This window comes from Aquila chrysaetos, chromosome 2 (assembly GCF_900496995.4).
Source record: "Aquila chrysaetos chrysaetos chromosome 2, bAquChr1.4, whole genome shotgun sequence".
In the NCBI taxonomy this organism is placed as follows: Eukaryota; Metazoa; Chordata; class Aves; order Accipitriformes; family Accipitridae; genus Aquila; species Aquila chrysaetos.
In genome coordinates, this window is record NC_044005.1 from 29,443,165 (window position 1) to 29,551,990 (window position 108,826).

At 40.4% G+C, this 108,826-nt stretch overlaps 4 protein-coding genes and 1 long non-coding RNA gene across 22 annotated transcripts in view; 2 read left to right on the forward strand and 3 right to left on the reverse strand.

Annotated features, from left to right (window-relative positions):
* The window catches only part of PSMA6 (proteasome 20S subunit alpha 6), a 12,585-nt gene extending 1,861 nt beyond the window's left edge, over window positions 1–10,724 (reverse strand). Inside the window, exons 1-6 of one of the 3 annotated variants that reach the window (XM_030043846.2) lie at window positions 10,530–10,721; window positions 6,267–6,361; window positions 5,433–5,514; window positions 5,017–5,172; window positions 2,309–2,487; window positions 33–127 (exon numbers count right to left, since the gene is read on the reverse strand). In XM_030043846.2, coding sequence (XP_029899706.1) covers window positions 33–127; window positions 2,309–2,487; window positions 5,017–5,172; window positions 5,433–5,514; window positions 6,267–6,361; window positions 10,530–10,605 — 683 coding nt within the window. In that variant the 5' untranslated portion in view covers window positions 10,606–10,721. Of the gene's footprint in view, window positions 1–32; window positions 128–184; window positions 1,983–2,221; window positions 2,488–5,016; window positions 5,173–5,432; window positions 5,515–6,266; window positions 6,362–10,219; window positions 10,320–10,529 lie in introns of those variants that run through there. The other 2 variants (XM_041118781.1, XR_005930979.1) reach the window with 2 other exon arrangements.
* Window positions 10,725–15,357: 4,633 nt separating this feature from the next.
* Window positions 15,358–69,327, reverse strand: LOC115333320 (protein only RNase P catalytic subunit). 7 transcript variants are annotated; one of them, XM_029996131.2, is made up of 8 exons: window positions 69,185–69,327; window positions 67,154–68,567; window positions 64,783–64,830; window positions 59,154–59,286; window positions 43,855–43,962; window positions 19,155–19,303; window positions 17,498–17,693; window positions 15,358–15,782 (listed from the first exon to the last, which is right to left on the reverse strand). In XM_029996131.2, exons 2-8 carry the CDS (start codon window positions 68,152–68,154, stop codon window positions 15,654–15,656), a joined length of 1,764 nt encoding a protein of 587 aa, XP_029851991.1. In that variant the 5' UTR covers window positions 68,155–68,567; window positions 69,185–69,327; the 3' UTR covers window positions 15,358–15,653. The 7 variants fall into 7 exon arrangements, with proteins under 7 accessions (XP_029851991.1, XP_029851985.1, XP_029851999.1 ...); XM_029996125.2 differs by having other exon boundaries at window positions 69,166–69,327; XM_029996139.2 differs by lacking the exon at window positions 69,185–69,327 and adding an exon at window positions 68,902–68,999.
* Window positions 52,675–54,721, forward strand: LOC115333399. The gene is made up of 3 exons (XR_003920782.2): window positions 52,675–52,805; window positions 53,208–53,365; window positions 54,139–54,721. It is a non-coding gene; the product is annotated as an uncharacterized LOC115333399 (long non-coding RNA).
* PPP2R3C (protein phosphatase 2 regulatory subunit B''gamma) lies at window positions 68,863–85,620 on the forward strand. Of its 9 annotated transcripts, none has more exons than XM_041119920.1 (15): window positions 68,863–68,881; window positions 70,426–70,553; window positions 71,717–71,821; window positions 72,424–72,536; window positions 73,366–73,463; window positions 76,255–76,325; window positions 77,064–77,196; window positions 77,762–77,818; window positions 78,370–78,425; window positions 78,499–78,574; window positions 79,239–79,375; window positions 81,077–81,214; window positions 81,762–81,818; window positions 84,426–84,485; window positions 85,179–85,620. In XM_041119920.1, exons 2-15 carry the CDS (start codon window positions 70,461–70,463, stop codon window positions 85,365–85,367), a joined length of 1,383 nt encoding a protein of 460 aa, XP_040975854.1. In that variant the 5' UTR covers window positions 68,863–68,881; window positions 70,426–70,460; the 3' UTR covers window positions 85,368–85,620. The 9 variants fall into 9 exon arrangements, with proteins under 9 accessions (XP_040975854.1, XP_029852070.1, XP_040975847.1 ...); XM_041119913.1 differs by lacking the exon at window positions 68,863–68,881 and adding an exon at window positions 69,495–69,615; XM_041119907.1 differs by lacking the exon at window positions 68,863–68,881 and adding an exon at window positions 69,580–69,709.
* A 781-nt stretch (window positions 85,621–86,401) lies between these two features.
* FAM177A1 (family with sequence similarity 177 member A1) lies at window positions 86,402–104,659 on the reverse strand. Of its 2 annotated transcripts, XM_029996302.2 has the most exons (6): window positions 104,445–104,659; window positions 104,053–104,097; window positions 100,177–100,353; window positions 91,339–91,405; window positions 89,531–89,628; window positions 86,402–88,692 (listed from the first exon to the last, which is right to left on the reverse strand). In XM_029996302.2, the coding sequence occupies exons 1-6, from the start codon at window positions 104,553–104,555 to the stop codon at window positions 88,480–88,482; spliced, it is 711 nt and encodes a 236-aa protein (XP_029852162.1). In that variant the 5' UTR covers window positions 104,556–104,659; the 3' UTR covers window positions 86,402–88,479. The 2 variants fall into 2 exon arrangements, with proteins under 2 accessions (XP_029852162.1, XP_029852153.1); XM_029996293.1 differs by lacking the exon at window positions 104,053–104,097 and having other exon boundaries at window positions 104,469–104,655.
* Between the last annotated feature and the right edge of the window lie 4,167 nt (window positions 104,660–108,826).

Below are 108,826 nucleotides of genomic sequence, written 5' to 3' on the forward strand. Positions count from 1 at the left end.
CACACTAAGTTTTATCAACACTGATCACTTACCTGAATTTAGGATTTTCCACTGTAACTACACCAACTTCTATTTCTGAAGGTTTGAAATCAATGGATAGTACAGTAGACAGGCATGTTATTGCTGTCTGAAAGATGACAAAAGCCCCTATCATTAAACAGAAAGCATTAAGGCTTTTTTTTTAAATAGACATAGCATTAACAACTACCCCTCCTTCTAGTTTTAAGTTATTTTCTTCCACCTCAACACCTCAGCTGAAAAGTTTCAAATAGTTTCCCCTTGTTACAGAACACAGTCCCTCTCCAGTGCTCTCACTAAAAAGCCCAATCTAAAAAAACCAAAGGGACATACCATTTTCATAGCAGAAAAAACCCACAACAAAACCAAAAACCTTTTATCATGCAAAGATTAAAACCCCAGGTCCCAAGGACAGAACACATTTCATTAGTGGCAAACAAGACAGACATAATCATTACAGTTCAAGATTACTCAAAGCACATGTCACTTGCATAGCTTCCATTTTGGCTTTTTTTCTGTTAATTAAAATTATGTTCTGTTTTTAAAAGCTGCATTTCATCATGGCTTAACTTGGTTTTTTTCCACCCTAATCATCACCTGTTTTAAAAGGTGTTCCAACCTCACTCATACTTAACCCTGCAGTAGGGTCATAATAATGCTAAAGATGTATTCCTAAAATGATGATTGAGCACAAAAAGAAGTTCCATAAAACAGCTATGTAGCTAGATGCTTATCATATCAGTTATTCTGACATGCTGGCATTTAATTCTGATCAGTAATGTGTGAGGAAGTGTAGAACACTAGACAAGACTTTTCAAAGTTTATTTTCAATATGTTGATAATACATTGATTCTGCAATAATTCTGTAAAACTATATAGATGTCTTACCAGAAGACTGCAAAGTTGTTAGAAAAAACAAAAACCCCTCAAACAAAAAAACCCACAAAAAACCCCAAACAAAATTCTTATCCTTGGAGCATTACCTCTAACGCAACACAAGCTTGGAAACAAAAGACAGTGCGTGCGTGAAGAACATTACAAAAATGTGATTCTTGTTTTTGCTTGACAGACTTGCTTCTCCCTGTCACTGCCAACTTTTAGAGTAACAGTGTCTGATCTACATTCACAATATCAGCATTCTTACAAAGATAACAAAAGGTATAGAAGCGCACCCAGGATTTGACTGGCAGATTAACTTCCAATTAAGTATTTGCACCATACCATGGAAGTTTTATGAATTAAAAACAAGAATATGAAAAGACTGTTTCATCTACCTCCAACCGCTCAACTAAGAAACATGCACAGTATAATCAAGCAGTGACAGAAAAATATATTTAATGTGAAAAACATTTAGCCAGGATAAAAAAGGTCTCTGAGGTAATTTCAAATATATTCAATTTCAGTATGCTATGATTACATAACTCTCTCAGGATCTTCTCTTTAAAGAAATCACAAATTAAGGAAATCAGTACTTAGTAAGATGTACATATAAAACTTATGAGTTTATGCTGAGGAACTTTCCATTTAAATGGTACTTTCACAGTAATGTAGACTTCAGAAGTAATTTAGCTGAAGGTCTGAATCTGCATAGCACTCACAGGGATCTTAATACAATACTCTGTTTAATCTTACAAGAGAGTCAGTTACTTAGGTTATTACTCCTCATTTCAACTGCTGATCTTGTGATGCAGGAAATATAATATTATGAGAGAAGAACAAGGCCTGGCAGGAAAAACAGGTGGGCCATGGAAAAGGACTGTTTAGACAGATCTCTACAGTGTAAGTGAAAAAGTAAGGCTGATTTATAAAATAAGTTCATTGACCTATGTTATAAGCAGGATACATTTTTATAATGGGCCTTGAACAACAGTTTTCACAGTAGGCATAACAACTGGTGTTATATTTACTAAACTGACAGACAAGCACTACCCCATCCTCTTTGAAATGCTTTCTAACATGAAGATTGGTTTAAGCGCCACTAAAAGAAAATTGTACTTTTATCCCCAGAATCAAGCACTGTAGTAACCAACCAACAGCTACAGTGGGAGTGCTACAATTATAGATTCTGCTTCAGCTAATGTAAAGCAGAAAAAGCAGATTAGATGACTAAACATTTGCAAAATACCTTAAAAAGATTTTCTGGTTGGAATAGCTATACTTGCTCTGGCAGCAATATGGAACTGTAAGAAAACAGGAAATGCCTAACTGCATTCCTCTATATCACAAGCCTACATACAGCATATTCATTAAAAATACTTTAACAAATCTTTATTTCCTTCTGCTGGCCTACCTCTACTGTTTGTTCGTATGTCCAATCAAATTTCTTCTTTACTTTCTTTTCAAGAAAACTGGTTGACTCTGTCTGTTTAACTCCTGCAGCTGTGGCCTTGAATCCACAATAGTAACCTGCCGGATCACACTTGTATACCTGAGGGCCGTGTTCTTCATCGATACCAATCAAAATCATACCTTGAAAAGAAAATTTGTTAATTTCTTTCCCCAATTTTAGCAATTTCATTCAACTGAAGAATAGAATAGACACTCCCCTCCTGTGAAAAACATGCATGCACAGCAGCAGATTTTTGGGAACCAGTCCAACACCGAGCTGTGATTTACTCTGTATCTCTAATTCACCATTTCTTACCAGCATCTCATCACCAGGTGCACAACTCAGTTTAGTGCAAACTACATTTCTGTCATTCCCAAAGAAGGCTACTCATTAAACATAGGAACATTTTTGCCACGTTCAGTGTGTAGAGAACCACAAAGTCAGGAAATACAAAAGCTTAATCCCGCTACAAAGGTAACACAGCCACAATTCACATCCTGTGTATTGTATGAAGCTTTAAAAGTGTAAACAATAGTTCTATTAACTTGTGCCTTTTACCAGAAAGCAACTTTACAAATATGTTGAAACTAATGGAAATATTAAAAGATCAACTTTAGATTTTTCAACTGTATCCTGATAAGCACTGCATTAACATCCCTTTTCCTCTTTTCCTTAAAGAAAAAGAAAAAAGAAAATCTGAAATGAAGTGTGGCAATACCAGAACATAAAACTGAGTCTTTGGAGAACATCTGACTAAGTGCTTTCAAGTTGGATAAACTTCAAGTAACACAAGTTGGTCACATCACTGAAATGCATCTGTGTTCACCCACACTTCTAGATTTACAGCTGTATAGCCTCAATATGCATATTAAAAATAACTTGAAAGCAGTACTTGCAAAAAAACCCCAAAACAGAACAAGGTCAAGGTTTTAAATTATTTTTGCTTTACACTTGTGTAACTTTTAACTAGTAGTTATAGCTGATAAGCTTCTGAGCAGCTACTACTACAACAGAAAAAAATTTCCCATGATCTTTTCAAAAAAGGTTAAGGAAAGTTAAGAAAAATATATTTTTATTCATGTATTAAAAAAAAAACAACAAAACAATCTCTTTCCAGTAGTATCAAGGCATGGGAAATGCCAAGGGAAGAAAGAAACAATCATTCCTGAACGTTACAAGCATACAAGCATAGGAAAATTGCCTCATCATGGAAACTGTGGTGCAACCCTGAATGTTACTGCTTTAGTGAGAAGTGCTAGTGCCTACTATGATTACAAGAAGTGATTCATCAATTCTGAAACTATTCTCCTTAAATGAAAAAAAAAAAAAACCAAACCCGACGCAAACAAAAAGAAACCCAGACAGAATGCTTAATGAAAAAGTAATTGAGGAAACATTAAGTGTTTCATCTCAGTTCCCAGTCAGCCTAACAGTATGGTTATAATTTGCTCATAGCCAAATGTAAGAGAAAAAACAAGTCAGAACCAACCTCAGAACACAGAGGTGACCTGGAATATCTACAAAAACCAACTTTACACACATCTTTTTTTATTTAAGCTGCATTTGCTGTTATAAAACAAGACTGGTGTAGAAATGTTTGCAAGTGAGGTATTTTTAAACACTTCTCTACATTATATATATCATGGTTAAGAGCAAAAATTATGCAGATTTTTGTCCTATGCATACTACTCAGATAAAAAAAGCCATAAAATCTGCACAAGCATAACTGCACCCTCCATATGTCTGTTTTAACAGTGACATTTACAAAGACACTGGTAGAAAGAGCATTTCCCATTCACAGACATCACGATGCAGTGCAAACAGACCAGGCCCCAAAAACTAAGGTGAAATAGCATCACACGTTTAAAAGAGGCTAAATCATTTACTCCAATGCAAACACTAAGACAATGGTAAAATCACGGCTCCAATTCAAGACTTCAAACACTGCTCTCTCATTTGGCTGTTCATCCCTCTTACTCCTTCAGTTACATCCATGTCTTGCACAATTTGAAAATGGGTGAGAATTTCTTATACTTGAAGTTGCAAGCTTAGACAAGAAGCAGTGTCCTGGTTTCGGCTGGGATAGAGTTAATTTTCTTCCTAGTAGCTGGCATAGTGTTATGTTTTGGGTTCAGTATGAGAATAATGTTGATAACACACTGATGTTTTCAGTTGTTGCTAAGTAGTGTTTAGATTAAGTCAAGGATTTTTCAGCTTCTCATGCCCAGCCAGCAAGAAGGCTGGAGGGGCACAAGAAGTTGGGAGGGGACACAGCCAGGACAGCTGACCCAAACTGGCCAAAGGGGTATTCCATACCATGTGATGTCATGCCCAGTATATAAGCTGGCGGGAGCTGGCCTGGGAGGGATGGCCGCTCGAGGACTAAGTGGGCATCGGTCAGCGAGTGGTGAGCAATTGCATTGTGCATCACTTGTTTTGTATATTCCAATCCTTTTATTATTATTGTCATTTTATTATTATCATTATTAGCTACTTCTTTTCTGTTCTATTAAATTGTTCTTATCTCAACCCACGACTTTTACTTTTTCTCCGATTCTCTCCCCCATCTCACTGGGTGGGGGGCAAGTGAGTGATGTACATGGTGCTTAGTTGTTGGCTGGAGTTAAACCACGACAAACAGAAAAGATATTTTCATACTCTATACTTACAGCAACCAAGAGGCCTCATTTCAGCATTTTGCGTATAGACCTGAGAAATATCTGCAATCCTTTTACACAGCATATCCACAGGGATGTCATAGCCATACTTGTACTTCCAGTTAGCAGCCTCATAGCGGGCTCTCTGCACCTGGGATCTGCTGTCAGCTAGACAGAAAGAACTAATATTAATTTCACTGAACATGTACCACGTTTATTCGCAGCATTGCTTGAGAATGCAAATTCCAGTCCCAACTTTCAGTTGTCTTTAAATATACACATCAGAACTAGACAAGTTCTCCAAAACCAGACTGAGTGGAACAAATCTCCTAGAGCATTTATTTGGTTTATGTGATGTAAAGTTGGTGAACTACATAAAAAAAATCTGACACACTTCAGATACTTATAAAAGATGGTGAATTAAATACCTGTCATTCCTGTCATCACACAGCCAATATTTTCAGTAATTCTGAATAAATGAGTCACTGTGTTAGAATCCAGTAACTTGTCCTAAAGAAGAAATGGAAATAATCTATTAGAAAACGCTGTCCTTCAAGTACAAAAAAAAGACAGACTCAGGATGCTCTGGTATCTACAGAAGAGCCTGAAAGAATCAACTAACAGCTAAAAAATGCCTTTCAGGCTCTCCACTATTTACTGCTGTAGGCATGCAAAGGAAGAAATAGAAGAATAGGGAAGATAAAAACTGCAATATCTGGAAAAGGATGACAGCTAGAGCATGACCAGAATCAAAGTCCTTTTTCCTCTGAAGAAACTTTGAGAACATACATACAAAAACTTGTGCTCTTATTGCATGCTGCCCTTCAAACACAACGGTTTTCCCCCCTTGTCAAGAATACATCACCACTGCTGAAACACTCACGAAAATCTGTTCTGCATGCTATTGGTGTAACATTTTCTGAGTAGGAATTAAAGAAATCAGGAAACTGATTATGGACAATGCAGCCCTTACAAGCCAGAGTAATGTCTGCATGCTGAAGTACAGCAGGACCAACCTCGTATTTTAGCTTTATCCCTTTAACAACTACAGAGAAAACTAGTGTTACAGGACTTGGTGATGAAATGTACAATCAAGCACTGAACGGAGCTAGAACTTGTAATAAGCAGAATGCTAATATGATATTCAATTCAAACAGCAATGTATGTCAATGCTAATAAATGTAATATCAATGTTGCAGAGTTTCTCCCCCACCTTTTTTCTCACCTCCTTCCAGTCCTCCCCTCAAAAACAGACTACTTACAGGTACTTTCTTCTGTGTTACAATTACTGCGGAATCTTTCCCACGAACAGCTACAGACGTAAGTCCACCTTGGTTTATGGCCTTAAAAGCATATTCTAGAAAAATACATAGAAGTTAATAAAAACAGTGTTAGAGATATTAGAATAATTAATTCTGACACACCTCCCCCCAACACAGAAATCTCACCAAGTTCTGGCCTTTTTAATACTTCAATACTTGTGCAACGCTTTGTGTCTTTCAGGTCTTTAGTACAATGCACACAAGAAACTTCTGACAGGAATTAAAGTCACTGACTCTCTTTACAAAACCACTACCGCTGCTTCCTTCAAATATTTCTAATAATTTGCCTTTTTGTTCAGTTAGAATGCTTAACAGCAACTGCATTTATTTTAAAACAAAAAGGCTGTCCTGCACTTGACCAAAACGGTCCAACCTTAACCTACAGTAAGTGTAAATCCTTACAGAGGATTTTTTTAACATGCAGAAGTTTAGCATTTCAAGCGTTATTACCATTGCAAGGATGTAATGCTCTTTTGTAGATTTTAAGTGATACAGATGAAAACTGAAACAATGGAGCAGGCACAGAAGATGGGTTTTAACCTTACTACCATATGTTCTGACGATGTTCAAACATCACAATGCTTTTATTCACTTTTTAAAATGAAACCTATACACATGTCAACTAAACAGCGTTATTCAGATAAATACAGTGGATTAAGATTTACTTGATATGATCCATGAAATAAATTTCCCTTGATTAATGGTTTCAAAAACCTCAGGAACAACTACTTTAAAAATTGTTTATCTGGCAATATATGATAAACATTCAGAACTTCCTAATATCTGGTTAGGAGAGGCAAGTTTCAGGCAGTAGCTAAATGTAGATGAATTTTTTGTTAGCTATGTGAATGAAACTGGAATTTAGAATGTGTCTAACAGCACAGCAAATTGCTAAAACTATCTTCTAAAATAACAGGAGCAAGAAACTCAGCTGTTTTAAAAGCTCCATTCAGGTCTATGGAAGAGACTGCACAACAGGAGAGGAATAATCTGAAAATGAAAAAACAAATCTTGCAATACCAGGATCTTGATGTTTGATCTGCTGAGTCAGTGTTGTGGAAGGACTGATCGCCATGTATTTATGGCGCTGTATTTATTGCTCTCAGGCATCAGAGCATTTACTGGTTACCCAAACATGCCATAAAGAATGTTCCCCCTTTCTCTCCACTAGATGTGCAACTCTGCTCTCCTCTTCACTTGCCTTCCCTGGAATGAGTGCTAGCCTGCAGCAAAGCACAGAACCCAGTGAGACATGAGCTAGCACTGCCCGCAAACTGGTCATCATGTTTGAAGCCCCAGGCCAGTGCTCTGCAACACGTGTTTATTTATGTGTACAAGTATCTGAAGGGAGGGTGTAAATAAGATGGACAGAACCAGGCTCTTTTCAGCGGTGCCCAGTGACAGGACCAGAGGCAGTGGGCACAAACTGAAACACAGGAGGGTTCATCTGAACATCAGGAAACGCTTTTTTACTGTGAGGATGACTGAGCACTGGCACAGGTTGTCCACAGATGTTGTGGAGTCTCCATCCTTGGAGATATTCAAGAGCTGTCTGGACACGGTCCTGGGCAACCAGCTCTAGGTGGCCCTGCTTCAGCAAGAGGTTGGACCAGATGACCTCCAGAGGTCCCTTCCAACCTCAACCGTTCTGTGGTTCTGTGACAGTTAGGTGGGAGCAGGAATAGGTGCCCTCACAAACTGGTTTTGCTCACAAGTACTGACAACCAGGCTTGCTGAACTGCAGCCTCTTCTCGCACTGCTCCCATTACCATCTGCATTGCCCAGTTTTCAAAGAGACAAGCCAAAAAGTGAAGTGGCTCTTGCAGTACAACAAATCCAAATTGCTAGTGGTGTTTTAAGTCTGTCTTCTGCTATGTAAGTATTTCAGTAGTACTGCACACGTTCTTTCTGAAAACAGCAGTCCCTTGCTGTTCCCTGAATATATCACAACAGTCAGAAATTTGACCATAATAATTGTCTTCACCTCTCAAAATTCCACTTAGGTGAAACATCACCTTTGAAGACTGGAACTAATAGGTGGCAAGACAACACTGATGCTCTGAGGGATTTTAACCACAGCAGCGAGAAATATATATAACTGTTACTTTTCTAATATGAGATCACTTCAAGGGCACGTGAGCTTTCTGAGCTTCAAGAGCAGAAGACAGATCTAAGGCAAACTACAGGCATTTCAGTCCAATATCACTACACTGGAAATCTCTGTTCAGGTACTACCAAATTCCAGAAAAACCTCAAGTTTTAAGGCAGCCTTAAAACAACACGTGTCCATGCCCATCCTTGACAGCACCTAGTTAATCTGAATCCAGCACAGGGACAAGGATGTACAGGATTCAAAAAGAAAGAAAGAAAGAAAGAAAGAAGCTAGATTCATATATTTGACCTCATGCAAACATGAGCTTTCTGCCCATGGCTAGCCAGCAGAGACACTAGTGTGGCACCATGCCTGAGTTATCAGCCTGGCTGTGGGTAGAGTGAGCTCATACTTGCTTGAGGCTAACTATGCACACCTAGGTATTTTTCTTCTCATAGCATACAGGTACTTAAAATATCTTTAAGACAGCTTCAGGTTGTCTGCAGAGGCTCTCAAATACACATGCAGATACTTGCTTCTAAGACACTGGTAAAAGACACGGAGGTACTGCACATTTCTTATACATTAACCTAATGGTTGAATATACCCAGGAGGCAGAAAAATCAAGGCCCAGTTTCCCCTTTACTACAGGATGCTGAAACCATTCCCAACAAATAGTACTGCAACACAGAAACAGCCAGAAAGGTGATGCAGACCAACCAGCCTCTTTTAATGGCAACAGCATGTCGGAGCCCATGACTCTCCCATCACAGAGCCACTGACATCCTGCACGAGGAAGCACTGTCCCTACCATCTGTATGTACAAGGCTTACTATGCAAGTTGCATACAAGCCTTATACACACTCCAGGTGTAAGACAGCACCTGTATGTAGGTACCTAGTAGAGGTAACTTTCTACCTGTGTATAGACACCTACACACAGGCAATTTCCTAGCTGCTCCTTGGACAAAGGACTGCTTGAGGCTGGGCTGCCTGCCCAGGAAGCCTGTTCTGCATAGCCTTCTTCCTGAGAAAAACTCAAGGGCAGACACAGAAGAAACTATTGGCTACCACGGACAAGTCATGCAGCCTGGTCCCAGCAGCCTCCTTTCCTGGAGAACAGATGGACGTATGGATGTGCTGTGCAATGCACGTGCAGTGAAGTCACTGCATCCAGGGAAGAAGAGCCACTAAGCTCCAGGGGAAGATGGCATCAAGACGATGCTGCCAAAACAATTCATCTGGCCCTGTTGTGAGGATCCTCCAGGAGCACTCTCAGTGAACTGTCCTGCCAGACTGTGAGATGACTATGCTGTTACAGGGTATTCTGCAGAAGGAGCACCATGAGGCTATTCTGCAGAATCTGGTGCACTGTAAAAATAGGAATAAAAGTTTCAGTGGCCTACGGAAGAAGATGAAGCTAGGCTACAGCTTAACTGCAGAATGTTCAAAGAAGCCTGGAAATAAAGCGTAGTTGCTGCTACCTTGCAGGCCACGATGTACAGAACACACGGCATTCGGCTGTAACAAGAGAGCATGGGTTATCTCCAAAAACTGTCTCTGTTACTCTGGCATGCAGGGTTTGAGGCAGTTCAAGTCCCATTTCAAACAACTACTGTAGTTCTCAGATTCCAAAACACAAGCCTCCTAAATTTGCTAAGATAAACTGGAAGAAACACTTTAGGGGGAATAAAGAGTTTCTGGGTAGATGTCAGTTTGGTCTCCGAGCACCTGAAATCGAACACCGGCCAGTAACAGGAGGTGCCTCCCCCTGGCAGGGGACACTCTGGGGAGGTGGCTACCCTGGCTCAAAATTTTCCTTATCTCGTGAGAGGATCCCTTTCCCACGCCGGCACGCCCGGGATCGCAGCTGCTCCAGGCTCCCTCCAGGCTTCTCCCCGCACACCGCAGGACCAGGCAGGCCGGGAACCGAGACTCCCCAGCCCCGGCAGGCGCCACGTTTCCCCCCCGCCCTCCCCAAAGGCAGCCAGGCTCGGAAGAGGTCTTCCCAGCCGGCTGCAGCCCCGCTCGGCGGGGAGCGGCGGCGGCGTGGGCAGGCCGGGCCCGTGACGGGGCAATTCAGCGGCAGCATCCCCGGGGCCGGACACCCACCGACTTGGTAGAGGCGGCCCTCGGGCGAGAAGATGGTGATGTGGCGGTCGAAGCCGGCGCTGGAGCCTCGGGACATGGCGGGGGCGGGAGGCGGCGCGGCCGAGGGGCTCACAGCCTGCAGGGCCCCACCGCGAGCGCAGACAGGGCACCCGCTGGAGCACTTCCGGGTTACCAGCTCCGCGCAGGCGCCCAAGCACGCTCCGCTCGCGCACCGTCACGCTCCCCCTCCACCCCTGCGCATGCCCGGGCGCCGCGGCCCTTTCCCCGCCCCCCCGCCCCTCACCCCTCCCGCCCGCGCCCGCCGAGCATGCGCAGGGGGGCGGCTGCCATGTCGCGACATGTCGCCTGCGCCGTGAGCAAAACGCAGACCACGGCAGCGCGGCGGCTGTGACGCATTTAACCGGGGGGGGGGGGGGGCGGGCTGACAGCCCTTCGCCCTCGGCTGCGTGGCGAAAAGGCGGTGGGAAGCGGAGGGGCAGGCGGCCGGTCCGGCGGGGGATGCTGACAGAACGGGTGGAATGATTCCTGCTGCCGGGGGAACCGCAAACGCCTTGGGCAGGCGCTAGAGAACATGCGTGGAGGTATCGGGGAACTGGAGAAAAGTATCATCACGAGCCGTACAGGCAGCCAGGAAAACAAAAACCCCCTCTTCATTTTCTAAACAAAGTATTTCCACGTGTTCTCTTCAGCGAGTATTACTTTAAAGCAAAGAAATACACACTAACCTCAAAAAAGATGTTTGAGTTATTCATAATGAGTAACTGTTGCCACAGCTGCATTATAATGTGATGTTTAAAAGATGTAACTTTTTATCAGTGTCCAGTACAAAGGGAAATTCCCCAAATTTAAACTCATGAATATATGCGCTTTTTGCCTTTCAGCATCTTGGATTTCCCCTACTCTTTGTGGGAAGGCTTTTTTTTAAAGTGGGTCATTAAAAGAGTTGGAAAAGCTGTGTTTTGGTATCCACACCTCTGTTTTAAAAGATGATTATTAGATGAGCTTACTCTTTGTTGAAGTAGCAGATTACAGGTGCATTTTGCGTATGCCATACATTAAAAGTTTGCTTTCTTGAATTTTTCAATATACTTTTCCTGCTTATTAACGCTACGGGCCAATAAAATGTCTCGCTATGTATTACAAGACAAAGAGTTTGTCCCCTTCGTTAGGGAAGCACTTTGTGGGCAGACATGCAATGTTTAAAGCTGTGATGCAAGCACTGGAACATGGAAAACAAGAAAATGTAAGAACGTCTCTGCTGGGTCAGACGGAGTCTGTCTAGACCCATGCGCCGTCTCCAACTGTGGCCAAAAGTGGATGCCCAAGGAAAAGTATTAAGACTACAGAGAGCCTTTAATGATACAGTCCCTGAAAACTCTCCCAGTCTCCGACCATCTGGAGGGACTTCCAACGGCAGAGATAGCGTCTGGTTATTTTATAACCCTTGCTGGTCTCCTCTTGAACTCACATGAACTTCTTGCAGCCATAACATGCTGTGGCAGAGTTGCTCAGCATAACGACGCATTGTGTGGTTTCATCTGAAACCTTACCTTTCATCTGAACCTTCTATCTGCCAGTACCATTTGATGCTGCTTCCATCCTGGAAGACACAGCAAGCAATCGATCCCTGTGCTTCCCCTCCACAGCACTCATGATTCTTACGACCCCTATGTCTCTTAAGACCTCTGTTTCTCCAGGCTGAGGATTCCTACCCTCACAGTCCTTCCACGTACGAAGCTCTTCCATTCTGTAACACTGGAGTTTAATGTCTGATTTTTTTTCTCTTGAGAAAAAGGGGATGGGAAAATGGAAGTAATTATCAAGCATTCAGCCTGATTGCCAAAAAGTAACCGAGCAAGAAAATCCTTAAATGTTTGGAATCAAAGATTCGATATTTGACTTAGACCAAGGAAAGAGTAATAGTTGCTCAATACCATGGCCATGACAGAGGGGAAGTCATGCTACTTGCAGGATATAGCTTCCACAAGTTTTCTCCATCTGCACAGCAATTTTGTCAGCTTCCAAAGTACAGTTTTGTTTCAGAAGAGCAATCACGTATTTTTGGTTTAGTGTTCATCACCTCTGATCAACTGTATGAGAGTCAAAGTCTGTGTTGCAGGATCCTGAGGAAAACGGTTCTGACATCTTTTTAACATAGTAAACAAGAAGTGGATGAGCTTGAAGATGATGCTATTCACGAAGTACCTATAGCGCAGGCTAAATCAGTTCAGCCTTACCTCAGGTCTATCTTGCCAATGCGTCTCCATCTCCACGGCACGTGGCAGGCTAAGCTAAGTGTTAGCTCCTTCTGATTCCTGTTCTCACTCAGCGTGCTAGCAAAGGGCAGTCAGTGGCATTTGCCATGGTTTCAGGGGTACCAACTGCTGCAATGTTTGGAGGACTTGCCCTTCTAGCATTCAGTGTGGACCCATCAATCTAATAAACCACTACCAGACAGACATTAAAAATCCTTGGATTTTTACTGTACCACTGTACTAACAAGTAGTAGATGTCAAGTAGATCTGCTGGTAGATTGCTTTGGTTTAGCTCTCAGGTTTATTGCCAATGAACCCCCCCCAAATTCCTTTTACATACTTGGAAGCAAATCCTCATATTCACTGTTATCTCTAAATTCCCTGTTTCAGTAATCTATCTGATATTTCCAGACTTACAGCCACACAAAAGCAATGTTATTTCACAAATATCTTAAAGAAAATGCAAATAATTAATCTCAGACAGAACTGAGCCTCTGGAGACTGTGTACATCCATATGAACAGGTGGTATGCAATTGAAAAAGTCTGTAGGTTGATCACTAACATTTCTTCTTTGGTTCCAGAGAGAAGAGGCTATTAATTCCCTATAAGGATCAAACAAGGGGAAAAAAAAAAAAGTCACAACAATTCTGACACTAATGTTGGGACATTTTCCTGTCATAAATTCCAGATTCTGTTCCATCTTCACCTAAATACACTCAGAATGTGTATTTAGGAAGTGTCACTATTTAGAAGGTATTATGGTATCTCTGTAAGAACAGTTTTGAGATGAAACCCAAGTGATTGATTAGGGTCATGTCTGTTCTTAGTCAAAAGGAAGTACAGGGTGCATTTATTCCAGTTAGATGTTGATATTCTGCATGTCTGTTAATGACCAGGGTGAGGTAGAATACAAACTTAAGTGGGTGAACATGTCCCACAATGAAAAGGATAACCTCAGGGTGCAGTTTCTGGTCAGCTAAAGCTGACCTAAGGCAGAACTGCAGGGGCCCACCTTCTGCAGCCTGACATTTTAGCTCCCCTCCCACACAGGTACCAGTACTTGTGCAATGGTGCTATTTCCATACAACACCACTAGTTTTGACCTAGCCAAAACAATTTTTTTAAAGGGCTTGCATTCAGCTGACCCAACTCTGAATTGCTTAGGACTGCACAACCACCAGAGCTAGTCCCAAACTGGGACTGTAACATCACTGATTCAGATGAGCTGATGCTGTTGTGGAACTTCATACAGGGGGTAAGTAATCCTCATACAGAGCAACAGTTGCTAACTAAGCAGTCATGTACAGGAGAAGACACTTACTTTAACAAAACAGTATTTGCCTTTTCAAGGAGATGTGGCAGTTCTCTGACTTACAGAATTGTAAAAACAATCTCCTGGCAAATTAGAAGTGAACTGGTTTGAGGAGCGAGAGAAGATGATCCAATCTCTCTGCTTTCCCTGGGAGACTCCAGAAAGCAGAAGACATATAGGAGCTGGCATGTTCTGTCAGAAAAGGGGTCTGTGAGAAATGCTACCAACAACATGAGGAATTTAAAACCAAGGTTCTAGGTTACCTTAAGAGGTATCCAGCTCTTCTACACTTTCTGCACAGTACCTGAAGGACACGACTGTATGCAAATTGCACCTGCTGGTTTACAAACCAAGAATAGAAAAGTGTCAGGATAGCTCTCTGATATAAAAAAAAAAAATTAAAAAAAAATAGCAGAGAACATGCTTGAATGCTAAGAGTCTGGAGAGAGCTTGTCATGGGACACTGCAAAAGCTCAGAACTGCAAATACTATACAAAAAGATCAGTATGATTCAGCTCAGTTTCAAACTGAGGATTTTTCAGTGTGAATGACAAATCTGACAAAAACATGATCTTTCATCTGAGATTAATGTGGCACTTCCATGTTTTGGGGGGAGAAAAGTTTGCATTAAAGTGGTAAGTGCAATAAATGAACACATTTACTATACAAACACTTATAAATAATAACTTAGAACACTGTTCCTGTAACATACACTATTTTCCTTGCTTTATTTGTAACTTGGAATAGGTTTTATAAAAATATCTGTACAAAATTCAGTTTTATCCTATTACTGCCTGTAAGAGTTTCTAGTTATGATCAACTTTTGTTTAGAAAATTCATGCATTTCCATAAGCAAACTATTCCAGTGACGTGAAACCCTGTCAGAAGCAGCAAATTTAAGAGTGTGTAAGAGCCACACAATATCACACTGGCTGTTTCCTAATTCTTCCATTCAAAATCTTAATATATGTTGCTACAACAAATCTTTTGCATTCTATGTGATCAAACAAATTCTAGTTAGTGGGAGGAAGTATTAGGGCTATGTGCGTCTGCCAAACAGTAAACATACCATTTGGCCCCCTTAGCTCCATTTATTGGCTACAGACATTGTAAGACACTGTTGCAAGGTCAGCCTTGCCTGTTTGGAAGGTACTTTGGAAGTCCTGCTTAACTTCTTTGAAGTACAGAGTTTATGAATTTCAGTGCAGAAGAAAAGTTTGAGAAAAAAAAAAAAAAAGACTAAAAAAACACAACCTGAAATTCCAAGAGGGAAAACCAAGTTTTAATTCAAATCACATTGAGAGGCTACAGAAATTGCCTGCAAAGATGGAAATAATGGACCTAATTCATCCCTGCTGGACCACCATTGATGTTAACAGATTTACTCCAGGAATGATTTTGACAAAACGCAGTTACTGAATTTTCCTTAGTTATAGGCTTCACACATTAATCCCATAATTGTACTGCTGAGTTCTCCTAGTCAGCAACAGTGATTTAAAAAAAAAAAAAAAAAAGAAAAAAAAAAGCAGCTTCAGCTTGTGCAATTACATTCTTCATCATTTCTGTTGAATGCAAAGCCATTTTCTTGGTACTTGATATGAATATTTTTCCTCAAAAGTGTCTTTATAGGGGATATGCCATGTATCACCTGTAGTCTGTACCACACAGTCATAACGGAAAGCAGGCTGTTGGATAAAGACAGATAAAAACATTTTTTTAGACTTTACACAATAGATTACTAAAATACCACTTATAGATAGTTATAACTTCCAAGACTTACCTTAGAAATCTCCATAGATTCATCTTTTTAACAACTCTCATTTATTTCCTTACACCAAACAAATTCTAGATTTTAGTACTGGAGGAAAAACTACATCTTTTAGTATTTTGTGGTCTAGGAGTCATCATAAATGGTTGAAATGCTATCTTCCATCTCCACCAGATAATAATGATTTGAATATAATGCATTCAATTTCTAGAAATAGCAAAATGATTGTTTTCTGTTCAGTTAAATGAAATCACATGGGAATTAACTCAGGATGTGGAGTTTATAGGCTTGAACTGATAGGATTTAATGACACTAATGACATCTTGTGTTTGTTCTTCCAGTGTACGTCTTCACAGAACAGACTTGCTCTGTGCTGAGGAGGATGTAAGAAAAGGGTTTATCACTAACAGTTTCAAGAGCATCTAGTTGAACGAATACAATAAACTATTTTTCTGGTCTATTATGTTACAGGTATACTAACTCAACATATATAACACAAATACAAAAGAAACATTACTGGTTGGCAGTTATGGTTCTTAGGACATACTATCACCCTGTATGTATAGTCTTGGAAGTCTACTTTCCCGCAACAGCTTCCAGAATAACCTAGAACACAGCTACGACTGGGAATGTCAATCATCTAAATAACTTGTTTGGCAATTAAAATGTGAAAATTACTAGCCCTTTCGTACAAAAGAAAGAAACAAGGTGTAGCTAAAGCTGTGTTACTCAGGGAACCCTACATTCAGTACGTGGTTCCATAAAAAGAAACGTATATATGGCAACACTGAATGAAAGGCTGTCACTCTTATAAGCCTGTATCTGTATGATCTGTAATGAATATTATTTTACAGTTTTAACCAGAGCAGCAAGAAAATTATCTGCATAGATGCAGTATTCCTTTTAGTAGGCAATAACAATGCAGACAGACCAGATAACAAAAAACTGCATGATATGGAATGTCATGTGATGAATTTTTCCCTAGAAAAATCTTAAAACAGCTGCACTCCTGTTAAGGTACTGTTCATGGCTCACAAGGATACATGTCTCCTAGACAATAACAGTACAGTATTCTGCTATAAGATGATACTATGCTTGGAAGACCGTAATTTCTGCAGCTGAATACTGACTACAAGCCTGACCTGACTGTTCTGGGCTTTCCTTCATGAAACTTTATACATACTTTAGGCTAATATTACAGTGAATACTGAAATACCTGTCTTTTCCTGCTTCCTTAAAATAAAATGAAAGAAATTGTATTGTACAATTAGAAGCATGGTATTTTATAATAGTGCTACAGAGGATAATAAGGTATTTCAAAGTTTAAAATAAACGAAAAAATATTGGCTCTTATGTTTTACAGCAATGGAAAGATTTGTATACACAAACATGCATTTGCATTTACATTTACGTTTTAAACATTTAGGCAGCGTTTCTTGTCTTTCTGACAGTTTTCATGTTTGTGGCATGCTTTGTGAATACAGTGAATTTTCAGTAAGCATGGGTGTTTTGAGCCCATTGGTACAAATCCACTTCTTAAGACTCCAAGAATCTTTTTGCTTCTAGAGTTTGAAATTGTGTATCTTTAATGAATATGCTCTGTGTCCTTTCTGACTGCAGCAGAAAACTTACCAAAAAATTTATATGCTTTCCTTCTACAGAAGGGGAAAACACTATTTGGTGTCCACGCTGCCACTTACGGAACAGATGACGCGTCAGACTGTTGGAAAGACAAGCCTTGTGATCCCGGAGGAAGTCTCTAGTAACAAACTTGCAATGCTTGCCTGATCGAAGAGTGGCATATAACAAGAAGGCATCATCTTCAGAGCTTAACAAAACAAATGGAAAAGACAGACGTCATTCACGAGGCAGTAACCGGTTGCAGGAAATGAATCAAATGCTGATCTGAGATCTATTCATCAGCAACACTGAAAATTCCCATCACTACTCTAGTTCCCTGGTAAAATAAAGAACTGCTTACCACTGGGCACCAAACATACTACACAGAGCATTCTTCCTTCCTATCACAATTTGATAATACAACAATATCATCTTTTATCACCTAACAGTGCCATGTGGAACAGAACTGCTAAAACTCATAAGGGTACCCCCAAAACTTTGTTGGAATACAAACAATCATCACAACTGATAATAAAGTGTAATGTAGGCAACAGCACAGATCTGTGAATCTTTGTCTTTACATAGGTAAATACACTTCCAAAAGGTACTATGGTTATTCAGAAAATATATTCAACATTAGCTGCTATTAAACGGAAACAATTTTAGGCAAAAATCTCTCAAAATACATTTATAGTGGGCATGTGATACCCTATATCTGGAGCAGCTGAGCAGAACTCTGCTTGAAACCACTTTTTGAGTGCTGTGGATTACTGTAATAGTAAGTGACAAGACACGAGATTAGCGAGGATTTCCAACCTGTGGTTAACAGAGTCCCCTTTATTGGTGCTCAAATAGCAGGAAAGAAAGCTATGTGATTCAACAGCAAAGAGAACAGAGAGGGGATGAAGCAGAACAGATCTGAAACAAGAAGCCAGACAGAAGAAACTTGGACTGGCTGTTGGGACAAGGAACTTGGTCAGAAGTTCTGGGAACTGGAATCACAGAACAAACAGCAGAGGTGAAGGATCAACAGTGCCCAACTCAGATGGAGACTAGGGGGAGCTGGAACCTAAGGAAAACTGAGACTCATTATATGAGGAAAGCAGGGCAAGGAGAAACAACATTGAGGCAGAGGCACGTACCTAGTTTTGAGACAAGGACTGGCTTGACTAGGCAAGAGCAAGGGGGTTGTGCTTCTTAAATTAGAGAGGCAGAGGGTCTATTTCCACTTACAGAAATATTCTCCTCCAGGAGCAGCATGGAAGTCAGCGCTCCAGACTCTCCACCCTCCTGGGTTACCAAGCAACATTGGCCAGGCATAAACTTCATCTCCCCCCATGCAAAGGTAATGCAGCAGACCGCGACTGTACACTGATGCTATCAGGTATTCTGTAAGTTCAGACCACTGTGGTCTTGGCAGTGGTTTTAACAGTTATAAATCCTAATAAACCACACAGATGTCAACGTGATTCTAAGTGATGAAATTCTTCATAACGCAACTTTTAATATGTATTAGTTTTTTGAAGCAAGTATAGCAAGGGATGTGTTTCACACACAGAGCTGGAGATACTAGTAATGGTACTAAAAACTACAGCTGTTCATACTGATTTAAAATGCACATGAATCAGGTGTTGATCTCCATTACATTTAGCCATTTTCTTAAACTTACATATTTTCAGCAAAGAAGAAGTCTGCCTTATTCTGCATCTCCTTCATAATCTCTCTTTTCCAATTTGAAGAGTTAATCAGCATGTGTTTGCGGCCCAGCACAAGCAGCCGGGCATTCTCTTTTGCCAGGCAGTTGACAGCATCAAATAGCTGCAGAAAACAAAGCAAAATCAAAGATTTTCTCAGCTGTAAAAACAGACTGACAGGAAACACTTTCACATCTGTGTCTCAACTAGTGGAACTTCTAGTATACCCTCATTTCCCATAGTTCTTAACTGCAATGCAAATTAAGTAGATAACTAATTTAATTCCCTAATGGCAAAGAAAAAAAAAACCCAAAACAATTCATTGTAGGAAGCTGCTCTCAAACACACAGAAAATACATTGCTATTATAAACTTTTCCCAGCTCTTGCAGCTTGAATGACATGAATGAACTCAGGAAGAGTTGTACGGAGATTTCAGAAATTCAGAGTCAGCTGAGGGAACTGAATCACATTGGGATTTAAGTAATACCTACTTTTGGAAATTATTCAGCATCTGTTGGTATTAGAGGAAGACCGAGTCCTAAACCATACTGCTTTACCTGCCCCACCTATTGTCGAAATTAGAGAACTACATACGATCTGGGCTGCCCTGTGGGAAGGAAGCAAGCAGCAGTAAAAGGAAATCTGTGACCTCAGGATTGAGGGTTTATGAAAGCCACATCCAGAGTAGCCTCCCACTTATGAACCAACATCCTGAGGTGGCAAATTCACTGCTGCACCAGCTTCTCTTCAGAGGGACTTTTCACCAGCCTCTCAGGGCTGTGCCTGTTCAGCAATAAATGCTTCTCAGGACAGGCGCTTGTTGTGGCTTTCCCTTCCTTCTTCACCTAGACAGAGATCATGGAGGGCAAAGGTTCTGGCTTTCAGCATCCAGGTTATTACTGTGGACTCCTCACAAAGCAATCGGATTTCAATTCTGCCCAGAAAGAGAGAAGAACTCTTTCTTGAGACTGAAGCATCCAATACATTTAAAGGCTGAGGACAGTATGCTCAACCACCAGGGAAAAGTGCTTCCTAATTTTTACCTGCATTTGCTGCCATTATTTGTCAATATACAATCTCCTGATTCTTCTCTAATCCCTCTTCCTGCTTTTCTAGCTACTTCCCTCTTCCCTGTTATCTCTTGTCCCTGCAATGCCTCCAACTGCCTTTCTCCTTCTCTTGCTCTTTCCCCTTCTTTCCTCCTACTTGTGATCCTTATCATTATTTGATATCATTATCTTTTGTTTCAGGGACTAGAAAGAATTGTTCTTCTAACTCTTGGGTACCATTTTACATTTAGTTTGATCTACCTGCAAGTACCAGTGGAAAGGGGTGGTCCCACTCAATCCTGTCTTGAGCTGCATGTTCCCACTACTTCTGTTGCATCAGATCTAACAATATCACAACTACCCACGAGCTCACTGATCCAACAAAAGACACTTTTTTTGCAGGGTTGAGCTTGCAGCCACACAACTGATAGACCTGAGTCAAAGGTGATGACTGACGGGAACACATCGCTGGAGATGTTGAGGACAGGAAGCATGGGACTGCCTGTCTCAGCAAAGGACCTGCAGGTGGATCAAATTAAGTGTGCCATTAATTTGGATCTGAGGATCTGAGAGAGGAGGCCAGAAGATTTTCTACATTAATTTTAACTTTTGACCTATAAGCTGCTGTTACCAGCATTGACTCTGAGGGACTGAAGGCTCTGTCTTCATGGAGACACAAGGTCTTGGTGCTAATGCAAAGCACAAGAGCCTAACAGTACCTGTTGGAACAGACTTCCTGCTTCCAAGAGATCATGCTGGACATCGGCTATGCATGCATACAATCTACCTTTCCCTGATTAAAACAAACAGGACATAACGTGAGCAGGAAAAGGCCAAATGCCATAATTTCTGCCTATAAAACGGCAGGTAAAAATAAAACCAGCATTCTCTCTGGTGCATGCCCTGAATCTTTGGAGATACGTTTCAGAATTCTTACTGGAACACAGCATTGAAAGATACAAACAGAAGCCACCATTTTTATGTTACTGGAAGGCTTTCAAAGTAACTATGTTATGTAATAACTTATCTTCTCCTCTATGTCACATAATTTATTTGATTATTAAATTATGACATTATTAAAAATTGAGAAACTGAAATTCAGTTTTTCAATATTGACATTTCTTTCTGGAATGTCTCATGTGGGCAGTAAAAACTGGCTCATCAATTTTGTTTGTTTACAGTCACTTTTATTTTCCGGTTCTTATGCATTGGCCCAGTCCTGCAAATAGTTGGATACAAATACCAAAGGAGAATTAAGTTTAAGCTGAGTTCATTAAACCTAATAAAAGTTAGGAATGTATCTACTGCATCCACACACATTTTCATGTAGAGAAGTCAAGAGTGAAGAAAAATCAACCATGAGTAACTTAAGCAACCCCTTACAAATTTCAAATGAAAATATTTTCTCTTCTTGCCTCATGTTTCGCTACATTAAGGGAAGGTTAGCAGAAAGTCATGTGAAAAAAAAAAAAGTTAAAATGTTTTTCAAAGAACACTTCAGAAACTGATTCCACAAAGTATAAAATAAAAAACTTGACAGCAAGAGCATCCTGATGGTACTAAAGAAGAAAAAAGTCCTAAAAGCAGACTATGAGTCAAAAAGAATCCCAGGAACATAGCTGCACTAGTGGTATTGCAAGACAATAAAGAATTGCCAGTATTTGAATTGCTGGAGTTTACCCCAAATAAAAAAAGGAAATACCTTTTAATTACACTTATGGTTCAACACAAAGGCAGCTGGATTTCCACATACGGATTGGTCAACTGGGGCTATTCCCAAGTTTATAAAAAACTTGACTGGCTTGGATCCAGCTCCCTTAAGTCTTTCTTTCTGAAGGTTAATAACTAGTGGCACTTTGTACCTGTTAGTCACATGGACCTTCTTCTACTACATACTATTAGCATATGAGGTTCTCTAGTATGAAGTGCTTCTGGGAAAAAAATGAGAGGTTGGTATAAATTAGCTACAGTTTTGCAATGTAAAAACTCAAAACAGGCTTAACTTGTGATAAAATTAATGGGAATCACCATTTAAAAATTTAGAAACTCCTGCTTGCGTAATAGCACACTGTCCCTCCTCTACTTAAGACAGAAATTAACCTTTACTTGCACAACTAAAACACAGAAGATAGGAACTATTTTTGCTTTCAGAAATTATTTTTGCTTTCACAAGATAAAAATAATTTTGTTCTGCATGGTCCTTTGCCTGATGCAACTTTACTATAGAGCATTTTATCTTTTTAGGCTTGGGCACTTAACAGGGGTGGTCTACAGGGAGTCACAAAACTTAGGGGGGGGGGGGGTTCCTAAGTGTGTCTACTCCCACGCCTGGCTGCTTCTCAAGAAAGGAAGATGTGAGACACACAGTAACACTTGTTTTAGTCATAGAGGAAACTGAACATAATACTGTTAACAAAAAACCAGCAGTAGTGATCTCTCACTTAAAAAGACATTTTATTAATCTAGTATTTCCAAAAGTTATCTAAAAATTATTATCTGCCACTACACAATGCAAATATGCTATGTGCAATAAGCTCCATGTAGATGCACCCTTTGAATGTTCCCACATTATTTAGGCAGCAAACATCAGATGCTCAGTTGGATAATCTGTTCAAAAGGCAATCGGTATAGACCATCAAAAAATATACCACACACATTCCCTATGCTATTCATTTTCTTGAAAGTGAGGATTACAAAATCAGTGAAAGAAAGACCTTTTATGAATATTAGTATCTTTCAAATTTGGACAGCAGAACATATAAAAACACATTTTCTCTAAAAACAGGAATTATAAGATGCCATTTTGCACAGAAGGGAAAATAAGCATGGTTAGACTGGCTGCTTCAATTCATATGGCAAGATGTGGGTGAGGCAGAGAAGCAAGAAGCTGGGTATCACTGCTGTTCTGCACAAATCACTGGCCACACAAGGCATTAGAACTACTACTGGATTATATACATAACTATCATTGCATTCAGTCTTATTTTCTTTTCCTCTGACAGGGCACATCAGGATCCATGTTTCTTTCTGAACTACACAGACATTTTAATCAACTGTTTGTGAAGATCACTAGATCCTTCTCCAAGAAACTCATGCTTATTAGCACTTACTGAATATGTTCTGCTTGCAATCCCTTTCATCATTTATCAGTTACATTTAAATTATTCCAATGCTGTTCCAGTCTTTGCTTAATTAGATCTTTCTCAAGCTTCTCCTAAACCTTAACATTTTACTTACAATGCAAACAATTTTGTGTTCACTTTAGCAAATGACTCTGATGGAGCCAGGGTACAGCCACAAAGAAGTATGAAACTACACACAGATCAATAGAAGAGTCAAGACCAGCTGTTCACAAATCTACCAGGTTATCTCCAAATGTGGTGGTTCTTCTATGATTTTTTTTTAATTACTAAAAATAATCCATAATTAAATGGATGTACGTATCCAGTGTGCATGTTCTAACTCTGATTTCTGCACCCTAATCCGTGAATCAATGAAAAACTAGCACACTTGTACAATACTTTGGCTGAGTGTACACATTTATCTTTCCTTGGGACAGTCCCAGAGATATGAGCTATTTCCCCACACGCAAATGAGTTCTTTTTTGTTTCTGCAGCCATGCCATTTTATGGAATTTCCCCTCCACCACCAAGCTCCTGCCCTCATATCACAATGCACCTTTTTTTTTTTTTCTGTTGTGCTGATACAACCTATTTGTTCAGCCATTTTGTCAACCAGATCACAGCACAATCACAACTGCACTTACACACCAGGGCAGGAACTTCTGGATCAGAGAAGCTGGAGTGAAAAGAGGTGGGGAGGCAGAGCAGTAGGACAGAGAACACATACTCCACAGAAACATGCTGATGCAAAGCCTGAGCTTTGCAAATATGAAATAAAGCAACCGAAAATGCTGTAACTGGCAGTTTTACATTTTAAAAAGCAGCAAGTTATACCTTAAAAGAACCACTTTTCAGGTAAGAATAAATATTAACAGTTTCCCATCAGAAGGGAACTTTTCTGCACAAACTGCTAGAAATAGTTTTGCAGTGACCCACATTCACAATTCTGCACAATTTAATGGGGATCAAACATGAGAGTTAAGCTGGGAGAGCAGGGAATCCTTGTCAAACTGCAAGATTAATCGTAATTCTTTAAATTTCACAACAGCCTTATAAAGTAAATGCATAATTACATCCCCATTTTACACAAGTGAATAATGGAGCACAAGGCAGACAGATTAATTACTCTACCTCATACAAGGAACTATAAGGAGAGCAGGATACAGATTTCCTAAGGCTTCACTGCCAGTCACCCATTCTGATCACTATATCACGCTGAGCCACATGTCCCAGTTTCAAAGGTTAGCTTGCTGTAGGACAGCCTTTCTCCTTGGACACTACTGGTGGTTTCCCACTTGTCAGATGGGAAATCCCTGAACACCACTGCTGGGAAGCACACCATTCAGTGATTCAGCAAAAAGTGGCTCACCTGTATACAGGTGTAGCATGAAGAAGTAATCACCCCCCAAAAAGTTTAAATTACATTTGTTATTAATAAAACATGTTTGCCATTTTCTAAACATGTTTTTTCACTAACTGCCATTTAAAAGCAAAACACACCTACAATCAGATTATCTGCTAATAACAGCAACAAACTGCTCTATTACTGTTACTTTCACCTGCTGCTAGTGCTGCCTCTCACCCAACACTGTAGTTGTGAAACTGCAGAGGAAATCTCAATGCTGAGCACAGGTACAGAGCTCCCCTAAGTACACTGTCAGGTGGGGCTGAGCACGTGCATTCTCTCCAAAGGTTAGCAAGGAATCAATTCCCACCATCACCGCATTTATTTGACTTACAGTTTCATCACTTTTATTTCCCTTTTTACATATTGTAGACAAAGAAGCTCAAAAAACTTGTGTACCTCAGTATCACACACAGGAGAGAGAGATATGATGGGAAGCTGGAGTTTTTTCCCACGGCACAGCCAGTTATCCAGGGAAGGCAAGGGTGCTGCTTGCAAGAAAGCCTTGACTTTCTCACTGAGCCTGGTAATTTCACCAAAGCAGATTCAATACCATTATCACAGCACCAAACACAATGGAAGCTGCTTCTTATATTCTCTACATTATTACTGACGACACAATGTAAATTAGGCTCCAAGTCCTCTTGACTCAAATGCAGGGGCAGCATACACATTTCGTGATCCCCTACAGATTATCTGCCCCTAACTAGCAAGGGGGTAGCTACTTAGAAGGGAAAGCAGTAATGGATGAGTAAGTAACAGTCACTAAGCTTAATCAGCCTTGTTTACTTTATGCTCTTCAGACAGTCAACAGCTAACTCTTGGGAATTATCCCTTAGGACACTGGGGATCTCTGCAACACTGCAGAAACAATATTGTTGGGAGTATTTGTATCCTCTGTTACAGTAGGACTATTTAGATTGATGCAACACACATCACCATGCAAAACTCTACCAGTGACAGCACTTCACACATCAATGACAGCGATCACACAATGTTTAACATGTTTTAACCTGTCTACATTGACTCCACACCTAGAATTGACTTATCCTCTCTTGACGCATTCACTAGAGATATGTCTTAACTCCCTATCACAATTCATTAAAATTTGCAGTTCATTTTTAGATGCCAGCTTTTGCTCTTGACTTCACAGTCAACTCCATTAATCAAAGGCAGATTATTGATTGAGCAGGAAAACTAAACCACAGAAGCAAAGATACCCGAGTTGATTTAATATAGATTGAAGATGGTACAGTAACCTCAGTTTGCTCAGATGAGGTGATGCCTAAATATAGCTCTGCTGCCTAAAGAATAAGTTTGTATTCAGAGGCATCCTGAGGATGTTTCTGCAGCCAGGTCCAAACTGACTGGGTACTAAGTCCTGCACAGTCCAGTGTTCCCACTGACTGGAGGACTTGGCTCAGGTGCAGAACTGAATGAATGTGGACACACTACTTCCACGTCAAAATTAACTACAAGGATACTCCATGGACTGCATCCAAGTGAATGAGCCCTCTTGAATCCTGGGTAGTGGGGAGAGTAAAGCAGAGTAACCATAAACAGATTCAGGTCAGGTACAGAAGCAATAGCATAATTTATATTTTCCTGTATTCATGGTACCCTGGCTATTATGCCAGTAACGGAGATACCTTTAACTACAGCTCTACTTGATTTCAACTGAAGGTGCAACCTGCTCAAGATAATCTCTGAAACAGTTATGAATGTAGAAGTAATATGTTTGTAAATAGGCTCTGACATTATATACTGCTATATTATAAACTGTAGGTAAAATTTCCAATTTCAAACAAGCTTGAAGAGCTGCCCCTGTTCTTTATTCTACTGACCAGCTCAGAGAACAGCACAATACAAACCAAACCTGTGTAAATTAACTTTAGGTTTGGAAAGACTGTTATGAATTTCTCCTATGCAGATAGGGATAGGTCCCTATCCCTCCCAGCAGAGAGGCATGTAAGAAAAAAAGGTTTGAAACATGTATTTTCTAATATATAATCTAATTACGGCCATATCCTGCTCTATCTTATTCCCAAAGGCATGACAAGTAGTGATTTGATAGATAGTGAAGCAGTATTTCCTACGAGAATTAACAGAATCAAGGCGGGATACATGCAGAGACCAAAGAAATATATACACAACTTAAACACACAATTTAAATTGTGTATGACATGAAGGATGGGGAGGCAGGAGTGGGATCATCAGGTGGAGGAGACACTAGCTTTATGGAGTCTGGCTTTTCAGAATGGATTGTCACTTTCAAAAGATCTCAGCCACCTTCTCAGACCTTACTCCTGCCACACCTTTTAGTGTGACCATTCTTGCTCATGCTTTTTGAATGTCACTCCTTTTGAATGGTAATATTTTCATCATCATGATCTTTAGATGAATAAAAGCCAACCATGAATAAAAGAAAGAAAAATGGATAGTGACAAGTTAGCATAGCATGTTATTAAATGAACAATGCCAAGAACTCCAGAAATGATGGCTAAAGAAGAGATGGGACAATTAGGGAATTGCTGAATTTGATAGTATAAATTGCAAAAGAGAAAAACAGGCAATTTTTTCTGACTCTTACAACAAACAATTCAAGAATACATGGACAAACAAACATTCTTCAGTTGCATAATGGCATTTTTGGAAGTTGAATTTTGTAAGCCATTGCAGTGCCACTCAAATTTCTCAATCCAAAAGTTCTGTTAACCAGCTACAGTACCATTTTCTTTCCCAATTACTTACAAAAAATGTAATGTTGGTTTAAACATGCAAGCAGATCCTTCGATGTTGGCTCAGCAGTTATGAAGTAGGCATAAAGATGGAAGAGAAAGGGTGAATCTGAAATCCAAAGTAGCATTTTGATAAGGCAGTAACTACGAAACGTTCAATTCATAATTAATTAGAGCCCAGTCCTAGCAGCTGTAAGTTTTGTATTTTAATTGTGGACTGACAGTAAAATGTTTCCTTTCATGAATTCGAATTTTCTGAATGTCCTCCTTTCTTGAGTCATGTAAAAGGCCAAATATATTTCTCTTTTTCTGATCTTCCCGGAGATATTTTTTCTGTGTAGCTGATACGATTGTATACTTTTATCTCTCCTCTTACCCATGTTCTTTCTTGCAACAAGTAAATACCAAGATCTTGACAATACATATGGGGCATCTTACATTAATTTTTTTTTTTATCCACACCTCTCCTGAGCATTGCTTTGTAACAAAACCTGGAGATTTGCAAAGTATTAAAAAGTTATCAGTATCAACCCTCCATACCAAGGAGATGAGCTATGTGATTCTGTCTATCCATGATTATACAAGAGTATGAAAATAAACATGTAAAAGTTGAAAGGACATGAAGTGTTACCTATGCATTTCCACATATCAATACTATCCTTTGTTCTCATCCTTCTGCCTGCACTGCTGTTTCTTCAACAGAATTTTCTTACTGATCACTATACATTGCTTCATTGCACCAAGTACTACATATACATCACCTTTATTTTTGTGAGGAAGCAATTTACATAAAAATGAAAAGGTACGAGGTTTTACTTATTTTTGCATAGGTTTCAGAAGTGAAACTTTACCTATCCGAGCCACTGACTGTAAATGGAGTGATTGTCCCAGCTGAAGTCACAGCTTCAGGGGTCTGCCATCTTTCACTGTAAATCCAGCCTTTGCCATTACATAGGTACTCTCGTATTTCTACTGTTACTGTAGCAGCTGTATACAATGACTTAAGGCCATAAGAGAGTTTCTTTTATCATTTCTCATTTTAGAAAGAACGTAAAAAACTAGCTATTAGAAAGGAACATTTGTGAACTAAATGCAGCTGCGCCAGTCTTAGATTTTCACAGTGTAGGTCAGAAGTTACGTTTAAGTATTGAAAATCCAAAATGTGAGCAGGATCTCCGGGTGGTGGTGGTGGCGGTGGTGATAGCGTGTTATGAAAATGAAAGCACAAGCTTGACTGATCCTTTCCATAGATAGGAAATAACTTGGTGCAGGACTGAAATCAGCTTTGTAAGACTGAAACTGACAGTTTAAAAGATACCAATACTTTAGCTCTCACCACTGTCCTATGCAGATGTCTACACAGCGTCACTGACCTAGTCTGATGTTAAGTGTTTTCCCCCTCTCCAATCTGTGGTTCAAAAAGTCCCAGATGGTACTTTTATTCTTTGAGGAAAGGTGCGGGAGCAGCTGGGGAGATCACTGTTGTAGAAGGCACAGGCATGATGCTGTTCAAGGCCCATTAAACCTATGCTTCCGCAGTGACATCCTATGTTTTAATAAACTTGAGAGTTCCACAAAAACTTTAAAATAAAGACTATTTCTGTGCTCACAGGTCAACAGGCTTATTGTCCAGGTAGAATGACACAATAACCAAGGAAACCCATCAGTAAATCGATTGCTTGCAGCTGAAAAAAAGAATTAGACTACAACATGCAGCAAACATTTATAACGCAATTTTCACACTGCTTTTCTTCTGTTTCTCATTAGTACTATTTTCCAGTTGCCTGCTACAGATTACTATTCAGAGATGAAGAAGCTACCTTCAAAAACAATTGTTCTAATAAGAACAATTTTGCAGTTCTTAACACAAATAAATACACTAATAAACACTACTCGAGTGGTGATTTCTCTTTGAAGGTCAGAAAGATAAAAGATTTGTTTAATATGAAAGGACATATAAAATGTTCCCTTCAACAGGACAAAAATCAGCAGAAGCAAACTAAAGCACAAAGGTCTGAGATGCAGGAGCAGCTGTGTGCTCAGTCAGACCCACCTACCCCAGGTAGACCACGCACCAAGGTTTTCAGCAAGGAGAGACCAGGGAAGGAATCTGTTTAATACTGGTTAGAGCATAACTTATATTTACGAGGCTGGAGAAAACTTAGGGGACTTTCATATACACTAGTACACCTTGCACTGCCAGTCCCATGAGGCAGAGGTTCAACTGTCTCATTTGGATCAAGGCTGCACAACCTGGTAATTAACATACTGTTTCTGCAAAAACAGCAAAAATCTGATGCAGAGTGTATCACAAGGGAATGTAAACTATGGGTTAGCATTATTTTTCTTAACACAGTCATTAACTTTGATTGTACATCACTGCAGACTCATGCCATTTTACTACTAGTAACAATACAAGCAATATCTATGCCTGGAGACCTTAGGCACTGACGGTCTGAAAGCCCCCCACAATAGCTACAATCCACAAGATCTAATTTACTTCAGTGCTTTTAATATAAGTTTATTGATAACAGTCTGCAATACTCAATAGCTGGACACTGGGCAGGCCACTGTTTTATCTGAAGTATTTTTCTTTAACTCAGGAGATAAGATACAGCAATTTGACAAACAGATAATATTGTCAGCTCCTACAAATGAATTACGGATGATATTTGGCATTTGTCTAAAAGCTCCACCTCCTGGGAGCAACTGGTTATATGAAAATCTTTGTCTACTTAGTCATTTTTTTGTGCCTGTAGTCAAGAGAAATAAGCTTGAGAATATGAAAAAATGACCACCAGAATGGCTCAGACAACAGAAGCCAAGTAAGAACCACCCACCCTCTACTTCATAAAAGGATCTATCTTTTTTAAGCAAATTTTGGTTTGGGGACTCAGCATTATGGTTTCCAGGTATTTGCATATGACCATACCAGCCAGTGCATTTGAGGAATTCTGTTGCATCTTTCCCTCCTTTGTCCATTTCCATGGAAAGGATGCAGATAACCACCTAACAACTCCTGGAGCACCCAGGACCAAACAGCAGTGCTCAAGTGCAAGAGAGTGCTATAGTTTCATAAGTATTTTGTTTACCAAACGTATCAGACAGCTAAGGGCTAAAACTCTGTGTCATATTACTGGTTATGTTAGCTAGGCTGGCAGAGTGAATGGGCTTGTGGAAATGAGAGTTAGTGGGATGAGAAAAAAGAAATCCCTAACCTATAGCATTCGTATTTCTGAAAGCCCATTTGGGGATGCCCATTCAATGGAAAGTTAGAGCTTTTCACTCTGCAAGGCATGAAAATATGAAGATACACACATATTAATGAGAAGTGAAAATGTCAAAAGCCTCCAGTTCTTTTATTTAAGCCACTTCCTTTAACAATTGAAACTTAGGGCCATCATACATAGATGGATTTAAGCAGTACAGTGCAATATTTTACAGGGATATCATGTAAATTATTTCAGATGCTGAAAGCAGCATAGTGACATTAACATTAGACAAGCCCAGGATAACTGCTCCTAATAAGGAGCAGGTAAATCAACATCATTAAGACTCGTTCTGCTCTATGACTACCTACTTGCAACCCTCTTACTACTACTTCATTTTATTTACTCAAACGTGTGGCAACTTAGGGCTGTGGTGGAAGAAAATTCCTATCAATCAATCAATCAATCAGGTAGTAGTATAGGTAGTATTCAAGGAACACCTATCTTCCACTGTACTTTTGTCAAACTTGCACTGAATGTAGAAGCTCAAATCCCAATGAACCACAGCTCTAACAAGCACCTGCATCACACTTCTACTTTTTTTTTTTTAAGTGTACAGTGTAAGCACTACCTAGTTTACCCAAATATCACACAATTAGGAAACAAGGACAGAAAGCATCAGCAAGGTTGCTCTTCCCACACTGGTATATCACATAAGTCAGGAACGACTCCACAGAACCAGTGGAACTGAACTGGCTTTTAACTTTTGTTAGAGAGCTTATGGCACACAAGGTACACAGCTTGCTCATGGAGCCATGTCAACATGACTCCTTAAAAGCGCAAGACTCAAAAAGATTAAAAATATTAGAGGCAGAAGAAATATTACTGCCAACTCACTGTTTCCTTTTTGGCGATCATAGAAGTGAGCAGGTAAATGGATGAATGCCAGACAATGATGAGGACAGACACAAGCATCACTAATATTTCCTGATTTACATAAAAGTTGGTATCGTCAATATGACAGAAGCACAAGTGCAGTTTTAACAGTCACTACAGGAAACATTGTGCAAGGATAAGAAGATGGAGCACCTGGAAGTGGTAGAAATTATTTGGAAAAATTAGACAGAAGTATCAGTTAATACTTTATAAAATTGGTTGGAAAATAGAGTGTATTATGTTTACATAATTTTGATGACCTCTTTAGCTTCTGACTCACCTGACTCACTATAACTTCAATGCATGTTTCCAGCTAGAACTGTGAAAAGAACTATTTGGATCATTAAGAACTGACTGGTGAATAATAAATTGGGAAGAAACAGCATCACAAGCTAGTATCTCTGGGTGGAAAGGAAAAACCAGTAGATACTTGTGAAGATTAGTATGAAATATGTAAATGATTTGAAACAGAGAATTTCTCAAGAAGAGGAAGGTTTCCTAACAATGAGGCAGGGCAGTAAGTACAATGCCAGAGATTAAGCATTCAAAGTGATTTAAAATGTAATTTTGGGGGATCATATTTAGGAAATAATATTTATAGAATAGAGAATATGAATGTTTATTTGATGGACATGCACACAAAAAGGAGAACTCAAATGATGCTTTATAAGGTTATATCTTCATCTAATGTTTTTCAATGACTAATTTTTAAGATCTTGAGGTAGGCATCTTTCTTGGAGGATGGGGAGTGAAGATTTCTATTGTATAACAGTTAGCACCATGGCTACTAATAAGTAAATACATATACACAGTTCATCCAGTTCATTTGAGTTCATTCTTTAACATTTAGAAAAATACAAGCCAGAAGATCTAAAAAATTGTAAAATCACATAAGCAACAGGGGATTATCAGGTTAAGAAGCAAATAAGGAAAAGTGTTTAGAGAGTTTCTGCAAGTACCAAGGAAAGTTCTCTTTCTTTACACATGGAGATAAGGATGACCTTATACACAAGATCGACCTCCACAGCAGTAAGCCATTGATTGACCTGCTGCACTACCATGATGTGCATATGAGGTGACTCAGTAGATACAAGGCTCATTTTCAGGAGATCCTGCAACTCAGGACCTCCTCTGCAGTTTATTTCAGCTTGGGTCACATTGCTATGACTATTCTCCTAGAAGCAGTCCCAAAAATCCCCGTATTTCCTAGAGTTCATTCTATATGACAGAGGAAGAACCCATGTAGCATTGCCTATGCTAGAAATCAGCCTGTGGGGTTGCTTTTTTTCCTGGAAATTTAAAGAACAGCAACAGCAAAGGTAGCCATAGCTTTCTTACTATGTTCTTGGTACTAGTATTCTTACTACATCACTCCTGTTGCTCACATGATACCAAGCAACAAAATAATTTACAAGTCCCAGCATGTATAATAGCTTAATTACGTTTTGTATGCATAGATCAGGTCTGATTATGACCATTAATAGACACGCCTGCAAGGCTTCTAGGCATTTCACATTTTGTACTATTCCAGACCATGTTTCAATTGCATTCCTGGTGGGGAGTTAAGACAGATGATGTCAAATCACTGTTCCCTGCTCCTGCTGTCTCTGTTGCTATATTGTAATTTAACCACAGCAGAGGCACACCACCCATCATCATCCATGGGAGACTGCAATGGATTGCTGCAGTTGCACACACAAACTCCCAAACCTTTCTGAGGTGCAACTGATTTTCAATTTTATTTAAAATCTTACATTCATCCCATCTCTTACACTTAAATAAGTAAAAAAAAAAAGCTTATTAGGAATTTTCATTCTATGACAAATAAGAACATATTTTTAAAAATAGTGAAAAATCCACAGGAAACTTTGGTGTGTTATATTAACTACAGGTAACCTGCAAGACCAGGATACTTCAAACTGAGTTGCTCACAGTCAAATAGGAGATCAACCATTACACAATAAAATGCTGGTCTCCCAAGTCCAATTTGAGGGGCTTACTCTTTAGCCTAATAGTAGCCCTGATTGTCATCACATACACGCAGGTAGAACAAAAGCCCTATCAAGAAAGGAACATAGTTAAAAATGAAAAAGAAACAAAAATCTGTGTGATGACCTATCTTGCAATTTTTTATTCCAGGTAATTTATAGAAAGGATATACGCTAGTTATTTGAGAAGGTCTGTAAAATGGCAAGTTTGCTGGAAAGCACAAATGAGGACTATTCACCATTTCTCAGCACAAGCAGCAGAGGCCATCATACAAAATTAAGACAGCAGGTTTAAAACAAACAAAAGCACATGCATTATCATATCCTGTAGAATTGTGGGACTCATTGCCACAGGATGGTTTGAAAACCAAAGGCAAAAGTAAGTTGGGAAGGTAATTAAATAAATTTATCAAAGAAAACTCCAACAATGGCAATTAAACTTGCTAGTCAGGATGCAATTTCTTCATCCAGAAGTTCCTAAATCAGTAACAAAAACTGGGAGACTATAACAACTGGAATCATCCCTCCAAACTTGGCTCGTTCTTGCACTCCTAATCCACTTCTGACCACTGTCTTGATTAGACAGGTTAGATACTTTGGTTTGAAACAAAACAAATGTTCTTATCTTTTTAATAGCAAAGAGGATAAAAAATTTTCTTATAATTTCTAGAAATTGACTCCACTTACGGCATGGTCCTGGTAGCAGCCTACAGAGAAGTCACAGGTATTTGAATGAGATCTACTCTTTATATTAGCACATGTAAACACATTATTTTAATCTAATTTGATATAATTTAGATTCATACCACAGATAAAGGCATAATTCTGAATTAGTCTGGAGACTATTTTATTTTGACTTTTTTTTTGCCCTGCCTCCTTCCCTCTCTCTTGTTTGGAGGAACTGCACAAACATACCCTTAAATAAAATAAGTAAAAGATAGAATAGGGATAGCCTCTTGCCTGTCACCTCTGCATCTGATGTACAAAATCAATACCAGAAAAAGGTGATAATAAGTGTTCGATGCAAAAGGTCACCTGTAATGGGCAAGGGTATTTTGGATAAGAATTAAGAGTTCCTACAATTTTTCGGAAGTTCAATTTGAAATAGGAATTCTCGTGAATTGGTTTTAAGCAATCATACTGCCAGCGTGATCGTGTTCCAGTGCAGAATTTTAATCCTGGTGAAACTGGTCTCCTAGATTCAAAGAGGAGTTCCTACTTCCATGTTCCAAACAACATAAACCAATCAGTTTATGAAGAGATTTAGATTAAAAGCTATGGACAACTGTACTTGACTTTCTATGAGTCTAAGATTAAAACCAATAAAATTACTTTAACTTTGGTTTTAAACTTCACTGCAGATTGTAATAATTTTATAACCTCAATTTAAATATATTTAACTACCTATATGTAAATGTGTCTTCCACTCTTGCTCTACAAGTAGAATGCAACTAGAGAAAAAACAACAAATGCCCTTTAATGGACTGTTGGATCATTAATCATTATGTCAATATATTGAAATCCCTGGGAATAACCTACTGTTCAAAAAATTTAGGCTTTCATAACTTCATAAAGAAATCCAAATGCAGTTTAGGCTTTTGTTTCATTGTACCTTTTCTCCTTCAGATAACACAGCTTCCAAATACGTTTTCTTTTCTACTTTTACTAAAAATAGCATGTCAGATGTAAAAGCCAAGTGTGAACCAAAAACTGATTGCTTTTCAAAATATATAAATAAATCCAGATGTACACGAATGAATGCAATCATTGTTCTGAGGATTTTACCTACACTACCTTTAAGATGACACTAAAACCCAGCACTCCTCAGGCTCAAAACAAATATTTATTCTTACACAGAATTGGCCTATAGTAACCCAACCTTCACATTTTCTGGCCTGCTTCCCATATCTTAATAGCACTATAGTCCCTCACTATTATGGAGACTTCCCATACAAGAATCACTTCTAAAGAAGCCGTTCAGTACCCTAAAGACCAGGTTTCTGATTTGGAGGCCCAGCACACCTCTTATTGCCACACTGATATAATTCCATGATTAGGTGAATCAGTCGGGCTGCCCAAAGAAAACTCATCTTGTGGTTTCTGAGGGAGAAGTGAAAACAGCAAGATAGAGACTCATCCAGTTCAGAAGACACCTTCATTTGACTTCATCACCCAGCTTTTAGCAGGACTTCCCTGCAACATACAACAACCTGTTGCTACAGTTACCACGTTCACTGGGACATGAATCATCAAGGCACGTTCATTCTGCTCTGCTGAATTTCAAGCTTATATTCCTAGTGATTAGAAGAATTCTTGTTACGAAAGGTATGATGCAATTCCCCTCATAAAAAAGGAGTGCTTGGGTGCTTCTGTACTTACCTTAACTTTTGATTTGCTGTTATTGCCAAATACAAAGGTAGAAATTATAAATGCCAGACAGAAACTGATAGAGATCGTTAATTTAATCAAAGGGGTTTTATTCAGTTTTATAGCCAGCAACAGAGGTTACAAATAGTAAGGGGAGGCAACACCACGAAGTACCTGGCTTTGGGAGAAAACAACACGGAGAAGTTGTCAAAATGCCTGATAGTTATATTTTTTAACATGCTCAGTTTCTGCTGCTGTATTCACCAGGAAACACAAAAACAGACTGGAAACCTCTGAAAGGAAAAATAGGTGCTTAGAGTCGACCTATTGAGGCGACTCTATAGTTGCCTATAGAGGCATTTAGTCAGGGAATCCTGCCAGCTTGCCCCCCATTTCACAAGGTTGGGAAGTTAAAAGTTTTGAGAAAGTTTCCCTGTATTAACAGGTAGCCAGCCTGACTTTGTATTTCCTTTCTTAAGACCTATCTACCTCCTACTCTCCCCTCTCAGTGCTGCAGAAGCAGCAAAGGATGTTGGAGCATACCCCTATGGAAAGAGCCAAACTTGGTGGCTCAAGGGACGTAGTCAACACATGCATTTCCTTGGTGGAAGCATACATGCCGACCACTTGCAGAAGTACTTCCAGAACCTCTGACACACTGATGTGCAATACACCTTCACTTACTGTGTACTGGTATACCAAGTTGAATGTATTAAATGCCCTTTTATTTCTCTTTTAGACACAAAGGGAAACTGTCAGGTTTCAGAAGAACTGCGAGGAGAGAAGGAAGACTTGCAGGCCAAGCCTTTCCCCTAGGTTTCACAGGCAAATGAGTCTAGTCTCAGTCACCTCTCCTGAGAAGCTTAACAGCCTTACTCTTCTGAATCTGGTGACCAAAATTTTCTAGCCTGATCTATTCCATTTTAAGATGGCCCCAATAGAAGGGGTGAGGGGGAAGATTTCAGCATATCAGTATCAATCTCTCATATGTGGCTTTGGAGAAGAACTTGACTCGTCCACCTGCTGAGATATTCAAGGAACCCCAGAAATTAACTAATGAGAGATGAACACAATGCTGAATGTTCCAGTCACACATCTCTTAACACTAAAAATAGGTGATGTTTCAAGGGTACCCCTTAGTGCTTGAACACCTTTCTCTTCTAAGATCATGTTACAGAGGCTGAAGGTGATTTTCAGTGAAAACACCAAAAATCTTCATCTTTATGATTTGTGCAATGCTTAAAGGAAATGAAAGCACAGGTCTAAAGAATGAAACACATGTTGCAAAGACACAAATCTCTCCAATCTTGAGCAATAGGGCAAATGTTTTGTTATCATGGAAATGCAAACTTGGACTACCGTTAGAAGACAGGGAAAAAAAAAAAGAGATGGAAAAGGCTAGGAGCAAATGAACAAACACACGTCTGACTGCTTTGTTGAGTGGTAAGACAAGAGTTGGTGGGAGGAAGAATTGATGAACTGTCACAGTATGACAAATAAGACCTCTGTTGGATGTATTGATTCTGAACAGAGAATGACTCATGGATCTACTTAATCCTTGCTTCATTTACAGACAGTAAAGTACTTGAACAAATCACAGATGCTGCCAAATGAATCAAAGAAGAAAAAAATTCTTTTCCATGCTGGACTTTTTTTGGGGCAAATTTTTAAATAACTATTTGTTTTGCACGACAGCTCATTAGCAGAGCTCATATTTTGTATCAAGTATCACTGACTCAGTAATTGTGCAGTTGATCTCTCATATGCAAGTTGCACAGTTAAGACAGTCTTCAAGACTGGAAAAAATTACCACATGAAAACCTCAGCATATTAGTACGAGTATTTGTCAACTATATATGTATCCACAGGTGTTAATTTCTTTGTGTGTTGTGGCCTCAAGATAATTTTTAGTAAGCAGGACTCGGGAGAGAAAGTTTTACTATCTTCCCCAAACACTAAAAGCTCCAATACTTTTTTTGTTTCCCCTTTTTTCATCATAGAGGCTTTATAGGCACAAGAGAAGAGATTTCAAAGAAACAAAATTATGCTTCAAAATTGATGTGGGTTACTAACCCAAGAGAATGATGGGTCATAGGTGCCCTGTTTTGGGTTTTTCTTCCCCTCTTTTTTAACTTTAACTTAATTTGAAGCGTTATTTTTACCTTGATATTTGTCTTTCTACTTGGAAAACGAGCCTTGAAAATGTGAATAAAGTGCATACCAAAATGATGGTTCTCAGCTGAATTTATGAAGCATAATTCATCAAGGTTCTTCAATTCTGTGGCCACAGCTGGGTTTTTTTCAAAAATGTAACACAACCATTCACCATTTTTCTGCACACTAGTATCCTACATCCTGGTTTTCTCCCCTATCTTGACGACACTTTGTTCTCACTCCCAGCTTTCCCTTCAAGGCTGCAACCTCCCTCTACCCACTCTTTCCCATACTGCTAAAGTAGGCAGGGAGTCCAGGAATAAATACTACAGAACCACTAGAATAACTAAAACCAGAATATTAGTTTTCAACTTTGAATCCCCTTGATACTATTAATTTAAAAATATTGAACATATGGAAAAACAAAATGCAATAATCTGTTCACACATGATTACTATGCCACTTGCGACCACACAATTCATTTAGTCAAAGAACCCTTCTCCAATTCAGAGAGAAGCCTCCACTCAACAAGTCTGCTGCTTTTCCCCTGCAAGACACAAGCAATAGCTGCAAGGCGTGTCCCCCATCCCCTCTGCCGGTCACAGAGCACCCCCAACTACAGCAGTCAGAGCCTGGCTTTTTGTGGCAGCCGGTGAGGTGCAGGAGGGCATGTCTGGTAGTTTTGCTGGCAGGAGCTGACTGCTGCTGCAGGCGGGAGGTGTGGTAGGGGTGGCATGCCAGCTGCTGCCACCAGACTGGGATGGGATGGGAGTGGAACAGCAAGGATCTGGCTTTGTCAGCTGTTGTACAGGCCTACTGCAATTTACATGGGAATTATATGAACTTATGTAGTCCATTTATAGACATGCTGATTAAGTTTGGGAGCAATTACTTTGAACTATCTGCCAAGAGCAAAAACTATTCCTTTGTGTGTTGTCAGCCTTAAGGAACTCAATCTGGAACTATTTTACCAATCTTTTAGATGCCTGAGTTTGATACAGAGATTAGAGAGGGTAAAGTTAGGGCAGAGCTGACCCCAACTGCCAAACTGTTTGAAGAAGGGAATTGTGAGTTAGCTTTGATCCAACACACACTTGAAATACATATACAGTTACATCTAACACCAGCTGGGTACAGCTAAAAAAGGACCTCATTTACCATATACAAATCTCAATGTAAATTAAAAATAGCATAGTACTCTTTAAATTGCACTTGCTGATCATACTCCCTCACCCCTCTCTCTCTCGCCTCCCCACCCCGGCCCCTCACAGTCTAGGGGCAGCTGGAGCACAGCTCATCATAGTCCCTTCAATCCTCTCCCGCAAGCAAAGCGAGATACTCCAGAGCCCAGATATCCTGCTTGCACTGGGATTGCCCCTCACTTCCAAGGAATACTTCTACAGAAAATTGTGATAAACAGGAAAAAATACATTTAAGAATTATGTAACAGTTTGTGTTTAGTAAGACAACCGGACAACTACTGTGTGGAAATTCCCTCTCTTGACCTTTACAAGGTGAAAGGTGGAGGCAGCAGAGGACAGGGAGTACCAAATGTCATTGTGCTAGCTAAGGATTTATGTAATTAGATACATCTGGAGGAAAGGATTAACTCAACATCATGATACAGCCTGAATCAACTTTGCTAGTTAAACTGCAAGGATATCTCAGTTTATAAACTACCATGTTTGCAGGACAAACAGTGACTGACTCATCAAGGCAAATACGCATCAGGTTCAGCCTTAAACAGCAGCATAATGAAGAAAAAAAATGGAAAAAGACAAGATTGAATGTTTTTAGACTTTATGGGAGTTTGTTTCTATTGTCTGGATTATACAGCAAAAATAATTTCCATTCTATAACACCTTTTAATTTGTAGTCAACTTTAATGTCCAATTTAAAATGCTGCACTAAAGAAGCAAAGGGTTGAAAAGAGGTGCTGGCTAATGTCCAGTGTTGCAGTTTTACAGTCACTGTGTGTGCAGTGCCTTCATATCAGATGATCTCACTCTCAAAAATCTTTGTTCCCACCCTTGTGCTACCTCCTCTTTTTGTCAGTAATTGATGCAGCCACATGGTGATATGTACCAGGAAACTGACCTAGTATAAAACTAACCTGGAAAAAAAAGGGATTGTAATTACAAAACCACAGTTTTATATACTAGAGAAACTGCCACAGAATATTGCTGTAAATCTGCCAAGTCAATAATATTCATGATGATCTGCTAAGTAAGTGCTGACTGTGAGGACTGACGTTCCCTGGGGCTACTGGAAGTCACATATCTAGTTTTCCAGAATGACAGAACACTTTGGGAATTAAATGAGTTAAAATCATTCCTCCAACTTCTACTTTTTTTCCTTCTCATCCCTCAAGGCACTCGTGCCCTGTCCACACAACCCAGCCCCTTCCCAAGATGCCTAAGGAATGCCTAAATGGAATTACAAATGTTAGGATGTTTGAAAAAAGAAAGGAATATTCTATCAATGTTTTCTTATTTTAATCATATGACTAAGAGTTAGCTAGAGTTGGTCTTCAGCAAAACAGTTACAGTTCTTAAAGCTAAATCACAAAGTGGAACAGTATTTTTTGTTAAATTTAAATAAAAACCAGAAAGCATTTAAGTTACCATATTATTGTCACATAAATCTTAAGCCTTCTCCCGTGTTTAACAATGTCCTTTGTTTTGCTATTCTCTCTAAATCACGTACGGGATGTGGTCCAAAAAACCTAACAATTTGCACATAGTAACACTTACAGTGTGTTACAAATGGAGAGCAACAATCTCATTTTCTCTTTTAACCATTGCTGCACACTAACTACACACTGGAACAGAAAAGGTTATACAACAATATTCTGACTGGGTCTAACAGCTGCAGTAATGAACCCTTGAAAAGAGCACAGACTGACTCCTACCTGGAGACTTAAAATAATTTAGCTTTTTGACAAGTAAAACACGGGTTGGGCAGCTTTTAAACACAGGTTCTTGGAAATACTGCTCCTTTATTACCTCTCAAGTCGAACAGAAGAGGTCACTAAAGAGTCACAGCATGCCTCTCTTCAAAATGGGCCAGTCATGCTGTCCTAGCCAGCCAGCTTGACCTCAGTGGCCTTCACTCTTAGCTTTTTCCATCCTTTGTGCTCTGACTCCACCTTCCCTTGCATTTACTTCTCCTCTCCATCCTCTCAGTTATGCACTATGTTTCCCTCTGTACCTTGAAGAGTTTAATAAGGCAGGCTGTGAATACCCCAAGACCTGCCACTCCACATTTTCCATTCAGCTGCCTCTGGCGTGAGGATAGCAGCCTCCAAAAGAGGTTGTTTTGCGGCAAGAGTCAGCCCTCAAAGGACAGACTACAGCATTCAGAGAGGTCAGCATTCACAGATGGGGGACTACTTGGCAGCAACACCAGTAACCAGGAGAGCAACACATGCAGAGATTCCTGCGGCCTTCCCTTCCCTCATCTGGAAGAAAAGTTTGGAGACAGAAGAAAGGATTGCTCTGCTTTGTGGGTTGTTTTCTTTCTTTCTTTCTTTTTTTAGCAGTCTTGGAAAAAAGAGTAAGAAAACAAGAACACACGCTCTTGTCAGAAGTATCCAAAATAAGAACAAAGACACTTCCTGACATGTTACAACACAGGAGTTCAGAGTCATGAAGAAATAAAACAGCATTCGCTAGGGTCTAGCTCGATCTCGCATTTAAACAATGTTTCCAGTTGAAAGAAACTGTAAACTCAATAGTTAATACTATAATCATGTATAAAGACATCTATCATAAAAAGTAATTTAAAAGTACCTCAATGAATAGAGAGGCTTAATACAGGAAAAAGTCTTTAGTAGTTCATGTGTCTAGACGAGTACTTCTTTTGGGCAGTGAAGGAGCTATTTTGTTGCTTAGAGTGCAAACATACATTTCCCATACCCACTATCCAGCCAGTGAATATCTACAGGTATAAGGCAGGAGTAATGGGCATGTCCATCCTATCTCACTGTAGTGACTCCACACTCTCAAAACCAGGATCCAGATAACAGAAGCAGCAAAAGACTAGCTGGTGGAAGCTCCAATGATTAACAATTTTTGTGCATGACAAAATGCAGTAATAAATAACAGCAACATAGTTGGTAGAACAAGTAAATCTTAGCTAAGAGAATCTTATTCTGGAGGTAAGATGGGGTGAGCCCATGTTACTGTTCTGTTGCACAGGAAGGAAAGGCAGATCTTCCTAAAAATCCTCCTCATCTGTAAATATGTGGGATTCAAGAGAGATCTGATCTGTATCTATATGGAACAACCTAAATGGAAAGTTGATGCCTCCATACGGTCCCTCTGGAACTCCCTGGCATCATGGATCCCAAAGTCCTTCCAATACGGCAGAAGCTAAGGAGGAACTCAAAGGCAGTTTATGCTGCTCAGCATGCTAATACCTCCCAGTAAGATTTCTGATCAGAAATCAGCAGTAATTATCCATCAAAACCAGGCTGGCTCTTTGCTCCATTGCCTCCAGCTTTTACAGACCATTCAGGATCCTGTTCAGAGCTCCCACACTGGGACAGGCCCACGCTGAGGAAGGACATGGTTTCTCTTCCCCCTCTTTGGCAGCATAGATCTGTCTTTCTAGATCTTAAAACACTGTGCCACTACATGCTGCCTGGGATTCTTCTCAGATAATCAACACTTCCCCCCCACCCCGATCCCATCCAAACAACTTGTAAACTTCCTTTTCTATTTGCATAGTAAGGAAAGTACCCTCTTCGTGAGCCAGTATCTCATGAAACTTCACTGCTGCTCTCAAACAAACATCTTTCAGCAAGCTTATCTAACCTCCCTACCTCAGCTGCTTTCATTGACATATATGAAAGCATATCCTGCTTCTTAAGAATAGTTTTAAAGTAGTTCTTAGAACAAAAATGTATTTCTTGTAATTACTAGAAGTAAATTACTTCCTTTATTATCAAACTCGTTTATAACTTAGTTTTATTCTCAAGAGCATGAAAACTTAAAATTCTAGCTTTGGAATATATGTGAGCAGCTACTTTGTTACTCCTAATTTAAAGTAAATATTTGATTAACAAAAAAAAGCCCTTAAACCATTTCTTACTGAAATGCTAAAAGGGAGTACCAAGAATTCTCAATAATAGGTATTGGTAAAAACAGCAGGGTTATTCTTCTACAAATCACCAAGTGGAAAGAACTGAAGCCAGTTTGAGCTGCCCTTGTAAGAACAGGACTCAAATGCTTAAGATAATAGGAGTGAAATAAAGTTTAAACTTGTACAGGATGTGGTTTGAACTAAGTAAGGGGTTATTTTAAGAAGAACTCTTACCAGCATAACTACATTAGACTAATTTTTCTATATGGTAGATTTACTCTGTTCCCCAAAATCCCTATTACTATGAAAACATACACACTCACACAGTGTATGCCCTAATAATGTTATTATGGATACCTTAGCTGTAACTATGAGCATTGCATATATGAGGAAATTTCGGTATGATTTTTTTATGGCTAATACAGTCAAATATGCAAGAAGAACCATCTTCCCACTAATAATTTTTAATTTGTGAAGTCTAGATAACTCTTTGAACTTCATTGTAACATGTGCTACAAAAATGTTTGATCAGTTTCTCAAGAGGATAAGTAATAATGAGGCACTCATTCTTTTACAATCAGCACACACAAAATTCTCAATGAATATTTAACCAGCACTTACATTTTCACACTGCATCCTTCTGGGTTTTATGTGGGAAACATTGAGTCCATCAATAACAATATCAAACGGAAGTCGATTTTCCACAAATGTTTGAAAGGCTTCAAATTCCTGAAATAAATAAATAAAAAACAAACACAGGGGAATAATAAGTTGAGTTTAACAGAAAGAGATTTCTTTCACTTTTTATTAAAAAAAAGAAACAAAGCCTAAATGTCTCACTTTTCCTTCGTTGGCTACACTTCACATCTTTACTTGCATACTTCCTAAAACAACCACACCAAAAAAAAAAAAAAAAAAAAAAAAAAAATCTTTAAGCCGTAAGTGTTAGAGTGGATACTTCCAATATAATTTTAAATTACATTACAACTGAAAACCAAAACTTTACAATCATCCAGATTTTCATTGTAATCTGAACTACTGCACACTTACATAAAGATACATGCCATAGTCATTGTTATGCAACAGCTGCAGAAGAAAGCAACTTTACAAACCAGTAGACTGTGACACTACTACTAACTTAACATTTCCAAGTGTAAAATAAGCATCATACTTAGTTTCTCCGTAAGAATTCTGAAATCTCTGAATGCCAGTCAATATTTAAATAAACATACATTTAGAAACACAGCAGTCCATCTGTGAGAAATACACAGCTTTAAGGCTAGCAAAACAATACCAGAAACATAATGCAGTGATTGAGCAAACCAACAGCATCCATCCAGTTTTTCCAACAGAAGGAAAACCACAACTGCTTTAGGCTTGAGACCTCATAGGAGGAGAACAGAATACAAAGCTTTAATAAAATCTTCAGGAATTTCTCCCTTGATTTTTGAGAAAAGATTAGTGTTTTTAGCAGACGCTTGCATAAGATTTCTACTTCCTGCTTCTGACTGGTTTTAATAGGCACAGGAACCCTAAGCCATCCTCATGGGCAGTGACCTGGTTTCATAAATGACCTTTCTAGCAACAATTAAGACTTACTTATCAGTAACAGAGGTTTCACAGTCCAAGGCTATAAATGAACTTTCATAGGAACTCAAAACAATTGCAAATTTCATGCCTTCTGCTCAAAATTCAAGGAGTACTTTTCTAATCTTGCCTTCTCCCATGTAGCCATATGACAACATACAAGTCTAAATAAAAAACATCCCCTCAGCACCCAAACAAAAACCTATACAGCATATACGATTCTTCCTCAGAGAAAGAAATGAAAGAAAGAATTTATTTGCCCAGAAAATACATTGCTGTCAGGCAGTAACAAATGATTACCAACTTGAGTCAGAATGCTTACGACATTATCCTAGGAAAAGGGTTACTTATATTAAGAGTACAAACCAACTAAGTGAGATAAGATGTTAAAATTTCATGCACAATTTCCAAGGGAACAGAGGCATACTGGTCAAAAGCACACTGAAGAGAACACAGACAACTGGGGGCTTAGTCTAGCACCACCAGAATTAATTGCCTTTTATGTGATCTTTCATTTCTCCATGGCTTAAATAAATGTTATTATTGAGAAAGTATAAAAAGCTGGGCAAGAAAACAAAAAGAAATTGTTGGCACTTGTGAAGTGTTTCCCCCTGCCCCAATCTCAATGTATTTTATATAGATGAATAAACATTCTCATTGCCGTCTGACAGGATGGACACAGAAAGGAAGCCACTACCAAAAGCGGTGGTAGGAGCAGGAGGAGAAACAAATGCAAAACCTAACAAGGATTCCTGACTTCTGGGCTTATGCCATCCAGTGGACTTCCCCATGGTTCAAATTCAGATGAATCATCACTGTAATACTGGATGGCTGTCTGAAATGTAGGAAAGATACAGAGAAGGAAAACACATGCAGACCGAATAAAGGTAAAATAGGAAAGCTTTGAGAGAAAGATGAGTGAAAATGGGAAAGACAAAAGAAAGTGGAAGCAGGTGAAAAACACATGGTAAACACTTCAGTAGAGAGTTATTTTCCTAATGCCAACAAATGCCAGTATTATTTCACTTAACATGGTTACAGTCAAGTAGAGATTTTTATAAGGTATAGTGTATACGGAATCTTGTCTTTAAGGCCTCAGTTCAATACAAAACAAACACTTTGTGGAGAATTTTTAAAGTGGTATTTTATTTCAAGTGACAATAGTTATAGAGCACCTCCAGAAGAGGTGGGTTTTCCCCGATGGGCAGAGTAGAGTGTTTTGTCGAGGGAACACTATAGCATGAGTTGGGGGAGCAGCAGGGGAGTTCGGTGGGTCAGCGCTCCACTCTGCCCACTCTTTGCTTGGCTCCCTCTCCATTCCCAGCAGGGCAGATGGAGCAGGAGCTGCCACGAGGGTCCTGCTGAGAGGCACCAGGATATGCTCAGCACCTCTCAGAAGCCAGCTCATGGCTCTCTGGAGTCTATTTTTGGAGCTGGGGAGATGCTGCAGCTTTTTCAGTGTTGTTGCCTTGGCCACTCCACCTTTCCCTGCCATCTCCTCCTGTCCACGTCTCCTACTCCATTCTCAACATGTGCCTGACAGTGTGCCCCTGCCAGCCTCTCAGATCTGCTCAATTGTTTTGCCTCACTACCAGTAAACTGTGCAATACAAGGAGAGATGGTTTGCTGGCACAGGAGACTCTTATCCACACAGGGAGGTGAGGAGTTAATAGCAGAATAAGTACAGAAGACAAATGGCCAAGTTTAATTTATGTCACCAAATACAGAAGACTGCAGTGAAAAGCCTTAGACAGACTAAAAATCCCCAAGGATTGGTTCATTTTCTCCTTGCCATCCATATTTCCCCAGCAACACACAAGAGTGCTCCTTTCCTTTTCCAGAAAAAAAAATACATAAAGAACAATAAAGAAGATCTGGGTCTGCTCCCCTGTGAGAGTTTTTGAGTCGCCATATTTCCCATCCTCTCCAGACACAGGGAAGGAAAAGGGCGAAGCCTGGGAATAATCAGCAGATTACGTCAACCAGACACAGTACAAAGAGTTACTCACACACAGACTGACACTATAAGAGTGTATTGGGTCGGACTGAGATGGAGTTAAATTTCCCCGTAGCAGCCCTCGTAGTGCTGTGCTCTGTACTGGTAGCTAGAAAGCTGTTGATAACACACCAGTGTTTTGGCTACTGCTGAGCAGTGCTCACACAGCATCAAGGCTGTCTCTCCATCACTTCCTCCTGCCCTCACCAGTAGGCTGGGGGTGGGCAAGATCTTGGGAGGGGACGTAGCCAGGACAGCTGACCCAAACTGACCAAAGGGATATTCCATACCATATCACATCTGCTCAGCAATAAAAGCTAAGAGAAAGGAGGAGGAGGCTGGCATTCATTATTACAACGTTTGTCTTCTGGAACAACTGTTCCATGTACCAAAGCCCTACTTCCCAGGAAGTGGCTGGACATCACCTGCTGATGGGAAGTAGAGAACAAATCTTTTGTTCTCCTTTGCTTCTGCACATGTCCTTTGCTTTTGCTTTATTAAACTGCCTTTATCTTGAACCACGAGTTTTTTTCCATCTTATTTTCTCCCCCCTGCCCCCGGCCCTGTCCTGCTGAGGAAGGGAGTGACAGAGCGGTTTTGTGGGCACCTGGTGTCCAGCCAAGGTCAACCCACCACAAAGAGAGAAAATATACAATTTGAAGAATGCTGATCCTTCAAAGATCAGGATTTGTCTGGATTTTATGCACATCTTACAGCCACAGTAATAAGGAGATGATTCACCCACAATTCTCTAAAGATATTTCCTTCACTAGCCAACTGTAAGAAGAAATTGAAGATCTTCGTTATAAGCCATAAATGAAGTAGAGCACAGCTGCAGCTAGGGTACAGCTGATCCAAGAGAAGCCAGACACAATCATCCAGGCAGTACAATGATGACGTGAAGGTTGGTTTAAGCAAAAAGAAGCAAGCTATTCACAGGGACTTCCCCTTCCAAACAGAGAATGCAATGCGTGATCTACATACACCCTGGCATGTGCCGCAGGAACATTTACATGGAAACATCCTGCTGAACATGACAAGGGGCGCTTCTGATGAATCCTTTCAACACACCAATAAGTAGCAAAACATCTCTCTCTCTCTCTCCCCGCCACGCCCCACAAGTAAGAGCACCAAAACAAACACAGCAAACCTTACACTGATTTCTATCTTGTTCTGACCAGGTTCATCTCACAAAGTTTCCAAGGAAAAGTCCATTCTCACAGCCTTGGAAACACTACTCAAACTCGATTCAACAGAGTTGGCAACTGAAGGGACAAAACTTTAAAAACACATTCAGCATTGCTTATTGACATGACCCTCTTAATGCTTGGAAGCCACAGAAAAGTGTTGCAATGCAGCAAGGCTGTTACCTCACTGCAAGACTTCCCACAGCAGCCAGTGCACTGCGTGAACGTGTCTCCCTGCAGCTGGAATATGCGCAATGCAGCAGGGTGCTCACCAGCGGCTCCAGTGATATCCTGTCTCACACCACTTACCAAAAGCAAAGGGAATTTTAAAAAAACCCACCTGATTTCATTCATTGCCTAGCTGGGAAAATAGGGGAATGCCAACTATGCAACCGTGCGTAATGATTCACTGCACCTTCTACTAAGAAAACTTATCTTTGCAAATGAACACCACACTGACTAAATCGATTTGGAAGTAAGAGCCAGCCATAACAAACCCATGATGGAATTTACCTTGATGTGAAGAATTAAAGACATTTAAAATAATTTTTTGTTTAACCACTAGCGTGTGCGTGACTCAATTCCATTCATATCTCGGCAAAAGCACAACACAGTCTCGCATTTTTTGGTACTCCACACCAGCTGAATGACTCATGCGCTATTTCACCATCATTTTATGGTATGCAGTGGTGCTGCCACAGAAAGAGGTGTTTCTACCTTCTCCCCTCCCTCAGCCATTCATTCTTAGCCTTGTCCCCTCTACCCACACACACACGTTTTTTGGCACAAGGAGAATGACTGACATGGATGAAGAACTGAGCCACCATGAACTGAGCCAATTAGCAGTCTTAGCCTGCACCAGGCTGTTCAGGTCAGAGCACGGAGGTTTGTCCTGGCACGAAAATTCAGCCAGGACATGGAACAGGAATGAGACTGGTAGCAAGGGAGACTACTGGGATCACCTTCTCCCACAGGTAGCCCTGACTATGCTAACTTACTGGACTGTGAAACTACATTTTATGGATTTCTCTCTCAACCCGAGGTATTGCAGCAAAACAATAGATAGAGGTTGGTTTTAAAAAACAGAAGTATAGGAATTATTGTTTGAAAGAAAAAAGATTGGGTTTGCTATTTTAAACATTCATTTAAAAATAATTTTTAAAAAAGTGTGACCTCAGACTTCAAAAGTCTGGCTTACACAGCCAATAATATTTGAAATAGCAGTAGTAATAAATCCAAAAATAGGACTTTTCTGTAAAAGTATTAACACTATTTCAACTTCTGTAAATACATTTATAGACGGAAATGTATGTTTTTCTTCCAATACCAGTGCACAAACTCAAAAGCACAACAGAAATGAGGGGAGGAATTCATTATTATTATTTACAGATATACTACGTTAAATATGGTAACATAGAAATAAACATCACAATTGAAGACAAAACAAAGAAAACATAGCTAAACAAGCATGTCCTTTGATAAGAGCAATGAGAGTAATTAAAATTAGTATTTTGAAATAATTTTAACATCTATAACAGATCTAAGTATATGACAAGTTTCAGATCACAGAAAGGTTAGATCACTTGAGCATTTTTCTCAAGTCTAAATAGGAAATATGTTGGCAACTAGAAATAAAATAATGGTATTGCTCAAATTCTGCAACAATCCAAAATGTCTACTGATCTAAATGCCAAACCCCAAAGTAATATAACATACAAAGGAGATAAATGAGCAAATCCATAGAGAACTTTTAAATACAAGAAAAGCTATTAAGTTCATGCCAACACATGAAATTTGAAAAGAAAAGAAAAAAAAAAGAAAAAAGAAAAAACCCTACCAAAACCTATTAAAATCACTGCAGGAAAGGCTGCCTGTCACTTCTTCTAAACAATAAATTTTATGCTCACTCATCAGGAATGGTGGAGAGACACTAAAGTCAAATTAAAAAGTGCAAAACTACGGTATTCAACATATATTGTTTCCAGAAGCATTCACAACAGTTTAAGCTTTGTACAACAGAAAAAGTAGTGCTTCCCCTCTCCATATTAAGTGGCAACATAGTGAAGTGCAAGGAAAGAGCAAAGTCTAATTAACAGAATATTATACTGCACTTAAGTATTATGTAACTCTACCCTAAGTATCAAACGGTGTTTTTCAACACTGTAAGACCAGCTCTTAGAGAAGTGAAAACATTCACTTTCTAACAGTTTCATAAAATAAAAAGTGATGGGGGTTGCTTTCTTTTCAGCAATGTTTCTTGGTATCAGAAGAAAAACACAGGAATGAGATTTAGAGTGTGAGAAATAAAATTCAGCTGTCAAACTGAAATCCAGCCAATTTTTTTTAAGGCGCCTTGTTCAAGCACTCTTAAATCTGTTTGTTGCTATGCCTGAAGGGTTTGAATATTTCCCCCACAGTTTCAAAGCTTGGAAATCCCCTTCAAACCCTTATGAGCAGGAAGGCTTTTCTCAGTATTGTGTATTGGTATCACTATGTACTCTGGATTGCATACAATTTGTTTGCCCTCTGTTACATGCTTCTAAAGTTAACAAATAATCCAGGAGTCAAACTCCTGTGGCTGTAGCTTTCAGAGATACCGTCACAAACAGGAAAGTGCTCGCAGGCGCACTGACAACCTGGCTGAGATGTGCTCTGTGTTGCCTGTTCATAGTCCTCCATCAACAGCAGGCAGTGTTCTCGTGGGACTTGCTCCTGCCTGCCTGTATCAGACAGCAGAGGGTCAGTCACGAGGCCAGTGCAAAACTTGGACCTCAACAATCCAGGCAGCACGCTTCTGAAACGTCCTTCCTGAGCACACTTAACATGGAGGGAGGAACAAGCAGTTTGTGCTGCTGTCCTCAGTGGAAAAATGCCCTCATCTTTCCAAGGCTGCCATCCTAAGTACAAGAGTATAGAAATGGACCATACCAAGCTTTCTTTTAAAACAAACAAACAAAAAAAACTTGCAAAGGCAGAGATATTTTGAATTCACAGTGCTTTCAAAATTGTAAAGGCTATTTTGGAACCTTTTCGTCTTAAGGCAAACCACCTAACAGAATGCTAAACAAGGAAAAGATTGACTTGAATGCTTGAATACAATGTAACAGGCATTACAGAAAGACAGTGGAATAATATAAAAGCAATGAATCATGAACTTGACAGAAAAGACACCGTCCCAAGTAAGTGAGGCAGACTTGCACTTAATTACAGACAGACCGTAATATCCATGTGGAAAAATGCTACATGAATATCAGATAGCTGGATATACCTCCATGCTGCTTTCTCTGCTATGCTGCTACAAATGTTTGAAGCAAAACTGAACAAGGAACTGATCCAGCTGAAAAAACACCCACAAGAAAACAAAACATTATTATCTGGGTTTGTGCCCTGCTTACCATGGAGCTGTGCTCCCTTGTTTCCTGGCTCACTTGCAGGGGCCAAAGGGGGCAGGAATGAACAGCTGGCAAGGTGGTAAGGCTAGTTATGCTAGTTTAAAAATCACACTGCCACCAAATGTGTATGCTAACTAATATTTGCAATCTCAAGAGAAACAGCAACTGTTCTGGGACAGAGAATGGCACCACATGTTCTACCCCTATTTTAATATTTCTAGAAACAATCCAGAGACTTATAAACCTATGCACCCAGCATCTGTACACTGTAATATGGTTGAACCAACCACTAAAAATTGTGCAAACCCTCTGGAATAATATGATCTGGTAGAATTTAATGTGCACACCTTTTGCAAAAGAGTATCTCTAAAAATTCTTTCCTTGTGTCAATGAAAATGTAGGTAAAATAAAACCAGATGGCATTAATTAGATTTTCAAAAAAACCTGACACAAGACTTCATAACAAGCTACTAAAGCACTGAACTAGTTATAGCATTTAAAAAAGGCAGAATAGAAAAAACAAAGGGACATGCTAAAAAATTAGCAGCACCTTTCAAAGTTCTATAGTAATTCCCATATATATGAAATATTTTACAAATATTTAAGAAAGGGAATGGCACAGAAGCAGCCACACCAATGATGAATACAAAACCAAATTAAATTTAGCATCAGAAAGATGAAACAATGCACACTACAGGAAAAAAGTACACTTACATTCTACAGATTTATGGAGGAACTGTATCAACTTAAAGGATCATCATAGTGTAATAAAAACATCTGTTCAAGTTGATGATTTTCTAAAACAGATCTAATTTAGAAAATAAGGTATTGGATAGATAACATGAAACTACTATAACTTCTTAAGCAATTCTAATTATCATAAATTATTATGAAGCCCTATATTAGACAATTCCACACAGGCCTCTGCAGCATCAGAAGAATCTGGTTTTGACCACAGCTGGAGACCAGCTCCTCAACTTTGAAGAATGTTTGGTAATGGACCAAAGTACCAAATGGTAAAGGACCATTCGACAGTGCCTAAGTTCCAAGAGGTAACATTTCAAAGTGTCTTAAATCAACATGTGCGTATGCTAATTTTACTTTAGAAGTATTATCAAAGAACTTAGCAATATTCAGAGACAGAGAACACTTAAAAAAGGATGTTAGTGTATGTAGTCTGCATTACGTAAACATCTCTCAAGATCCTACTTAGTGGAATGCATGAACTGCAAGTGAAGGACCGTGTGTCCAAGAAGTTCCTGATAAAATAATCTCCTTAAAATTAGCTACTCAGATAATTCAGATTAGTTTAATTCTTTAGTTAACAGTTACTGTTCTGACTTCATGTTTATGGTCCTGTCTGCCTCTGTGATCAACTTACAAACAGGAAAAAAGAACAACTTTATCAAGGTATGCCATTCTTAAACCTTGGTGAAATTTTTCAATTTCTTCTATTTCTCTCTCTTTTTTCTTATATGTTCTAGCTAATGTAAGGAAGATATAGATCTGAGAAAAATCACTGCCATCAGCAAACTATGTTTGTATTTTGCTTAGCAAGATCTTCAGATGACCTACAGTGGAAACAAGTTAAGGTTTGCAACTGTATTTTAACCAAACAACTGGTGTTCAAAAAAATAAGATTAGAACCAGATTTTTCTTACTTGATTGCACTAACTGGAATATAAGGAATGTATCATATTAGAAGATTTTCCAAATAGAGAGGTGACAAAGTTGTAGTTTAAAAAGGCTGTGGAGGACAAAGAAACAGGTTTAGACAGTGGATTGGAAGAAAGGAGCATTCTTGTGTTGCAGGGTGGCCTAATTTTGCTGCACCATTTGATGGCAAAGGAGACCAAGTGACCTGAACAAAGTCCCAACTCACTCCTTGCTATACAAATCAAGGAAAGGAAGACTGTGGACCACCCCAGAAGATTTGACCCACCCCCCAAGAAAGATTCTCTAACACTGAGGTAATTGAGGGAAAGAAATATGCGCCAAATTTATGTTTTCATCTAGATCCATTTCTTGCTGCTGAGGAAGCAGCTTAGTCTTTCATCCTCCTGCCAAAAGACTCTCTGTGCTTCTGTTTGATTCCATTATCAGGAGCCTCTGGGGTAAGGGAAGATGCAAAAGAAACCTTAGAAAAATTCCAACTGCCGTTGTCTCTCACCACCTATTTCCCATTCGGTCTCTCCTCTTCCCCTCCTTTTCCTTCCTTCCAGAAGTTCCCTCCCCTCTAGCAGCTCGTATCACAAGAAGAGTGTAATGCCAACCCTGAATTAAATGGAGGCAGGAGGACAGAAAGTAAGCAGGATAAAGGCTGCAGCTTGGGCTGCAGTGCTCTCAGACTCTGTCTGGACACTCTACTTACTGCAATTGTCTCAACACCCACCATAAGCCATTACCCGTCTTTATTCTGTGCTTACTAGACCTACAAGATTCAGTAGTGGATCAGCCTCTGAGGCTAGTGTTCTTTCTAATCCCCAAACTAACCCTAGTTCTAGCCAAAACACTGCAACTGAAGCAAACCCACAGCTAACCCTCAGCCCCACTCACCAGCTCTCCTCCATCCTTGTTGATGTTACAAGACCTAGCGGCAAACCTGGGTCTTAAGGCAATGCAGGATTCTGCTCTACTGAATACTAACTCTATCCTGACTGAGTTCAGTGACCCATATTTAGCAGAGAACTGAAAAAAAAAGCTGTTCAACCCTATCTGCAAATGTTGTGTCTCACCTTTGTAGGTTTCCCCAGACCTATGACTGTACAGGACTCTTCATGATCCAGGAGTCTTCAGGCTTGATATCAGTGTATTTAATTATAATTGCAACACTAACCTTACCCGTATCCACAAGTTAATGACCATATCCTTCCCATAAGTAAAAATTAGCCACAAGGCAACAATGGGCTTAGTTGTCAATCTGCTATTCTACAAAACCTGTAGAATTGAACTGTTCAGCACTGGCCGTCCTATAATCAAACAGCAGTTAGAAGTAAGTTTTTTGATCCATGTTGTTGCAGACTAGATAACACATTTGTCCTTACTGATGCCACCTCTAATCTAATACTCTGGCCTAACCACGGCCATGTTGAATGAGCGCTTCAAGTATTTTAACTCCTAAACATTAACTTTTACCGTAGTCTTATCCATAGCCCAACACCGGCACATACCCAAAAGGCTACCAAGAAGCCCTTCATCTCCACCAGCACTCAATCTTAATGAACTTGTAAGACGCCAACAATAACTCAAGTTCTCCAGCACCTGCTGTCCAAAACACTAATGCCCAAACACCACACTTTCAGGACTTTCTAGATTCAGCAATAACAGGTTCCTCCATCCTTGCTATCCTGAAACCCCAGCCTACCTACAATTCAGTAACTCATACCCATCCAAAAATTAGTCATAACTTGCTCATCTAAGCCAACCTCAGCATTCATCCTATTCTTGGGCCTCCTAGAGGAGAGGAAGGAAAGAAAAAAAAAGAAAAAAAAAAAAGCACAAGCTCAGAAGTCTCTACCGTCTTGAAGCCTCAGCTTAGCCCTAATCCTAAGCCTAACTACAGCTCACCACCCCTATATCCTTCTCAAGAACTAACAGAAAGATTTCAACCCATGCTGGCACCATCAGGATTTTCATCCTGCCAGCACGCTTCTTGCAGAAGCTAGCTCTGAATCCAGGTGCTGTCATTTTAAACCAAACCCTAGCAAAGTGACCCACCCTGCCACAGAAGTGACAAGAGGACTTCCAGTCATTCCCACCTGAGAAGAAACCACAGGAACTGTTTCTGCTCAAAACAGCCCCCATCCCAGTGCAAGGGGCTTTGCAGCATTGAGCAACATGCCAAATTGTTGCACTCCTACTGTAGAGGACAAACACTTAACTGGGAATCTGATCCCTTTGCTGAAATGTGGCACACATCTGGGAGGGAAGGAGGCACATGAACTCACGGGAGAAATTCCACTCAGCCTTCTCCTTCCTTCCATGTTTCCTCCCCTCAGAAAGTTCTTTGCTCCCTGGCAGTGACAGGGAGGAGGTAACATACTTGGGAATAGAGGTAGAGGAGCTAAACAGCACAAATAGCCTGGGCTGTGGCACACACTGTACACATGGTATCAGCTGTTTGCTGGGAAGGGGTTTTCTCCTCTTCAGCCCCTGATCTTCTCAGGAGACAAAGCAGGCCTAACTGAATTAACTAGCCTTCTCTTTCTCCCTGATCTCAGGCAAAGAAGCCATGACACCCATGGGCAAGATGGACAGCCATCATCACGCAGGCATCTCAGGGCAGGTAAGGGTAGCTCACATTCGAAACAGCTCAAGTGCAGGCAATTTAGCTGACTTTGACCACAATTTGAGAGTCAACAAAGCACGTAGAAGAATGAGAAGATCACACTGGAACTTGGGAGTGAAGGCTCTGCCAGATGGGGTTAGGGCAGACTGCATCAGACATAGTTTTCTTAGAGCTTGGAGTACATAAGTTTTTTTGGAAGTAATAAACTACTCTGTTCAGACCAGGACTGACATATACCACACAGGGCTTTAGAGCAAATCATGGAGCTGGGAAACATGCACATGTGGAAGAAGAACCAAAGCTTTATAGAAAAGAAAAGGCATCAATCTAAAAGGAAGAGATAGAGCTTTATTTTCAAGGCTCCTTGGAAACAGCACAACCTCATTCAGTTGCAAAAACAACACTGAGATGAATGGGTCACTTCCTCTTCCTTCTCCAGTCTCTTATATTCTAGAAGAACATGTAAAACCCCTTTACACACTTAGCCCAGACCTAGTGTGGGGACTTTACATGCCCACAAACCCATCTCTTCCTGCCTTCTTGACAGCACATACACATCTCCCATGTGCTTCCTTCCCCCTGCACAACAGTTCTTTCAGGCTTATCAGGGGTATGAAGTATCCAAGAAGGGAATGAAATTACTGCATTTGTGTATTTTAGAGAAACACCTGGGAGCAGCTGCGACATAAAAGTCATCACAGTGAAACTTGATTCTGTCTCTCAGTATATCAATTATATCAACTCAGGCTCAGTGGCATAGCTCCCAATTAAATGTAGCCAGAGTAAACAGGCATCCAACTGAAAACATCATATACACATTGGTACAAAAGGTGACAGTCTTGTTACAACGGTTTCTTTCTACAGCAGCCTGCAAGGTTGCAGCTCACTATATTAGATCATCCTATGACATCCTAATAGACCTTTCAGTAGCTGTGCATGAAGATCTGAGTTGATGCCTGTTTTTAATGCGTAACTGGTATTTCCTTATCACAGATAATCAGTTTTATAGTTCATGCAAGCCATCTTTTCAATATATTTGTAAATAGTGTTTACTACCATTCTGATGTACAAACCTAAGTTGTTTGATTTTCCTTCCTAAAACTAATTACAGAAAAGATTATTTTTTTTTAATCACAGCACAACAGACTACTTTTGGGAGATCCTCAGCAAATCAAATCTTTGCTCCTAATTTTCTACTCCGATCACATTTAATCTTAAGTGAGAGAAATAAAATCAAATAAAGCAATGATGCTGTTGCAAAAGACAAAAGACTATTCCTCAGTGGGGTGAAAAAAAAATAAATTCCAAATGCATTACATATTCAATTTGAAACTTTGTTGGGAAAAAAATGTTTGGAGCTCAAAACAACTCAAACTGTTTCCCTGAATAATCATTTCATTGCAAGAAACACAGATGCACTAAAGAAAACTAGTTAGGAGAAAAGAAGGAATAGAAAGCTAAAAAGTTTTCTATTTGAATTGCGGCTACTACAAAAAAGTGACTGACTGGAAAATGGAAACCCCCCCTCTCAGATGTACTTGCTTACACCCTATTTTCAGCCTCTTCACCTAGTTTCCCCTCTGGAAAACCCTGGCTGCAAGAGAAGTCACACAGTCTGGCATACCTAAAATGGGCAGCATATTTTCATCACCACACGTCTGCTTTCACAGCACAAAGGCAACTAAAAAGTCCCAGATTTATTTCTGGAAACCTCTGACACATCACAACACTGTTTTGCCTCTGTCCCCACATCCATACTCAAAATTCACTGAGGGAGCAGACTTTAAGCTGTATAGCCAACAGTAAACGCACCGGGTTCATCTCCATTTAGCCTCCTGGTGACTGCCTGCCAACAGGGAACTGGAACAAGGTCAGCCTGGAACTAGCAAGTGGGTGGCCCAGAGTGGTAAATGATGGAATTTCAGCTATCACAGAGACTAACAAAATCTACTGACATCAAAACTTACCACAGTGTATTGAGTCTTGTTGCATTAGATGTCAGTCATTTGATCAATCAGGTTCTCAAACAGGGGAGAAACATCATTGCCTCTACTGCTCAGCTTGGGCGTGAACTGGCCTGTTACCCAGAACTACGTTCCTAAATCTCCCCGCCTTCAACTGGTACTGCTAATTTAGCCCTGTGTACTTGACAAATTTGAAATTTTCAAGCCAGCAGTCACCACAGGAAACAGAAATGAAGCTTCACAGACTAGCCAGTTAACTGGTTAAGGAATTAGAAGTTTTGTTGTTGTTGCCTTCTTTAATAAACCAAGCTCAACCATAATTTTCACAAAGGCTTTTAGAGAACATATAAAGTTAGTTGTACAGTGTACAATAAACCACATCCTTTTGTTTATCTTATAATATTATAGAACACCAGCAGCCATTAAAGACTTAAAATTGTGATTGTATTTTTAAGCATAATGTCACTCCCCTGTACAATCTGCAGCTAGATCAGCTGAAAGTCCTGAACTAGGGAGAAAAATCTGTGTGGAAATTAGATGTCTGAACAGGCTTCATGTACTACAAGTACCCCAACACTAACTGTTTCAAGTTTCTACAACTGTTACACACGTGCAAGGTCTGTGTCTGCAGAAAGCCTGAAGAATTAGATCTGGTGTCCTCTTCCATATTTTCAGAACTGGTGCAGAACTGAGGTGCCAGCTGCAGCAAAATGACATCAATACTTACAAAAGCAAAGCAAAACCACCCTGAGATGTCGCGTGGGCTCCATCTAGCGGAGCTCAGCTTCATTCTGTATCACTATTGCTGAACCACTGATCTCCACACAAAATGAGTAAGAAATAGAACTGCAATATATTATAGCATCTGGGAATTATGCCCTCTCATATGTTTACAATGACCTTTGAAAAGCTTGATACTCCTGATGTATATTGTAATTATAAATATGAAAGCGTATCTTTAAAATTGAGGGGTAGTTGGTTGGTTGGTTGGTGGGTTGTGAAAGTTGAGTGAACAAAGTTATAACTGGTTCTTTATTGTTTCTGGCAAACAGCTGCCCAACTGAAAAATCAAGTATTCAGCACATAAATGTAAGCTTTAGATACAATACTGAACTTAAGAAACACTAGGACTTCTACTTTTTTGCAAGCTCAAAATACTAGATGTCTTATTTTGTTCTAGTTACTGCATTTTATTCCATACTTAAAATTTAGCTTTTGAAGGATTAAAAGATTTCCATAGTTTTTACATTTTTAACGTAAAAAAAATAAATTAATCATTTCAGTATCCATTAACAGCTGACTGAAAATATAAGAACAAAGACAATATGAAAGAGGTCAAGACTTAGACCCATTTTATAAACACAACTGAAAAAGATACACAGCATACTTCAGTATCTAATGGCCTATCAACGTTTAAAGCAAAGAAAAAAAGATTTGTGGTGTTTTTAAAGTACCTGAACATTAATTGCATATTACCCTCCTAACCTGACAGTGTGCAAGACCTACCTGTGGGCTTGTCTTTCTAAAAGTGTCAGTTCCATGTATCACGTCCCTTATTATTCTTTCTCTGAGATTATTATACTCCTCTTCGGTGAGGTCACTATCCTCCAGCTGATGGTTGCAAACTGGGCACTGTCCGCTGTAATAACAGTGAAAGAAGAAAAGAAAAGGATAAAGGCTTTTACATAAGAAATACCTTAAATTTATTAACTTATTGAGTGTCTGTGTATTAGCACAATTCTTTACAAGAACTCCAGCACAGTACAATCATCAGAAAATTTGTTGTACTCTTTCTGGGATGCATCCAAAACCTTCTAAAGTTACTAGAAATATTTCTATGTATCAGGACCAAAGATTTAACTCTAGAGATGTTTGAGGATTTAGGACTAGAACTCTGCATGAGAGGATGGAGGAAAAAAAAAGAGTATTTAAATATTCACCAGCATTTATTTATGCCTTGAGACATCAGAGTTCAACTCTCAGCATTACCACAAATTTCCACATCTCTAATACTTGGAAGTTTCCCTACTAACCAGGAAAGTCACCATGGGTACATACAGCCCAGATCTCAATGTGGGAAGGTGATGCAGTTGCACTGGCCTGGCCGGAACATATGAAGTAGCTGTAGCCACAGTAGTTGAAGCTAGCAGGCAGGCCACAGAGCCTTGGTCTAGCTATAAATCCACTCCAAAGTGTTACAAGAAAATGAACCAGTGAAATACTCCACTATTGTGCCACTGACTGCTCCTACAAAAAAGACAAGCTATCTGTGCCCGGTTTATCAAGGTTTGGAATAACCAAACCTGTCACAGGTGTCGGAATAACCCTGCCCAAAAGAAGAAAAAAAAAAAAAAGAAGAAAAGGTAACATAAATCTGCTGTATGGTTGGAAAAGCAAATAACGAGTGAGACTGCCTTCTTTGTGCTGCTTGTCTTTTGCTATCAGAGTTCCCCTTATTTCTAGGCTAACACTGTTTGTTTAGATCTCTCCAAGGTGGTCAAAGTGAACAGACTGAAAGCAGAATGTGACTAAAACAGAAACAGTTTGCTTTGAAACCCCTCAGCTATACTAAGTCACACTGGCACTGCATGTCTGTACAATGCCCAATTTCACCAGAGATTTTCTAATATCAAGCTGACTGCACCCAAACAGAAAGCAGCTTTACATTGCTATCTCCTGGTGACTAATCACTACTTGTTTCTTTATTGCTAAGAAACTTCTGTTCCTGTTCTGTAGCATGGGCTAAATATCATCACATGGATCTAGGAATGCAGACTGCTGCAGATGAAAAAGCTCTGCAGCTACAGTCAACCAATGCCATCATTTAGTGTTCATTTTGCAGAGCCAGAAATCCCACTCCATCATGCACAGCTGTTTCAGGGATTGTATGACTGCATGCAGCAATGGGACAGTTTCCTTTATCGTTCACATTGTCCACTTCACAGTACTCTTAGTTTCCCTGTTGCAGGGCCAGCAGCTATAGTAACAACTGTGGTTCTGCAAATCACAAATCATACATTGTTTTGTCTCTGACACACACAAGAACTCTCCACTGATCTGTCCACGCATATTTTTAATACTAAGAGAATACAAAGAGATTGACCATCCATCATAAAAGATTACTGAATAGAACAACTGGGGATGTGAAAAAAAAGACCTCAAACTCTTTAATTTCCTCAAGAAGAGTGCTGGCACATCATAGCAGATCCTGAAAAATTTTCCAGAACAGCATGAGTGAGGCAATGCTACAGAGAACACACAGATCAGTACCAGCCAAGAGGCACAACTTTTTGTGTAAAGTGCTGCAAAAACTCCCCAGCACTGGGAAAGGCAATCAAAACAAACCACAGCCACAAGAACTATGTCAACTGCTATGAGTCAGGTTTTTGATCCTACAGCCTGCTAGCACAGCACGCACATAATTCCAAGATGCAAAACAAGACAGGCCTAACTTCCTTGGCCACCTCTGGATTTTTGTATAATCCCCCAGAACTCTATCTTAAGAGAAAGAACAAACATCTTCTTTAATATCTAGCCTTTTCTGTTGTTTCATGTCCCACAGTCACAATCTCTGCTCTAACACACAGTCTGAAGGAAATCAAGCTGGAACTGTCATCACTTCCATGTCCCATTTTTTCATTCTTTTCTTTCCTAGTTGTCTCTCCTGTTAGTCCCTGTAAACTAAACACATAATCAACACAATGCACAGCTCCATACACAGGTCAAAAATGTATGTCATGCATCACTACCATGAACCTCTGGGTCCACCACAAAACCAGCATGTAAGGTGGGGTAACAGTGGAGGACTGAGACAAAACAACCTGCATTTCTGTGCTTGAATTGTGAACTACATTAACCTTTTTTTTTTTTCCCCCTAAAAAACTTATCTGAAAGTTTTGCAGATGCACTTTCTAAAGACAAACCAATGAGCTACAAATATACACAGACTCCATGGGTAGACGTCTTGACTTGCATCTCTGATTGTGGGTTAAGCCTAGAAATTTTTCCAAGCTTAACTTATCAATAACTACATGAAAAGGGAAAAAGAAACGGTCAGATAGGACATTAACATACACTAAGGAAATTCACAGTCAGTCATGTCTGTTCTCAAGCACTTCTGCCAAGAATATTAGACATGAGATCCAGCTTGCACCTTCATCACCAAACTGGACACTCCAGCCACGGTGCCAAGAAAATAAGTAGAATCTAGTAGCTTCTTCAGCAGGCAATAAAATGATGCTTAGTCTGAATGGGTCTTTGGTTCTTCCTGGCTGACAAACAATGACTTTTTTGCCACTTGCTCCCACTTAAGCTTCTCTTATATGCAGGATATGTTGTTGATGTTTCACATTTTTCCTTTCTATCATTCTCTGTTCAGAAGCCTATATTCACCCAGCTGGACATAGTTTGAACTGAAGGAGTAACCGTTCTTCTCTAAATCCATCCAAAGATCTTTTTTTCACAAGCACAATCCCAGAACTGAATTGTAGGATTTGAGCTTTAAGTGTTAAAATGGAACGAGTTATTTTCCCCTGGCTGCCTCCACAGAGATATCCTAGAGATGCCAAAGCTAAGTCGTTGTAATTTTCTAAAACCATGGCAATCAGAAATGTTAAATTCTCCCAACAATTTATGTCTAGTATACATTAGTGCACATACCATAAGTCAAGACTGCATTAACTGCAATGCTGACAGTGCATTTACTGAATCAAAAAAAGTTATGCATGGAATCCCAACAATGGACATTCACTGTTGCATACAAACAATACACTCCAGTTGCTCAACCCACTGTGGCCACTGCAGGCTTAGCCTACATATTAATGTAACCAATGCGACTGGCTGCTCATATAGCTGTAAAGTTACCATTAAATACATCTAACAGCATTAAGGAACTTCACAGTTTGGCAACAGAGAAGAAAGGCCTAATGAACTGCTATGAGACTATTTCAAAATCATTAAGCCTAAAGTTTAAGGACGTGTCCCATAGTTAACTTGGATCCTTCTGCAATGACCACTTTCAGATCACTTGAAAACAAACCTCCCCATACCCAAACAAATCAACCCACTCCAACCACCTATCAACAACCAAAGCTCCTGAAACCAGTTTCTTCTTGTGAATTCTCAATGTGGATTTCCAAAGGAAGCAGAGGCAAAACAGGCAGAAGAAACACTCAGCATCTTGCAAGACTGGACCCTTAGTCTAACTGCTGCTTTTTTGCAACTGTATCTTTAAAATTACCTTGCAATTTTTATAACTTCTCATTGATCATTTCAAGATTTCATGCCAAGAAATTCCCACACAGAAGGCTTTCACCTCTGTAGGATACATAGCTGTCGTCACAAATAATTGACCACTTAACTGCTTTTTTGAGGGACTTTTCTGAGATAGACTTGGAGAATCATGGCACCTACGCATCAAGCATGAAGTCAGACACGCTGCAGTAATTTGAACACAGGCTCAAAAAGCCTGAACTGCAGCTTTCTATAGCTGACCTTGGAAATCCAAAGCTTTTGTAACTCTCAAAGAAAAATGGTCAGCAGACTTCAAGGTTTGTTTGCAGGGGGTTCAAGCTTCTGACTATCACAGTTCAAAGAAACTAGGAGCTCAGTGCTAGAGGAAGAAGAAAATATCCTGGATATGAGCATCTTAGATATAACTCCCAGTATCTATACAAAATCATAATAACCTACGAATAAGCCTATTAAATTGTCAAACCCAGTTTAGGAAAAAAGAGTTTTTCTGGATTTAGCTCAAGACTCATGTTTTAAGACATCAGTTAATGCTGACTGCAGAGATGAGTGTAGTAACAACTACCACATGAGTTTCAGAGATACCTTAAGGGCTTTGTCCTTTATGATTAGGATAAAAAAACAAACAAACACAAAAAAACCCCAACAAAACCAACAAACTTTTTTTTTTTTCTTTCTTAAATCCTAAGGATCTTTTCTGCCAGCAGCCATTTAATTTAAATGCAACAAAACTTATATTCTTTTTTTTTATTCAAATACTTATCCAAGTAGGCTACCTCAAACTTGTTTATTTCAAAATAAAAGTGTTCATACAGTTATCACAAAATAACTGCCATATAGCACCTTGTCACCACTTTGTTCACAGATTCTGAATTCATGATAAAATGTGAGGTGATATAAGTTAGTTTAGCTCTCAATGTCTGCAACAGAGTTTACAGACAGTAAGATAACAAGCTGCCTCTTAACCAAGACAATGAACTTTAGAATTTGAACTCTGAAGGCTGAAAAAGGTTGTCTAGAATTTGGTGAATTATAATACAGTATAGTAACATATACAGTCTCATACATAATAATAATCCATCTTACAGTGAACAACCCCTACTCTTTGGACAGTGACTTATGCTGTTCTTTCATGGGTGTCAAAAGCAGCAGATTCTACGTGCGCTTTTACTTCATAGTATGCAACACAGTCTGTTTTTATAAACCACCAAAAAACCCCATAATCCATTGCAGACATCTTATAATTAATACATTTATAGTTGCCAAATTGCTGCAAAACCACAGGACTGGGTTTCAAAGAGAATAACATATAAAATAGGAATTTACAGATATCAAGAAAACTGCACTGTAATAGAAACACATATCCAAGTTATCCCTGTGAAAACCTAACATAAGAATCATTTTGTCTTCACTGAAAATCAGGTGGGAAGGGAGAACTCTTCCATCTGTACAAATTAACTGCAGCGCACAGATAGTATCAGTTTTCAAGAAGACATCCATTTCCACACCACAGCTGCTCTGTTACATATCCTGTTAAACAATGGTATTATAAAGCCAACCAAAAAAGTAAGTCTTTAATTCCTAAACAGTAAACAAATAAGCCACCCAGTAAAATGGCAGGTCTTATTCTTCTCTGTGGTCTCCTGTCTTGGCTCTGCTTAGTATAATTCCTTTCCAACTGTGCATGTTGGGTCTTGTTTAATGCACAAGAATGAGCTGGAAACCAGAGTTTGGGAAATCATATGTACACAACAAAGGTTCATATTCTCAAGTATTAAGATATTTTCTTATATAAGGAAAGCTATTTTTTATATTTATGAAAGAAGAGTTCAAGATAGAATAATCAAAGACATCACCTCACTTTTAAATAAAATGTTCTATTTACCTGTCTTTAATGTTGGTCAGGTGTCCTCTCCAGTTCCCTCCTGGTATACTAATGTGTACACAGGGAAAGATAAATAAAAACATTAGGTTCTTATTTAACAATACCTGAATTACAGATAAAGAGTAATTCTATTGTGGTCAACATTTAGAAATAAAAGACCAATCAATCATCCACCCTGCAAAGAAATCATACAAAGATTCATGTATAATTTAGCAACGCCTGAAAATATTATATAAAGAACTGGCATTTAACAACATTCAGAGAACTAACATCACCAACCTCGCCAGTTTACGTTGTCCCCAAATGTTAAGAACCCTACAAGTAATGAGGCTGCATTGTCAATTTTTAAGTTGCTGCCCTACACATTCATAAAGCACCTCAGAAACCAGATGGTAAAACAGGAATCAAGATTTCTATGCAGATGTTGTCCAGAGAGATTAAGAAAGATATCCCTAGACCAAAATGCTGCACTGAGACTTTTTGACTTCACATCATTATCATCATCACCACCACTACCACAGCCGCCATCATACTGGTATAAATATTCCTTTTTGCCCACAAGATCCAAAACAGAATAGGTTACAGAACAGGAATACCCATGACAACATGCAACTGCAGACATCTCTCCCTTTGCCACTGTTTATTATCATAGGCTGCACATTCACATATGCCATGGGCTTTGGAATAATGATCCTGCTTCTGCCCTCCTTTCCCATTTCTCATGCTCATACATAGCGGTTCTTTAGTTTTCTTACAAAGACAACAGGCAACAGAAAATACTGTGATTCTTTGTTGCACACTCAGATCTCTGTATTGGATCTGGCTTTACTCACTACTAGAAGACAGTGCTGGTCTGCTCTTCAGAAAAATCATTTTTTAAAACTAGCACCTATTCAGTTACATTCACAGAGCACACTTCAGTGCTTACTGTACCATCGGTTTCCTTTATCAGCAAAAGTTACCTTCTAATCTGCATCGTTTTTGTAAGACTAACAGTGCTAGAAGTTATCAGATTCTATTTCTTTTTGGGAACTCCACGTAAACTGCTTATTTCTCTTCAACCACCAGCACATATAAGTTCAGCACTAGCAACTGGAACAGACAGGTAAAACTGAGCATTTTGTACAGGTTCACAGATAAAAAGCCAGATGGGATAACTGATCACCTAGTTTCATCCCTCTATTACGGACTTTGTTTCTTCTTCATGTTTGAAACACTACTTCCTTTAGGGAAAGACCCAACGTTGATCTTAAAACACTAGTCTACCACAGCCTTTCACGAATTATTCTAACAGTCAAATACAGTATTAAAGATACAAACAGGAGTTTGTCTAGCCTCAGCTTGCAGCATTGGTTTGCCACAGGCAATATATAGCTCTTCAACACACTGACCACCTCTGCAGTCTCCTTGCCAAGGACTTCTTATGTTAAGTTTCCTGCGCATGCAGCGCACACCTACAGGTAAGTCCTTCTCTGATCACTGGGAAAATAGCACCCCATGACAGATTTTCACCCACTAAACCAGTTCATCTCGATTGAAGCCTACTCTGTCTGCTCCCTAGCTATTCCCAGGAAAGAAAATAGCTAGGGTGACAGCAGTATAAGCCATTCTAATAATGGTAGTGCATTCCCACAGCCATATTTTCCATCCAGGAAGACTAACTTGTAAAATGGCTGTGTAGCTTACATAAACCAAAGCCAACAGTTTAAAAAAAAGTCATAGACAAGCTCACGTACAACAGCATGACAAAGATGCAATGGGCTCAGGTGAACTACACTGTGCACGCACAGCATAACTAGTTGTAATCTGCAGAGTCTGACCATTGCTACTCATGAAAACAAACTGCGTGGCCTGCTAAATACTGTGCTAAAATGAAGAGCCTCCTATTAAGATTATTCCTCTCCTATTATTCTATACAAAGTCAACATTTAATCTTCACTTAACCCAAGCTAAATCTGCTGCCTCTTTCCTTTAAAGACAGAAACTATCTAATTTTCAAATAACTACTTCTACACTCTGATAGATTATAGGAAAAACTCTCATACCTGTCAATATTCCTTACGTACCAACCCCAGAAAGAGATGAAGTCGGATATTTTGGACAGCCATGACCCATCACAATTTCCCACTTTCTGTACCAAGGAGTAATATTTAACAGGTAAAATCTTACAAGAAAAGCTGAAATCAGTAAGAATTTTACACTTTTACACTAATTTGGGAGCAAAAATAAAATGCATCTTTTCATGACAACGTGTCTCTCATGGAGAAACAACAACCAAAATGAGATGTTGAGGGATCTTATTAGCGTTCATCTGAGAATAATCTGAATCCCATCCTCATGAACTGGAGCTTGCTATTGAAACATTATTTACCTTTCAAACCATAGCTTTATACTCCGCATAAATGTTTTGTGAGGGTATATTTGGTTCTCTCTCAAATATAAGAGGATACCAAACAGCTCTTTTTGTAACTCAGCACCTTTCATACCCCTGCTGAAGTCAAAAAAAGCCTGCAGGACATCCAAGGTTGGTATCAAATCCTTAGCCAACATTTCACGGTAAAGTTCAAACGCGAGGTTCATTTCTTGATGACGGCTGGCTGCTTTGATACAGGATTCATAGTTTGTCCGTGAGGGAGTCATAATCTTTTTTACTTCTTCCAAAAGAGTCAAAGCCATTCTCCATTGATCTGAATTACTCAGCCCCCTGATAAGAAGGTTGTAAGCCCCACTTTCTAAAATTTTAAATCTGATTTTCATTATATCATACACATCACAAATTTCTGAAGTCTGCCTCTGCTGGACACACAATACCAGATATTTGACCAACAAATTATATGCAATGTCACCGTTACTCTTTGCCACATGGGTCAGTAAGGACTTAGCCACATCAATGGGGCTGTTGCACCTGACCATACTGTTAAACATCACTTCTTCAAATATTTCAGGTGACGGAAAGCTTTCCCTCAGCCTGTTCCATTCCTCAGCCTCCAAAGGTTTTTCTGGAGGCTGTACGTTGGTAAACTTATGCCTTGACAGAACTTGACTCATTAAACGTTTCTTTGGAGCTCCAACAGAGGAAGAAAAGTGGCGTTTCTCTTCAGATACTTCTTTAGTCTCCTCATCCCATCCACGTTTTTCTTCAGAATTAATTTCAGACCTTTTCTTGGTAGGAAAGACATCAGTTCTTTTGGAACCCACTGGTAATGCAGTGTTGGAAGATGTCATAAAACTGAAATAGCTAACCTTTTCCCTATTGGGGATGCTGAAAGAGACAGCAAATAGTTGTTGGCATCTTGAAACAGGCCAGAACAGACGACATTTCCACAGCAAAGTCTGAAAACCCTGTTGACTAGTTTGAAAAAACAGTGCCATCTCAAGAGGAAATTATCTGACTATTAGCTCACTGTATCTAATGAAGTTATAAAATGGAAAATGCAGTTTGCATGGGGATGTTTATTATAAAAGCCCAAGGGCTGTCAAGCTGTATAAGCTTCAGTTTCAAAATGCTTGTTCCATAAGTCCTTTCTGCCTCTTATGAAAACAAAAAATGGCAAAATCTTTTCTCACAAAAATCAGTCTCCTAGACTGTGAGAACATTCATCCAAAATGAGGGTATCTTTCTAGAGAAGATGCTTTGCAGGTTTGCAGCTTATCATTTCTGTTTGTTGGTTACTGTAAAGATGAGTACTGAGTACGTTGTCGCAGACAGGCAACTCTGATGCAGCTAGGCAAACGCTGCAGGTTTTTTTCTTCCTGCCTTTATCCAAGTCGAGTCAGAAGGCTTCCTAAAAATAAAAAATAACACCGCAACATCACGAGCTGCTCTGTGCTTTCCTGTCACGTTTACATTTGCATGCTAGCAAACACCAAGTTCAAGGTACCTCGACAATTTCAGGTCAGGAATCCCAATCCTGATCCCTCAGGCAGTCCCAGCACGGGAGTCCGACGTTGGTTCCCTCCTACCTTTCAACCTGTGACAAACTTCCGTTTAACTGGTTTCCCCAATCGTAAATCCTGGGTAACGCCGCTGCCAAAGAGGCAGAGCAACACCGCTGGCAGTAATTACTGTGAAATCCCACGTAAACGTTAAGTTATGAAAGTAAGTACCGGGAGGTTCACCGGGAGGTTCACCGGCAGCCGGGCAGGCAGCCGGCGCGGCTCATGAGGAGGCCCCGCAGGGCCCCACGTCCCTCGCTCGGTGCCCCGCGTGCCCGCCCCGGCCGCGACCCCGTAAACTACAACTCCCAGCGTGCAACGCGGCGCCGACCGGCCCGCAGCAGCGCGCTCCCCGCCGGGAAACAGTCTCTCTCCCCGCCCCCCCCCCCGCTCTTTACTCCGCCAGAGCGTAACGAAGCGCGGTCCCGGCGCGGTCTGAGCCCTTACCCCCCCGGGACGGGCCCACCTCACTCGGTGCGCGGCGGCCATGGGCATCTCGGCGCTGCGAGGCGCCGGCAGGGAGGAGCTTACAGCAGAGGCGACCACGCGGCGGCCAGGGCGCTCGCCTCCCGCTAGCCCGGAAGCGTGACCGGGCCCGCGCCTGGACTTGGAGCCAATCGCGTCTCACCGGGCTGGCCGGCACGTGATCCCGCGCTAGGGCGGATGGGGGGGGGGGGGGGGGCAGGTGCCCCGCCATGTCGGTTGCGGGCACGGCGCTCCAAGGGGCAGCCGCGCCGGGCAGGGCATCGCGCATGCGCGCGGGGCCTGCCGGCCGGAGCGCGCCGGCTGCGGCGGTCACGTGCCGCCGGGCGGCCGCCGGCGCTGGCGCCGGGTGGGGGGCGGGGTACATGGACTGGAAGCGGAGCCTGCGGGGCCGCCTGGCCGCCCGCCGCGTCCGTGAGTGCCCCGGGACCGGGACAGGGACCGGGGGCACTCCTCGCCGCGCGGTGGCGGCTGGCGCGGGGGCGGTGCAGGGAAGGTGCCCCCGTGGGTGAGGGCGGCCGCCGGCGCCCGCAGTAGCGAAGGGGGTGCGGGGTCAGGCCTGGCGGGTCGAGCGTCGGCGTGTCCGGTGTTGCTCCCGTTCCCCCCGTGCAGGCTGCCGTGGGGGCCGGGCAGGTGTCGGAGCGGCTCCGCGCAGAAAGAAACGCCCGCGTTGTCGGGGCGAGGGGCGGCGCGGAGCCGGGGGGGGACGCCGGTGCTGGGGGGGGGCCGGTCCGTCTGCGGTGCAGACCCCCCTGACGGCTCCGGCCGGCAGCCCTCCGTCCGCAGGCGAGCCCCCGAGAGAGCTCGCGCAGGCGTACGGCCACGTCGCCGGTGTTGGGGCGCGAAGGGTGACTTGCGGTGCTGGTGGCGGTAGGCAGCGTCTTGAGCAGCGCTGCCGCTGTGGGCCGGGAGCGGTGCTGCCGTGCGGGCGTGGCCGCGCGTCCGGCGCAGAGCGCGTCCCCTGCAGGGAGCGGGGGGCTGCGCGGCTGCCGGGAGCGGTGCGTTGCGGACGCTCAGACAGAGCGCGGGGGTGACGTATTCCGCGTACCCGTTGTGTGAGTCGCGTAATAGGCCTGTGCTCCGTGCGTTTCCACCTAATATTTGTGTCACTGAACATCAGCGTAGCTCTGCAAGCCGCGGCATTAGCTGCTTTTTTCCAAGCTCCTTGTTACGTTAAAACTCTATTTGGAGGACGACACGAAAATTCTTTTCTGTGTTAATCAGCCAAAAAGAGTGAACAAGAGCTAAAAGATGAGGAAATGGAATTGTTCACAAAATATTACGTGGAGTGGAAAGGAGGAAGAAAAAGCGGCAGTACCTCGTATACGAACATACCACGATTTTACTACAGGGTAAGTAAGGTATCCAGATAAACTTCAGCAAGAGGCTGTTCTGTGTTATAAAGACAGTTGCGCTTATTCAAAGGGACGCTTCAGAAGCTTAAGCAGATCGAAATCTGAATGATGTGGATTGCTAAGCGCAATTTTTTGTTTTGTACAATTGTGGATTTCAGCAGTTTCAGAGAATTACTAAGCATCTCATTGAAGGCCATTAAATAGTTTACTAACCAGGCAGTAGGCTTGGCTGTTTACTAAAGATAGGAAGTCCTCTTTCTCCTTCGGAGAAACTTCCTGTTTTAACTAAATTTTGACATACCAATGTTATAAATACACATCTTCCTATTTCTGTTTAGACACAGTGGGATCCTGCTTCATGAAAATGGTGGGTCATTGGTCTTGCAGACTAAAGATAGGTCTGTTGCTTGCATCATCCAGCAGAACTGCTTGGTCCAGAGTCTTGTGTGTGAGATGAATCAGATTGGGATGGGGGAATGTGGGAGCACAAGTTCAACATCATGAACTTGTGGCTGGCATTTGTCAACTTGACCACTCAGCTGCTATCTAACCTCACGTGGTCCCGTATTCCTTAGGATCATAAATTTCTGCCAATTAAGTTCTCAAGTACCTATGTTTCAGTTGATGAATACATATGCAACCGTCCAAGTTCTGGTGATGCTGTACAGTTTTGCATGTAAACATTGGCAGAACTTTCATACTAAGTGTTCTTTTCATCTGTTTTGTTGGCCAAAACAAGTCTAGTAGACATTCACACTTTTGAGAGCCAGGCCTACCACAAAATAGAAAGTGCTGCTCTCTCCTGAGTAAAAACACAATAGTAAGTGTCTTTGATGTGTGAGCCCTCCTGTCCTGCAACTGTGGGAAAGTGCTTACAGGATGGGTTATCAGGTATGGGGTAGGTCTCTGCCTCTCATGTTAAAGATGTCCTGCTTTAAATAAATATTTCAATATTGAAATAGTTTGAGACAGTATGCAAGTGATACCCCTGTAGAAGGAGCAGGTACTATACAGCATTCTGGTAGATAGGTTGTTATTTTCTGTCAAGTAAACAGATTCATCACAGTGTGAGAGACAGGACTACCTAAGAGTACTTGCTAGATGTGTAGTTTTTGAATGGTAGCACTGTACAGAAAATTGAAATGCCACGCTGTTCCTAGCTGCCAGCTGAAGATGAAGTCTTGCTTCAGAAATTAAGAGAAGAATCTAGAGCAGTCTTCCTGCAAAGAAAAAGTAGAGAGCTGTTGGATAATGAAGAGCTGCAGGTAAGAAAATGTTTTCTGTATGTCTCGTAATGGCTTCTGACAAGATTTCCTCTTTCTGCAGCATTTGATTATCTCCTGTCTGTCCACAGAATCTTGTGGTAAGGTGCTTTGTATTAGGGCATGTTGGCTGGTTGTGAAGTACTAGCTAAAGCCGAAGTGCTGCACAGTCTTGGGCTGGTAATGTCAGCGTAATACTTCCTCGTTATAATGTATATGAGGACTAAATAAATGGCTTCTGGTTTTCCAGTACATTCCAACAATTTCCCTAGTGGGCCCAGAAGAAGAAATAAGTTCTGTTTATGTATCACTGAGAGAGACTCCAGAGATTGTTGAGTTTACTGCAGTGCAAAGACAAGAGGGATGTGACCCTAGAAATCCTAGTGAGTGAGAGAGAGAGAGACTGTGTGTGTGTTTAACACCAGTTTAGAGCAGTGGAAATATCGCTTGCTTGCTTTTCTGGCTGAACTGACGATGTGTACTGATTAACTGAGATAACCTTGCAGCAAAACCACATTTTTGCTGCATTTCTTAGATGCTCTGTCTTAAGCACGTTGACATCTCTAGAGAGATCTCTTCTTAACCAAATATAAATGCCTTTTAAGAATCTCTGGTTTCTACTGGACAAACATCAGACATCACCAATGATTGGGGAAGAAGCAATGATCAACTATGAGAACTTCTTGAAAGTTGGTGAAAAAGCTGGACCTAAATGCAAGTAAGGCTTTCTTCTCTTGTATATGATTACTTTGGCTAAACCTAAGTGCTGCTGTAACTTTCAGTTGCTAAAATAGATGGAAACAGTTTAGTGGTGAGATAAAATCACGTCCATGCAGTTATTGATGACCTAGTTGCTTTGCGTCGTTGCAAAGGGGTACTGCCCTACATCTCTGAGGGAACGTTTGATAGAGATGTCTGCAAGAGGGGTGCTGCGTCCTTTTGAAGAAGAAATTCTTATCAGCCTGAGAATTTTTGTGATGTTAGTGGCCAGTAAACAGCACATTTTGTATTTGAAGAGGAAATCATGTCTCCAGTGATACTGTTCAAGCTTTCCTAATATCTTCTGTTGGAAAATTTCCTGCCAAATGTTCTGTGTACAGCATTACAGTGAATATTCCTTCTTTATGCTTCTGTTGGAGACTGCTGTTGTGCACATAACTTCATGACTGAATTTTGGGCAGAAGCAGATTAATTGTCAGTACTGGCAGTTCCTTTTATGTGCGTATTGTTGCAGAAGATTGGAAGCTACCAAACATATTGTACTAAAGAGAAATTAAATAGAATGAAAGCTCTCAAAACTCCCACATCACTGAAGAGTCTCATGAGCAGTAAAGGCAGCTGCTTTTTATTGTGTTTACCATTGTTACTTGGTAGGATCCCACTTGATGGGTGTAGTGTAGCAAATGAATGTCTTGGAATATACAGAACATATTCTATATTGTTAAAACAGTATTTTAAAGTGTCTGTAAGTTTTGGATACTGTAACTGGGTCTGTCAGTGCAGTGTAATCAGATGTATAGAAGTAGCTTTGTGTTTATGTTTTACAGGCAGTTCTTCACAGCTAAGATCTTTGCTAAATTACTCCATAACGATCCTTATGGGAGGATATCTATCATGCAGTTTTTCAATTATGTCATGCGAAAAGGTTAGTTGATGCTTCTTCTGTGTTAATGAGAAGTTGTTTTATTTTCAAGGCTATTTTAAACTTTATTAATTACTTGCTGTTCTCTTCAACAGCAGTGAGATCTAGCCCTTGATTGCTAATGCTGTTTTCCTGGAGGTTACTAGGAGGTGGGAGTTCACCCTACCTCTGAAATACACCTCTCCTTTCAGCCATTGATATCTTCTGTTATATATATTGTCATTCTGATTTTATTTATTCAGCCAGTACTGTGAAGAGCAAAACAGTAAAGTTATGTAGAGAGTGTGATCCTAACCACCGTGATTAGACTGTCTGGCAGACAGCTTTGTTTGCTGTTTTTCCTTTTACAGAGTAGTGTTATCTATGTTTTCTAACTGTGCTTGTCAAATATGTCAATATGTTCTTGTGCTTGTCGCTATAGCCCTGCCATATTTTCAGGTATTTTTTATTATAAATAAATACTTGGGCTGAAAAATGCAATTTTTTTTAATCTGTATTAGATCTTGTTTAAAAAGACGAGGGTGGCTAGCAAAAAGGAAGGTTGCCTCATTGCCTTGTCCCCTGGCTACTGGTTCTTAGGTGTTGTAGAGCCTTCAGGAGGGGACAATGGCACCTTTCCCCAGGGCAGCTCAGCTTGTTTAATTTAAAATGTTGTGGTGCAAGGGATGAGAGATGTATTGAGCAGGAAACCCAGTGAGTAGACAGGCAGACTATGCAAGAAAGGAGTAATAGGCCCATTTGCAACAAACAGCAAACCCAAAAGTTGCAGGACAGGAGACTTGTGAAGCAGTCTGTGAAAATTGTATGCATTTCAAAAAAGCTTACGCAGATGGACACAACAGAGGTTCTTTCAGAGCTCTTTATTTCATTTGTTTAATCCAGAAGTTTTAAGTCTTTATTCATGGTGATACGTTTTTTCTTAAAAAAAAAAGCAAAAACAAACAAACAAACAAACAAACAAAAAACCCCAGCAACAACAAAAAAAACTCAAAAAAAAAAAAAAAAAACCCACCAAATTTAGAGACAACAAGCCTTTTGGCATGTCCCATCTCAGTCAATTTCATTTTCAGAGTCTGGCCAACATAAGGTCCCATCGTAGTGTTTGTCTGCAAGTCCCTCTTGGGTCAGTTGAATAAGGATCCTTGTTTTTGCTAGCTTACAGCATTGGAATTGCCTAATAAAGTTAGCCCAGTAGCATATCTGTGCAGTAGCTCAGATCATTTCTATTGTCTGTTTTACAGCGTTCTGTATGAGGGCTAAAGACCAGGCCAGATATTAAAGGAAGAAAAGACAAATACCTGTAGGAACTTTCAGTTAATACTTTAGATTAGAATTAGCGATTTCCATCTGTGTTTACTGCTAAGTGTCCTTCAGTGTGGCACTGAAGGGAGAGGAAAGTAACATGATGAAGGAGTTACTCTGCAGCTGCTTGAGCTTATCCAAGTTGGGGCAGTGTGGTCCCACATTTCACCTTGTTTTGATGAAGCTCATGCAGCGGAGCAGTCAGCTTCCAGAGTGGTGCTGCAGCAGGGGAGAGGCGATAGCGCCCTGATCTTAAAACATCTTAAACTGCTGTGCCTCGGGTGTGTGATGGTATTCTCTAACCAGCTGAACTCATTAATGAGCTTTTGGGGTTTTTCTTTGTTAAAGTTTTAGGAATAGCTGCATGTAATCACATACTCGTGCTGAACTGTAGCATTTTGTCTTTCTGCTTCCTACCTCCAGCTGGAGGATTTCCTACGCTCCATGGATTACAGCCTTTCTTCCTCTTTCTTAATGATCTACACAGTCCTTTGGGGAGAGGAAGAGAGAATGGTGAACTTAATAACTGAATAATGGTGAAGCATTTCCCAAAGCACTATCTGCCTCCAGTAACGCTCCCCCTTCAGGAGAAAAGGTGGTGGAGTCTGTTGGCTTTGTCCAGACAACTCAAGCCTAGTAAAAGTGTCTTGAATCACTTCAGGGTGTATGAGGCACTTACCTTTAAACTTCAGCCAGCAAAAAAACAGCTTCACCATGTAACCTCTGTCATCTCTGATACTTGGTCCACCTTGACACTTAGCTTGAAGAGATGAATGTTGGTATAAGCATAGCTCATATTTCATAAGAGGAAGTTTTAAACTGTTTCTTCATAAAATGGAAGTTAAATTTAACATGGAGTGTGTGAATAATAGTTTCCATGCCTAATCTGTACTCCATCTCTGTTACTGTGCTTTAACAATGGCCTCAAGCAAGTTGTCCTGTAGATTGTCTGATTAATGCACCTTCTCATTGCAAAAATAGATGCTTGTGCTATTCTGATTCTCCTGTCGTAACTCAGAAGCGAGGGCAGGACCTTTGGCTGTAGCTGCAGCGTCTTGTACTGCCCAAGGGTCTGTAGCGATCTGACCAGCAATCTGTATACAACATTGTACAGCTGTTTTTAATGCAGTGAAAATGTGCTGCTACACATATCTCTAGGTCAGCAAGACAGAATGAATCCATGTGATTCCATGTACCAGATAAAATGTGGTGTCTGCTCAGCTGTTTCTCACATCTAGTTATTATAAGGTAGTCTTGGCCACAGCGTACGATACATCGCTAGTGACTCTTACCAACTTAGAGACTGTAACAGCATTTCTAAGCAGGGCTGGTACATATCGTGGCTTTGCTTAAATCTCAGAAAAGTGTAAAACAGAGAGAGGCACTTAACATCCAACAGTGCCTTGTGGCCTTTGGAATAACTTGAAATTTTGGTGAGGCCTCCAAAACCCCCTGGGTTTCTTGCATTGTAATTCTGTTTTCTGTTTTACAGTATGGCTTCATCAGACAAGAATAGGCCTCAGTTTATATGACGTGGCAGGACAGGGCTACCTCAGAGAATCAGTAAGTAAATTCTTGATTAACTTAATGTCTGTCTTTACTCAAATGATAGAGCATCAGAAAGGCTCCAATTTTCTTCCAGCCTTATCTCATAAAAGCTTGTATCAAAATCTAGATTGGGGGGGGGCACATTTGTTTGGATAAATAACAATCTCTATATTGTAGAGATTTGGTGGTGAGAGTGCTGCTAGCATTTTTAACATATGGGTAATTCTCTGAAAAAGAGATCGTAGGTATCAAGGTTTCATGTCATTAGCGCTTTACTAGATTTAGTAGGATATAGTAAAAATCACAAAAAAGGATGGCTAGAGTGGGTCTCAAGAATTATTCTCCTGTTCTCACAGGAGTTAATAGTATAAATAAGAAGGTTCTAGTTACCACTCTACTCAAAAAAGATCTATTAAATCATATTTAGCAATAGGATAATCCAATTAGGAGGTTTGCATTGGTATTTGAAAAAGGTACAGTTGAATGCATTTATACTTACATGTAAATATAATCTACTTTAACATTCTGCTTTATTTGTAGACCGTTTCAGTCATGGCATCGCATGTGTATGTAAATGACCTAGGTTTTCTTGCACAGAGACAGCAGCTTTTTTGCCTGCTTTCATGTTCTTTCCTGTGTTGTTGCAGGATTGTATTTTTATCAAAATATACTTGAAAGCCAGAGTGAGATGTAGCAAACGTGCAACAATAGTAGTGTTTAAAGCTTGTTTTCTTTTCTTTCCTAATTCTGCAGGATTTAGAAAACTATATTTTGGAACTCATCCCTACTTTGCCACAACTGGATGGTTTAGAAAAATCTTTTTACTCCTTCTATGTCTGCACAGCAGTTAGAAAGTTTTTCTTCTTTCTGGATCCTCTCAGAACAGGTACGTCCATGTTTTCAAAATTCTAAATATGTGGGAGTTATTTTCACTTTTAGAATGTTTACACTGAAGCTACTTGTATTTTCAAAGTAATATGTAGTTGTCTTTGTAGGCTTTTGTTCAGCAATCTTGTATTTGAAGATTAATCTCTACTGAAGACTGTGAGTCTTTATGTGGGTCTAATAATCTACAGCTAATGAATTCCTATGAGATACCCGTCAGTTGTGGTACTATAGGGTTATCTCACAGAAACTGACAAATAAGATCCTGTTTCATCATAATGCATCATTAGCAGTAGCTAATTTTATAAGCGTTTAGGGTGAATAGAAAACACAGCAGCTAATGACAGAACTGCTTGGCAAGACAGTCACAGAACTGTGGAAATGCTCAAGCATGCTTACTGCAATGTGCTTCTCCTGTGATTAAATTTGTGTGCACCATGTAAACTCATTAGAAAAGGTTTGCAGTTATGGCTGCTAATTCTTATTACAGATGTAGCTCCCTCAGACAACAGTTTGCTTTTTTTGTATGGCCTTGATTTAAGTCACAAACTGCATGTGTTTTCAAGATCTAGCTGTGCCACTCAAAGATGTCAGAGTTGTGTGGGCAGTAGCCTTTGGCAGGGGTAATTATAAACAGGTAGGGAGGGTGTGTGTGAAGTTACAATGCCATTATTTTGCACAGCTGCTTGTGCAGTGTCTGTGCACCAGCCAAAGCTACACCAGCAGAAGTGCATTCTGCCACCTTAGCTTTGTGTCACATCTGTAGTGTCTGAAGATGTAAAAATACCACATCACTTAAGAGACTCTGTTATTCCAACAAATGTTTTAAGCATGGTTTCTTTGCATTTTTTATTTTATGTATTGAGTTGATGTTGAACACTTGCATTATTTTCTTATCTAGTTTTCTGGCTTTTAAGGCTTCAGGATAATTCCTCTTCTGCCAATATCAAGGTAGTTTTATTCAGTCATTTAAAAGCTATTTTTATTTTATCTATTAAATTACAGCCTTATCCTTGATGTTAGAAGTTGGGTGTGTTTGGCTTCGTTTTTTTTAAGAAGGCATTTTTTTTTCTGCTCGGAACACTTCTTTCTTAAGTAGAATCACCTAAATGAGAACAGTAAAATGGATATGTTGTCTGGGCAACTGTTAAAATGTTTCCTTTTCTTGCTGCAGGGAAGATAAAGATACAGGATATTTTAGCTTGCAGCTTCCTGGATGACTTACTGGAGGTAAAGATCTCTTAGCATATACTATTGTACTTTAATTTACTCTTTCTGAATTCTAACTTTATTTTTCACTTAGTTAAGGGATGAAGAACTTTCTAAAGAAAGTCAGGAAACAAATTGGTTTTCTGCTCCTTCTGCCTTGAGAGTTTATGGTAGGTTCCTTTATACGTGAATGCTTTTTTTTTTTTTTCTTCCCCCCTTTTTTTTGCCTCCTCTCTGCCTCCTATGACTTAGTTACATTCTTAGTGTTATTTTTCCTCTGGTTCTGTCTCACTAAATCCTCCTGATAACTTGTCTTTTCAACTCCTGTAGCCATCCTTTCAGTGTATCTTCCTGACTTTCTTTATAGTTTCAGTTCTCCACTGTTGCTCTTTACAACAGTTTTATTCTCTGTCATTTTTGTGCTTATTGCACAGGGTACAAGATTCCTCTGTAACCTTTTCTTTTGACTGTTCTATTCATGCTTTTGCATCACTTTTAGCTCTTTTTTCATGCTTACAGCAGATCTGTTTAAAAGAATATGTTCTTAGCCTTTTGCTCCTTTCTCTGTATACACAGTCTTTACTTTTTGAGCCATTACCTTAGAGTAGAACTATTAACACCTCGTTATGGGAATCCCGCTTCCCCTCTCCCCACGTTCTGTGCTCATTTATGACGCTCTTTGAATATTATTGTGGATCTAGCATCTTCCTACTTAACTGCATTAACTTTATGATGAAAATTAAATGTTAAAGAAGTGTTAGATTTTTTCTCTATTGAAACAGTTCTTTGCTGACATAGGTATATTATGTTTTGCCCTCTATATCTTCTCCCTAGGCCAGTACTTAAACCTTGATAAAGATCACAATGGCATGCTTAGCAAAGAAGAACTGTCCCGGTATGGAACAGGGACTCTCACCAACATATTTTTGGATCGTGTCTTTCAGGAATGCTTAACTTATGATGGTGAAATGGTAAGTGCATATTTTCACTTCATTCACAATATAAAAGCTTTGGCTTATTGAGATGGGAAATGTGTCATAATCAGTATCTTTGAAATAAAAAGTAGCTTGAGGTAAAGTAACCTTTGTTTATTATTGTGCACACAAATGACCATGCAGTAGATTAGAAAATTAATTTTCTTAACAGCAAGGTGATCACAGCGTGGCTTAAAGACAAGTTGCTTGTTTTGAAAAACAGAGGTGATACAAAATCCAGACAGCCTAGGATAAAGCTTCTCATAGATTCAGTAACATAAAGTGCATGTTGAAAAAATGTATAGATGTAGCAACGGTTTTTAGTTACATGTAATTCTTTAAAGAGAGCAAAAGACGAGTGGCACACTTGAGACTAGTGCAAGTCAGCTAACCTGTCCACTTCTTCATGAAGACAACAGTGGGTTTTTTTGTAAGCTTTCCATAGCTGTGAAAAAATTGGAAGTCTAACTAAGTTAGAGTTAAAATAAAACCTTTTATCTATATTTATTTTGAAAGCTTTACTTAATGTATTGCTACTCTTGTTGTCTGCATTCAGATGACTAAACTCTGAAAGTGATAAATTACAAATTCACTTTATGGTCCTTCTGTCACGTTAGCAGTTTTTTGTAGAATCCCAGAATCACTGAGGTGGTGAGGGATACTCTTCGTTGCCCCTTGCTGGGCTTGCTGCAGTAAGTCCGTCTCTCTCTTGTGCGGGGGAGACCAGAGCAGGACCCAGTGCTCAGATGGCGTCTAACCCAGTGCTCAGATGGGGTCTAAGCAGTGCTGAGTAGAGAAGGATCACCTTCCTTGACTTGCCAGCAAAGCTCTTGCTATTGCAGCTCAGGATGCTGTCAGCAGCCTTTGCTGCAAGGGCATGTTGCTGGTGCGTGTTCAAATTTGTTGCCCATCAGAACTCCCAGGTTCATCTGTGCAAAGCTGCTTTCTGACAAGTCAGCCCCCAGCATGTCTGATGCATGGGGTTCTTCCTCCCCAAATGCAGGATTTTGCATTCCCTTTGTTGAACTTGATGAGCATCCTGTCAGCCCATTTTTCCAGGCTGTCAAGCTCCCTCTGAACAGCAGCACAACTCTGGTGTTTAAGGTAGATAGGGTTATTATATACATAGGACTGAAGGATTTCTGTCCTTGTCACAACTGTATCTTGATCGGGAAACCAAGAATCAGTACTAGTGAAAAAGAAAAGTGTGGTACATGTTTGTGGTGTCCACTAATGCTTCTACCACATGATTTGCCAAACTACCTACTCTGGTCCAAAGATTATATACTTTAATTGGCCATATAGTTCACTGTTTGGTAATGGTAGGCTTACTGCCACTGGACATTTAATTTGTGGTAATGAAAACGTTTTATATGGTTTTTCTTCACTAGCTGGGTATGTTCAGCAGTCTAAAGATGTATTAAACATTGTTTTAAAGTATATATAGCATGTTTAACTTGGATTTATGCTTGGAATCCTATTTTACCTCTAAAATGGCAGGATTTCCTATCAGCAGCAGTCACTAAAAACTAACTTTTCTGTTCATGTTGGTGGTAGCCGCCATTTTCTATTTCATGTTGTCTTTTTCAGAAAATAGACTGATCCCCTACAATGAAATAGCTCCCAATTATAAAGTTCCTGCTTGCAAAATCAATTTAGAAAGACGACTGTAATAAACATGATTGTATCTACTTTTAGGACTATAAAACCTACCTGGACTTTGTGCTTGCATTAGAAAACAGAAAGGAGCCTGCAGCTCTGCAATACATTTTCAAACTGCTTGATATAGAGAACAAAGGATACCTGAATGTCTTTTCCCTTAATTATTTCTTTAGGGTAAGTCTCTTTATACAGGTAGGCCATTTTCTGTGTTTATAGTGTTATAGCCTCTGTGCTTCTGCATGCAGATCTGCAGGGAATCACTTTAAATTACTAATACCCACTGGGAGGCTAGTAACTACTTGTAAGAAGATTTAAAATATTAAAAAAAATATTCCAAAACTTGGAAAGAATTCAAAAGGTATTTTCAACATTTTATCTGCAGTTGAAATTAACTGTTTTGATTTCGTTTAGGAAAAATATTTTCTGTTTTGTTTTGGTTTTTTTTTTTATTTAAATTGTCCTAAAATTGCCTAATGATTACCTATTAAAATCTCTTTTGATGGTTCTAATTGGTTATTGCCCACGATTTTAATTTCCACTGTAATCCTAAAAATCAGTAGAAGAAATGAAAATAATGAAATGCAGTGATGGGCCTGTACAGATACAGGATTTTTCATTCAGTGTATTGATTGCAAAAAGCTTCTTGCATTTTTCATATTACACATTTTCATGTGTTCTCCCAGAAGAGATTTAAAATAAGCCTAAATTTTTTTTTTTTTAGTTGCTGTTAATTTTAACCCAGGACTTACAAAGTCTTCCTCCAAATTGTGGTTTGTGTGTGAGTGGTTTTTTTGTTTTTCTTCTGGCTTGTGGTGGTTTTGGTTTTGGGGCAGGGTGGATGTTTTGTTGTTTTGTCTCTCTTTTTAATAGATACCTGAGGTGTCTTGGGAAGGGGAATGTCATGTAGTAAAATAGTATTTTTGCTGTGAATGGTTTAGGCTGAGTTATGAGTGTGATTTTTTTTTCTTTTTTTTTTTTTTTTTTTCTTTCATGTACAAGATCTCTTCAGTGGTACCTATTCAGACACAGGGACAAGCACTTCAATTTTCTTCATGGGGATCTTTGTATTATAACTGTAAAACTAAACGATGTCATTGTTCTTAGCCATATGCTCAAAGTATGATGAACAAGGTACATCATTCAGCTCATTAAGTAAAGCATTCAGGCCTGCTCAAGACATAATCTTATATCCACATTATTTCTGTATTGTTGTAAGTCTCCAGCTGAACATGAACTTTGACAGTAACTACAACCGTATCATTTTGTAAAAATAAGGCTTCTTATCTGGAAGACCTTTTCTAATAATTTAGGGTGGAATGGACCTTTGGGGGTCACCTGCTCCCACCACCTGCTCGGGGCAGGGCCAGTTTCACGGTTAGGTCGAGTTGCTCAGGGCCTTACGCAAAACTTGCCTGGACATCTCCAAGGAGGGAGACTCTACAGCCTCTTTGGGCAATGTGTTCTGGTGTCTGACTACCCTTACTGAGAAGACTTTTCTCCCCTCATCCTTTGTCCCATCTTTGTCTAGTTGGAATCCCTTTCGCTGCAGCTGGTGTCCGCTGCCTATTACCCTTTCACTGTGTGTCTCCAAGAAGAGTCTTGCTGTGTTATCTCTAACCACCTGCTAGGTAGTTGAAGAGAGTAATTAGACTTCTCCCACCACCTCAGCCTTCTGTTCTCCAGGTGAATTAATCTCAAGCCTCTCCTCTCAGCTGTGCTGTGCTTTAGGCCCCCAAGCATCCTGATAGCCCTCCAGTGGGTTCCCACTGATTTGTCGGTGTCTCATAAAGGGGACCCCAAAGCTGTGAGGCTGCATCTGGAGTACTGTGTCCAAATGTTGAGTCAGGAGGAATAATCACCTCCCCGAACCTGCTAGCTATGCTTGTGCAGCCCAGTATTTATCTGCCTTCATCCCTACAAGGGCACCCTGCAGATTCTTGTTCACCTTCTTGTGCACTGAGACCTCCAGCACCTCTCCTGCCAGGCTGCTTCTAGCCAGCTGGCCCCTAGAGCATACTGCTACATAGGGTTATTCTGCTGCAGGTGCAGGCAGGACTTTTGCGTGTGCCTTTTGAACTTCATCATGAACTTTGTTTAGTAGTTGTAGCTGTGTTGTATGCTTGATGGGCAGCTGTTGGGCCAGGACTTGGCAATACTAAGGATCCTAGAGAAACTAAGCAATGACTTGTCTTCCCTCCCTGCTTTTACAGCTCACAATTCCCACCACTTTCCCCACTTCTGTTCACTTGGCAGTAGGATTCAGGGAGGCCAGGGGCCGTATCAACTGTCTCCGACTCTAATAAAGGGTGTTAATTTACAGTTTTATATTTTACAAAAACACAAATTTTAGTGTTGTCATAGTACATAAGTGATCTAATATGACAGCAGTTTAACAAGGTAATTCTGCATAAGCTGCTGTGGCATAGCTATTTTTATGCATGTCTCCAGTTACATATTTACTCTATGGTTTAGTTACTGAAAAGATTCCTCGGCTACAGCAGATGCTTGATCATACTCTAAAATGTCTCCCTCCTTTAAACTTTTGGAAATGGAATGTTCTAAGTTTTCCTTGAAATCAGAACAGTTCCTTTTGACTCTCTGAATAACTGCTTTTCTGCTAGCGTAAGCGTGGGTAGGTCTGCACCTACAGAGGCTATGCTGATACAGCTGTGCTGACAAGGCTATGCAGCTTGTGTTAGTGAAACAAACGGTTTCGTTCGTAGTTGTTATCTGCAGGCAGAGGTTTGGTGATGCAGCTATTTAAATAGTACCACATTAAAAGAACTAACAGTAGGGAATACTATTTGGCTCAAAATGAGAAATGCCCACTTAACAGCCTGAACTGGGAGAACTCTTCCATGCATAGACAGATGCTCAAATAGACAAATACATTGTCTTCCTCACATTATTATTTAATCAACCAGAATACAGGTTCCATTTTCAAAGTAGTTGGAAGTGTGAGTAGCCACACTGCTTTGTCTGTCTGATGGTTGGTCTTTTCCCTTCTCTCTTTCCCTAATCTGTATTTCACATTTTGTCAGAAAACTGAACCTTTTGGTTTGAGTGTATTACTATCTTAAGTTTTGAGTGTTGAGTGATAGTATTCAAGTGTCTGCATATCCCATTTGCAGAGCGTTCAAACACTGGTCATAATGAAAATTGGATTCTTCCTATATTGACTAAGAACTGTGAACCTAGAGATGCGTATCACAGATTATGCCTTAACTCAGCCCTGCCTCACTTGTGGAAGAGAAATGATTGCAAGCTGTACCATGAATGCTTTGTTACAGGGTAATACAGCTTAAAATGCAGAAGCATTAAAAAGTTTCATACAGTGTCAGTGTAACACTGCACTACCTATTCCTAACTTTTCTTTTTTTTCTAGGCTATTCAGGAACAAATGAAAATCCATGGACAAGAACCAGTTTCTTTTCAGGATGTCAAGGTTAGTTTTACTGAATAGAGTACTACATGAAATACTTGAATGAGCATTTCATAATTTACTTGTATCGTAGTTTCTAGGTTGTATATTTACTTGCAGAATAGTAGATGTGATCTGACTTGTCCTACTCACAGGTTTGAAAATGTCTTTCTATTCAGCAATTGCTCTGTAAGAAATCTGGTATGCAACTATTCTAGTAGTTTCCTTACTAATAGACAAAAGTACCTGTTAAATACATGTTGCTGTGCCTTACATTGGAAGATACTTGGTATGTCTACTTTATGGTTCAGGATCATACCTCTGAGGTGGGGGCGGACTAGTGACTGAAAAAAACCTGTCTGTAAAACTCTATTTCTGCCTACTTTACGTTTAGCAGTTTTAGTACTTCAGAAAAAGTACAAGAGCTTCTGTAAAACTTAGCTCATACAAGCGAACTGAGTTTCATGTTGCCATTTTGAGGTCAAAGCCTCTCCAGAAAAGCAAATTCTTATTTGAGATGTGGGAGCTGAGCACACTGCTCCTATCTGTAGCCAATTATTGTGCTTTGTATCTTAAATGGTTTGGGACTTAACAGCTTTTTTTTTTTTTGTAAATCGGTGTGGGTGGCACTAGTTACCCAAAGATCATTCTGTATATGGTATAAAGTAGCCATTATTCTGCTCACTAATGTGTGGGGTTTTTTGACTTTTTTCATAGGATGAAATCTTTGATATGGTGAAGCCTAAGGATCCTTACAAAATCTCCCTTCAAGACTTAATCAATAGCAGCCAAGGAGACACTGTTACCAGCATTCTAATTGATCTGAATGGGTTCTGGACATACGAGAACAGAGAGGTCCTTGTGGCAAGTGATAATGACAACACTGGTGATGTTGATGATACGTGACTTTGAGATATCTCTACGGATACAGTCTGCTCCTGTTCAATCTGATGCACCAAGTGTTGAAAGCTGGAAACATTCATTATCTGAATCAATGCCTCTTCCATTTTACTTCCCTCCTCCCCTCCCCCCCAATATAAAATGTGGTACATATAGAGGAATCGCAGAACTAATTTCTGAAACCAAAAAAGCAAATGTTGTTTAAAAGGTAAAAATTATCTTTTTTTTTTTTTTTTCCAATAAATATTTTTGGACTTTTTCCCTGTGTACCAAGCCCTGTTCTTATTTAAATACCCTATTCTAAATGTGAATTTACCCTGAAAGTAAGGATGTGGTTCTTGCTGGCTTCAGCAGTAGCCTGTATCCACTCAGCCATCCCAAGCCTCCCACTGCATTCTGTATGGCTTCCTGTAATGACAGCGCTCTTGAGCATTCTGTTGTAAAGGCAAAAGTCTTCAATAAGAGGTAAAGAGTTTAGGCCTTTTTCCTCTGTATGTGTCCAGCTTTAAGTGTCTAACAGAAAGGATAAGTAAATAACTATTGAACTGACTCAATAGTTGCCTGATTCTTAAGAGGTTAACAGAAATAAAACTGCACTACCTTTAGGTCTAGCTAAAACTAAGCCAAACACCTGTATAAAGGCTTTCACCTACTTAACCTCCTGTGCAAGTATTTTAGGTAATTTAACTTAATTGTACAGCTGAGCTACAGCAGTAGTTAAAGCAGTGAAACTCTAATAAAGCTGTAGCAATGTTTCAACTTTCAGATAAAATTACAGTAGCTCCAGGCCAGAGGTGGTTGCAATCCTGCATTATTTATTAGTTTGAGGTAGTGCTGAACACACTGAGCTTGTTAACAAGTACTACATGAGACTGTAAGGAAGGGGTGGGAGTAGTATGACATTTTGAATTTCAGTGTTTGAATATTCCACCATGATGTGTGACTCGGTAAAGATGAAAACAGTGAACAGGCCCATGTGCCTGTGTGCAGGCATAAAGTTTCAAAGACCACACAGTTTTAAATGAAAAGCCATAGCCAACTTCCAGTTCAAAAATTATATTAAATATAAAATAACCAATTAATGCATTTACAGAAAAATTAAACTATTATGAAAGTAACCACTTTCATATAGTTTGCAAAAGGAAGGATTAAGTTAAGGCACAGTGAGTAATACAGTATTTCATACAAAGAAGTTTAAACCCAAGGCAGTGAGAGCATTTCTGATGCAACAGATAGTAGGGAGAGGGGGGAAAAAACAACACAACTGACATTAATTTCTTGACAGAAAAGCAAAGCATCTTTCAGCTGTGAAGGTTTTACTCTTGAGCTGTGAAGCTTTCTGTCTTTGACAGTATAAGAACTCCCAACAAGCTGTTCTTCTGTGTATTCCCCAGGTGTTGAACCAAGCTCTCCCATACAGATGTTCAGGGCTAAGGAATGATTTTACACAGCTGTCAGCACCCTGTCTTACAATTCAAAAAGAGGCAAAGAACAGAGTATCAAAACAGATGGAATAGAGCTGATGACTGAATCCTCCTCAGAAGATTTAGCATAGTTCTGGAATGCTAAGGACGGATGAGAGGAGAAGGAGTTTGTGCTCTACAGGACACTAGTTCAGGCAGAGGGTTGTCTGAAAAACATAACTGATCTCTGGAAACTCTAATAGCCAAGTTACTGGGCCTCTAATGTTACATCAGGCTCCTTAGTTGGTAGTGGGACCAAGGCCAGGGACATCTGATGATACCCAACAGAAAATTTCACTGAAGACTATTTTTTAAATTTTACTTAGAAATCTCAAGGACAGAAGTAATGTTTCACATGGTAACTAGTGCACATTCTCTGCTCCTTTATCTAGAACAATTCTCTATAGAAAGCAACTGGGGCACTAATATCTGATTGTCATAAAGTAAACCATTCACCTTTTACAAGCTACAAGTAGAATGACAGTCATTGCGGTAAAATAGCCTTAACTGGTATTTGAGGCTACTTAAAAGCTGTGGAGCTACCTGCATTTCACTTACTTAAGCAAAAATAAAAATTACTGTTGTTGCAATATTGCAGCAAAGTGTTTTGTTTATTTAAGAAAAAGGAAGAATCCTAAGTTTGGTTTTGTGATTTATAGTTATTTATGTATTCTGTGCTAAAGCAGGGGGAAACATCTGCAATGGCACATCCCGTACTGGTAATTTAACATTAAACAAATAGTCTGTTTAGGTTAATCAAGTACACTGACTCAGGTAATCTATGTCCAAAAAAGTTTTCGTAGTTCTAGATTGGTACCATAAACAGTGTCCAGTGCATTCAGTATAATTTAGCAAGACTCGAGTTTATTTCCCAGGACCATTCAGAGCATGTAAAGTATTCAAGCAGGTGGGTCTGTTAATTCTTGGACTAGTACTCTGAGAACATCTTACACTGTTGCTAGTTCTGTACTTTGCTACAGCACTGAATGGAGCAGCTGAGCACTATTAGCCTCCAAGAGTACTGGTGCTTGTTAATAAGTTAAGGGTGTTTACAGCCTCCTTTAAAGTTTTGTTGTTTTTTTTTTTAATAAAAAGTCAGTGGACCCTTAAATCTAATTAACATTAAATCTAACATTATCTCTTGTTTTAAACAACAGAAAAAAACAAACATGCATACAATAGTGACAATAAATAGGGGAAATCAGACGCTATTATAATGACTTGTGAGTTACAGGATATTGATTCCTATTAATCTATTCATAGAGAGCCAAGTTGCAAACAATGTGCAAATCAGAAATAGGCATTTAGAAGTAGGAAACAGCACTGCATCTGTAATCCACAGGTGGTGTTAGAGACACAGCAATTCAAAGAAAAGACATTTTTACTTGCTTTACACAGAAATTAGCTCACACATTCCATTTTAGACCAATGTTTGTAGTGCAATTTTCATTTTAACTGAAGTGCCAATTTGGCAGAATGCCTCAGCCTTTATTAGGCAGACAGACTGAACAGACAGTGCCTAGCTCTCTCCTGATCAATAAGAATTCTAGAAGTTGTATTTCACTGAACAAGTATAATCCTATTTTTCCTGCTTCTTATAGCCAGATTGTGACACCTGACACTTCCTGTTTCCTACATTATACAGAGCTTTACACTTAAGGAGGGACAGGAACTACATCTTGTTTATTTTCCCCAATGGACTGGCAATCTCCCTCATTTTCAAAGTTTACATTCACAAATGAAGTGCATGCTGTAGCTTCAGGCTGGTCTGTCTGGACAGGAGCTTCAGCTTGTGGCTTGTTCTGCTGTTCCCGATGCTGTCTTTCTGCTTCTTCTGACATTTTGTTTTCCTGTTCCTCCTCTTCCTCCTAAAAATAGATAATTCATAAGCTACTGTTTACCACTTACTTACATTCACTTTAAGGCTTTCTCCATAAGAGCATGGCCAGTACAAGGCAAGGACATTTGTTCCACTAGAAAATGGTCGCTAGTTGATCATAAGATGAGGTGTATTCCAGAATTCCCATTATGGAAAAAAAAAAAATAACTGCCAAAAGCAAAGGATTAAACTGTGTTAAATAAACACAGAAAAAACGTCACATGTCTAGATAAGCAGTTTTTAGTCAATAGCAACAGTGATAGGTCTACCTTCTCTACAGCTTTTTCAGCTCTTAATAATAAAGAGCTATCAAAAATAAAAAGTAAGTAGTAAAGCTTTAAATATGTTTTCCACCTCTTCCAAATGAAGATTATTGAGGGTTTTTTGCGTAAAGCACTGGCTACCTATCAGTCATTTCCAGTTATGGTTTATAACAAATGGTAACATCCCATTCAATTTACCCTTGACACTTTGTTGAACAAGTTTTAGAGTTGGAAAGTATATTCCAAGCAGCCGCCTCTTTACAGTGTCCAGTAACTGCTCCATCCAACTTTCTCACACTGTTGACTTGAAAGTACATTGTACAAGAGAAACAACTACAGCAGTGGTCAGGACCCTGCCAGTTCTAAGACTGATGAGCTAGTGAGAAAAGGCTGATGGATAAGCAAGCATTAATCATGCGTCAAATGAAAACTGAAGGCAAGCCGAAATAGAGGTTCTAAAACTTCATTTTAATGCTGGAATACAATTTTCTTTTTTTAAAATACCAAGGCAAGGAAGGCAAGTTAGGAGAAAAGAAGTGCAAGAACCCTATCTCACACACATACCTCTCTCTTCATTCTGTAATACTCATCAATGGCATATTGGTATTTTGGTGTGCTTATCCCCAGAACAGATGCAATCTTTTCCCCAAGGAAATCACACACTAAAAAATAGAGAGGTTTACATTAAGATTAGTATCTAGAAGAAAATTCTTAAGCACAGTTTTATTTTAAAAGGTATCATCATCTTTCCTGAACTGTTTTCCATAGTCCTTCTTCACTCAAAAGACAAAACCAAAATCTGCTAGACTAATCTACTTATATATAATTATTAGCTCAATATACTAATAATTGTTCTTAAAGAATGAACAAAAGGAAAGGAACATGGAAATCAATTAACATCTAGATGGTGGTACTGTGTGTTTGAATTCTACTAGTTTCAGCTTTGGATCCAGGTTTGTTTTGCTAGGGGATCAGTTAAAGGACAATCCTTTAACTGAACTTTAACTGAAAATTAAGGTTAGACAAAAATACATGGCTACCAGCTGCACTGGCACTTCAGTCTAATGGTACCAGCAAACTAGAGAGTTATTTATTGATATATGCATACTTCAAGTCAGGAGCAGTTTTAACCATGTTCTGTGTTGCATACTAATGGAATAATAAAATACTTAGGTTTCAGCTGTCTCAGTTTTCAAGCTGGAGGCTACATGCAGCACTGCTTTGTGAAAACAGGTGGTGCACAGTCACAAGTATGGAACAGGTGGGGTTGTGTCAGTCAGTCTCTTTGCCATGATGATGGCTACAGCACTGGTTATTGAGTAAAGGCAAGCAAGAAGTCAAAATATATTGCACTTCAAATTGCAAATCTGGCCTGAGGATGCAAATGAGTTAGTCATCTTCAGGGAAAACAAGTTAGAAGTTAGCAATTGCCTGCTTCAATGGATATTCACAATAACTAATTTTATAGATATCCTGCAATCCAGAGCTCTGTGCAAAAGACCAGTTCAAATTACAAATTAAGAGGCAAAACTGAAGTGGGAAGAAGGAAGTACTAATGTTCAAATTCATAAAAGATGTCTGAAAAAAGGAAAGCACTATCTACCTTTTGTGTATGAAGAACAGATATGACAAGGAATAGAATTACAATGTACATTAAAGTGTTTCTAAAAATAAGGATAGGTTAATTAATAGAATAGACTACCAATAGTTTTAAAAAATACTCCAAATTAGATGTACAATGACAGAAACTCCACAATATTTGTCAAAAAAAACCCATTAAAGATACTTTCCACCTTGGGAAGAACACAGACTAGGACAAGCATTTTTAAAACTTTGCAAAATTTTATGAGGTCCACAGGTCAAATAAACTTCTATGCAGTGAGTTTAAGACTCTTGACAATAGTCTTATTTTTGTTTATTTTGTAACTTCAGAAGTCTGTTGTAAAGCACACGACTAGGTGTGTTCTTGGGATAATTTCTAGTTGTCTTCTTCATAAAAACTGTCAGTTTAGTTACTCCAAGCAGCATTCTTTTGAGATAACATCACACAAAACAGTTCCATACAAAACCTTATAGAAAGCTGATATACTCCCTTGCCAACACCACCCTATCTCCATATGGAGAAAAAGGGAAAAAAAAAAGAGTGTTCAGCAAAAGGGTATTTTCTGTTTGTTCTTCCATTCAAGAGTTGCTGATTGAAAGTAAAAAAAAAGAGTGCCTAAGGCAAGAGAGTACATCTCCACAGATTAAAATACAGGTTCATTCATACTTTTGAAAAAATGGCCAGTAGCTTACAAAGATGATTTACAGTCTGTCACAGTGACTTTCAATATTGCATTACTGTTTTACCCAAGAATTAAATAAAGCAATACCTGATAAGGTTGATGTGGCAACTCGCAGCATGTGAAACCACAAGTAGGGCCCCCATGTGAGCGTTGTCTGTAAGAACAAGAGCAGTATGAATACGTATAGCTGTATGTTCATGGCACATAGTAATACATGCAAAAGCTCAAACAGACTGAGAAGAAAGATCTGCAATGTTTCCTGTTTGCCAGCCACCACTGTATTTTTGCTTTAAAGTAAGTCTAGACCAGACATACATGAAGCAAGTTATCACCGTAAGATAGAAATATAACCATGGTTTACATCTGGGAACATTTGTTTCACTGGTTTTTGCTTCCCACTCCCAGACTTGGGAAATGACAAGCATCCAACTCAATCCCAAGGTAACTCCTGTAACTAGAAAGACCTTTCCATAATGTTCTGAATTCCATCAGGCCGACAAGAGAAGTGGGTTAACCAAGTAGTCCTTCTACGGTACTATCGTACCATAGTATGATAATGAGAGAACTGCAAAAGAATGTTTAAAACCAAACCAAACCTTCAAAGTGGTCCCTGAGCAAGAGGCTGCTTCCAAGTATTTACAAGCAGATATGAATTATCATTTGGAATTGCACCTGAACAAAACCAGGAACCACAAAGGACGGAGAAAATTACTGCAGCCCTCTGAGGGAGTGATGGACTGGGCTGATAAGTAAAGGGCCTGGGGTGATGTCAACAACAAGGAACACAAAATGAACAAAACAGGGCTCAAGTGGGGTCACCTCAAGCATTTGCGTGTAAGTGAGAAAGTCTCTCCGAAGTGCCTGCACGCTAAGGCAGGCAGCATGCGACGTCAACACAAGGAATTAGAGATCTGTGTGCAGCTGCAGGCGTAAGATCTTGTTGGGATCCCAGAGATGCACTGGGCGGCTTGCATGACTGGAGTGCTGCAACGGAGGGATGCGGACTCTCTAGGAAGGACAAGCCAGGAAGACAAGGAGGGGGGGTTGCCCTTTGCACGACTATGGTGTATTCACCACCACAGAGGAAGTACTGCAGCCTCCACACAATCTGAGATACTTACACATAGGAACTTAAAATTTAGAAATTAATGGGCATACATAGGCTATCCTCTTCAATAAGGAAAGAGGCTGTATCTTTTAAACAAACAAACAAACAACAAGCCATGTAATAAAAAGGAGAAGGGGAAAAGCAGATTCCAATCTAACGGGGAAAAAGTTGTAGGCTTTCACTTTTGTGAAAAGGCAAACTCAAATTTCATAGTGAACTAAAACGTGTTCACAGTTAACAGTCTGCTGTATTCAGGCAAGCTCTTTGTTATGTATTTCCCCCCAGTAAAGATCTCTGTAGAGGTACCTTCCTTGTGGAAAGTAGCAATTAAAAGTGTCAGTTTTTATTACATGAAATCCATTAGCTCCACTCAGTTACGTATGTATTTACAACTTGTTGCTAAAAACTGTTTGATAGTAACCATTTTCTGTGATCTTATTTATTGAGTATCTGTACAGGACAACCAATATTATTGTAAATAATACAGCTAAGAGACTAGTCAGTATGGCCTCAGTATGCACATACACAAGCTACTAGACTTGAGTGCCTTCGAAGCACAGTGTGACAGATGCACTCAACCCCCCCCTTAACCAAACTAGCAGTAGTTTGGTACAAGCTCCAAAGGAGGTAAAGGCCTGAGCCGTAGCCAAGCCAAGAACTCCTCCAGGAAACCCACAAAGCATCAGAGCGACACAGTAAGAACAAAGAAAGTTGTGGGTACAAGGAGTCTCGTGCATACCTCTCCCATTGTATGCAATTTGACTACGAGCCTACCACTTTATCCCATAAATATAACAGCCTAAGTGAGCCTTCTTTGAGCTCTCCCTGCTAGGCAGCATGGCTGCATGGCGGCGACCTCCAGCAATGAGATCTTTTACCAGTGACAGATCATTGCATGAGCCCAGTTTGAGTTCTCCCTGCATGGCAACTGGACTGCACGCCAGGCAACTCTCCCCTTGAGCAGGGATGCCTCTCAGTGTTAAGAGATATTAGTCGTTTAGCTTAAATAAGTAAGTTTTAAATAGAATGAATCACTTAAAGTTATAATGTTGTGTGATTCAGTATGCTGTTTGCTTAGCTTTACTTACTTATCATGAATAGCTAGATTTGCTGAAGTCTTCAGCCGCAAGCTGTAAACCTGCACTTAGATTTACCAAACATGTACCTACTTAGTCAAAACAGGGGCCTCCAGAGCCAGCATAAATCAGGAGATAAGGAGGCTTCAAGGCTACAACTGTCAACAGCCCCTGCAACTCAACAAGATAACGAACAGCCTGTCTGGAGCCAGTGAAGGAATCCAGTAAGGGGTCAGAAGATCTCAGACCAGAATCACTACTGGACCAGAGGGCGTGCGGAAGGCGTGCCTGCGGAAGGTGTGCGAAGAGAGCGTGAAGAGCGCGTGAGGGGTGGGTGAATAGTCTGTAAGGGTATAATTGCCCAGGGATTTCTTTGTTCAGGTCGGTCCCTCCCCAGAGGCACCCTGCTGGAGCTTACCCTGCTGCTGTACCGCTCTATTAAATTATTTATCTTATAAGATTCGATGCCTGAGAGTGTTTCAGGAAACCGAGGGCTTGAACCTCAGAGCGAACTAACACTGGACACCTGGATGGATCAGTAAGTGATCAATAGCATGCTAAACTTTGAAATCCTAACTGATATAAAGGATTGATTGTGCACATATAATTCCCTTAGCCATAAACCACTGACCAGGTCTGGGACTAAGATTGGATCCAGCCGCACCTAGACTCCTCTCTGAGAAGGAGTTTAGAAAGCAAGGGGGTCCTTTCTGAACTTCATGACTCAATGGGAGGTTTTTCTTACCCTTGGAATCTCTTAGATACAAACCGTTCACCAGGTCTGAGACTAAGTTTGGATCTAGCCGCACCTAAGTTCCATCAGGAGTTTAGAAAGCAAAGGGGTCCATTCTGAACCTCATGACTCAACGGGAGAGTGTCCCTTACCTTTTTGCATCTCCAATCTCTGTGCAAATCATTCTAAATTGATTCTAACTCAATTTTCCTTTGTACATTTCTCCCATGTAGTAAGTAGTAAGAGTGAACCTTGCCATCAAACTCTGTTAAGTTGCACTTTTACAGATGCTTTAAGGATCCTAAATCACTCCTCTGCGACACATAGCCTCTAAAAATCAGTGCAGCAAGAAATCGTCTGTCAAGCCAGAAACTCAAGTTGAGCAGGCTGAAAAAAGCCAGATGCTATATATTTTTGGCAGTGGGTATGGAAAACGTCCTGCCAAGGTAAAAGTGTAAGCAAAACCAGCTGCTATCCTGCTTGCACAAAAGCACCTCTAGCTTGTTGATTATGTGCTCAGTTGGCAGACAGGCTAACGACAATCATTTTGGAGTTTGTTCAGCTGAAGAAGTCAAGAAAAGCGCTGGAAAAGCTTGTTGCCACAGGTGCAAATAATGGCATTGACAAAGCTCTGTACAATCCTTCATAATGAGGTTACAAGGTTAAAAAGCATTCACACAGTGCACAGGACAAACAGGGGCCTGCTGTGTAGCTGTAAGCAAGAAGCTACAAAAGGCCCCTTAACATTTAAGAGTGAAAAGACAAGCTGAACTGCAATGTGACAGAAGTAACTCAGACACGGAATATTCTAACATGTTTGTGGTAACACAAAGGTAGGGAAGATCTGAGGCTCAGCAGACACAGAGGTTCTGTCTATTTCTACTGTTCCCCCACAACAATTAAAAACCAATTTGGTATGTTAGGAGCACTTCTATGTTCAGCTTCATGGAAACCTCTGCTTTCTGACAAAGCCCAACTGGACACTTCTTCACCCTTGCCAAGCAAGGCTTTGCCAGTCCGCTCAATTTAAAAAAAGGAGCATTCTTTCAAGCATCTCAAAAGGCAAAATAAAACCATGAGAGAAGCTACTTCACACAAATTCAACAGGAGAAAGGAGATGGCTTGGAGAGTAAACCACCAAGAACAACCAGGAACAAGGGAACACATCCAAGGAATAATCCTCCTTTCCTCCCGCCCCCCACCCTTACCTTACTTCCTCAGGCTAAGTTTGGGTGGTTTCCCAGAGCACCTCGGGGATCGAAGCAGGAATGGCGAACATGAGGTGAGAAGAGGTACTGGAGAAAACCAGAACCGTTTGGGTGATATGAACAGGGCTGTTAGGCAACAGCTCAGTACAAACTAATCCTACTCCGTGAAGTAGCTTTAATACATTGAGCAATACTGGAAAACGGTACCCAAGTCAGGTCCTACTGAAGTTCAGCAAGAACCACATATCCAGATACTGTATGTCAAGCTCCTTTGGCCAGAGAAGCCTTATGTTCAGTTTTTAATCAATGCAAGGACACAGTAATACTGTATTTCTTGACTGGAAACAAGGGACAGCACTATGAAACACATGACACTGGTTTATTATAAGGGGACAGTATTTCTCCTGCCATCAGTCTCTTTAGTATATGTTTCTACAATGCTTAATTATACTATTCAGCTATCCTTTTGTTGTTTAAAATGGAAAACACAATGATTATGACAACTAGTTTTTAAATTACAAAAATTCTTAATGTACAATTTTAATCCAAGTGCTGCATTTTAAGTAGGACTGAACATAATGGATTCAACCATTAATAAACCCAAGAGGGCTCTGGTTCAACAACAGAACATGATTTTGGCTCCTAGTATGGGGCTGCCAAAGGGAGCACACACGCGCTCCCTTGAACTTCTGAGTGCACCACGTTCGTAAACAATCCACATCTATATTTATTTTTGCCAGATTTCAGTCCCTAATAACACTTGGAACTTTCCAAAGAATGTAGAGTTTCTTTTTTGCCAGAGAAAATGGCAAAATGAGGAAAAGAATAATCTTCTGATTTAAGAAAAAACAAATCCTGTATTTAAGAATTAATATATACCACCAAATAGATACTCTTCAATTGTTTACTGTGCAAAGATGCATTTTAAATTAGTTTAATTATTGAATGGTCATTGCTATAAAAGGTCCTTCAGTGTATGCACCATGTAAAACTGTGGCATCTAAGACAAGCCAGTGAAAACAAGATCAGAAACACACATGCCATCCTCCATCAAAAAACTTCTACCGTATTATGAGTACCTATTACTTGGTCAGTGACTATTTTTCTCCCTCATCCCCAAATTCTTAAAAGAAAATTAGAGTTCGACAGTCCTTAAGTGAGGACTTTTTGCTATTTGAAGTTAAGCTCCTCTTAACTACAGGGTATCAAGATAATCTGCCTGCAAGAATGTGTTTCAATCTTTCTAAGCGCTGAAGGTTAATAAAATTAAATCTCTTCTGGAGTTTTGTTGCAGAGATGTTCTCAGGATGAATTTTAAGGTTATCACCAACAGTTATATTGCTTACAGTTGCTCTGCAAAGACACTCCACCTTCTGCCTACTTAGGTAATAAGTGAATGCAACAAAGAGCTTATAGCAAGTCGCCCTCCAGGGATAAACAGAAAGATTATCTTCTAGAACAGGTTAGAGAAATTTAGTTACTACAAAATAAAGTTTTGGTGGACAGAAGCAAAAGGAGATTTACATATAAAGTGTAAGCATCTAAATTTTAGGGCAGAATAGAAGACTCAGTTAAAATTAAAGCATTTATATTATTAAAGCTTTTAAATTTTAATTTGAGAACAGTCAGATAATACTGAATGCTATTATCTAAAAAATCCAGGGAAAAATTTATTAAGCATACCCTGTGTTCTGGATTCAACTCATTCTTAAAAAAAACACAAACCAAACCACAACAGAATGGACACTCCAGTCCAAGAATGTTAATGAACTGAGGGCTGACCTATAGAAGTATCAGAATCGTTCTTCCAAAGCAAAATTTAAGACCCAGTTCTTTCTGAGAATTTGTTTTGTTATAAGTGGCAGCAGTCATATCACACTGAATGCTTTGGTTATCATATTACCAGGAGATATACACATGTTACTTTGCTTAGTAAGAAAGACATTGTCATTGTCTGCTTATCTGTAAAACACAATTAAACCAAGGTACTGACTGAAGACGCTTCTTTACAACACGGCAAAATATTTGTTTCCCTTAAATTCATTCAGAAGCTGCCAGGATGCCAATACCAGCTGAGCTTTGAAATTTCATGATGCAAAGTTTCTATTCAAAATATTAAATGTGCTTTTCCTAAAAATAAATTGGACCAGAAACAGCTATTACTTGCAACATACTTTTTTGTATCCCAACCGAGATAACAAGTTTTAGACATGCTGGTCTCAGCAAACCGACTATTTAATTGCTTTTATAGAAATCCTACAATAAAAACATTTTTAAGACAGCTGTTGGCTAAAACATCAAAGCTCAGCTTGGACTAACATTTCTTCAATTGACTGGCTCAGCTGGGAGACACGAAGCATGCAGCAGATAAGGTAAACTTCACTTAATGGCAACCCTTGGTCTAATCAAGTTTATTCTGTCAAGGTAAAAAGCAATACATAATAAGGCATACTGTGCTCCACAATAAACTATTCTGGTTTGGGGGGTCCTTTTATTAAAAAGTGTAATAAAAATTAAGGATTTCATAAAACATAAAAGGAGAATAAAGCAATCTTAACTGTGCCATACAATATACTTTTTGGTATTCAGAAAAATAATCCATATTAGGAAAGCAGGAGAACAATCACAAAGCATTCCCAGCTGTTGTGCACGTTTGAGGGCTCTTTAGTTAAGTGTCCATTTGTACAGCAGTGTGCATGTCTCTGGCCTCACAACACCGTACATCAAGGCTCGTGAGCCTTCCATCGCTGCACCACAGTGGGACTCTTCTACTGAGAGGAAATGGCACAAAAAATTATACAGATCTGGTCCCCTGCTAATTACAGTTGGGGAAAAAATCTCTTACACATCCATGGATATCTGACATGACCTGCATAGTGGGGAACAGATCTGACTCTGAAGATACCTGAACATTACCATAATATTTAGTAAGTCTCACAGTTCTTGCATTTCTTTGAGTAGATCCTTAGGAGGAAAAAAAAAAACCCAACACCCAGCAAGGCAGCTTAACATCTACTCATTGTTTGTGAGTGTAATACATTTATTTTCAATCTATAAACTTCAGGTGTATTTTATACTGATCATATCCTACCTGCTCTTAGGCTGATGTTACTTTTTGTTGTATACAAGAACTGCCTAGCAAGAAAGAGATAGCAGTACCATCAATCTGTCCAAGATGAAATGCAACAGCTTCACCTGTGAATTGCTAGGAACCCCAATCCCGGCTGAATTCCCATAGTCTTGCTGCAGCTCAGTCCTCAAACCACTTTTTTTCTTCTTCAAGATAAATTCATTTTACAGAGGGGAAAAAAAGAACTGATTGACAGTCCTTCCCAAAGCAAACCCCTTACAGTTCAGCACTTCTTCAGAAGAGAATGAGCAGAAAGTCAAACCTTCACTGCAGTTCCTTCAACAAAGCCACGCTCTCCCAGGATGCATATGCATATAAATAAATACAGGGCCTACTACTGTACAGTAAATAGAGACCTTCAACCACCACATTTCTTAATTACGGATTCCCAAACGATGGTGCAGAAGTCATTTCAACAGCAATGTCAAGTAGAAAACAGGGCACCGGTATCCGTGCATGCAAAGACTCTTATCTGAAGCAGGGGAACAAGCAGCTCTACGCCAGCATCCGCCTCCGGCGTGCAACCAGGCAGGACCAGCTGCTGCACAAAGCAAAGACCGCCGGCTGCCTGACCGCACTCCAGCCCATCAGGAGGGAGCCAGCCGGTTTCAGAGCCTCCACCTCCAGCTCAGGACAGGCAACCAAGCCCAGAGGGGGCCAGGAAGGGAGCCCCACTGGCAGGCAGGGCACAGGACTGCAGACCCAATTTACTGGGGTAAGAATGCTTGTAGGAGGGTAGAGGAAAGAGGTGGCTGGGACACCAGTTCGTGGGGGTGTCGCAAAAGAAACACGAGACTGGGGATGTGGAGAGATGAAGGGATGGATGTGGATCTCCTCTGGGACTGACTGCCAGGGGGCAGGGAGCTGCTGCCGCCAGTGCTGGCACACACAGCTGTGAGCTTTGCAAATACACTATCTCTACAAAACAGATTGTCAGACACACCAACAGAGTAAAACAGACGATGTATTTCATTTTACGCCTAAGTATAGATCCAGAATCATTGACAAAAAGGAAAATGCATTTTAGCAGCTACAGTACACTCTACAGGAGACAGCTTTAATTGTTGAAACTCCGCCTGAATTTGGACCAGTAAATGGAGACTCCATTCACAGGTCAAGCAACATCTTAACGGATTGCTTACAACACAGAGGAACTTTACATACACATACTAGGCAGGTCCTTTAAAACCTGTTTTTTATATATCATGAAGTACACCAGTTTTCCTTTCCTTCTGCAAGTCATCTGATACTTTCTCTTCTATACTCTTTTAATTATATCAAATTGCTAGTATGGTAACACTAAATTACAGGTTCAACTCTCTGCTGTCACCAAACATAAGGAAACAAATGCTTTCCCTGCACATTTTTTTAAACAACAGCACAAATCAAGGAGACAGAAAGCAAATATTATTAGAGGAGGAAATGCTGGAGAGGACAGACTAGAGCCGTGAAGAAATTAAATCCATTTCTAATTAACAGGGCTACTTTAGTGGAGGACTCCAGGACAAAACTTACCAGGAGTACTTCTCACAGATTCCTCAGTCCCTAGAGCCAATTAAATTAAGGGAATCTTTAATACTAAATACTAAACCAGATTTGTGACACAAAAATTAATGTATAAAATGTGGGCAGTAACCCAGAAGTAGCAATTAATCACGTAAAATACCTACAGGATCTACAGGCGGCAACAGGTCTTTTTTCTCTTGTTCATCTTCTTCTTCATCTGTGCTATATTCTTCCATTGTTTCTCCACTTGCAAAATGAATAACCCTCCTTGGAATTTTCTTCTTCTTTCCTATGACACCCAACTCCACATTCTCAAAGCCTCTATCTCCATTTGCAAGTTGCTATAAAGAAGAAGAAAAAATCATTATCTCAAGTACATGCTTCTGGAACTGGAAAAGTTCCCCCTTAAAAAACTTCATGTAATATTTAAAATAGATTGATTAGCATATACAATGGACATTTGCAAGAGCTTGGCTGTAGGTAAAAGATAAGACTGAAACATTGTTTGCAGATACATAAAAACTGATCTCTTCACTAAAAATAACAAAAAGGTAAGTGCCTTCACTTCAGCATGGACAGGTGGTATTAAAAACATCTATTCTGAAAGAGCACTGTGTTATTTAGGAGTTTCTTAGCAGGACGCTTTTATTTAAATAATTTGATGAGCACATAAGTGTTAATATTTAAAAGTATCATTGGTTTTGATGAATATCTGGTGAAATTAATCAAGTAGTCCATAGGCTGTAGCCATCTCTTTGCAAGCTTAGACAGACACCTCTAGCACAACAGAGAACTGAATGAAGGATAACTAAGCAGCCAAGCTCAACCTTTAAAAAGATGCATCAAGCAATCTGCCTCTGTGGGCTTTCATCAGCAATCGCGATCAGTACAAGGGACCATGCTAAAAGAACAACACTTAGTTTTGTGGCTAAGGACATATAAAAAGAGAAGTACAATGTCTGTTTTTGTTCTTCCAGCTGCTGAATACTACAATGCAGTCTTTGGGTCACAAGTGTTAAAAAAATATACTTCTAGTTCAAAGGCCAATCAATAATTCTTTAGCCTAATAACTCCTGCAGGCAAAGAATTTTAGTATGGTTTTGTATCGTATCTATCAAAACAAAGCCTTCACCTTGGTAGAGCTTTTAGATACTACTGCATCAAATGCATAAAGCTGTTTTGAAAACATTTCTGTCATACAGAGAAGGACACAGAAGTCAGGAAATGTCAGCCACATGCTTTTAATGTACCACAAAGGTTTTTAAAAATGCATGAGCTCATGTAACTTAAAACGGTATCATAAGGAATGAGATATGTGTACGTGTACACAGAATTCGGGTTGCACAGAATAGGTACGTTCCAATTTTCGACTTCTTGTCTATGCAACCTTAACTGTCTCCACAGAGACAATTCAAGATTATTTTTATAAATACACATTTTATCACGCAGTTGTAAGACAACCCATAATCACTGCAAGTACAGCATCACTGTTTCTGTCTCTTATACTAGGTTATGTAAATTAGCTTTACAGTGCAAACAGGCTCGGTTAGCTGGGAAAGCCAGTGGGCATGGTAGAGAGGAGCAGGAGGGGGCTGTGGGGAGCAGAACGGCTTCCTTCGTTCCAGGCACAGATTTTTCTCATGCCCACAGAGAAGAGGGAGGGAAAGTAAAGATCACATGCCGAGGTCTACAGCGTGGAGAGGCAGCGCACACATTGATCGTCTCTCCCAGCCCTCGAACCACCGCTTCTCAAAACTGCAAGTCATTTCAGCTTCCCCTAGCATTTCTTTAGCCACCATAGCACATTTCGGACATTTTCCTGGAGAGGCAGAGCAGAACCAAGTGGCAAGTCTTCAATGGCGTAATTCAGCTGAAACGGCATTACATTTTCATGCAGAAAGACAAAACTGACTATCCGGGGCCCAGCGCACTCTCTCTGCTGTGTTTCAGCCTTTGGAACAGAGCAGGAGCAGAACAGCAAAGCTAGAAAAATACGAATGCTGAAAACAGTAAAACAACCTAAGCACGGGCAGCGCTCCTTGCTGCTGCTGTAAAAGCGGGCACCACTTACTGCGACTCAGTTCTGTATTTTTGGGAACTAAGAGCACCACAGAATCAGCCTTTTATGAACATTTCACACTCCTTTATTGGCATCATACAATGATGCCATTTTTCATGTTTAGTCACAGTGCTGAAGAGCACTATTTCTTGCAACACAGCATCACAAATATTACTGTGATTAATAACAGCAAGCAACATAAGCCTCTCCTTAGAGCTCCTGTAAAGGCACAGTCTCTTCATCTGATTTTGGCTCATTTAACTCAAATGCTTCAAATATTTTAAGTTAGAAGAAAATTGCAGTTAATATTTGAAGTTTAAAAAGCAGGCTTCAATTCCCTTCACACCCATCCCACACTCCACTTACACTACCTACAGTAAGGAGCTCTGCGTAGCTGGTACTGGTACAAAGTTTCAGACAAATGCAGTAGTTCAAGACAGTAAGGATTCATCAAGGAACAATGAATCTGGTTCCCTTAGTAATCTGGTTCAGAGTCCTAAATTACTAAATAAAATAATGTGTAGCAGCTGTTGCTGTGGTTACTACCTAGTCAACAAACCTGGATGTGGGTTTTAGTCATCACTGTAGCATTTGTCCTTTTGATTTTTACATGCACAACATCAATAAAAGCCAACTCTCCCAGTTGCAAGCAGAAAGTTCAGCATCAGTAAATTTTATTTATCTTTCCAAAACTGTGACAATGCAGATCTATTCTAGAATTGTCAGCTAGACTCACTTTACAGCTCAGATGTTACAGTATCTCCAGTTTGAGGCTTTACACTTTTGATCTTCCCTTACAAATTTGATCCTTCTTTTCCAATTCAAGAAGCTGTCACAAAGATCATTCTTCTAGGCCACTGCTTTGGTCAGACTGCAACCTCATTTTCTCCCACAGAGTCGTCCCTCTCCAACACACTATATGGGTCTTTCAAGACTCAGCATTTGTCTTAACCTCATGCCATAAATGTATTCACTTTGGCTTCTATTCCAGCAACTATTAGACACAAAGGCCAGTCACCCTTGTGCTTTTGCCATCCTAGCTAACACCCTGAAGGTACTCTGTCAACACTTTTTCTTTTAGATACCCTGTTGGAATTTTTGCCGGCTTTATGGCACCCATATAAACCTTGCCTGTCAGGAAGCCAGTATCCGAAACTGCTGCTCCTTGTTTACCCTCTTTACACCCACACTCTTATCTCACCCTTTGGCCAGAAACAGAGCAAGCAGGACACAGTTTGACAGTGTTGGTAGAACACCCAGCATTTCAGTCCACAACCAAAATGCCAAAATAAATAAACTACAACGAAAGATGAGGTGTGCCTGGACACCTGCAGGTGAGTTAGGAGAGCTCACACAACTAATATTAGGTGATGCAATAACGTAAAGTTTCATCAAGGACAGGAAGAAGAAAAGCAGAAAGTAATAGGAAGGGCAGACTATTCACGTTGTCATCTTCTAACCTGTCAGGCTCAGGTATCGTGACAACAGGACCCAAAACGCCAAAGTCTGTGATGTCCACTCTCCCTTGGAAAGAGGAGTAATTCAATTTGCACAGATCTATCTACTGACCTGACAGTGCTAGTTAATAGAAGGCTGGCAATAGTTAACGAGAAATATTTCTACCCACGCTATCTTGCCTGCCTTACTGCTTTCATTTGTGTTAGTTTTTTCGGCTAGGGTTTTTTGGGGGGTTTAGTTGGGGGTTTTTTGCATATTGCTTGACTTCCCGCCCTTGTGTTTCAACTGAAATTAAACAGCATGAGTCTTTCTGAAACAGAAGACAACAAAATAACAGAGTCAGCGGGCGACGCTAAGGAAAGGGACCCTCGAATAAGAAGCCTCAGAGAGGCACCACAATCGGTGATGGGGCAGCGCATGGAACAGCCAGCGCGAAGCCGAGGCCACTGCGAGGGACGGCTGTAGAAGGAGCGGGAGAGCTCGCCAGGTTGCCGTTTAATTAAGAGCTGGTGTCCCTGCTCACCTGCGAGGCCTTCCCGAACTTGGCAGCGCGGCGGGAAGCGGAGACCTGTCGCCATTCAATATTTACCAGGCTCCTTTGTAAGAGGCATTACCCGCCGGTGGACAGGAGGCACCCGAGACGCGCGTGCCCGCCGCGCTGACTGTAATTACAGAGCGCTGGAGGGAAGGGCGGGCGGGCGGACCGACCGAACTTGACGCGGCCAGCGACGCAGCGCGCACCGCGGAGAACCGGTCCCCCGCTACAGCGCAGCGGCGGATCGGCCCCGGCCGGGCCCCGGCAGCCGCCGCCCGCCCCACCGCGGCCCGAGGCGCCTCGCCCTCCTCCGGAAGCGGTCTCCTCCCGGGCACCCGCGGCGGGGCGGCCCGGCCGGCCGGGGCCGGCGGAGAGGCCGCTCCGCCGGCCCCGGTCCCGCTCACCTGCTCGGGCTCCATGGCGCAGGCGGCAGCCGCGGGGCCGGCGGCGGGCGCGCAGTAGAGGGTGATGGCGGACAGCCCCTGCTCCATCCTCCCGCCCGCCGCGGCGCCGGGGGAGGGCGGCAGCGGGCCCGCCGCGGCCCAGGGAGCCGAGCAGCCGGGCGGCACCGCCCGTCACGCCGCCCGCCGGGGCGGGTTGGGGCCCGCCGCGGCCTGCTGGGCCGCCGCCCGCGCCCCCTCCGCGGCCCGAGGGGTGCGGTGCCCCGCCGGGGCTGGCCGCGCCCGTCAGCCGCCGCCCAGCCGGCCGGGACCCCCGGGAGCGGGGGCGGGCCGCCGCCGGCGGTCGGCCTCGGTCCTTTCTTTTCTCTCCGCAGCCCGGCAGCAACCGGGGAAGAGACCCGGGCGAGGCGGCCGGGCTGCCAGGCACAGCCATAGCCGCGCACGGAGGGAAGCACAGCCCCTCGGCAACGGGGGAGAACCCTGCGTGCTGCGGGGAAGCGCACGTGCCGTCTTCCTAGAGTATTGTAAAAATCCGCGAAATAATAGAAGACTATTCTGAGAAGTGCATGAAGTCACTCGGCAGTGTTCAGGAGTCCTCCCTCTCTCTCTCTGTCGAGAAGAGCCAAGCTTGCTAAGCCTTTCAGTACCTGGCGTTGGCTCGGGCAAACCAACCCGTTTTAAAGGACAAACCACAGAACAAGACAGAAATGCAAACCAAGGGAGCCACGGCCCCGCGGGGGCGCCTGGCTGAGAAAATAACGTTTATTCCCAGCAGGCAGGGAAATGTGTTTGCCCGATGAGCGGCTTGCTCAACTGCCCCCGCGAGAGCTGGGGGTCCCCTTCCCCCGGGGGTGCGCTGAGCGGCCTTGCTGCCGGCGGCGGCCCAGCTGCAACCAGGGGCCGGGGCTGACACGGGCAAAAGGCACGTTAGCCAATGCCGACTACCAGTGTGAAAACGGCTGGAGGGGGAAGCATCCGAAACACCCTTTTTATGGGACTGAGGAGCGAGTAATTTTTACTTTTTTTTTCTTAAAGGCGTTGGAGCCAATGGCTGTAACGTGAACTTACTTACATGGTAGCAAGAGCTATCATTCAATCCTGTATCATTAAGAATAGCTTGCAAAGAATGATAGTCTGTAGCATAGATGGGCTCTTAGGCACTTTACTAGTCGTATTATCAAAGCCTTATCCAGATCCCATGACAAATTAAAGTCCCAGGTAAAGTATAGATGTACCAGACTTACAATTATTCTAGCACAAGGCAGCAAATGTTCCCCTGTTATGAAAAGGACTGACAGACAGAATGTACTATCAAATATATGATTGCAGAAGCACATGAATGAAAGATTAGAGTACTATTTTAGATAGCACAGGACTGAGCACCTGGTTTGTATGTTAAAACAAAAACTGCAATGAAACTAATGTAAGGGCACTTAAATACCTCTTACCCTTAGTAGAGTTTACATTCTGTTTAATAAGGACTGGTTGAAATAGGGTAGCAGCTCTTAAAGAACAGCATTAAATCATCAGCCAGCCAACTTGCTCTCCTTTGCCTCTACTGCAATTACAGCAGCTGTACAGTAACACTGAAGTTAATCTTTCGCCTCCCAGACTATTAGCGTTTGCAACTTAGACAAGTTTAATAGATTTAGCAAGTGTCAATATTGAAAGTCCTGAGGAAAGGTAAAGACTGTTAACAAATAAACCCATGCTTGTTCTTTTCCATGGCTATTTGTGTATGTTACTACTTAATTGTCCAGCTCCTATCACACAGCTATCTATTGACCATCAGAACTGTTTCCTCTTAAGAATAGTTGCCATGAACTACATGCATCCTTTGCCCTAGCTGTAATAACAGGATATTTGAACTGCCAAGGTCCTCCTCTTTCTTGAAGGAGTAAAACAATTCCATCAAACCTGTTCTTCTAGCCCTGTGGGTAGGATTTTCCTTGAAAAGGCAGCAAAGTGATAAAGCATGCACCAACAATACATAATTATTCCACAGCTGGTGAAGGTCTTCCACTTTTACAGAACAACCACCATCTTCCAAAAAAGTAAACATGCAACAGATACCTATTTCTGTATTAGTGTGCTGGATGTCAAAGCTTATTAACAACCCATAGCCAAAGAAAAGGGTGACTGCAGGATGTCACTGATTTTGAAGTAAGGATGCACTTCTAAGACAGAAATAGAGTTGAGCTTACTTTGTACGTTACTCTCTTGTCCGTTGGCTCCTTCTAGTGGCTTTCTCCGGGCGCTACAATTGCCTAATTACCTAAACCTTTCCTTACCTACTTCCAAGTTCTCAATGAACTTCATTTAGCCATGTGTCCAGACACCAAAACAGCAGACAAACTTGTCTGAGCAGCAGTAACAGCTTTCAGTAAGATAGACACAGAAAGGTAGACTTCAGTTTTCTAAGTACTTCTAGTGAAGTTTGTTTGCCTCTAACTTCTCAGGCTTCTTGTATGCCAGAGAAGACTTTTCTGCAGGACACGGTGAGATCCTGTGGAGGACGAGTACAAGAAACCTAATGCAAGAAAATGGCGCTGGGGGACCTGTTACTCATGGTACTTGCTGGCAATGTTTTACATGGCCTCTCCTAGCTTGATGCAATTAAGTCTCTAATTCAGAATACCAAACTGAGAGAACACATACAACATGATAGCTTCTGTTCTCCTGCAACAACTTTAGGATTTTCTTCTACACATTGTGCTCTGCAGGATCCACAAACATAACAATAATTATTGCCCACACTCCCAAAGTGTTGTTCCCCTATAAAGCTGTGAGAGAATTTTATAGGTGCTCCTATACAGTTGAACTCAGCTTTTAAGTTCCTCCAATGTGATTTTTTTTTTTTTTTTTTTAAACTTGAGATCTTTAGGCAATTATTCCAAGCAGGCTCCAAAGTCTTTTCTACCTAGCACATTAAGGTAAGAGCAATATACTGCTATTTGTTTATTCCAGTGTATACCTTAGAAATAACAATTGACACATCTTATACTTCAAAGGAAATGCTTTCTGAACTTGCTCTTGCCTCTGCCAACACACAGCTAGTGATAGCTCTCTTCCTGTCTGCTAGGAGCGGTAGTAGTTTGGAAACAGTGAACCAAAGACTAAAAGTAAATATATGCAATTAATTGAAAATAGAAAGTGTTAATTGTTGGTAACTTGACAGTCTGACTGAGCCTGTCCAGACGCACAATGCTTCACTGTTCATCCTCAATATGCCTGTTCATGTTTAATTTACAACAAAAGCATTCAACTTAACCATCCACTCTCCCCTACCGACTGCATTCCAAACCAAGATTTATTCGCTACGCTCTGCTGCATGGTTTTGTATATTGCATTGGTTTCTACTGCTCAAGTACTGAAAAATACTATAAAAAAAGATAAACAGTTTTAGTAAACAGACACCACTTAAGTAGCTGAGGACAGTGTGCCTTCAAGCTGGTGATATGCAAGGACTCATCCTTTTGTTACATTTAAAATACTAAGACCAACTTTACCGAGCCTTTTGCAGACTAATGCTATACATAAAATGCAGTGCTGTAGGTAAATGGCATACCTTAAGATTTTTCAGCGTCCTCCATATATTGAATACACATACCACTAATGGTGCAGAAGATACTTCCACATTATAAACTAAGTTACAGCACACCTATGTTTTATTAGCACAGGAGCATAATTACCTATATAAGCTATTCACTGTCAGCTGTTAGCTGCCACCTTCTCAAAGAACTGGCTGACAGAGGGACACATTTGTTTTAATTACTGCATTTAATTTTTATCTTATCTAAGCAACAGGGACAGGTGTCCATTTACAACCCAAGCGTTCTGCAGTATATTAAAATAAATTCATAATATACCCTCTTGCCTTAAGGGTGAAATATCTTACTGTATTTGCCAAGGTGTACGTTGGATTTCAAGGTTCATCTGGTCTACTTAGTTTCTGAAGTATGCCTATAGATTCCACCCCTTTGAGACCAACATAGAAACTGAAATATTAAAAAGAAATGCTATAGGAAATTAAGATCAGATTGTAGCCGAGTTGGGGCAATATGCTCTGTCAGATACAGCTATCTGTGTCTTACTTTAAATTCAGTACCAGCACAGAATTCCATCTACTACATATTAGAAATTATCTCCACAACAAAAGAACTGCTTAACTGGCAGCCTGGTATGAAGATTATCTTCAGTATACAAGACAGCTTAAGACCTACATACCTGCATGTTGATAGCAACAACTAAAACATCAGTGTGTTAAGTAGCACTTATCCCAAGTCAAGGATTTTTCAGGTTCCCATGCTGTGCCAGCAAGCAGGTACACAAGAAGCTGGGAGGGAGCATAGCCAGGGCAG

Bases quoted from the DNA above. Each gene is read 5' to 3' on its own strand.
- LOC115333320 (XM_029996131.2), bottom strand. From the start codon at position 68,154: ATGGCACTGTTTTTTCAAACTAGTCAACAGGGTTTTCAGACTTTGCTG. The intron at 59,287-64,782 runs GTAAATAGAACA...CTGTTATTACAG, and splicing joins CTGACCAACATTAAAGACAG to CGGACAGTGCCCAGTTTGCA. The intron at 15,783-17,497 runs GTAAGTTTTCTG...TTTATCCAACAG, and splicing joins GAAAGCATATAAATTTTTTG to CCTGCTTTCCGTTATGACTG.
- FAM177A1 (XM_029996302.2), bottom strand. From the start codon at position 104,555: ATGGAGCAGGGGCTGTCCGCCATCACCCTCTACTGCGCGCCCGCCGCC. The intron at 104,098-104,444 runs GCGGCCTCTCCG...GAATGGCGACAG, and splicing joins GCGGGACCGGGGCCGGCGGA to GTCTCCGCTTCCCGCCGCGC. The intron at 88,693-89,530 runs GTATGTGTGTGA...ATCTATTTTTAG, and splicing joins ATTACAGAATGAAGAGAGAG to GAGGAAGAGGAGGAACAGGA.
- PPP2R3C (XM_029996210.2), top strand. From the start codon at position 69,414: ATGTCGGTTGCGGGCACGGCGCTCCAAGGGGCAGCCGCGCCGGGCAGG. The intron at 72,537-73,365 runs GTAAGGCTTTCT...TATGTTTTACAG, and splicing joins AAAGCTGGACCTAAATGCAA to GCAGTTCTTCACAGCTAAGA. The intron at 77,197-78,369 runs GTACGTCCATGT...TTCTTGCTGCAG, and splicing joins TCTGGATCCTCTCAGAACAG to GGAAGATAAAGATACAGGAT.